The sequence below is a fragment of the Schistocerca cancellata genome, chromosome 1, assembly GCF_023864275.1.
Source record: "Schistocerca cancellata isolate TAMUIC-IGC-003103 chromosome 1, iqSchCanc2.1, whole genome shotgun sequence".
NCBI lineage: Eukaryota > Metazoa > Arthropoda > Insecta > Orthoptera > Acrididae > Schistocerca > Schistocerca cancellata.
In genome coordinates, this window is record NC_064626.1 from 365,556,840 (window position 1) to 365,701,018 (window position 144,179).

General features: G+C 43.0%; 1 protein-coding gene across 1 annotated transcript; it reads right to left on the minus strand.

Annotated features, from left to right (window-relative positions):
- Window positions 1–24,126: 24,126 nt before the first annotated feature.
- LOC126174747 (uncharacterized PE-PGRS family protein PE_PGRS54-like) lies at window positions 24,127–80,469 on the minus strand. The gene is made up of 6 exons (XM_049921070.1): window positions 80,350–80,469; window positions 50,026–50,076; window positions 41,048–43,879; window positions 32,645–32,674; window positions 30,310–30,357; window positions 24,127–24,384 (listed from the first exon to the last, which is right to left on the minus strand). Exons 1-6 carry the CDS (start codon window positions 80,420–80,422, stop codon window positions 24,332–24,334), a joined length of 3,087 nt encoding a protein of 1,028 aa, XP_049777027.1. The 5' UTR covers window positions 80,423–80,469; the 3' UTR covers window positions 24,127–24,331.
- Window positions 80,470–144,179: the final 63,710 nt, after the last annotated feature.

Below are 144,179 nucleotides of genomic sequence, written 5' to 3' on the forward strand. Positions count from 1 at the left end.
GCTCAAACGGTGTTGCACCTTTTATTTGTACCGTAGCAGAACTGTATCTGCAGCAAACCCATAACATTTACTCACTTCTGACAATACGCCACTAGGATCGGACGGAATCTGTAACTTATTTTTTGAAGTCGGTTTGTATAGCATCTGCAAACACGGGCTATGCCAGATACATTGCCCTAATGTACGAATGAAATCTCCGCAACTCTTCCGTCAGTTTCTGCGGAGCTCGTGACTGTGGTCAAAGATGGTCTCAGTGGAAATTTCCTGTATTGCTCCGAGACTTTATAGACGTCACAAATTCAGCACCCCTGCTTACAAATGGCAAAATGTGATCGAATATTTCATGTTGTATTTTTTTATATTTTCTTAATAGTAGTAATTCTCTCGTATGAATATAAATACAGAATAACATTTATCGCGCAGTGAGAAAACATGATTTTAAAAAAATAAAAAATAAAAACAGGACGCACCACGAAGGAATTGTCCGAATGCGACATAAATCGGTGTTCGTGATGTACATGTACAGCCGAACAAAATATTACAATTTCAGAAAAAATGGACTATTTATTCAACAGAAAGAGCTCTATAACCTGAGCAAGTCAACAACGCGATGATCCAAAATGGTTCAAATGGCTCTGAGCGCTATGGGACTTAACTTCTGAGGTCATCAGTCCCCTAGAACTTAAAACTACTTAACCCTAATACCGAGTATTTTTTGTTACGCTGAGTACCATTGGGGTCTTTAGTGACCCCAGCGGAATTTATTTCTTATTAAGGATAATTTTAATAATGGTAGAATAAAATCACATTTCTTATTTTTTCCACAATCTAAAACATGATGTCAGTGACATTACATTAAATTAAAATGCATATTTTTTTAATTATTTATTTCCGTAAAATTTACAAACGATTCCCATGAAACTACAAACATTTTTGATTAAATTCCAAATTGACATTTATGACGCATTACACGTACAGAAATAAATTGCAGAGTGGTTTTTACACACAGAACATCCACATTAGGTGAATTTTCTATCCTTAGACGTTTTTCAAAACCGACACCTTCTTCTTTTTTTTGTCTGTACTGTTGATGGAAGTACTGGGTTCAAATGGTTCAAATGGCTCTGAGCACTATGGGACTCAACTGCTGTGGTCATAAGTCCCCTAGAACTTAGAATTACTTAAACCTAACTAACCTAAGGACATCACACACATCCATGCCCGTGGCAGGATTCGAACCTGCGACTGTAGCGGTCGTGCGGTTCCAGACTGTAGCGCCTTTAACCGCTCAGCCACTCCGGCCGGCGAAGTACTGGGGAAATAATGTTGTCTGGCTTTCTTCCGACGAGCTGCTTTCCGACTTCTACGAGAAATGCCTGTCTCTTGTAGTTGATCTTTTCTCCCCAGTCTGGGGTAAGATGTAGCCATATGATAAATGCATTCAGTGCACTGATATCAATCATGTTGTAAAATCACATTGGCCACCTTCTGCTCATCCTCTTTGTAGTGTACGTTCTAACCAGCTTGTTCATGGTATCTACTCCTGATTTTGTTTCATTATAATCCATAATCATTACTGGCTTGCATTTTTCACGATCTTCCACTTCCTTCCTTGAATGCGTTGTACTGAGCGAAGTTACAACTTTTCCCTTTCTCGGACAACATCAAACAATTGAAGCATGCTCTTGGAATCCAAAAATAGATGATTATTTGGTCTGAGTGAAAGCTTGTGGTAGTTGTCCTTTATTTTTTCTATTTGTTCCTAAGAGTGTGAGCTTGATTTTCGGAAGTTCTCTCGCCAAACTAAGGCTAGTGAAAAAATTGTCAGTTGTTACATTTCTGCAACTGTTTTCTAAGCCTTTCATCCTATCTAAAGCAACTCTCTTGTCTTGACCAACTTCACGAGATTCATTTTCTTGTCGACCAGTGTAAATTTGGAGATTGAGAACGAAAGACGTGCACTATCACATACAGCCCATAATTTCAACCCATATTTTCCTGGTTTTGAAGGAATATATTGCCAAAATGGACATATACCACGGAATGCCACAAGTTGTTCATCAATTGTTACGCTGCTGTGAGGAACATATGCTTCTTGACATGTGTGTACCCACATTTCAAATATTTCTCTAATGGGAGCCAGCTTGTTAGGAGCACGGTTGTGACGTCTCGCATCTGCGTCATCAAATCGGATGCACCTTGAAATCTGTGTAAAGCGATTTCTAGCCATTGCTTCACTAAAAATGGGTTTACCGTCCTCTTTGTTCCACAGATGTGTAACTGCGTCATTGTGAGCCTTGTAAGCACCTGCTAGGATCAAGACACTGATAAAGCACTTCAGTTCAATGGCACCTACTGGTTTCCATTTACTACTGTAAACAAGACTACCCTCTTTGTTAGTTCACTTTAGAATTACATCAACAATGTTTCTCCTAAGAAACAACTGAAAAACTGATTCTATGGAGTCTACATTTTTCACTGCGAATTTTTTTGGACCTGGCTTTACTCGCATTATGTTCAATCTCTCTTCGCTTCCATGAGCTCCTCTCAACTCGTGTTTGTGCCACAATTCTTCTTTGTTGTTAGATCTACACAAAATAAAAAAAATTAAAAAACACAAAGAGTATACCTTGGCGCTAGACCCTAACGCACATTTACAAAAATACAATGTGTACTTACATATAACAGTCAGAAATATGTGTAACTTTCTGTTCAGGCTGGACATCTGCGCTGTCCAAATCTTCTTCTAAACTTCTGTCTGATCGAGGAATATTCTCTTCTAAGACGTCAATTTCTCCATTGCTGCATGAGGCTTCAGAAACTATATCGCTGATATCACTATTTGATTCTCCAGATAGAGGATTATCCTGCAGTAATATGTCAAGCACTTCGTCTTCGGAAAGGTGTCGAGACATTTTCCACTAGATGCAACACACACAATAGTAGTCTCCGCTTGTATGGAACAAATAACTGTCAGCTTATAAGTATTGGCAACAATCACACGTTACAACAATATTTACAAGAATAAAACAAAGGAAATACAGCAACAGTTACGGATTCAATGCAGCATTGGCTCAAATGGCTCAAATGGCTCTGAGCACTATGGGACTCAACATCTATGGTCATCAGTCCCCTAGAACTTAGAACTACTTAAACCTAACTAACCTAAGGACAGCACACAACACCCAGCCATCACGAGGCAGAAAAAATCCCTGACCCCGCCGGGAATCGAACCCGGAAGCAATGCAGCATTATTGGGTAATAATACCGCAAGAAAGAAATGGGGTCGCATTTAACCCCAATGGTATTCAGTGGTTCTCTCTTGATTTTATGCAAAACTAAATATTTTCAAAAAGTTATATTAATATATTACGAACCCATTACTTAATTCAGGAAAAGTCTGAATTTTTCATAATTTTAGGAATAGGAAATAAGGTATATTTTATATAAAATTACGGCCTGGGATCATTATAGACCCCACGGTATTAGGAGGGTTAAACCTAACTAACCTAAGGACATCACACACATCCATGCCCGATGCAGGATTCGAACCTGCGACCGTAGCAGTCGCGCGGTTCCAGACTGTAGCGCCTAGAACCGCTCGGCCACCCCTGCCGGCCTCGATGATCCACCTTTGGTTCTTATGCAAGTAGTCATTCTGCTTGGCATTACCCATAGAGCTCCTGATTTCCTCCTGAGGGATATTGTGCCAAACTCCGTGCAGTTGACGTGATAAATCGTCAAAATCCCGAGTTGGTGGACGACTCTGCCCATAATATTCCAAACATTCTCAACTGGGGAGAGGTCCGGCGTCGTTGCTGGCCAACGTAGGTTTGGCAGCACGAAGACAAACAGCAGAAACTCTTGCAGCGTCGGAGCGGGTATTATCTAGTTGAAATGCAAACCCAGGACGGATTGTCATGAAGGGCAACAAAATGGGGTGGAGGATACCGTCGAAGTAGCGCTGTGCTGTGAGAGTGCTGCGGATGACAACGAAATTGGTCCTGCCATGAGATAATATGACACCCCAGACCATCACTCCTGGTTGACGGGCCGTATGTCGGACGGCAGTTAGGCTGGTACCTCACCGCTGACGGGGACGTGTTTACACGCGTCTTCACTGCTCTTCGGGGCTCAGTTCGCAGCGGGACTCATCACTGAAGACAACTGCACTCCAGTCAGTGAGATTCCAGATTTGTTTGTCAGTAGATATTCATCACATATATCGAATTCCATCCCAGTCGGATAATTCCTTCGTGGTGCGTCGCAATTTTTTTTTTTGTCCTTCTGTGTGTTTTCATTTCAAAGACGTCGTGTTGTCGTGTTTGACTGCACTTTTTATTCGGGACTACAATTTTGGCATCAGGCCATTCTCAAGACTGCATCAGCGTGAGTAGAAAATAATCAGCCTCTGTGCGAATCTCAGCGTTCGACATCCGTTGAAATGGCAGGAATCGGAACTATGAATAAATAAAACGGTATAGTGAAAGGCGACAATATGTTGTTAATAAAAAACAGCATCGCTGTGTACCCAAAACAAGTTGTTTTGTTTTTGTGTACAGAAACTGAAACAAACCGATGGGACCTCTCCTCCAGTAATTAAGTCCGATAATACGTACAGCGCAGACTGGCACTTTCCAGACATACGATTGAGATTTTTTTCCAAAGAAGTGACGAATAAAATTAATCACATCTTGCTAAAAGATCGCCATATTGCTATTCGTAAATCGAGAGTCCGGCACCTGCAACGGAAATCGACCTTTGATAATGTCAGCCACTCGTACTGACGAAACGCCAGGAAAACGGTTGAACAAAAATCGGCCGAAGATGCCGAGAAAAAAACCCAGTAAGTAATGTTAGTGCACTAATGAGTAAACGAGATGGAACACTAAACTCCTATGTACACTTCCCGCCAAACCCTTCCATTATTTTTCATTAGCCTGCTTTCGCCTTAAACACTCCACAAGAAATAGAATATGAAGAGTTTAATCTTTTTTCAGGATATATCGCTCCAAGTTAGGAACTAACTAGCCATTTTACTGAAACATTAGAGTACAGATCGTGCACTTGAATGCAGCTCTAGACAATGGTGTCTACCGAAAGCGATTTATCATCCTTGACTTGTACAATTTACTCTCAAACGTATTCGATTTCCAATAACCAATCAGCGGACATATTTAACATTTCGCTTGTACCACATGAAGACGAAGGTGAAGAATTTCACTCTTCGTAAAATTTGTTTAGGTATGAAGAACATGACTAAAACAAAATACGTTGTAACTTATATTCAGAAAAGTAATAGTGATATTCAAATTGTAAACCATTGCTGCTCATAACTGTGAGAAGATGTTTTGATAGCTGAACAGTGTTTACAGCTGGTGATTCGTGTTCCTGATCCTTCTTATATTCTTATAGCAAGAGATTTGAAACCAGCAAAATTCTGTACATTAGCGGTTCCGTAATTCTGTTCTGTTGAGGTAGCTTTGGGAGACTGATTTGTCCACAAAACGTTCAAAACTAGAAGAAGAAACCTATGGCTGCGTTGAGCATGATTAGGTGCGAAGGAATACATTCGCTAAGGAAAATGATATTCAACTTCCTACTGACACTAGCGGCGAGACTGTTAAATTGTAATCATTGGCATGATATTCAATGAATTATTCCTAACAGCAATTGAAAAAAGCGACAAAAATTGGCTGCCGAAAGCGCATCCATTAGATTTGTTTCGACACGCACTGTATGCTACACAATTAAACATCAGTTTTGCAAAATCAGCTGTTAAACAGATTACAAGAATCATTAGGTCACTGAACAGCAGTAACGCTTTTAGTTCCTATACTAAATTTTGATAATTCAGAAAAAACTAATTATGAGGTAGTAACAACCATTTATAGAATCTGATGTAAACAAATGAAGTGTAATTATAGACCTCTCTCCTTCGCGTGTTCTCATACTTTTTGAGACGATAGCTTACAAAAGAATACAGCACCACCTTGCTGAGAGTAAGGTTTTAATAAAAACTCCTTTGGATTTCTATGGAGAAGGCTATATGGATTATCTTAAAACTGGGCTGGGCATCTCGGACATATTCTGAGTCGTGGTCACCTTTGTGCTCATACGGCAAAGACAACCAAATCCACCGGTTAGTCCCTCAGCCGTTATGGGTAAAACCCAATGGGACTCGGGGCAAGTAAGGCTAGCAACCTGCTTCCCTGGTACTTTAAATATGATGCTGGCAACAATCAGAGCAAAATGCCTCGGACCTTTGGAGGTGACGGAGTCCCACCTCTAACTGACAAACCAGGGACTCCTAAGATACGACTTGGCAAACAAATGGTAATGAGATGGGGAGCTATTAATATCAATGGGGGCTACTCTGGGAAGAAGGTAGAGCTGGCAGAGGCTGCAAGTAAGATGGGGCTGGACGTTTTAGCTGTTAGTGACATTCGGGTAAGGGGTGAGAAAGAAGAGGAAGTGGGAGAATACAAGGCCTACCTGTCAGGAGTCAAAGCAGGAATAGCACAATGGGGTGTAGGGCTTTACATCAGGAAAGAAATGGAACTCAGCGTAGTTGCAATAAGGTATGTAAACGAACGACTGATGTGGATAGATTTGACAGTGTCTAGCAAGAAAATTAGGATTGTGTGAGTATATTCGCATTGTGAAGGGACAGATCAAGATAAGATGGATAGTTTTTATGAGGCACTCAGTGATGTAGTTGTTAGAGTAAAGGACAAGGACAGTGTTCTGCTCATGGGTGATTTTAACGCCAGGATTGGAAATCGAACAGAAGGGTATGAAAAGGTTATGGGTAAATTTGGAGAGGATATGGAGGCCAACAGGAACGGGAAACAACTCTTGGATTTCTGTGCCAGTATGGGCTTAGTAATCACAAACTCCTTTTTTAAACATAAGAACATTCACCGGTATACTTGGGAAGGCAGGGGAACCAGATATGTCATTGACTATATAATAACAGATCAGGAATTCAGGAAGGCTGTGAGGGACACACGTGTATTCAGGGGATTCTTTGATGACACTGATCATTATTTAATCTGCAGTGAAATTGGGATTGTGAGGCCGAAAGTGCAGGAGGTCAGGTCCATATGTAGGAGGATAAGAGTGGAGAAACTTCAGGATAAGGAAATCAGGCACAAGTACATAACAGCGATCTCAGAAAGGTACCAGTTAGTTGAATGTAGTCAATTACAGTCATTAGAAAAGGAATGGACAAGGTACAGGGACACAGTACTAGAAGTGGCTAAAGAATGTCTTGGAACAGTAGTGTGTAAAAGTAGGATGAAGCAAACAGCTTGGTGGAATGATACAGTCAAGGCAGCCTGTAAAAGGAAAAAGAAGGCGTATCAAAAATGGCTACATACCAGAACCCAGGTAGATAGAGAAAGTTATGTTGAAGAAAGAAACAAAGCCAAACAGATAATTACAGCATCCAAGAAGAAATCGTGGGAAGACTTTGGAAACAGGTTGGAGACTATGGGTCAAGCTGCTGGAAAACCATTCTGGAGTGTAATTAGCAGTCTTCGAAAGGGAGGTAAGAAGGAAATGACAAGTATTATGGACAGGTCAGGAAAACTGCTGGTGAATCCTGTGGATGCCTTGGGCAGATGGAGGGAATATTTTGAAGAGATGCTCAATGTAGGTGAAAATGCGATCAGTAATGTTTCAGATTTCGAGGTAGAATGGGATAGGAATGATGAGGATCACATTTGAGGAAGTGGAAAAAATGGTCAATAGCTTGCAGTGCAATAAAGCGGCTGGGGTGGATGAAATTAAGTCGGAACTCATCAAATACAGTGGAATGTCAGGTCTTAAATGGCTACACAGGATAATTGAAATGGCCTGGGAGTCGGGACAGGTTCCATCAGACTGGACAAAAGCAGTAATCACACCAATCTTTAAACATGGAAACAGAAAAGATTGTAACAACTACAGAGGTATCTCTTTAATCAGCGTTGTGGGTAAAATCTTCTCAGGTATTGTTGAAAGGAAAGTGCGAGTATTAGTTGAGGACCAATTGGATGAGAATCAGTGTGGGTTTAGGCCTCTTAGAGGTTGCCAAGACCAGATCTTTAGCTTATGGCAAATAATGGAGAAGTGTTATGAGTGGAACAGGGAATTGTATCTATGCTTTATAGATCTAGAAAAGGCATATGACCGGCTTCCTAGGAGGAAGTTATTGTCTGTTCTACAAGATTATGGAATAGGAGGCAAACTTTTGCAAGCAATTAAAGGTCTTTACATGGATAGTCAGGCAGCAGTTAGAGTTGACGGTAAATTGAGTTCATGGTTCAGAGTAGTTTCAGGGGTAAGACAAGGCTGCAACCTGTCTCCACTGTTGTTCATACACTCCTGGAAATGGAAAAAAGAACACATTGACACCGGTGTGTCAGACCCACCATACTTGCTCCGGACACTGCGAGAGGGCTGTACAAGTAATGATCACACGCACGGCACAGCGGACACACCAGGAACCGCGGTGTTGGCCGTCGAATGGCGCTAGCTGCGCAGCATTTGTGCACCGCCGCCGTCAGTGTCAGCCAGTTTGCCGTGGCATACGGAGCTCCATCGCAGTCTTTAACACTGGTAGCATGCCGCGACAGCGTGGACGTGAACCGTATGTGCAGCTGACGGACTTTGAGTGAGGGCGTATAGTGGGCACGCGGGAGGCCGGGTGGACGTACCGCCGAATTGCTCAACACGTGGGGCGTGAGGTCTCCACAGTACATCGATGTTGTCGCCAGTGGTCGGCGGAAGGTGCACGTGCCCGTCGACCTGGGACCGGACCGCAGCGACGCACGGATGCACGCCAAGACCGTAGGATCCTACGCAGTGCCGTAGGGGACCGCACCGCCACTTCCCAGCAAATTAGGGACACTGTTGCTCCTGGGGTATCGGCGAGGACCATTCACAGCCGTCTCCATGAAGCTGGGCTATGGTCCCACACACCGTTAGGCCGTCTTCCGCTCACGCCCCAACATCGTGCAGCCCGCCTCCAGTGGTGTCGCGACAGGCGTGAATGGAGGGACGAATGGAGACGTGTCGTCTTCAGCGATGAGAGTCGCTTCTGCCTTGGTGCCAATGATGGTCGTATGCGTGTTTGGCGCCGTGCAGGTGAGCGCCACAACCAGGACTGCATACGACCGAGGCACACAGGGCCAACACCCGGCATCATGGTGTGGGGAGCTACACTGGCCGTACACCACTGGTGATCGTCGAGGGGACACTGAATAGTGCACGGTACATCCAAACCGTCATCTAACCCATCGTTCTACCATTCCTAGACCGGCAAGGGAACTTGCTGTTCCAACAGGACAATGCACGTCCGCATGTATCCCGTGCCACCCAACGTGCTCTAGAAGGTGTAAGTCAACTACCCTGGCCAGCAAGATCTCCGGATCTGTCCCCCATTGAGCATGTTTGGGACTGGATGAAGCGTCGTCTCACGCGGTCTGCACGTCCAGCACGAACGCTGGTCCAACTGAGGCGCCAGGTGGAAATGGCATGGCAAGCCGTTGCACAGGACTACATCCAGCATCTCTACGATCGTCTCCATGGGAGAATAGCAGCCTGAATTGCTGCGAAAGGTGGATATACACTGTACTAGTGCCGACATTGTGCATGCTCTCTTGCCTGTGTCTATGTGCCTGTGGTTCTGTCAGTGTGATCATGTGATGTATCTGACCCCAGGAATGTGTCAATAAAGTTTCCCCTTCCTGGGACAATGAATTCACGGTGTTCTTATTTCAATTTCCAGGAGTGTATTATTTATGGATCATATGTTGAAAACAACAGACTGGCTGGGTGAGATTAAAATATGTGAACACAAAATAAGCAGTCTTGCATATGCGGATGACTTAGTTGTGATGGCAGATTCGATTGAAAGTTTGCAAAGTAATATTTCAGAGCTAGATCAGAAATGTAAGGACTATGGTATGAAGATTAGCATCTCCAAAACGAAAGTAATGTCAGTGGGAAAGAAATATAAACGGATTGAGTGCCAAATAGGAGGAACAAAGTTAGAACAGGTGGACGGTTTCAAGTACTTAGGATGCATATTCTCACAGGATGGCAACATAGTGAAAGAACTGGAAGCGAGGTGTAGCAAAGCTAATGCAGTGAGCGCTCAGCTACAATCTACTCTCTTCTGCAAGAAGGAAGTCAGTACCAAGACTAAGTTATCTGTGCACCGTTCAATCTTTCGACCAACTTTGTTGTATGGGAGCGAAAGCTGGGTGGATTCAGGTTACCTTATTAACAAGGTTGAGGTTACGGATATGAAAGTAGCTAGGATGATTGCAGGTACTAGTAGATGGGAACAATGGCAGGAGGGTGTGCACAATGAGGAAATCAAAGAAAAACTGGGAATGAACTCTATAGATGTAGCAGTCAGGGCGAACAGGCTTAGATGGTGGGGTCATGTTACACGCATGGGAGAAGCAAGGTTACCCAAGAGACTCATGGATTCAGCAGTAGAGGGTAGGAGGAGTCGGGGCAGACCGAGGAGAAGGTACCTGGATTCGGCTAAGAATGATTTTGAAGTAATAGGTTTAACATCAGAAGAGGCACCAACGTTAGCACTGAATAGGGGATCATGGAGGAACTGTATAAGGGCGGCTATGCTCCAAACTGAATGCTGAAAGGCATAATTCAGTCTTAAATGATGATGATGATGAAACTAAACAAGAAAAATCACCTCGCAAGCAGCTTCTGCGATCTTGCAGAGGCCTTAGATTCTGGGGATCTTTGTATACTAAAATGGTTTGTGCTGAAAACATTCCTCTTGCATGGTTGGTATCCTGCAACGTTCAATGTTTGGTCCGTTCCTGTGCTTAGCACAGGTAAACGATTCATCAGGGGCACTGGAGGAATCTTCATAAACTGTATTGTTTGACGATAAAATATTCATGGTGCACCAAAACATACCCATAAAAGACATAGCCAGCACAATAAAGAAACGGGCTTATTACTGCTTCATCACAAACAATTTAATCCCTAGTATTACAAAGACTCAAATTTTGCAATACTAAAGGATTAAAAATGGCTTACAGATACAGGAAGTAGAGCTCAATGAACATATACCGGACGAGGTTCCATGTTTGAAGTTCCTAGGCATCTAAACGAATAGTAAACTCAGGTGGGAAAAGAACTTAGGGAAGTTAACCAAGAAGCTCATTTCCACATTCTTTTCGTTTAAAAATCTTCGACATTAAGTTGACCTGCTCAACGGATTACTAACATACATTTGTACTTCCACTCGGTGGCGTAATCCTCTACGAAAATGCAGCTACGGTCAAACATATTTATTCTACAGAAGCACGCAGTTGGAATCTTGTGAAAAAATTATAACTGAACAAACTGTAGAGGCCTCTTCAGGGACGTGAGTTCAAAATGGTTCAAATGGCTCTGAGCACTATGGGACTTAACATCTATGGTCATCAGTCCCTAGACTTAGAACTACTTAAACCTAACTAACCTAAGGACATCACACACATCCATGCCCGAGGCAGGATTCGAACCTGCGACCGTAGCAGCAGCGCGGTTCCGGACTAGAGCGCCTAGAACTGCTTGGCCACGGGACTTGAGTATTCCTACACTTACCTACCAGTCCATATACTCACCAGTGGTATTTGTTCTTAATACCAAGAATGAATTTAAGGTGTGCTAAGAAATCCACAAAAACAACCCTACACATTATTTCATTCAGTAGAGATAATGACTGTTGTAGAAGACACTGAAGTATTAGTTCAAGCTGCAAATATTCGCCCCCCCCCTACACCTCTCCTCTCAAAAAATCATAGAAATCTATTAGCGAAGCTTAGCAACGATGTCCCAAAGTTTTAAGTTCGTGAACAAAGTATTGTACCTCATATACACTAAACAGCCAAAGAAATTGGTACACCTGCCTAATATCTTGTAGGGCTCCCACGAGCGCGCTGAAGTGCCGAAACACGACGTGACATGGACTCGACTAATGTGTGAAGTAGTGCTGGAGGGAATTGACACCATGAATTCTAAAGGCTGTCCATACATCCGTAAGATTACGAGGGGGTGAAGATCTCTTCTGAACAGCACGTTGCAAGACATCCCATGTATGCTCAATAATGTTTATGTCTGGGAGTCTGGTGGCCAGCGGAAGTGATTAAACTCAGCAAAGTGTTCCTGGAACGCCTCTGCAGCAATTCTGGACGTGTGGGGTAACGCATTGTCCTGATGGAATTGCCCAAGTCCGAAATGCACAACAGACATGAATGGATGCAGGTGATCAGACAGGATGCTTACGTACGTGTCACCTGTCAGAGTCGTATCTAGACGTATCAGGGGTCCCATATCACGCCAGTTGCACATGCCCCACAGCATTACAGAGCCTCCACCAACCTGAACAGTGCCCTAGTGACATGCAGGGACCATGGATTCACGAGGTTGTCTCCATACACGTACACGTCCACCCACTAGATACAATTTTAAACGAGACTCGTCCGACCAAAGCCCATATTGATGATGTTTCGTTGAATGTTTCGCAAGCTGACACCTGTTGACGCCCTAGTATTGAAATTCTGCAACAATTTGAGGAAGGGTTGCACTTCTGTCACTATTCAGTCGTCGTTGGTCCCGTACTTGCAGGATCTTTTTCCGGCCGCAGCGATGTCGGAGATTTGACGTTTTACTGGATTCCTGATATTCTCGGTGCACTCGTGAAATGGTCGTACGAGAAAATCTCCACTTCATCGCTACCTCGGAGATGCTGTGTCCCATCGCTAGTGCGCGGACTATAACACCACTTTCAAACTCACTTAAATCTTGATATCCTACCATTGTAGCATCAGTAACCGATCTAACAACTGCGCCAGACACTTGTTGTCTTATATAGGCGTTGCCGAACCCAGCGACGTATTCTGCCTGTTTACATATCACTGTATTTGAATGTCCATGCCTATACTAGTTTCTTTGGTGATTCAGTGTATTACTTGGTACAGAAAGTTGGTTTAAGCTCGAAACTGACAACAGTAAGATTTTTGGAGTGAATCTGAAGGTACAGACTAATAAGAATTGGAGGTTGTATGTTTGTTGCAGTAGACAAGAAACGGATATCCACGGAGTTAAAAATTGAAACTGTATGCAAGAGTATTCGCGCAAAAATCAGTATCATTACTGAACATATACTTGCAACTCGGTCCTTCCATTGACCAGCAGGTTCACGCTCAAATGAACCCGAAACGTGAGAGAACACTTCAGCTCGTTACTCTATATTTTCCGTAATTATACTGTTATCTTTGGTGGAGACTTGAATTACCAAAGAATCGACTGGGACAACTACAGTTTTGTAACTGAAGAGCGTGACAAGACGCTCTGCACAATTATAATAAACGCTATGTGTGATAACTGCTTAGAAGAGATAATTGCATAGCCCACTCATGACGGAGGGGGACTAGATGTAATACGAATAAACGATGTCTACATTGAAATTGAACCTAGTTGTGCGTCCCTGAAGAAACCGCGACTACTCCATAACAGATGTAAAACAAAGCCGGCCGGAGTGGCCGTCCGGTTCTAGGCGCTACAGTCTGGTTCGAATCCTGCCTCGGGCATGGATGTGTGTGCTGTCCTTAGGTTAGTTAGGTTAATTAGTTCTAAGTTCTAGGCGACTGATGACCTCAGAAGTTAAGTAGCATAGTGCTCAGAGCCATTTGAGCCATTTTGTAAAACAAAACACAGGGCTATAGACAGCAAAATGGTGACTCTTAAAACGGTGAAACCTTCAACGATTATCATAACAGAATCTTACTGGAAGGCCTAAAAATACCAGAGAAATTCCGCTTACCAGTGAATACTATTAAGTGGCACCAAAGTTAGTGTCCAGACACTAGTGGGCGTCACAGGAGCTGAAACTGGGGCTAGCGCTGCAAAGACAGGAATTCTGAACATTATTTTCAATGTTTCTTCACATAGGAGGATTCAGGAATGTTGGCCAAGTTTAGTTCTCTGTCACTGTAATAACGACCGATATAGACAAGTGTGAGTTTCACTGAGAAACATTTGAAATCGCTAAAATTAAACAAAGGCCGCAGGACTCAATGAATTATTATCAGATTCTATACAGAAATTGTGGATTAATTATCTCAAAAAAATGGTTCAAATGGCTCTGAGCCTATGGGACTTGACTTCTAAGGTCATCAGTCCCCTTGAACTTAGAACTACTTAAACCTAACTAACCTAAGGACATCACACACATCCATGCCCGAGGCAGGATTCGAACCTGCGACCGTAGCGGTCGCGCGGTTCCAGACTGTAGCGCCTAGAACCGCTCGGCACCCCGTCCGGCAATTATCTCATATTTTAACCATATTAAGGCTAAATCCCTCTAAAAACACACTTTTCCCAGTAGTTTAAGAAATTTTAGGTCAGCCCGTAACTATAGGAAGCAGAGCAGAAGTGATCCTCAAAGTTACCGTCCATTGACATTCATCCGATGTAGATGTTTATGACGTGTTCTGACTCAAATCTATTGTAGGATTTCGAACAGAATGAGATTTTCTTTGACAACCACTATGGCTTGGAAAACTTTTGATTGTGTGACATCCATCTTGTACTTTTGTCACATGAAATCCTGAAAGCCAGGGATCAAGAGTATCAGGTAGGTGCAGTATTTGATGAATTCCAAAAAGCATTTGACTCAGCATCAAATCTACACTTAGTAACAAAATTACCATCATATGAGGTATCAAACGAAATTTGTGACTAGGCTGAAGATTTCTTGGTAGGGAGGGACAGCAAGTTATCTTGGCTGGAGAATCATCGACAGATGTTACAATAACTTTAGGCGTCCCTCAAGGAAGCATGTTGGGACCCTTGCTACTCATGCTGTATGTTCATGACCTTACAGATAATATTAACAGTAACTTTACACTTCTTGCAGATAATGCAGTCATATTTATAATGAAATAGTGCCTGAAAAAATTTCACAAGTATTCAGTCAGATCTTGATAATACCTCAATGTCCTGCAAACATTGGCAACTCGCTTTAAATGTTCAGAAACGTAGAACTGCGCACTTCACAAAAAGGAAAAAAATAGTAATTTCTTGTTATTAAAACAACAGTGACTTAAAAATGGAGCCAGCCAAATCACAAAAGTACCCGGGAATAATAATTTGCTGGGATGTACAATGGAATTGTGACATAGCAGGTGACATGTCCGACTCATCAAACTAGTCCTGAGAAAATGCAATCAGGCTACAAAAGAGGTTGCTTACAAAACACTCGTGCTGCCCATCCCGGAAATTGCTCAAGTATGTGGGAACTGTAACATACAGGACTAGCAGGAGACATTGAACATATATCAGGATTGGCAACTCGAATGGCCATAGGCTTGTTTTCCTCACGTGGGAACATCATGGAAATGGAGAAACACCTGAACTAGTAGATGGTGAACGACATATGGCAAGCACAGCACGAAAGTCTACGTGCAGACTTATGTTGTGAATAGAACTGCCTTTTCCTGCTGCTAGTTATTTTATTCATCCCACACGCCGGGGGGAACATGAGGTGGTTTCTTTGACATCCTGCCGGATGCGTATGTATCAGGGAGGATTTCGCGGTCGGCCAATGAAAGGCGATTGAAATTTTGCTGGGAGAGGTCGTGGAGGGTGTGGAGATGTAGTGTTGGAGGAAAGTGGTGGTAGAGACGTGGCAGAGTAGCAGAATCAAGGGGAAAAATGGCTCTGAGCACTATGGGACTTCACTTCTGAGGTCATTAGTCCCCTTGAACTTAGAACTACTTAAACCTAACTAACCTAAGGAGATCACACACATCCATGCCCGACGCAGGATTCGTACTGGCGACCGTAGCGGTCGCGCGGTTCCAGACTGTAGCGCCTAGAACCGCTCGGCCACTCCGGCCGGCGAATCAGGGAAGAGGGAGGCAACTAGGAGGTGGGTAGTGACGAGTTTACGGATAACATGGAATATTCGGAGGTGTTCAATATGGAAGAGAATTTCTCAATATGGAAGAGAATTTCTCAATATGAAAGAGAATTTTTTGAGTTCGTGTAGAATGCCGGTGGATCCGAAAGGCTAGGCGGAGTGCAAGGCGTTCAAGTATCTGTAGAACGTGATAAAAGGAGGGAGGAGTCGAAGTCCATACCATATTTCTGTAGCATGTAGGTACACATCACATAGGAAATGATAAATCCCGAGATACTCAAAAATTGAATAAGAGCATTTCTGATAATCTATTGTTACAATTTATCACAATATTGTCCGCCCCTGGTAGCTGGGTGGTCAGCGCCACGGAATGTCATACCTAATGGCCCGGGTTCTATTCCCGGCTGGGTCGGAGATTTTCTACGCTCAAGGACTGGGTGCTGTGTTGTACTTATCATCATCATTTGATCCCCTTCGACATGCAAGTCGCCGAAGTGGCGTCATCTCGAAAGATCGGCACCAGGCGAACGGTCTACCCGACGGGAGGTTCTAACCACACGGCATTTCCATTTCCATCACAATATTTTGACTCATGATTCTAAATTCCCATTAACTCTAATGTTCATATTAACACATATAAGGGGCTGTGAAATGAAAACGAGACAGACTTTATAACGAGCCTGGTGCAGATGTTGGTAATGCAGATAGGTGTGCGTGTAGAAGTTCCCTCTATCGGGAATTAGGAAGGAACAGCGCGAACGTTCACCGCTGTCGCGTTTGTCTCTTAGACGTGCTCGACATGAGGTCAACGAGTTGTGTATGCATCTGCGTCCGACTTCACTATGGAGGTCGCGAAAGACGAATAGCGAGATACTTCGAGGTTTTTGACTGTGGTAGGAGTGTCGAGTGTGAAACTCACGCCCGAATGTCTGCTGTGTATGGCAAACACAGTATGTCACGCGCGCTTGTGTTTGCATGGAGTAACGATTTCAAGACGGAAGGGTATCACTGAAAAACAGCAAACGGTTATGACAGTCTCATTGCGTCATTAAGCCTCCTGTCATTGCTCTCGTGTATGCTGCCGTCAGGAATGACCCATGGCGAACGGTGCAAGACATTCGGCTAATGCTGGGCAACGGTCACGCTACCTCTCACCCCATCACGACAGAGCTTCGGAGGTTCCGAAAAATGTGTGCGCAGTGGGTTCTCCGCTGCTAGACAGAGGAGCAGACTTTGAACAGCATGGCTACGTCAGTGCAGCATCTGATGTCTTATCACGATGAAGAATACGTCACGTATTGTCACGGTAGATATAACATGATGTCACCATTCTGAGCAGGAGAGCAAGCGTCAGAGCCAACAATGGAAACACATGGATTCACCCCCATCGCAAAAATACAAAGCCGTGCACATCAGCTTCGAGAAAATCATGAAGACCTTTCTCCTTGACTCCAAGGGACCGCGGCTCATTGACTTTCTAGAGCACGGCGGCCACAACTAACGCAAAGCGGTATGTAGACAGTTTCCAAAATTTGAAACGTGCTCTGGAGTCCAAACGCTCAGAAATGTTGATGGATGGCGTCATTCTGTTGCAGGATAAGGCCCTTCCACAAATTGTCAAGGTTGTTTCTACTACTCTGACCTGGACCGGCTATTACCATGGACCCTACTTTATGCTGACGACGTGATGCTGGCAGCAGAAAACAAGCTTGAACTGCAGAGCCAAACTCAAAAATGGAGTGACTGGTTGGCACAACACTGTTTGCGCCTTAATTTGAAGAAAACAGAGGGCATGACATCAGGCATACCTGAGATGGGAACCATCATGATTAATGGTGAAGATCTGACTCGGGTGAGTAAGTTTAAGTCCCTTCGTTCCACGATCACTGTGGACGGCCGACTCGCGAAAGAGGTCAACACCAAAACTCAGGCTGCCTGGATAAAGTGGCTATCGCAGGATGAAAGATAATTTAAAATCAAAAATCTATCGCTCTGTCATCCAATCAGTAGCCTTGTATGGTTGTGAGTGCTGGCCGACTACAGTTGAGACAGAACGCCACAAGTGTAAGGAAACGAAGATGCTAAGGTGGACAGCGGGGCTCGCCAAGTTAGATCACGTTTCCAAAGACAGCATTAGGGAACAGTTTGCTGTTGCACCGATCCAAGACAAGATGCGTGAGAGTCATCTTCGATGGTTTGGGTATGTTTTACGGGCCCTTGATGACTCTATTGCCAAGGCGGGTTGCACACTTGAAGTCGTCGGCAGAAAACCTAAAGGACGACCTAAGAAACGTTGTGCTGATACGACCTTAAATGCGTGAACATCCACCCAGACGCAGCTCGTGATAGGGCGAAATGGAGACAACGGATCCATGTAGCGAACCCCGCAGGCACTCGGGACAACCGCTGAAGGAAAAGAAGTTTCGACTGCGCTGCAGTAGTTTCTCTGGGAAGTCCTTACACATCCTCCTCACAGTCCCAATATCTCCCCATGCGATTTCCGTATTTCTGGAGCCGTGAAGAAAGGTACTCGTGGCCGTCGATGTGCTTCGGGTGAAGAGGTGCACAAATGGGTACAATCGTGGTTCTGTAGGCAACTGCAAACATTTTTTCATGTAGGCACTCACCGTCTTGTCTCACAATGGGATGAATTTATTAACAGTTATGGCAATTACCTTTGAAATAATAAACGATTTTCTTACTTTTCTGCCGTCTGTCTCGTTTTCATTTGACTTGCCCTTATGTTTGCTTTGCCAGTATATAGACAACTGATAGTGTTCTCTCTAAAGTTACGTAAATACTTAATATCAGCCATTAGATAAAAACTTCAGTTGAAAAGTGTAACAGAAAGGGCAGCGGCTTTTGCTCAAAGTAGCTGCTTTTTTCTGATATAAATATACTTTTATAAAGTAATGTAGAACTAATCAGCATAATTGTCAATGTGGCTAGATTAGTACTAGTCGTAGATTGTTGTTTGTCAATGCACTTTATAGAAGCAGCCTACGTTGCCTGTTTCCGCTTGATAAAATCTGACTCGAGTCATTCCACATCCCTGAAAGCTCTCCTCCCTGAAGGGATTCACTAAACATGATGAATGAATGAATAAGGCTATTCAACATTCTTCTTGTATCTATATTCTCAGTAGTAACTTCTTTAATGAGAATAATAAGGCTTCAAACCGCAGGCGCACTATGGGGTGTTCGTAGCTAATGCCTTATAGACCACACACAGATCGCTTTTCTACAGAAAGGAAAGTGACTAAAGCGGAAATTGCTTTTTTTATGTTCATACAGACTTCTTGATTTTGGACATTCACAAATGTTTTCTCCGAGCTTTTATGTTGGGAATAGCTCATTCGCAACGTTAAACCATAAGTCTGCTGCTTTATTTATTTGCACAATGACCTGAGTCGAAACAAGGCCCCGGCAGTAGACAACATTCCATTAGAACTACTGAAGTCATTGGGAGAGCCAGCCCTGACAAAACTCTACCATCTGGTGAGCAAGATGTATCAGACAGGCGAAATACCCTCAGACTTCAAGAAGAATATAATAATTCCAATCCCAAAGAAAGCAGGTGTTGACAGATGTGAAAATTACCGAACTATCAGTTTAATAAGTCACGACTGCAAAATACTAACGCGAATTCTTTACAGACGAATGGAAAAACTGGTAGAAGCCGACCTCGGTGAAGATCAGTTTGGATTCCGTAGAAATGTTGGAACACGTGAGGCAATACTGACCTTACGACTTATCTTAGAAGAAAGATTAAGGAAAGGCAAACCTACGTTTCTAGCATTTGTAGACTTAGAGAAAGCTTTTGATAATGTTGACTGGAATACTCTCTTTCAAATTCTGAAGGTGGCAGGGACAAAATACAGGGAGCGAAAGGACATTTACAATTTGTGCAGAAACCAGGTGGCAGTTATAAGAGTCGAGGGGCATGAAAGGGAAGCAGTGGTTGGGAAAGGAGTGAGACAGGGTTGTAGCCTGTCCCCAATGTTATTCAATCTGTATATTGAGCAAGCAGTAAAGGAAACAAAAGAAAAATTCGGAGTAGTTATTAAAATCCATGGAGAAGAAATAAAAGCTTTGAGGTTTACTGTATGGATAAATGATGATGGCGTCCTCTTGGGTAAAATATTCCGGAGGTAAATAGTCCCCCATTCGGATCTCCGGGCGGGGACTACTCAGGAGGACGTCGTTATCAGGAGAAAGAAAACTGGCGTTCTACGGATCGGAGCGTGGAATGTCAGATCCCTTAATCGGGCAGGTAGATTAGAAAATTTAAAAAGGGAAATGGATAGGTTTAAAGTTAGATATAGTGGGAATTAGCGAAGTTCGGTGGCAGGATGAACAAGACTTTTGGTCAGGTGAATACAGGGCTATAAATACAAATCAAATAGGTGTAATGCAGGAGTAGGTTTAATAATGAATAAAAAAATAGGAGTTCGGGTAAGCTACTACAAACAACATAGTGAACGCATTATTGTGGCCAAGATAGACACGAAGCCGACGCCTACAACAGTAGTACAATTTTATATGCCAACTAGCTCTGCAGATGACGAAGAAATTGATGAAATGTATCATCATCATCATCATCATTTAAGACTGATTATGCCTCTCAGCGTTCAGTCTGGAGCATAGCCCCCCATATACAGTTCCTCCATGATCCCCTATTCAGTGCTAACATTGGTGCCTCTTCTGATGTTAAACCTATTACTTCAAAATCATTCTTGACCGAATCCAGGTACCTTCTCCCCGGTCTGCCCCGACTCCTCCTACCCTCTACTGCTGAATCCATGAGTCTCTTGGGTAACCTTGCTTCTCTCATGCGTGTAACATGACCCCACCATCTAAGCCTGTTCGCCCTGACTGCTACATCTATAGAGTTCATTCCCAGTTTTTCTTTGATTTCCTCATTGTGGATACCCTCCTGCCATTGTTCCCATCTACTAGTACCTGCAATCATCCTAGCTACTTTCATATCCGTAACCTCAACCTTGTTGATAAGGTAACCTGAATCCACCCAGCTTTCGCTCGCATACAACAAAGTTGGTCGAAAGATTGAACGGTGCACAGATAACTTAGTCTTGGTACTGACTTCCTTCTTGCAGAAGAGAGTAGATCGTAGCTGAGCGCTCACTGCATTAGCTTTGCTACACCTCGCTTCCAGTTCTTTCACTATGTTGCCATCCTGTGAGAATATGCATCCTAAGTACTTGAAACCGTCCACCTGTTCTAACTTTGTTCCTCCTATTTGGCACTCAATCCGTTTATATTTCTTTCCCACTGACATTACTTTCGTTCTGGAGATGCTAATCTTCATACCATAGTCCTTACATTTCTGATGTAGCTCTGAAATATTACTTTGCAAACTTTCAATCGAATCTGCCATCACAACTAAGTCATCCGCATATGCAAGACTGCTTATTTTGTGTTCACATATCTTAATCTCACCCAGCCAGTCTATTGTTTTCAACATATGATCCATAAATAATATGAACAACAGTGGAGACAGGTTGCAGCCTTGTCTTACCCCTGAAACTACTCTGAACCATGAACTCAATTTACCGTCAACTCTAACTGCTGCCTGACTATCCGTGTAAAGACCTTTAATTGCTTGCAAAAGTTTGTCTCCTATTCCATAATCTTGTAGAACAGACAATAACTTCCTCCTAGGAACCAAATGTATGATGAGATAAAAGAAATTATTCAGGTAGTGAAGGGAGATGAAAATTTAATAGTCATGGGTGATTGGAATTCGAGAGTAGGAAAAGGGAGAGAAGGAAACATAGTAGGTGAATATGGATTGGGGCTAAGAAATGAAAGAGAAAGCCGCCTGGTAGAATTTTGCGCAGAGCATAACTTAATCATAGCTAACACTTGGTTCAAGAATCATGAAAGAAGGTTGTGTACATGGTCGAAGTAGAGAGGACATAAAATGTAGACAGGCAATGGCAAGGAAAGCGTTTCTGAAGAAGAGAAATTTAACATCGAGCATAGATTTAAGTGTCATGAAGTCGTTTCTGAAAGTATTTGTATGGAGTGTAGCCATGTATGGAAGTGAAACATGGACGATAAATAGTTTGGATAAGAAGAGAATAGAAGCTTACGAAATATGGTGCTACAGAAGAATGCTGAAGATTAGATGGGTAGATCACATAACTAATGAGGAGGTATTGAATAGAATTTGGGGAGAAGAGGAGTTTGTGGCACAACTTGACCAGAAGAAGGGATCGGTTGGCAGGACATGTTCTAAGGCATCAAGGGATCACCAATTTACTACTGGAGGGCAGCGTGGTGGGTAAAAATCGTAGAGGGAGACGAAGAGATGAATACACTATGCAGATTCAGAAGGATGTAGGCTGCAGTAGGTACTGGGAGATGAAGAAGCTTGCACAGGATAGAATAGAATGAAGAGCTGCATCAAACAAGTCTCAAGACTGAAGACCACAACAACAACAAGAACAATTAATAACGAAATGATTTTGTGACATTGTAATAATTACGTGACAGTTTAGCACTTATTTTCGCTGCAGGGATACCATAAGAAGAAATTAGATACTGGATCTATACTTCTCAAGAGTCTGTTCTCGTCTTCCTTGTTTCATAGATTATTTTGTTTATTCCTTCCTTACGCTCTGGAAGAATACCTGTTTTCTAAAATTTCTAAGTGATGGTAACTTGTATATTACTTCTGATGACGAAAGTGCCCAAAATTTTGAAACACATACACAGCAGACATTTTTGTTGAAAAATGGTAACTTCATGCTAGTTCTTTGCCCACATCCTAGGGTTTTAGAAAGTGGAAAAGAAGTGTTTCTACATTGGCTGTGTACTGCTATCAACTGTTGCGCTATTTATGCTAGAAGATGTCAAGGATTTTATTAAGTACTACTTATACAGGTAGTTGCACAAACGGTATTGCAATTAAAATATTTACATAGCAGCTAAGGACAACATATCGCTTGAATGAACAAATACGTAGGTTGGAACTTAAATAGTGGCAACACTGTGCAATGGAATCTACCATCGTCGCTGATTGCACATGTTGTTGACAGACCTAAATTACCTTCGAGCAAATGGATTCGCCCGTCCCACTTCACCAGCGTGCGCACAATCGAGGGAAACAGTCACTTGTGAGCTAGCGGTCTAACATAACGGTGTCACTATGCTTTCGAAAAAGGAACACCGGAGTGGGATCAAGATTGAATGTGCCAGAGGTCGTACAGCACGACAGTGTCATCAAGCTCTTCAAGAGGCGTACGGGGAATCGGCATTGTTGTACAGAACAGTGGAACGTTGAGTAAATGCCTTCAACGAATGTCGGCAAACTGTGGCAGACATACATAGGGCAGGTCGTCCTAGCGTCTCTGAAGTAGAAGTGCATGCTGTTGCCGCGTTAGTGGACAGTGATCGATGCCATACGATTCGTGACTCGCCCACGAAACCGGATCAGTGCATACGACTGTGCATCGCATCCTGAAGGAATGCTTGGGTCGCCGCGAAAGTCGAAAGTGCGTCAGCGCCCCAGTATGGAGAAAGTTATGGTGATTCTCGTGTACGAGTGTGATGGTGTTATCCTAACGCATTACGTTCCTCCACTGCAGATTGTCAATGCACAGTATTACTGTTCGTTTTTAGAGCATCACCTGCGACCAGCTTTGCGAAAGAAGCGGCGACACTTTCTGCGCAGCCCACCCATCATTTTGCACGACAATGTGCGGGCGCATACAGCGCAAGCTGGACTGCTCTGTTCAGTCGATGGGACTGAAATACTGTACCATCCACCATACTCCCCGGACCTAAGTCCTTGTGACTTTGATTTGATTCAGAAGATGAAGGATCCGCTTCGTAGCATTCGTTTCAGAACTTTTCCAGAGACTCGACAGGCAGTAGACCGCTCCATTCGCACCATCAACAGAACAGGCTCTGCTAGCAGTATACTACGCCTTCCACATCGCTGGTAACGGGTTCTACACAACGCTGGTGACTACTTTGAAGGACAGTAACAGTCGCAAACATGTAACTCTTTTGTATCGGTTGTGAATAAATAGTTGTCATTATGTAAGTTCCAACCCTCGTATATGAAATGTAAAATTTATGTTTTGGAAATATTTTAACCAGCATTAAATCGATATCATTTGTACCAAAAATCGAAAGAAGAAATGAAATACACTCAAATAGCATGAAAAATTTATTTCGCGTAATATGAAGAGATAATGACACATCAGTACTGTTGTCTTTAATATCACATGGTATCACATAAAGTCGATGAATATGTCTTCTTTGACACATGGACGGAAAACCACGATTCCTGGTGATGTGACTGATGAAACGGGTCGAAAACCCAGGCCCAGCTGAAAGGCAGGCCAGTTACGACGGTTGCTTAGCGGCCGTACGCCTTGGGTCCTTTGGAGTGACCGCCGCTGCCGCCGAAGCCTGCAACACGCAGAACATCCTTGTCAGGAAGAGAACTCCATACAGAAAAGACAGTGGATAATTTCACGAATGTTCTCAAGTGTACACAGGCTCGACAAAAAATGACTGCAGTTCACTCAACGTGGAATGGACCGAAATCGGCTATCTGTGTCGTAATATAGAAGTCAGAGTTAGAAATGGCAATCGTATATCGCTCAAAACTGTGAGCATGAACCGTATTTTTCAGACATTTCGTCTCACCTGAAATTTACGTGCTCACCGTATGAATTTTATTATATACCGTCCTAACCAATATACATAAAAATGTAAAATGTTCCTTTGCTTAAAATTTAAATCTGCAAAAGTTCTTCACCGATTACTTTCAAATTATGAGACAACATTAATTCAAATACGTAAGTGATTTATATACCTACTAGAGCGCCAGACATAATACACTATTGGCCATTAAAATTGCTACACCAAGAAGAAATGCAGATGATAAACGGGTATTCATTGGACAAATATATTACACTAGAAATAACATGTGATTACATTTTCACACAATTTGGGTGCATAGATCCTGAGAAATCAGTACCCAGAACAACCACCTCTGGCCGTAATGACGGCCTTGATACGCCTGGGCATTGAGTCAAACAGAGCTTGGATGGCATGTACAGGTACAACTGCCCATGCAGCTTCAACACGATACCACAGTTTATCAAGAGTAGTGACTGGCGTACTGTGACGAGCCAGTTGCTCGGCCACCATTGACCACATGTTTTCAGTTGGTGAGAGATCTGGAGAATGTGTTGGCCAGGGCAGCAGTCGAACATTTTCTGTATCCAGAAAGGCCCATACAAGACCTGCAACATGCAGTCGTGCATTATCCTGCTGAAATGTAGGGTTTCGCAGGGATCGAATGAAGGGGAGAGGCACGGGTAGTAGCACATCTGAAATGTAACGTCCACTGTTCAAAGTGCCGTCAATGTGAACAAGAGGTGACCGAGACGTGTAACCAATGGCACCCCATACCATCACGCCGGGCGATACCCCAGTACGGCGATGACAAAGACACGCTTCCAATGTGCGTTCACCGCGATGTCGCCAAACACGGATACAACTATCATGATCCTGTAAACAGAACCTGGATTCATCCGAAAAAATGGCGTTTTGCCATTCGTGCACCCAGACTCGTCGTTGAGTACACCATCGCAGCCGCTCCTGTCTGTGATGTAGCGTCAAGGGTAACCGTAGCCATGGTCTCCGAGCTGATAGTCCATGCTGCTGCAAACGTCGTCGAACTGTTCGTGCAGATCGTTGTTGTCTTGCTCAAGGATCGAGACGTGGCTGCACGATCCGTTACAGCCATGCGGAAAAGATGCCTGCCATCTCGACTGCTAGTGACACGAGGCCGTTGGGATCCAGGACGGCGTTCCGTATTACCCTCCTGAACCCACCGATTCCATATTCTGCTAACAGTTATTGGATCTCGACCGACGCGAGCAGAAATGTCACGATACGATAAACCGCAATCGCTACAGGCTGCAATCCGATCTTTATCAAAGTCGGAAACGTGATGGTACGCATTTATCCTCCTTACACGAGGCATCACAACAACGTTTCACCAGGCAACGCCGGTCAACTGCTGTTTGTGTATGAGAAATCGATCAGTAACTTTCCTTAAGTCAGCACGTTGTAGGTGTCGCCACCGGCGCCAAACTTGTGTGAATGCTCTGAAAAGCTAAACATTTGCGTATCAAAGCATCTTCTTTCTGTCGGTTAAATTTCGCGTCTGAAGCACGTCATCTTCGTGGTGTAGCAATTTTAATGGCCAGTAGTGTACATAAATATGTATGTAAATCTATATAAAATTGTAAATGTTCGTTTCTTCAATACTGGAAATCCCCGAACGTTCATCACCGATTGCTTTGAAATTTTGACAAGATGTTGCATTAAAGCAACGCAAGTTTTATATACCTATTTTTAATATATATAAATAAATATTTAATGTACACGTTATTACCAAAAATCTCGAAACGTTCTTGACCAATTTGCCTTAGATTTCACACAATACTCTAATGAACATTTGGACAGACAGAGGCTATATACTTTTAGTACTTATAATATATAAATACATACATAAAATATGCGATGCTGTAGCTTTCTTAGCAAAAAGGAAAGTGGTATACACGTCTTATTGGCTTATGATCAGAATACTACTACAGAATCTGAATTCTCCATAATAATGAACAAGGCCGAATGTCTTAAAGAGGGAGGGAGGAAGAGATGGACAGAGAGGTGGGAGGAACTGGACGTAGAAAGCTGGTGGGAGGAGATGGATAGAGGAAGGTGGTTGGTGATGGTGGAGAGAGAGAGGAAGGAAAAGATGAACATAGAAAGGTGGAGGAGGTGATGGACAGAGAGAGAGAGAGAGAGAGAGAGAAAGGGGGGGAGGAGGAAATGGAGAGAGAGCGGAAGGAGAAGATAGAATAGACAGAGAGTAGGGTGGGGGGGGGGGGGTGATTAGGACGTATACCCAATTCCCATACATATCAGAAACGTATGCTTTCTCTTTCCTTTTCCGTTTAACCAGACCGAGACACAGCAACTCTTGGACGGGTACAGCTAGTAAATGATAATTGTGTGGTGGATCAGAACTCATATTGGGGTCTTTCTCTTTAGACGGCAACGTTTTTCCAACAGAGGTATTTTCTGGTGGCTCAATTTGCAGAGCGATCACTGGGAAAGACTAACATTCGGCACACATTTAGCTTTCCAACCGTTTTCCTAAGGTAGTTTGAATGTACGAGGCATCGCAGTGATTATCACACTGGACTGGTATTCAAGAAGACGATGGTTCAAAACCATGCGTCCCCATGCAGAGCTATACGGTTTACTTGAATAGAATTTTTCACTGACGTTCCGCCGCCCCTTCCCCCTTTTCTTATAGCCATGAAGATACTTAAGCTGAACAACAATTAATTGTACTGATTAACTTCTAACCGTTGGGGATCACAGTCGTATAGAAGTTTTTAAAAGAAAAGAGACTCATATTAAACGATGATATGTGTACATATTGGATAGCGCAGGATTTTTGAAGTTTGACGTGTGCCGAAGCACAGTCTTCTGCTCTGTGCCATTTGATATGGCATTAAGGGTGAAATTACAGTAATAAAGAAAAATAATTTCTACAGTCAATGTCGATTACGATATCTCTTTAAAAAAATCTGCTATTCATTAAATACAGAGCGATTTTCTCCACCGTGAGCAAACTGCAGGGGTTGATCTGTGAGAGGATACGGAACAAAAAAGGTCTAATGAAACTATTTCCAGAAATGCATGTTGCTTAACAGAGACTGCGGTCTAATACGCGCTGTACTATGTAGCCACAGTTACAGTATGTGCTGAAAATGGTTTTCATGTGCCTCAATCCATGCGTGTAAGCGCAGTAGCACGTTCTGTGTCACACGTTTACATCGACCAGGCTGCATCCGAGCAGTGTCAAAGGCAACATGAATACGCTGATTCAGTGTCTCCCCATCTGGAACGTGCTCTCCATACACGATACTTCTGAGATGGCACCATGACCCATAACCATAAAGGGTTGAGATGCGGTGAATAAGCAGGCCGTGCAACTGGATCCCCTCGTCCGATTCATCGGCCATGCAAGACACGATTGAGATGTGTCCGGACGTTAATGGCGAAATGGGCTGGAGCAGCATCATGTAACAGCCACATAACACTTCGAAGCATCAATAGCAAGGAAGCGGGGTCACCTGCAAGAAACGCCTATAGTTCGGGCCTGTTATGCGATGTAGAAGGAAGACTGGTCCCAAAATACAGTCACCAATTATTCAGGTCCAACATTCCGGCTGCACCGATGCCGATAATTCGCTGGCACCATACTATGAGGTTTCTGCATACTATCCCACAAATGACCGTTATGAAAGTTGAAGATACCACTCCGCATAAAGGTGGCCTCATCTGTGGGTAGGATGGATGACACAAATCCCGGAATCGTTGTTGCCCGGTTAAGAAACCAATGACAAAACTGCTCCGGATGTGGGAAGTCTGTTGCTAGTAAGCCCTCCACACGCTGTAATTGATAAGGGTAGTAACAATTATCATGGAGAATGTTCCACACCCTGTACTCGAGGACCAACTGCCTGGTACTGACATAGCGATCGCCTTCCACAGTGTTAATCACATTTTCCTCCAAGTCTGGTGTGCGAACATTTCGGGTAAGTCCTTCATTATTTCCTACTTCCTGAAACGATCTTGTCTCACACAAACGGCGAAACACTGTTGCAGACATTGAATACTGTGGTGGTTGTCGGTGGGGATGAAACTCCTCATACAACCTTGCTGCACGCCACCCGTTGCCATTTGCCTTTCCGTAAGTAAACACCATGTCGGCAAGCTCTCAATTGGAATACGGAACGATTGTGTACAACGCTGTACCACATCCCCTACAAGGGGAGTCAGCAGTGAAGTGAATCGGACACAACAGGAGGACCATAGCAGGAGAGGCCGCTAGTGCATGACGTATGAGGAACAGCATAACCCTCTAGGAGGAAACCATGCGTACTGTAACTGTGGCTGCATGGTACAGCGCGTATTGGACCGCAATCTCTGTAATAAAGTATGATTGAATAAATGGTCTCTAATATGGAAACCATGCATTTCCGGACATAAGTTCATTAAACATTTCTTGTTCCGGATCCTCTCATCGATAAACCCATAGAGTTTGTACACAATGGAAAAACTGCTCGGTATACTTTGACTACAGCGGCATGTGAAAAGTTTACGAACTTAGCCATTTAGGAAATGCTTCCACCCTTGGTCCAAAAGCTAATGATCGTGCCTTTTTGGAAGTCAGATAAATCGCTCCATTCTCGCATTGCGACAACGATTGCACTGCGTTTCACGTCCCCTCCTGCTCGCCAAATACCCTTTACTGCTAGTGGATCCACTGGCGTCTGCGAGTAGTTATTGCATATTGGTTACATTAATGTGACCGTGCATTTGTCTTACTATATTAAGCCTTTAACATAAGAGTATACCTATTAAATGAGTAGATTGTGACAATTTTAAAATTCTGACAGTAATTATATGAAACATTGGAAATTAAATTTTAGTTGCCTTTGGAAGCGTTATATAGGCTACGTGCAACTGGGCACGCTGCCAACAACGTGGGCAAAATAATCAGGTACACCACCCACGATACAATCAGGAATTTATAAAATCAAATGTGGTAAATATGAAAGTTTATAAGAGTAGCAGACAGGTAAGTGTTTCTCCGAGAGATTCAGAGAGCTCACAAGCATAAATGGGATGTATGGATCATCATTTAGTGGATATCTGCGTAATTACAGTCATAATATTAGCTGAAATCAAAAATCTTTGATGGTACTGCATAGGAAGAAGAAAGGTAGATTAATGTAATCTCTGCGAGAAACAGAGATTTAAATGTCTTGAAAGGGCTACCAGAAAATACTCTCAATGAACAAACGGACATCAGAACTAAGAAAGTCTTAGATTGTTTCAGGCATGCACTCCAGTATACGGTACTAAAAGTACACACTTTTATCTACATAAATCCCTGCTGTGATGTGCGTGGTCCATTCAAGATATGCTGCATTTAAAATGAACACGATTTTATTTTAAAATTATAGAGGCTATGGACCCTTATTACAAGAAGTTAACAAAATGTCCTTTAAACATGAAATAGTGATATTAACAGATATTAAAAGCCATTCGTACGATATCAGGATTAAATGAGTCGTCGAATTTTTGTCTCGAGATGTATTGCATCTAATCGATTAAGACTGGAGAGACCATCTAAACACATTTCTACGGCGATTGCACTACACGAATCAGTTGTATCACTTATTACAACCGCGGGTGTATGAAAGCAGACAGCGTCGCCATCTGTGCGCCACTTACTGGAACTGCTGCTGCTAGAACTGGAGAAGCTGCCGCTGCCGCTGCCACCTGTTGACAGAAGTGGAGACGACGTTAGTTTCAGGGTCACAACAAAGCTGCAGGAAACTATTGACTATCACACTCGAACGGAGGCCGCAATTGTTAAGCTAGTTCTGATTCGGCGTGGAAGTCTTTGATTTTTTGTTGCGGATGGACAGTATCTATTCAAGGTTACCTTTTGGCTTCTTCTCTGACAGACCTGCTGCAGAGGTTAACAGTATAATATACGGCGACCCGCTAGTAAATAAGTATGCCGAAGCTTACACTTTCATTCATAGTTTCCGTTGTACATACCTGAACTTGCACTCACGTAAATGTTAATGAAACCTATAATTATTACGAAGCAATGAGATTCAAGAACAGTTGTATAGATTAATTAATTAACAAAGCAACCGTGAGTATACGAAAATAAGACACATGTAACGGATAATTTTGGAAGGATGACTGAAATGTGTCAATAGCGTCATGATTTTCGTATGTAGCTTTACTTGCAACGTATCCCTCTGTTGTTCCTGCATGTCAATCCCACCCCACTCAGTCTTCTAGTAGCCTCAACATCCTATTCTATTCTCGTGCATTTTGCTGCTAGTGATGGAATTGTGCTTTTGAAAGCTCGAAACTGTTTCTGCTTGTGTATATACGTCAGTGATAGATATGTCATTTCAGTAAGAGATACATTTCACTTCTTAGTATACGTATCTTGAAGTTTCGTATTTGACCAATGTTTCAAGATTTTCTGTTAACATGGTAAAGCGGGATCATAGTGTTTAGGAAGGAGAAGGACGCGTGAAATAACTAAGAGGCTAGAGATTAAGAGTGAAGCACGATCTACACGCTCTTTTAAAACATTCCGGAAAAAAGAAAATATGTATGTAGTGAACATTTATTTTTAAGGAAACAAGTAAATGCAGAACAGAATCGAAGAGTTTTTTTTGAGAATAGACGTTCTGCCAATTGGAAATATGTGAGCTTCATAAATGTTTGAATAATAATTGATTACGTCACGATCACTTAAAATATGTCATATTCGCATTGCTGGTTCGGCACCACGTTGCCATCTTCATTTGTGATTAATCCACTAAAAAGCGTTGTCAGGATATATACCAATTACAGTCAGGCACTTTGAACATCATGGAAGTCTGAATACGTCAATAAACGCACACCATATCGTCATGTGGTAAAAGAGGTTGTACTTTTTAGGTTTCATTTATAATGACACTGAACATAGTTTTATAAGTTAAAATGTTGGTCAGATGAAGGCAGTAGCCGAAAGAACGTCATACATAAAGAAGTATAATAAGCGATCTAGACGGTTTGATCCACAAGACTTTAGAGACTGATACACATTAACACAGCGCAGAAACAGTAACTCTATACATATGTTATAACCATAATTTTTCAAATCATCTATAGCTTAGTCAGAGGCCGATCTGGAGAGCTTGTATAGGACATGACATAAATTACTTTGTACTTTTACTTGATCCTGCCTTTCTTGGTTCATGAGTTCAAATATGTGGCTGTAGAATAGTTTTACGGTATGACCAAAACAGTAGTTGCTTAAGCTTTACCAGTAGCTGTGCTGATGTTCTGTGACAACTTGAATCTGACCAGTAGTCGAAACCTGCAGTCTGCGATTAGACAAAGAGCGCTTCCCTCGAACTCGGTTGGTGTGACGATAAAAAAAATTCTTAAGTAAATAAATGTGCAGTGAGGCAGTGGTTAATATTCGCATCTGCTTAAAGAGAAGCCTACATGATGTATGTTTGTCAACTCCATGTATAATTCTAATTACTTTCCTTTATGCAGTAAATACTTTTTGTCTATGTGAAGAATTATCCCAGAATATTTTCGCGTAAGACATCAGCGTATCAAAATATGTGAAGGAAAATGTGTTAGCTTACTGACTTCCTCATCCCTAGTTGACAGTAATTGTTCTGGCAACATTTGGCGAGCGTTAAAATTTTAGAGAAGGGCCACTACATGGTTTTTCCAGTTAAGTTTTCATCAACATGGACGCTTAAGAACTTAGTATCTTCATTCCTGTTTATTATTTCTTGTCTGTTCACTAGGTTAATAGGAGACGATAAATTTTTGACTGTACAAAACTGTAACATAAAATAAAAATTTAAAAGAAACGCAGTTCACTGCGACAAAATAGCATAAACTTCTCCGGGATTTTTGCTCAGTTATCTCGTATGTTGCATTTTTGTATGTCGAAAATCAGGTAATAGCTATTCTTTTAGTGTACATTACTTAAAATTTTTTCAAATAATAGTGATTGACTGTGAAAACTTACCGAATCCGGGAGTACCAAAGTTTCCTGAAACTGAAGAACAGAATACATTAGTGTTTTACTCATCTTTTATAAATACACATTACAGTTAGTACTTTAAATTTAATAATGAAGTGAACTATAAATTGCAGTGAAACATGAAACTGCAATTCAAAAATCATATCAAAACTACACATTACTCAAGAAGCAAAGGAGAGTTACTTTTTTGGATTGCTAGTAACAAAAGAAGAATTAGTAAATGGTTTAGGGAGCCAACGGCAAGACGAAATTACGACTTTTACGAAAAGTGAGTATGACATGTAGCTAGGCGAATGGATGCTAGATGGAGCAAGGAAGTTCTTTGCTAGATTCCAAGAGACGAAAACAGTGCAGAAGACGGTCCAATGCAAGGTGGATGGATGCCATCGTAAAACGTGAAAGATCAGAATAAATGCATATTTCTGAAGGCTGAGCTGACTGGAGACCTAGAGCAAATGCCTGGATGGTTCCTTTGAAAACCAAAGTGCTAAGGATAGAAATTAGGGACAGAAGTCTTATACCGTAGGGGTCGCTTAAAAAGGGTTAGTTCACATTCCACTCCTCAGGGGGTGAAATAGTGGATGAAAAGCTATTTGAAAATATGTCGCTGTTAAGGCAATTTTGCAGCTAGAACTACGAAAATTGGTGTTTGATTTCTCAGCCAGAAATAAAAGAAATACGTGTTTTAGCAACTTTGGAGATTTAACCACTAAGGAGGAAAAATAATGGGTGAAAGTTTATTTGGAAATAAATCATTATTGAAGAACTAATAAAGCATTTTGAAAGTTATATCAACGAAAAGGAGTGAAATAGGAGACAAATGTTTTATAAAATTATTTCGAAAACTGCTTTGGATACATGATAGCTGATTGTTTTTCTGGCTATCTATGTTTAAAAATATGAAAATACCTCTTGTCTTTCCATTATTGTCTTTCCATTATTAATATTATATTATAATAAAGTGTCGCTAAATTAAAAAGGTCGTGATGTTTCTACCGAGGTTTCTTAACACACAGCAATCATTACAGTCGTAATTGTCATTATTGTCATCATAATTATACATGCAGATCTTTATGCGCAATTTACTGGAGAACAGGAGACATTGTTCCCATCTTCAAGAAAGGCAATAAAAGACTTTGTAAAAACTACAGAGGAATAACCCTCATGAGTCATACAGCCAAGATTTTTGAAAGAATTTTACTAAATCGAATAAGTGAAAAGATAGAAAAGGAGCTGAGTGAAGAACAGCATTGGTTTAGGAAAGGAAGTAGCACGATCGACCTGATATTTTCTATCCGTCAGCTGATGGAAAAAAGTTGGGAGTATAACAAAAGGGTGATAATGGTTTTTATAGACATAGAAAAGGCATATGACTCAGTTGACAGGGAAAGACTCTGGGAAGAACTGAAGAAGATAGATATAGAAGATGGATACATTAATGTTATAAAGCCAATGTACAGAGGCCACAATTGTAGAATTAGAACACCACTGGGGAACTCTGAATACTTCGAAATAAGACAAGGACTTAAGTAAGGAAGTATTCTATCTGCTGCGCTTTTTAATGTTGTGATGGAGGGAATGAATAGGGCAGTTAAAGATATAGTAAAAGAAAAAGACAAAAAGATCATTTTTGCAGATGATATGGTAATATGGGGTGATAAAGAGGTAGATGTACAGTTACAGCTTGATGTGTGGAAGGAAAGAATGAAGAGGTATGGATTAAAAATAAATAAAGATAAGAGTGAAGTAATGGTACTTGGAAGAGAGAAAGGAATCAACGGAAATATTACCTTGAATGGAGAACCCCTCAAAGTGGTAGAAAGTTTCACTTATTTAGGGAGTGAAATATCTAGGGATGGAAGAATAACTAACGAAATTAATAGGAGGTTACAGAAGGGAGGCAATTTCTACCAAACAATAAACCATCTGATTTGGAATAATGAAGTTTCAGAAAGAGCAAAATTCCTTATGTATAAGAATTATTACATCCCTATTGTCACCTATGGTGGAGAAACATGGACAATGACAGAAAGCAGGGGAAATGAAATTTCTCAGAGCAGTTAAGGGAAAAACAAGAATGGACAGAGTAAGGAACGTAGAGATTAGAAAGGATCTCAAACAAGAAAGTATGAGAGAAGAAATTGAAAGAAAGAGATTAAGATGGCATGGGCATGTTAAGAGGATGCATGGGCAGAGACTCCCCAAAATTATGGAAAAACTAAAGATGGATGGGAAAAGACCTAGAGGGCGCCCAAGAACACGGTGGAAAATGGGAGTGAGAATATCTGTTGAAAGGAGAGGTGTGACCTGGCAGCAAGTGGAGGAAGAGAAGTGGTGGGAGGACCGAGCCAAATGGAGAGGACTCGTCAGCACCCAGACCCGGCAGTAGCTGGAGCGGGATTCGGATGTAGATAGATAGATTTACTGTGAATGACCCGGCATTCCGATGCAGCCAACTGAGTGTATGCCGTTGTTACTTGTGTATAGGTAATACGGCTAGTTTTCTGTATTTTTAGTTCGAAATGGTTCAAATGGCTCTGAGAACTATGGGACTTAACATCTAAGGTCATCAGTCCCTTAGAACTTGGAACTACTTAAACCTTACTAACATAAGGACATCACACAACACCCAGTCATCACGAGGCAGAGAAAATCCCTGACCCCGCCGGGAATCGAACCCGGGAACCCGGGTGCGGGAAGCGAGAACGCTACCGCACGACCACGAGCTGCGGACTGTATTTTTAGAAAACGCAAAGCATCATCTTTGAAAAAGACAGAATTAATGATAGTTATTTCAATAAGTTCTCGACTGATTAATCGGTAAGAGCTATAGCAACTACGAGGGGACTTCAAAATGTAAATCTCTCAGTATTTTGGCAGGTCAAATATCTTTTATTGAATACTGCACTATACTTCAAAGTGACAAAGGAGCATCACACTATTATTCAGCCGAGTCACCAAGTCCATGTAGCAACAATCGGAAGTTCTACCAATCGATGAGTGCCTCTGATACAGAAAGCTTCACCTTGGTCACGCAGTTATTGGAGAATCACTGTGTGAACTTCCTCATCAGGCAAAATGTATTTCTCCTCAGATTTTTTTCAGATGGAAATCGCATGGTGCAGTATCTGGACTGTGCGGCGGATCAGCATCATACACGCCTGTGCGACCTTGGTCTTCTACTCGTAATACTGCGTATGCCATACTTCGAACTGAGCTACAGAGTCCTTACAATTAGAACGATTATTGAAAATGTTACAGACCACAACGTATTAAGGAATATGACTTGGAAGTTAATCTAATTGATTTTTCCCAATATCATAATGCTCAAAATCATACGTGAGTACGGAATCAACAGCTTCGTTATGGAGAGTAAAAAGTATATATATCTTTAAGAGATTTGGTATCTGGGTAAGAGAGAAGTAATTCTGTTTTCCGATGGAAGCGGACGAAAAACAAATGATGGTGTTCTCAGTTTTCTAGCTGAACAGCTTCTTTCAAATATCACCACGGTTTGACAAGTGCCAGTAGCCTGTATTTCGTAGAAGATCGTGAATGTGATACTAGATGAACGCGAAAAATTGCCAAGACACTGAATGTATCCGTGTAACACCTAAGCATCGAGAATGGTGAACATAAATCTCATTCCTGCAGCTCATGAATGCCTGCCGTAACGTTTTCTATAAACAGGTAAAATAATTTGCCTTTACGCATATAACATTTTTAAAGTCCAAATGCAACTGATATAAATACCGAGAAACTATAGCTTATTCTGTAAATGCAGGAACTTATAAAAGCAAGACGAAGGTAACACCCTGAAGGAATTCGTGGATTAAAAAATACGACTTACTGTGACACTCCTATTATGGAATGTGACTTTTGAATGGTACATACATCAGCGAAGAGAGCTTTCATGAGGATGACATAATTAATGCAGAGTAACTATACCATCCTTTTTATCCAAGGAAAGAGGTATTCAATAAACAGCCTCATTGCTGTGACAAGTCCTTCACGGAAAAAGCCTCTGACCTTTATTACAGGTGGTGAAACTAATTGGTAACACTGAACTAGCTGTATGGACCGAGCTACTGAGCATTATGTCCAACGTGGAATCTCTCCCGTTACTACTGGTTCCCACTAGAAAAAGCATACAAATTTCAGCTTCGCTATGGGAAGATGAATAAAATTACGATTCTAGTGCAGTACAATGAAAATCATTATGTGCATCTGTTCACAAATTAGTATTTGTGATTGCTGTAAGAAGATGACATGACTGAGTCCTCTAGCGAAAATAATTTACAAGTCTGTTCTCTGTCTCAGGTGTCATTCATACAGCGGAACCATGATCGGAAATTAGCAGACACTGTGACGAGAAAAAGCGTCTATAGGTTTTCTGGAAGGAGAGCGTTTAGCATGACATTGAGGGCCCGTTGTGACTAGCATACATGTCTCCATACAGCGATTTTATTCAGGTTCATCTCTGAGAACAACATCTTAGCACATTTTTTCGCCACCAGCGTATTACATTTTTCCTGTTGTAAGGTAAAGTCTGTATACAGGGTGTCTCAGATGTGATGATCAGCCGGCCGCGGTGGTCTAGCGGTTCAGGCGCACAGTCCGGAACCGCGCGACTGCTACGGTCGCAGGTTCGAATCCTGCCTCGGGCATGGATGTGTGTGATGCCCTTAGGTTAGTTAGGTTTAAGTAGTTCTAAGTTCTAGGGGACTGATGACCACAGAAGTTAAGTCCCATAGTGTTCAGAGCCATTTGAACCATTTTTGTGATGATCAATATTCAGGGATATGATAGGAACGACCATTCGAAACAAGAAAGTCAAGCAAATATGGGCTCTAAAACGCATACCTTAAGAGCTAGGAGGAATTCTTGATCTTCGATACTATGAAACAAATCTCTTTCGCTGCAAGCTCTTTGCTTTCCATATTTTCGGAAGTGGTAGTATGGACCAAAACAATAAAAAGTCCTGTAAACATGTGCTCTAAAACGCGTACCTCAAGAGTAACGGGCACTTGTTCATCTTCGCTACTTCGAAACACAACTCTTCTAATGAACAAGCACTCATAACTTTTAAGTTATGCATTTTAAAGCACATGTTTACTGGACTGCCGGCCGAAGTGGCCGAGCGGTTATAGGTGCTACAGTCTGGAACCGCGCGACCGCTGCGGTCGCAGGTTCGAATCCTGCCTCGGGCATGGATGTGTGTGATGTCCTTAGGTTAGTTAGGTTTAAGTAGTTGTAAGTCCTAGGGGACTGATGACCAGAGAAGTAAAGTCCCATAGCGCTCAGAGCCATTTTTTTACTGGACTTTTTTCTTTTTTTGGTCCATACTACCGCTTCTCAAAATATGGAAAGGAAAGAACTTGCAGTAGAAGAGATTTGTTTCACAGTGTCGAAGATCAAGAATTCCTCACAGCTCATGCGTTTCAGAGCCCATATTCACTTTACTCTTTTGTTTCGAATGATCATTCCTGTCATATCCATGAATATTGACCACCCCTTCTGAAACACCCTGTAGTTGAAAAAAGAGCACCAACTGGAACAGATTAAACATTCACTTAAATGAGTAATTTGATTCTTGAACAGGTGAAGATGCGGATTTCCAGTTCAGGTAGAAACAAAGCGCAAGAACTGTTCTGAAGTTCATGCAAAAAAGAGTTACTCAATGTACTGTCACCTTTTAAACCAAAGTGAGCGTCCTGCTGAGCACCCTTTCACTAAATTCCAAAACTAGTCACAGTGTTTCGTATATATGCAGAACTATATGCCTTCTACTCATTTCGTATGCTTTTAAGCGATTTAGGATACAAAAATGCTTAAGAGTAAATCATTTTTTTCGAGCATGTTAATTTCAATAACATGTCTCATTATTAAAATTGTAGTTAGCATTCCTCATATTTCAAAATTAAGTTTGAATATATATATATATATATATATATATATATATATATATATATATATATATATATATAGCTGGGAAATTAACGTTGAGTGATGTGTGGAATTGGTGGCAGCAGAAATCCACACAGGCAACACCTGAATGAGTATAGATGGAAATGTAGATGAAGCAGATTAGTTGCGCTAAAAGAACAGCAGTTGTTTTCTTTCTGGGATGCATTTGACTGTAGAAAAGTAACCAAATAACTTGTTTCTTAAAGCTTTGAGGAGAATGATACATATACTCCAGTAATACTCTAAAAAGCCTTGATGAAGGATTCATTACTCCAGCGGAATCTTCAAAGGGGGACATTAATTACAACACCTTTGATAGCATGTTGTGAGAGAGACATAAGAGATGTTTGTTGATATTTTTAGATTCTGAGAGACACGAGAGAAATACAGTATACGATGATGATGAGGTACAAGATATACAGGGTGGTCCATTGATAGTGACAGGGCCAAATATCTCACGAAATAAGCATCGAATGAAACAACTACAAAGAACGAAATATGTTGAAGGGGGAAACCAGATGGCGCTATGGTTGGCCCGCTAGATGGAGCTGCCATAAGTCATACGGATATCAACTGCGTTTTTTAAAAATAGGAACCCCCATTTTTATTGCATATTCGTGTAGAACGTAAAGAAATATGAATGTCTTAGTTGGACCACTTTTTTCGCTTTGTGATAGATGGCGCTGTAATAGTCACAAACGTATAAGTACGTGGTATCACGTAACATTCCGTCAGTGCGGACGGTATTTGTTTCGTGAAAAGTTACCCATGTTAAAATGGACCGTTTACCAATTGCAGAAAAGGTTGATATCGTGTTGATGTATGGCTATTGTGATCAAAATGCCCAACGGGCATGTACTATGTATGCTGCTCGGTATCCTGGACGACATCATCCAAGTGTCCGGACCGTTCGCCGGATTGTTACGTTATTTAAGGAAGCAGGAAGTGTTCAGCCACATGTGAAACGTCAACCACGACCTGCAACAAATGATGATGCTCAAGTAGGTGTTTTAGCTGCTGTCGCGGTTAATCCGCACATCAGTAGCAGAAAATTTGCGCGAGAATCGGGAATCTCAAAAATGTCGGTGTTGAGAATGCTACGTCAACATCGATTGCACCCGTACCATATTCCTATGCACCAGAAATTGCATGGCGACGACTTTGAACGTCGTGTACAGTTCTGCCACTGGGCACAAGAGAAATTACGGGACGATGACAGATTTTTTGCACGCGTTCTATTTAGCGATGAAGCGTCATTCACCAACAGCGGTAACGTAAACCGGCATAATATGCATTATTGGGCAACGGAAAATCCACGATGGCTGCGACAAGTGGAACATCAGCGACCTTGGCGTGTTAATGTCTGGTGGGTCATTATGGGAGGAAAAATAATTGGCCCCCATTTTATCGATGGCAATCTAAATGATGCAATGTATGCTGATTTCCTACGTAATGTTCCATCCATGTAACTACAAGATGTTTCACTGCATGACAGAAGGGCGATGTTCTTCCAACATGATGGATGTCCGGCACATAGCTCGCATGCGGTTGAAGCGGTACTGAACAGCATATTTCATGACAGGTGGATTGGTCGTCGAAGCACCATACCATGGCCCGCGCGTTCATCGGATCTGATGTCCCCGGATTTCTTTCTGTGGGGAAAGTTGAAGGATATTTGAAATCGTGATCCACTGACAATGCCTGACAACATGCGTCAGCGCATTGTCAATGCATGTGCGAACATTACGGAAGGCGAACTACTCGCTGTTGAGAAGAATGTCGTTACACATATTGCCAAATGCATTGAAGTTGACGGACATCATTTTGAGCATTTATTGCTTTAATGTGGTATTTACAGGTAATCACGCTGTAACAGTACGCCTTCTCAAAAATGGTAAGTTCACAAAGGTACATGTATCACATTGGAACAACCGAAATAAAATGTTCAAACGTACCTACGTTTTGTATTTTAATTTACAAAACCTACCTCTTACCAACTGTTTGGCTAAAATTGTAAGCCATATGTTTGTGTCTATTACAGCGCCATCTATCACTTAGAGAAAAAAGTGGTCCAACTAAAACATTCATATATCTTTATGTACTACACGATATGTAATAAAAAATGGGGGTTCATATTAAAAAAAAAACGCAGTTGATTTCCGTTTGACCTATGGAAGCCCCATCTAGCGGGCCAACCATAGCGCCATATGGTTTCCCCCATCAAGCTAGACAAGTTTCGTTCTTTGTAGTTTTTTCGTTTGACACTTATTCTGTGAGATATTTGGCCCAGTCATGATCCACCCTGTATATATCCTTAAATAATTACATAAAGTGAATCGTATCTCTCATCTACTCTCATTACAGAATATAAATAATATGTGAAAAATTAATTACAGTGTAAGATAATACTTTAGTCCTTACTGGTGTTACTGGAAGAGTCAGAACCAGAGCCTCCAGTGCCGAAACTGCCACTGCTGCTGCTTGAGCTACTCTTGCTGCTGGAGCCTGAACCACCTCCAAAGAAACCTCCAAAGCCTCCAGGTGGTCCACCAAAGCCGCCAGGTCCGCCACCAGAAAGTTTGCCTCCAAATCCACCTCCACTGACTCCTTCACTACCGAATCCTCCAAAGCCTCCAGCTCCACCCGCACCTCCAGCACCACCTCCAAAACCTCCAGCACCACCTCCAAAACCTCCTGCTCCACCAGAACCTCCTCCTAAACCACCAGTACCTCCAAATCCTCCTGGTCCTTTGCTGCCGAATCCCCCAGGGCCTCCAATACCACCACCTCCAATGCCTCCAGTACCTGCAAGGCCTCCTGCTCCTCCACTAAAACCTGGGCCTCCAGGACCAAAGCCTCCAGCTCCAGCACCACCAAAACCTCCAGGACCTGCAGCTCCTCCAAGTCCACCAGCTCCACCACCTGCTCCACCTCCTATGCTGCCACTGCTGGCATCACTTTTGCTACTGGATCCACTACCAGCACCTCCTCCAAAACCTCCAATGGCAGGACCTCCAGTTCCTATACCTCCAAATCCACCAGCACCACCTTTTCCACCACCAAACCCTCCAGCTCCACCACCCAAACTTCCTGAACCTCCAAACCCTCCTACTCCTCCACCTACACCTCCTGCTCCACCTCCAGAACTTCCTGCTCCTCCAAACCCACCTGCACCCCCTTTTCCACCTCCAGCTCCACTTCCCAAACCCCCTGAGCCTCCAAACCCTCCAGCTCCACCACCCAAACCCCCTGAACCTCCAAATCCTCCTGCTCCTCCACCTACACCTCCTGCTCCACCTCCATAGCTTCCTGCTCCTCCAAATCCACCAGCACCCCCTTTTCCAGCTCCAAAGCCTCCAGAACTACCGCCCAAACCTCCGGCACCACCAAAAGAGCCTGCACCACCACTTGCACCACCTGACCCACCTCCAAAACCTCCTGCACCTCCAAATCCTCCACTGCCACCTTTACCACCTCCAAAACCTCCAGTTCCACTGCCAAGACCTCCAGCTCCTCCAAATCCTCCTGCACTACTGCCTGAGCTACTTGAACTTCCTCCAAATCCTCCTTTTCCACCAGAGCCAAATCCTCCAGCTCCACCTCCTATTCCCCCAACTCCTCCATGACCTCCCACACCGCTGCCTGCACCACCAAGCCCTCCTGCTCCTCCAAATCCACCAGCACCCCCTTTACCACCTCCAAAACCTCCAGTTCCTCCACTGAACCCTCCTGTACCTCCAGAGCCCCCAAAACCACCTGCTCCACTCCCTGAACCAACTCCCCCAAATCCACCAGCCCCTCCTTTACCACCTCCAAACCCTGTCCCTCCACCAAGCCCTCCTGCACCCCCAAATCCTCCTGACGCCCCACCAAGCCCTCCTGTACCTCCAAAGCCTCCTGATCCTCCACCAAGCCCTCCAGCACCCCCAAATCCGCCTGCTTCACTCCCTGCACTCGCTCCTGCCCCTCCAAAACCACCTGATCCTCCTTTTCCACCTCCAAAACCGCCAGACACTCCTCCAAGGCCTCCAGTCCCTCCAACACCACCAAAGCCACTGGATCCACCACCTCCATAGCTACCTGCACCTCCCTTACCACCCCCAAAGCCACCACTTCCACCACCAAGTCCTCCAGTGCCACCAGAACCTCCAAACCCACCTGCTCCAGATCCTGATCCAGCACTACCACCTCCAAATCCTCCAACACCTCCTTTACCACCACCAAAACCTCCTGCACCTCCACCACTTCCAAAACCTCCTGCTCCTCCACTGCCTCCAAAACCTCCAGATCCTGCACCCCCAAAACCACCAGCTCCACCAAAACCACCAGAACCACCTCCAAGTCCTCCTTTACCTCCTCCAAATCCTCCAGTTCCACCAAAACCACCAGATCCTCCTAGGCCCCCAACACCACCACCAATTCCTCCAGAACCTCCAAGACCTCCAGCTCCACCACCAATTCCTCCACTGGCAGCATCACTCTTACTGCTAGAGCTGCTACTACTTCCAGCTCCTCCTCCTATGCCACCTCCAATCCCTCCAGAACCACCTCCTAGTCCACCAGCTCCACCAAAACCGCCTGGTCCCTTACCACCAAAACCTCCTGCTCCTCCACCAATACCTCCACTACCTCCTCCAAACCCACCAGAACCGCCCCCTAATCCACCAGCTCCACCAAAGCCACCTGGTCCCTTACCACCAAAACCTCCTGCTCCTCCACCAATACCTCCACTACCTCCTCCAAACCCTCCAGAACCACCTCCTAATCCACCAGCTCCACCGAAGCCACCTGGTCCCTTACCACCAAAACCTCCTGCTCCTCCTCCTCCTCCTCCTCCTCCTCCTCCTAGGCCTGCTGAACCGCTACCAAAACCTCCTGATCCACCCAGACCACCTGTGCCTTTTCCACCAGCTCCAAATCCTCCAGAACCCCCCAGGCCACTTGCACCACCACCACCAAAGCCACCTGAACCTCCCAAACCTCCTCCAAATCCACCCAAGCCTCCTGCACCTCCATGTCCTCCAGAACCACCTCCAAATCCTCCCAAACCTCCAGAACCACCTCCAAAACCTCCAGCTCCTGCACCAGCCTGTGAGGAACTACTGCTTTGGGACCCTGTACCTCCGCCACTACCACCAAAGCCTCCAGGACCCTTGCCGTCAAAGATAAATCCTCCGTCAGGGCCGCCACCAAAGCCTCCTAGCCCTCCTGATATTGAACCACTACTTGAGGATGACTGTGCACTTGAGCTACCTGTAAAAGTCAAACAAAGCTCCATTATTCTTCAAATAAACTCCAGCAGGAAAAGTGTTGAGGCAATGGATAGTGCTGAAAAATATTGAGGTGTGTTTAACGATACTGGAACATTTTTTTATATGTTTGACTTCCTTTTTAACTTTTCTAGAGCTTTATGGGTTACTAAATGTGAATACTTTCTCTGTGAAAGGATACTGTGAACAAATGTTTAAGTTTTCTTTTGGAGCGCTGTATTACTTCGGAGTTATTACGATAAACAAGCTTTGAATATTTTTTTGTGTATTTTATTGTAGTACGCATCTTAAACATATTTCCTTGAATAGAAAAACTGTATGTATGCTCTTATTAAGCTTTTGACATAGGGACTATTGCGATAGAACGTTTGTTAAAATCTGAAGCAAAACTTATCACACACGTATTTGGGAAATGCATATACGACACAAGAGCTGAATCTGTTGGTACATATCAGATTCGTTTGCACTATTAGCATCAGTAACATACAAATGGGAAGAATGTACGCTGTGCTGGTAGTCTTGATTCTACAATTAGCATTTTATGCTGTTATTTTTTCGAATAGTTGTGCTTCATAGTATTGCAGTCCTCATTCGAAAAAAAATACAGGGTGTTAACAAAAAGTGTCATATTCCTACAAGAGATAATATTAGTTAAAACTAGACAAAAAGTTCCTATAATGTCAATCTATCCTCTCATTTCCATATGTCTAAGTAGACACTATGGGAAATGCTGCATGTGGTTATCACACATCCTGACACATCCTCCAGACCTCCTTCACAGTGAATTATGCGCTTTTTCAGATACGTCTTGTTCATTGGAAATCTTCACATGTACCGCACATTGTCGTTGGGTTGGGCACACCAATGCTGTTAAATGTCCCCATTGCGAGAAATTCACAGATTTAGGTCCAGTGAATGGGAATCTCATGCAGGTGGACCTCCTCAATCAACCCATAGCCCAAGAAACGTTGTAACGAAGTAGTGGCGCACGATCCATAGAAAAGAGTGCGCCATAGTACATGAACCAACGTCGTCGCCTTTCTGAAAGGGTGAAGTTCACCAACAGCGCTGGTAACTCTTCGCGCAAAAATCGGTGACACACAACACCTGTTACACTGAGGTGTCAGAAGTAATGGGATTGTGTCGGACGTCCTTTTGGCCAGCATAGTGCAGTAACTCCACGTGGTATGGACTCAAGAAGTTGTTGGAAGTCCTCTTCAGAAATACTGACCCATGCTGCCTCTATACCCGTCCATACCTGCGAAAGCGTTGCCAGTGCAGGATGTTGTGCACGAACTGACCTCTCGCTTATGTCTCCTAAATGTTAGATGGGATTCATGTTGGGCGATTTGGGTTGCCAAGTCATTCGCTCGAATTTTCCAGAATGTTCTTCAAACCAATCGTGAACAATTGTGGCCTTGTGACATGTCATTGTTGTTTGGTAACATGAAGTCCATGAATGGCTGCAAATGCTCTCCAAGTACTCAAACATAATCATTTCCAGTCAATTATTGGTTCAGTAGGACCAGAAGATCCACTTCATTTCACGTAAAGACAGCCCACACCATAATGATCCTACAACCAGCTGGCCCAGTGCCTTGTTGACAACTTGGGCCCATGACTCCATGGGATCTCCGCCTCACTCTACCAATATGGTCACGACCCCAGGAGGGCACTGCAGGCGATGTCGTGCTGTTAGCAAAGGCACTCGCGTGGGTCGTCTGCTGCGACAGCACATTAACACCAAACTTGGAAGCACTGTCCTAACGGATCGTTTCGTCGTACGTCTCACACTGATTGCTGATGTTACTTCACGCAGTTTTGCTTGTCTGTTACACTAACAACTCTACGCAAACACTGCTGCTGTCGGTCGTTAAGTGAAGGCTGCCGGTCACTGCGTTGTGCGTAGTGAGAGGTAGTGCCTGGAATTTCGTATTCTTGGCATAATGTTGACACTGTTTATCTAGGATTTCCATAACGTCTGTTTATTTCCATCGTGCGGTCATAACCACTTCAGAAACCTTTTCACATGAATCACCTGAGTACAAATGACAGCTACGACAATGCACTGCCCTTTTACACTGCCCTTTTATACCTCGTATATGCGATACAACCGCCACCTGTATGTGTGCATATCGCTATACGACGACTTTTTCAGTGTAATCTGTCTGGTAGAGCGTATAAAGCCATCAGTAGGTCACCGACAATTCATATGATGCATTGATACTGAAGCGATTCTGCTGTCTCGCCACCTTATATGTTTGAAGATTTGTGCCTGCCTAAACATGCGTATTTTGGTAATTTACTATGCCATCCCCTGCAAATAAAATGCAGGCTGTTAACAGCGGATCTTCAGCCCATATCTCAACAGGTATTGGTTTGCAGACATATCGTTATAGTAACTTTTCTTCTAGTTTTGACCAATACTACCTCCTGTAGTAACATGTGACACTTTTTTTTTCTAGCAGCTTGCATATTAAAAACGTTATGGGTAATAGGAATGCAGAAACATCATTAACCAATTGGGTGTCGACAATCTGATTGAATTCCAAGAAGAATTCATGAAATGTTAGAGCTGTCGACATTGTGGGTCATTCCCAGTACATTCCTTTTAGATGTTGACATATAAAACCATTTTTAAGTGTCTACACACAATAGTGGGAAATTTACCTCAGCCTTAGTATGGTCTTGTAACCTAAGTACCTAACAAGATGTTAGATGTTAGAGCTACAGTTAATTAAACGTATAAATCTCTATTTAAAAAGATTACCGAAACATAAGCATCCTTTAGTGTAATAAATACGAACCCAGATACTATATAATGTGCACAGGAGGAATGAGCAAAGTTGTAGTATATGATAATGCTACTTTTTCTGAATACGAATCCATTACTGAGACAAGGTCTGAGACGTAATGCTGGTACTCTTAACGACATTTCAATTGTGTTTAGTTTAGGTATCATATTAATGTTGTGTTCTTTACTAGGATTCGAATCCGTCCCTGTGGAATTTTTGAAGTGTGGAGTTCTCCTCCGTTAGCTCAAATGGTTCACAGAGAATCCCTTGGACACTCTGCTGGATTAACATTTCTGGAAGATATGATGCTGCGGGGAAAAGACTGGTTCAGAGACTAGGGCGTTGCTTCCAGAATGAATCTATCACTCTGCAACGAAGTGTGCTCTTCTTTGAAACTTCCTGGCAGATTAAAACTGTGTACTGGACTGGGACTCTCTGTGATTTTTGGCTGGTAAGAGAGAGGTATTGGCAAATACTGAGAGGCTGGGGTGGAATAGTGAGCGGATAGCTCAGTCGGTGAGAGCATTGTCCATGAAGGACAAAGTTCGTTGGTCGAGCCCCGGTTGGGCATATTATTTAGTCTGGCAAGAAATTTCAGAATAGCCTGCTGGTAACTCCTGTCAAAGTTTCACTGTGTGAAACTGAACATTAATTTCTAGTTTATGTTGAAGCAACAGACATTTTAAATTACGCATTACATTGCAACAACCTCTATTTCGGGCAGTAACACTGTTGTAGTGTTCACAACAGTGTGTTGCCATGGAAATGAGTTTACAGTGCACTCAGGATTTTTCAGCAGTCAGTACTTCATTTTCAGCCGTTAGGAGCCTAAGGACGTTAAGCTGTGAGGACTTTTTCTCGGTTGGTGCCAGCCCTTCCGATCTAACATTATCACATCATTGCAGTAGCAACTGCGGTCTGCGGAAGAAACGTGTGTTATTATTGCGTAAGTCTACATGTTTTAATTAAGCGAAACAATTATACCTTAGTTATCTGGGTGTTCCACGTCCGCTTTCATAGACTCTCAGTGTAAAGCACCGAGTACGAGCCTCGTGTACTCTGTTGTCTTCTCCTCAGCCTGCTTATCTTCCTTTAACGCTTTAGTCGTTAAGCTGGGAGGGGCTTCTTTCACTCTCTCAGCAACCACCACTACTCTCTACGCCTTCCACACCAAAAAATCGTACTACAAAGTCATAGGGAAAATGCACACAGCATTCACCGTGAATAAATACAAGAGGACTGTGTATTATAAAGAAAAAGCTACGGTATGTTGTAATACTAGTTGTGTTCAGTAGCAATGCTGGCAAGGCTCCATATGTATGAGCAAATGCAAAATGTAGCCATGCTAACAATTCCTTACAGATTCCGCGACTGCACTTTGACACCAGTCGTGGGAGAGTACCGCCTACGCTATCCTAAGCGCTGTATTCCAAGGCGAAGGAGCGTTTGTCAGATTTAGCGTGACGTATGTTGGAACTGATACACGCCCAAGTTCACGCACGTCATCTGACCGAGGACTACTACAAAACGTGCGTGAAGTTGTGAACACGATTGATGAATGTCGTCGCAGCCGTACTAATTACTCACGCCCTCTGTGTTGCACGGATACGTGTATGGGAAACACAGCATAATGAAAGACTATCATTTCATCTTCAGCGTGAGAAAAAGCTACGCAAATAAGACATTGGAATTGTATACTTTTTTTCTATTGGGCTTAACGAGCTTTTCGTTTGATGATACTAATATGTGTGAGTGATGAAACTCTGTTCATCCGCAACGTAATCCGCCTTACACGTGAGAGTCGTTCCTTGTCTCCAAGAAACCAAAACCCATGTGGAACTATCGATACGAAATCTCAGTTTAGTTTCTCTATGAGTAAGTGGTATGGTCTGAAAGATGACGGGCTGTTTGGCATGCAAACGAATGTTAGATATCGTTATCTCAGATGGCCGATTGAACTGACTCGCATACTTGCCACTGAACATAAAGTGGAAAAACTAAGATTAATAATTGCCACTTATATACTTGCTATTTTTGCATGGCAAGTTGCCAGGGTTAAGGCAACATATTGCTATGACTTCTCGGCTATCTACGTAGCTGCAGAACGCCGGAAGTATTCTTCATTACCGACGCAAGTGTACAACTTCTCAGCAAGTCTATTGGTGATGGAGTTCCTGTTCTGTGATCACTCATAGCTTCAGACATCGACCTATTACTTCTTGTTATCCATTTGGTAAAGCGTATGGCAAAATTTTTATGTGCGATGAAGTACGTGTTTTGGGTGCCTTTAGCACCACTCAGTAGATAATCCTCCTCTACGTCCAGTAGGTAATCCTCCTCAAACAGTCAATTAATACTTTAAGGCGAAACACTTGAATTTTTAGAAATCTTGCGGTAAAATATTTTTAGACTTCTTTCAACAAGAAATCTCTATTTATGTTTGACTCATGAATGACAAGAAGAAACGAATATTTGATCTGTAGCGTACGCTTACAAACAGCTAGAGCTGGACATCCGTTCGGGATAAATAATCAATTGATATTAAATTTGTTGTGCATTATGCCCAGCAATTCCGTTTCCCAGAGCATTGCATGTTACTCCTGAAAAATCCTGTACTTCCAAGTGAGTCAAGGGAGCATACACTTTGTGTGATGTTAGAAGAACCTACGTCACACACTCTCTATGCCGTAATTTAATTTACATTACTGCACTCTTACCTACAACGCCATAGTATTACACCTCTTGACTCTGTGCAGTTTGAGTATGGGTATCCTACGAAGGGTCGCTGAAATTTGAAATTATCATTGCGAGAAATGAATGTAGAATATTACTGGGTCATTTGCGTGTTATGCTCGTCAGACATGTTTGGCCTGACAAATTGTATCAAACCGATGTCAAAATTCAGACAGTCCATTCCACTGTTCCGTGAACTCATTGAACATAATGTTTACGATAATTCATTATAAGCATCGGAGTTATTAACATCGCTGTATGATCTGACGGGTCCTGAAGTACACAAAATAAATTACTGAACCTACAATAATTAGTTTTAAGCGATTGAAATACGTTTAAGAAGAATAATATTAAAATCTCTAATAAATTGTAACAAACGAAAAATTTATTTTTACAGGGGTGAAAGGTAGCGCAAACAAATTAGGAAAAAACAAAAATACTTGATTAAGATACATTAAAATTTTAGTTACGTGATTCATTGCAAGGTATGAAGGAATATTTCAATAGCAGACAGTGATAGTTCGAGAGAGAAGCATTGTGGAGTTTTTTTTTTGTTTTTTGTTTTTGTTATGTGAGGAATACAGATGAGGAATGTACTTACTCGAGCTGCCGGAGGAACTCTTCCCCTTCGGCCGTAGTCCATAGCCGATATCTGAAAAGAAAACGATACTACTGATTACGATGTCTTTTACACAAATTTTTTGTGAGTGTATCGCTGTATGTGTCCCTGTGAGTGTTTCGAAGTATAATTCACAGTGAAAGAACAGTATTTGTAATTCTGACGAGACATTTACGTTTTCAGTTTTGTTTGGATTTTCTTTTTCTTCCTTTTTTGGCTTCCATCATTTACTTTAATACAACTGACAGAATTCCATTTGTTATTTTAGTAATCATTTAAGTTGTTCTTTGAAGCGAAAAACTGTGTATCATTGTTTCAAATACTTTAGTACAGGTATATAACGAAAAAAAAGGAAACGCATATATTAAAAGGCCCCGGGAGTAGACAACATTCCATTAGAACTACTGATAGCCTTGGGAGAGCTAGCCCTGACAAAACTCTACCATCTGGCGAGCAAGATGTATGAGACAGGCGAAATTCCCTCAGACTTCAAGAAGAATATTTTAATTCCAATCCCAAATAAAGCAGGTGTTGACAGATGTGAAAATTACCGATCTGTCAGTTTAATAAGTCACGGCTGCAAAATACTAACACGAATTCTTTACAGACGAATGGAAAAACTGGTAGAAGCCGACCTCGGGGAAGATCAGTTTTGAATCCGTAGAAATGTTGGAACACGTGAGGCAATGCTGACTCTACGACTTATCTTAGAAGATAGATTAAGGAGAGGCAAATCTACGTTTCTAGCATTTGTAGACTTAGAGAAAGCTTTTGACAATGTTGACTGGAATATTCTCTTTCAAATTCTGAAGGTGGCAGGAGCGAAATACAGGGAGCGAAAGGATATTTACAATTTCTGCAGAAACCAGATGGCAATTATAAGAGTCGGGAGGCATGAAAGGGAAGCAGTGGTTGGAAAGGGAGTGAGGCAGCGTTGTAGCCTATCCCCGATGTTATTCAATCTGTATACTGAGCAAGCAGTAAAGGAAACAAAAGAAAAATTCGGAGTAGGAATTAAAGTCCATGGAGAAGAAATAAAAACATTGAGGTTCGCCGATGACGTTGTAATTCTGTCAGAAACAGCAAAGGATCTGGAAGAGCAGTTGAACGGAATTGTCAGTGTCTTGAAAGGATGATATAAGGTGAACATCAACAAAAGCAAAACGAGGATAATGGAATGTAGTCGAATTAAACCGGGTGATGCTGAGGGAATTAGATTAGGAAATGAAAAACTTAAAGTGTTACTATTTGGGTGGCAAAATAACTGATGATGGTCGAAGTAGAGAGGATATAAAATGTAGACTGGCAATGGCAAGAAAAGCGTTTCTAAAGAAGAGAAATTTGTTAACATCGAGTGTAGATTTGTCTCAGAAAATAGTTTCTGAAAGTATTTGTATGGAGTGTAGCCATTTATGGAAGTGAAACATGGACGATAAATAGTTTAGAGAAGAAGAGAAAACAAGAAGACTCTCGAAATGTGGTGCTACAGAAGAATGCTGAAGGTTAGATGGGTAGATCACATAACTAACGTGGAGGTATTGAATAGACTAGAGGAGAGGAGAAATTTATGGCACAACTTGACTAGAAGAAGGGATCGGTTGGTAGGACATGTTATGAGGTATCAAGGGATCACCAGTTTAGTATTGAAGGGCAGCGTGGAGGGTAAAAATCGTAGAGGGACGCCAAGGGATGGATGCACTAAGTAGATTCAGAAGGATGTAGGTTGCAGTAGGTATTGGGAGATGAAGAAGCTTGCACAGGATAAAGTAGCTTGGAGAGCTGCATCAAACCAGTGTCTGGACTGAAGACCACAACAACAACATTTCGTAGTTAGTTCTACGGTGTGCAATGCTGCTCATCGGTTTCATATCCATAAACGTCTGTGAAATGCCGAGAGTGTATTGTTTCAGTCAAAACAATTTTTCTCAAGGATAATGATCCAATTATAGGCCATCTTGCAGATGAAATGAGACGTAATAGCTATACGCTGAAATTATTTGGATAAATTATTGTATTGACTTTAAGAAAGAAACCTATAACTGCATGGAAGCTGTTGACATTAACTTTAAAAAAAAAAAAATCTGTTTCTGCGTTCTGTAAAATGGGTGGAAGATTAAAGCAGTTTTCGAATCTCCCAACCTTTTAGCATATTGATCAAATTGGTTATGATTTTAGCTGGTTTCATGACTACTTTTGCGAGTGATGGCGTAATTTCATGTTTCTGCTCTGTCACGGTACCCTGTAACACAGAACACGAAACCCACACTAATTGGCATGACAAGCTAGGTCAGATACAAGTAACTGCTACCCTGATTTATTACAACGAGAAAAGCGACACTGAGACAAAAGAGGGAACAACTGGAAAAAATAATTGATAGCCATTATTTTTCATCAAATAAGAATTCTGATTTACGCTAGTTCCAAGTGGAACGCTCGCATTCGGGAGGACGACGGTTCAATCCCGTCTCCGGCCATCCTGATTTAGGTTTTCCGTGATTTCCCTAAATCACTTGAGACAAATGCCGGGATGGTTCCTTTGAAAGGGCACGGCCGATTTCCTTCCCTATCCTTCCCTCACCCGAGCTTGCGCTCCGTCTCTAATGACCTCGTTGTCGACGGGACGTTAAACACTAATATCCTCCTCCTCCTCCTCCAAGTGGAACGGGCAAAATTGTACCTGATCTTAAGATTTTAATGTAACAGTTTTCGCCACTTCCCACTGTAGAATCTGAAGATGACCAATGTATGACCGAAATCGACTACCGTTGTTATTACGTTATGTTACTGAATTATTGTGTCTAAAATAAGAGTATAAAAAGTCAGACACAACTCTCCGCAGACAGAATGTTTGAGAGATGTACGGGGTGCGTCGATTACTTGAAATTATCCTGCGGAGATCATATGCGAGGGGTAGACTTAAAGTTTTAATTGCCACCTGGAAAACATCAAGTGGCTACCACAAAAGCTCGTGATGATATTAGTCCTCTACATATTCGTCCTTCATCGCAAAACATTTTGCCTAACGCTGGATGGAGTAGTCTGCATTTTGTATGTTCATCCTTGCAACATCAACCCGTTGTCATTCCGCAACACCTGCCACGCACTGGTTTCTTCATCCGAGGGAAGAGGAAGGAGTCACTGTATGCCATGTCAGGAGAATACTGAGATGAGGCACAATTTATTCGTTCAAAGGAGCAGCATGTTTGACTGCGTCCTGCAGAATAGGAATGTGTGAAATCTTATGGGACTGAAATGCTAAGGTCATCAGTCCCTAAGCTTACACACTACTTAACCTAAATTATCCTAAGGACAAACACACACACCCATGCCCGAGGGAGGACTCGAACGTCCGCCGGGACCAGCCGCACAGTCCATGACTGCAGCGCCCAAGACCGCTCTGCTAATCCCGCGCGGCTCCTGCAGAATAGTATGCGGTGTTGTAGCGGAGAAAAACCACGTCCTTGGGCAACTTTCCGCGACGCTACGTCTTGACAGCCTCCTGTAAACTCGTCAGGAGTTTACGGTAGTATGCTCCTGTGATGGTTTGCCTCACAACCTGTTAGCACGACACCACGGCAGTTCCAAAATATACCCAGTGTCACGTTGCCCTATGGTGGTTGGGTCTTGGCCTTTATCATTGGTGGGGAATCCCACTGCTTGGTTTGCTCCTTTGTCTCGGTACCTTGGCCCAGCACTCTTCCACTTTGATCAGACGGCTAAAATTGGCCTCACACAGCTGTAACAATTCATCTGCTGCCTCCGTCTCGCGGGTTTTTTGAATGTGCGTGAGCAGTCGCGGATCCCTGCGGGCAAGAGCTTTTGTAACGTGCAAAATGTTGAAACTGATTTGTGACCGAATTTCACTTTTTCTCAAGTTGAGGAGATCAGCGATTTGTTGTAAATTTCTTATGTATCTCACTATTGTACTGAAATGCAGGAGGATCTGCAGCGAATTGACGCATGGTGCAGGGAATGGCAATTGAATCTCAATGTAGACAAGTGTAATGTGCTGCGAATACACAGAAAGATAGATCCTTTATCATTTAGCTACAAAATAGCAGGTCAGCAACTGGAAGCAGTTAATACCATAAATTACCTCGGAGTGCGCATTAGGAGTGATTTAAAATGGAATGATCATATAATGTTGATCGTCGGTAAAGCAGATGCCAGACTGAGATTCATTGGAAGAATCCTAAGGAAATGCAATCCGAAAACAAAGGAAGTAGGTTACAGTATGCTTGTTCGCCCACTGCTTGAATACTGCTCAGCAGTGTGGGATCCGTACCAGATAGGGTTGATAGAAGATATAGAGAAGATCCAACGGAGAGCAGCGCGCTTCATTACAGGATCATTTAGTAATCGCGAAAGCGTTACGGAGATGATAGATAAACTCCAGTGGAAGACTCTGCAGGAGAGACGCTCAGTAGCTCGGTACGGGCTTTTGTCAAAGTTTCGAGAACATACCTTCACCGAAGAGTCAAGCAGTATATTGCTCCCTCCTACGTATATCTCGCGAAGAGACCACGAGGATAAAATCAGAGAGATTAGAGCCCACACAGAGGCATACCGACAATCCTTCTTTCCACGAACAATACGAGACTGGAATAGAAGGGAGAACCGATAGAGGTACTCAATGTACCCTCCGCCACACACCGTCAGGTGGCTTGCGGAGTATGGATGTAGATGTAGATGTAGATGGAAAACCTATGACGTGAAGGTCCATAAGGGTTCTTCTTTAGTTGCATAGTCTGTAATTCAGTGAACTGGTCGCAGGTGAAGGAACTGCAATGCAGAGAAAACGAGAATTTATCATTGCTTCAATTATTAATCAGTTTTTACGCTTTTCGGTATTAGCCATCATCAGCATCTGTGTGTAAAAAAATGGAATATACGTAACACAAATGTATGCAGACACTTTGGGATAGGATTTAGCAAACAGAAGGTACGTCAAACAGTTACAGATAAGACAATGTATCAAAATGGAACCATACTTTACATTAATACTAGAAACATCTATAATTTTACAAAAGAACACCTACCCTGGTTCGGATAAAAGCCATAGGATTACATAGTTACATGGCTGACTTCCAACGAACTTGAGCAAACACGGAATTCAGATTGTGAGTACAGAGGCGCACAATGGCGTGGTCAGTAAGTGGTGCCACACAACATTCAAGCTGACTACCGGTGCCCTCAAGAAGAAGAAGAGCAACACAATTAACTATTTATAACTATAAAATAAGTCGTACAGTACGGTTCCATTTTGCTCCATGTGTCTTTTCTGTAACTGTTTCCTATACCTGCTGTTTGCTATATGCTAGCCCTCAAGTGCCTCCATACGTTTGTGTTACATATGCTCTGATTACGGCTAACGCCGAAACGCGTAAAAATAGAGAAGTAAATGAAAGAATACTGGATTCTAGTTTTCTCTGCATCACAATTCCTTCGTCTACAACTAGTTCAACAAATCGCAGACTAAGCAAGTTACTCACCATGGTCACCTCTCTCCTGGTTTACGTTTATGGCACATCTTTGTTGCTTCTTTATTCAGGCTGATAACTAGTTTCGACTAACAAGACGGCTAGATTATTAACTGAAACTAGTAATCAATCCAAGTAAAGAAGATTTGTTTTTGCGATCTTGACTTCAAAGGTATTCAGTCCCTAATATAAATAAAAAAAACTCATTTTTCCGCTATTACGTCGGTTGTGACATACCGATAATAGAACACCAGAGTCTTCACTTCTTTTGCGATTCCTGGTTCTTCGCAGAAAAATATTCTGCTTCTTCGCTTATCGTCATTTAGTCTTCTTTGATCACACTAAAAGCATCTTTGTCATATCATAGTGCGTTATTGCTGCACGCTTCCACCAGTTCAACACGTATTGTTGCAGCGTAGTTCCCTTGCAAAAGCAGAAATCGAATAACGACACGATACCCCACTTTGTCTTCTCTAACTGCTACCGTTTCGTGCTGCGTGGATTTCAGCGAGTACCAGGACTGCAGACTCGTTTCAGCGAACAAAAATATAGTTACCGGATTTTATTTATTGGGGTGATAATTAAAAATTTATGACTACACCTCGTACGTGTGTGCCAGTCAGCGGGTGCTCCCACTCATTAAAACGGACAGAAGTGAGTGCAACAGCGTATCAGCGTATTTGTCAGGGGCGGAGCAATGCCGAGGCAGAGGCGATATAAGGCGGAGGCACAGAGGGGCTCAAAATCTGGCAGGAAACAGAGCCAAGGAAGGAAATCACTTTCAGAATTAATAGGAAGAGCTATGTGAGTTCTTCTGCACTTCGTCCTATTCTCTACCTGCGAAAGGAAGCTATTTCCTCGGCCCGCGACTGTAAACACACGCTGTTATGTGTCACTTCTAAGGCGTCACTTCGTTCAAGTAGCATGAAAAAGAAGCTACCGATCAGACACCTATCGCTAGCTTGGTTATATGGCAACAGTACGCTTGTTTCACACAGCTGCCGCCTACACAAGTCACTCATTTTCAACAATGGAGTTCGTGCTGCTACATCGCTTTTCCTGATCCCAAGTTCAGGCAGGTACAATCAGCTATGTAAATGAAAAGAATTCATTACGCGACAGATAGAAGAAAAGTAGGTAAACTGTTTATTATTTCAGAAGTAATCGGCATAACTGTTAATAAATTCATCCCGCTGTGAGACAAGGCGGTCAATGCCTTCATCAAAAGGTTTGCGGTTGCCTACGGAACTATAATTGTACCCAGGCATGCACGTTTTCGTCAGAAACAAATCGACAGCCACGAATGTCTTTCATCAGGGTTCCAAAAACACGGTAATCGCGTGGATAGAAATTGGAATTGTATGGAGGATGTATAAGGGCTTCCTAGCGAAACTGCTGCGTTGTCGAAACAATCTCGGCTACAGAATCATGCCACCCGCCATCACTCCTGGGCGTTTGGGCCTGATGGCGTGCTTCAATTTTTGCAAAGTTCCAGGTACCGACGATGTGCGTTAATTGCGGTTCCCTGTTCTAGAAAATCAACGAGCAACGGGCCCTTGCAGTGCATGGAGAAAAAAATGGTTCAAATGGCTCTGAGAACTATGGGACTTAACAGTCCCCTAGAACTTGGAACTATTGAAACCTAACTAATCTAAGGACATCACACACATCCATGCCAGAGGCAGGATTCGAACCTCTGACCATAGCGGTCGCGCGGTTCCAGACTGTAGCGCCTAGAACCGCTAGGCCACCTCGGCCGACGCAAATGACGTGACTCTAATATTGTTCGGTGCACCGTCCTCATTCACCAACAGATATATCTGCACTGATGCCCGTTACATCCTGTATAGCCTGTCTCGTTTTCATATCATAACCCTTATATTAAAGAAGCTATTAGTCGCTGTGCCTATAGACTGTCAAATTTACTTATTTTGGCGATAGAACGTAATACGGTAACTAAACATGATTTCAGTTGTATAATCAATCAGTTGCTTTGCTCAAAGCAAGAAAACGCAAATTAAATTCTGTCATGAAAGCATAATTCCTAGCCGGCCTGAGTAGCCGAGAGGTTCTAGGCGCTACAGTCTGGAACCGCGCTGCCACTACGGTCGCAGGTTCCAATCCCGCCTCGGGTATGGATGTGTGTGATGTCCTTAGGTTAGTTAGCTTTAAGCAGTTCTAAGTTCTAGGGGACTGATGACCTCAGCAGTTAAGTCCCGTAGTGCTCAGAGCCATTTGAACCATAATTCCTAGAAAGATCTAATATGAAATGTTGTTACTTGTTGAGGTAGTAATAAAACCAGTCATTTATTCATTATAGTGACACCAGCGAACAGTAACTGTAAAAAGAAATATATAAATTTTGTTTTCCTTTCGGTGTCTTTAGAAAGCTTAGACAATTTGTAAACTTAATTTGTTGTGCGCAATATCTTTCATCAATATGGTTCATTGTAGTAATACTTTTCAGTAATGTTTGATTTTCATTAAACACATTTAGAAAATTGTAAACTTTACGAAGTTTGTGTAGAAAAACGTGTCTGAAAATACTTACTAAGAGGGGAAGGGAGGAGGGAGAGGGTGGAAGCTTCGGCATCGCAGTTGTGCCAGGGCCGCAGGATCACTTCGGTACGGCCCTGCTCTCTGAAACTAAGGATAGGATTTGGTTGTACGTAACAAGTGATGTTTCCTTCAGCTAGACGTCACGCGACTGTGTAAAAGAAAAAAAAAACGAAAGAAACAAAACGGAAACTACATTTCGTTTTGCGCTCGCCAAGGTCACGTCGTACTGCCAATCTAGTCGGCGCATCTCTGACTTGCCTTTTCTTACGGCTGCCGCGAACACAACTCGGCGCGCCTTCGCGTCTGTTATTTCCGATTCGCTGCGGGCGAAAGCGAACGCCGTTGGCTGTCGAGATGACTTCCGCGCGATGACTTGTGCTAAGACCGCGCGTCGCGTCGCCCCGCCCCGCTGCACGTGCCAGTCGTGTTAAGCGACCCTGGGGGCTGTTTGGCCAATACGGCGACAGGATGCGGCGACTGTTGCCCTCATCGTCTGCTCCCAAGGCAATGACGATGGCGAGATGGCGCGAGCGGAAGAGGAAAAAAAGCACTGAAAAAGTCAGAGCAGCCAATTGTATTTGTTTTCATTACTACGCCGCTTACCACAACCGTCCATTCCGTAACAGCGTTTTCTGCGAAACCTTTGATGGGGATTTGTAAGGAATACCTCACGACTTCTTCGCGAAGTAAACAAAGCAATATAAATTAATAGGTCTGCAAATACATACTGCATGCCGTAGCCATCTCAGTGTGAGTTTTCAGTTGGGAATGGCGAGACCAGAGAAATGAGAGATACGTGGTGACATACAATTCCTGGGCACCGTACTGTGCATTACATTCTTGTGTACAAAAGCTAAACCGCCTTTGGAGTGCAAAAGAAAGTTTTGACACTGATACATCAACTGAAGGTAAGATGGTTATACAGAGGGGTCCAAAACAATGTATCCACTGTTTAAAAGTCCATAACTTGCAAACTAATTGTAGGAGTTGTCTCATTTTTGGTGAAAGTGTAGCTTTCACTGTAGCTGTAGCTGTTCGAAATGGTCACCATTAACATCCACACACAAACGATGCCGCCGAACTGCAGCACGAACTACTGACTGCAACGTGTTCATTTGGATATTTGCACATGAATGTACGATGGATTCTCGAAGTTCATCCAATTTGCGTGGCTTTTATCGATAAACGACGTCCTTTAGTGTTCCCCACAGGTAAAAGTCCAGAGGAGTTAGGTCTGGGGAACGTAGTGGATACTCCACAGCACCTCTACGGCCTATCCATCTTCCTGGTAGATTTTCGTCGAGATATGCCCTAACACGATTTTGGTAGTGGGCTGGGCACCATCTTGTTGAAAGTAAACTCTTCCGTCTCCATACAAGTCTCGGATAGCAGGTAAAATGGATGTCTGAAGCTTCTGAAGGTACACCTCACCGGTAGCTGTGCCGTCAAAGAAGAATACCCCAATCAAGCCCCGGTAAGACAACCCACACCACACATTTACTCCTGGCAAATTCACGGCTTTGTCTACATGCACCTTCGGATTATCGGCGGCCCAGTAGATGCACTTGTGGCGATTTACTGTACCACTGAGTTTGAACTGTGCCTCATCAGACCACACAATCATCTCTGCAAACTCTTCATCGTTGCGAACCATGTTGGTAAACCACTCGCAGTACTCCGTTCTACGATCTGGGTCGTCCTCGTTCATTGCGTGTAGCAATCGTGAGATGTAGCACTTCCATTTTGCTGTCTTCAAAATTCGCCGAACACTTGAGCGACTCACTCCAGTTTCACGGGCACTCTGTCTCACAGACTTCTGTGGTGAGCGAGTGAATTGTTGTAACACACGACGGGAGTTAGCTGGACTTGATACTGTTACAGGTCGTCCAGATCGTTGTTTGTGTACATCTTTAACACAGCCTTCGGCTTCAAATTTGTCTCGAATGCGACGAATCGTTAAAACGTGTCGGTGGCACTGTTTGATATTCATTTCGCCATTGCTATTGAACCTCATTAATGTTTTCGTGCTTAAAATACCACTTCAAAACTGACTTCCTTTCATGGAATGTAGGCCTAGCGCCAACCATGTTCACTCGAGTAACTAGGTGAAACTAAGAACAAAACACTGACTATCTGGCGACTGTCATCTGACAAAACAAAACAACGCAATACAACGCTTGTGTGGCGATTGACAGAACTACAAACTATTACACTACCAAAGATGAGACAACTCCGTCAATTAGTTTGCCAGTTATGGACTTTTAAACAGTGGATACAATTTTTTGGACCACTCTGTATGCTAAACTGGAGGCTTCAACCAGTCCTCACAAGTTCATTATCATATACTGCACTGCAAAATGTGTGTTATCATCACAATGCCGTGCTGGAGTAGCCGAGCGGTCTTAGGCGCTGCAGTCAGGGACTGTGCGGCTGGTCTCGGCGGAGGTTCGAGTCCTCCCCCGGGCATGGGTGTGTGTGTTTGTCCTTAGGATAATTTCGGTTAAGTAGTGTGTAAGCTTAGGGACTGATGACCTTAGCAGTTAAGTCCCATAAGATTTCACACACATTTGAGCGTTTTTTTATCGTCACAATAGTTCGCTCCTGAGAGATAGAGTGCGCAGAAAATTACTATGGCGCGCTAGGGGAGTGGTGGGGGTTCTGTTGCAAAAGTCCACTCCATAACAGGAGAGGTGCAATTCGACAGTTGAAGCCTATTCAAAAATGCATATCTTGAATAACGTAAATGAGTTATAAGCTACACTGGGTGAAGAGCGTCTCATCTAGAAAATAGAGGGAAGAAATTTCTTTGGGTTATCTTAAAAAAGTAACACGGAATGCGAATTACGATTGCAGTTTCGGAGCATTTCAAGCGTTTGAAATCAGCTTACTGGATAAGACCTGACTGAAGGGTGAGAGCAAGGTTTGACAAATAAAGTGGACCAAAGTCAATAGTTATTCACCACAAAACAAACAAACAAACAAACAATCGCACAAACAAAGGATCAAGGAAAGCAAAGCAAGATATATGAGTATATCGATCGTTGCATTTGCCAGAACTAGAGACGCACAGATGTTGTGATGCGATTATCTATGCATTTCTGGTGCGGGCATTTCGATGTGAAGTAATTTAAAAAAAGACAGCGTTCAGTTAGTTTAATGAAATAGAAATCCCTGAATGTGTATCCAATCCAGCTACCAGGATTAACAGATACGGACCTAGAGTCTTTTTTTCCCCTCTGTTTTCTTCAGAAATGAGATACTGGAATGTGTGAACACTTTCGTTCGGAGCTCAAGAGGATAATTTTTCAGAGATAATACAGTTCTTGGTCGGTTATAATAAGCCAGTCAGATGTGACACCTTAGACACGGGTCGTCTGATGAACGCATTAGGAAACGTCACTTATAAATTCACTGTAAATTTTCCAGGTGAGGGATATACAGTGCCGGCCGGTGTGGCCGAGCGGTTCTAGGCGCTTCAGTCTGGAACCGCGCGACCACTATGGTCGCAGGTGCGAATCCTGCCTCGGGCATGGATGTGTGTGGTGTCCTTAGGTTAGTTAGGTTTAAGTAGTTCTAAGTTCTAGGGGACTGATGAGCTCAGATGTCAAGTCCCATAGTGCTCAGAGCCAATGCGGCTGAAGGTTACCTGGAGTAGTAATACATGTTTCGAAAAAAGTCTTCGCGTTTTTCATTTCTTCGTCTTTACACACAGTGTAGCATATTTAATAACGAAAACTGACACGACATTTAGCCTGAAGATTAGATATTCCCTCGAAACGTATCGCTAAATAAATAAGTAATACAATAATCAACAAAGTTTGTGACTGGTAACGGCAATTTAAAAAAAAAGCCTTTACATACTGCGTTTTATTGGCAGAACATTTAGAAGATGTAACAGTTGTACTAAAGAAATTGCCTACACTATGCATGCCCGTTCCGTGCTAGAGTATTACTATACGGTGTGGGATCGTAACCAGATAAGATTGACGGAGGACATCGAAAAAGTTCAAAGAAGGGCAGCTCGTTTGGTTGTTGTTGTTGTTGTGGTCTTCAGTCCTGAGACTGGTTTGATGCAGCTCTCCATGCTACTCTATCCTGTGCAAGCTTCTTCATCTCCCAGTACCTACTGCAGCCTACATCCTTCTGAATCTGTTTAGTGTATTCATCTCTTGGTCTCCCTCTACGATTTTTACCCTCCACGCTGCCCTCCAATACTAAACTGGTGATCCCTCGATGTCTCAGAACATGTCCTACCAACCGATCCCCTCTTCTAGTCAAGTTGTGCCACACGCTCCTCTTCTCCCCAATTCTATTCAGTACCTCATTGGTTATGTGCTCTAACCATCTAATCTTCAGCATTCTTCTGTAGCACCACATTTCGAAAGCTTCTATTCTCTTCCTGTCTAAACTATTTATCGTCCACGTTTCACTTCCATACATGGCTACACCCCATACAAATAATTTCAGAAACGACTTTCTGACACTTAAATCTATACTCGATGTTAACAAATTTATCTTCTTCAGAAACGCTTTCCTTGCCATTGCCATTCTACATTTTATATTCTCTCTACTTCGACCATCATCAGTTATTTTGCTCCTCAAATAGCCAAACTCCTTTACGACTTTAAGTGTCTCATTTCCTAATCTAATTCCCTGAGCATCACCCGACTTAATTCGACTACATTCCATTATCCTCGTATTGCTTTTGTTGATGTTCATCTTATATCATCATTTCAAGACACTGTCCATTCCGTTCAGCTGCTCGGTTGGTATTGTTACGAAATACGGGAAAGACTGTCACGGATTGGATCGAATATAATGCGCGAGGTAGGGTGACAATTATTAATAAAAGCGTTCTTCGTTGCCGCATCAACTTCTGCCGAAATTTCAGTGTCCAACTTTCTCCTCCGAATGCGAAAATATTCTGTTCATACTCACTACATATCGAGAAACAATAATCGTAATGAGATACGAGAACTCAGAGTTCGCACGGACGAATATAAGTATTCGATTTTCCCGCACCCTGTTCGAGAGTTCAACGGTAGAGAAATAGGGTGAAAGTGATTCGATCAACCCTCTGTCAGGCCGTTATGTGTGATTTGCAGAGCAGTCATGTAGATGCAGATGTGTAGATTCAGCACTCCCCATGATGAAGCAATGGAACAGAGAATTGTACACACCTATCAAGATCTACGAGACGATACGGGGGTGTCTGAAAGAATTCGTAGCTCACTGCGAAGACAGGGGGTTAATCGAAAAATTGACATTTTATGTACAGGGAGAACATTAATAAACCGACAAGCTGCAGTGACGGATTGTTGACTGGAAATGGAAGAAAAGAAATCCTAAGAACATGTGTCCGGAAATGGACAGTGTGACTGCAACGACAACAGATTGTCCCGGAACACAGTACGGAGTTGTATCCCATCCACAACAGATGTTCAAAGAGGCCTCCATGGGATGCAGTGCAAGCGTTCACACTTCGCATCATGGACTGCCGCACTCTTTCGCACGTTCCGACCCCTCTGCGAATAACGTCACAGACGTTGTGAACACGCTGTTGAGGGGCCTACACATCGGGAACTAGTACAAAGCGTGCAAACCTTTTCAAATGCACCCAGAGCTAAAAATCCATGGGGCTTAAATCTGACGGTTTAATAGGCCATGCTACGTGGCCTTCGCTTCCTATCGAACGTCTGGGGAAGATGTTGTTGAGGTGTCGGCGAACTGTAATGCCGAAGTGTGGTGGTGCTCCGTCATGCGGAAACCACATAATCTGTCGTATTGCCAAAGGCACGTTCTCCAGCAGCCCACGCAGAATATTCCGCAGGAAGTTGTACGTTCCTCCGTCGAGGCGTTGTGGTGTAATAACCGGTCCAAGTGTGTGGTCGTCAAGAATCTCTGCCCATACATTGATGTTGAACCGTTGCTGATGAGCACGCATTTCCCGAGGATTGTTTGTAGCCCACAGGTGACGATTATCCAGACTCGTGATGCCAAATGGTTCAAATGGCTCTGAGCACTATGGGACTCAACTGCTGTGGTCATAAGTCCCCTAGAACTTAGAAGTACTTAAACCTAACTAACCTAAGGACAGCACACAATACCCAGCCATCACGAGGCAGAGAAAATCCCTGACCCCGCCGGGAATCGAACCCAGGAACCCGGGCGTGGGAAGCTAGAACGCTACCGCACGACCACGAGATGCGGACCCTCGTGATGCCAGTTTTGGTAAATATTGCTTCATCGGTAAAGAGGACTGATGACAGAAATCCCATAATTTTGATGGTCTGTTGCAAAAGCCATCGACAAAATTCTTCCCGTAGAGGGAAATCCGTTGCTGATAATCCTTGCATTCGTTGCAGGTGATAGGGATAGCAGAGGTTGTCACGCAGGGTACACATAATCATGTTTTGTCTTACGCCGTGTTGGTGGCTCACTTGCCTGGGTCTTGTACTAGGCTTCGTCTCATAACCCTGTAGAACCCGGACCTCCAAATCTGGTGTATGCACAGTCCGATTTCTCCCTGAACATTCATGTGTGTGAAAGGACGCACGATGGTACAAACGCCCAGAAAGGGCTTGAAGTGCTGTGTTACGTGGTTGGTGTCTGTGAGTGTAAATGTTTTGGTTTTCTTGTGCTCGACCGTTTCCGTCTGCTTGGCCGTTCACAAACACAATCTCGACTTGTCCCCGACATGAGTAGCAGGCCATTCTTCTGCTTACAGTACGCTGCGCCACACAGACTGCAACCAATGAGGAGCACACAGCACGTGGTCAGAGGATTTTTCAATCGTCAGCGCCATCTACCGTGGCAACGACGCATTTTAGAACACATGTTTATAGGGCCTGTTTCCTTCATTTCCATTCAGGTATCCATCCCTGCAGTTTGTCGGTTTTATTAATGTTCACCCTGCATTAGAGATGGGCAAAGTCTTTCATCCTTGGGAACTAGTTCACTGGTGATCGCTCTTTTTTGGGAACCGTCCATTTCTATTCGTTCACCGTCACTGTACTTGGTATACGGTTCTTACGAAAAATTGAAAATTAGTAGCGTAGGCGACTGAAGATGGAAGGTGCCAAGAGGGGGCACGTGTCTCCCCCCTGGAGTGCAGGGTTTTTATTCATAACAGAATTCTCACACACTTGCAATTTTCGTGGTTCTGCAAAACATCTCGTTTAGCCAACTGTAGCTTTATGTGGCTGATCGCAGTGAAATAATATAAGGTGCCGCACGAGTAACCGGCCCCGAGTGCAGACTGCTCGCTGATTAAGCACGATTTGTTGACCGCTACGCCGCGCGGGATTAGCCGAGCGGTCTTAGGCGCTGCAGTCATGGACTGTGCGGCTGGTCCCGGCAGAGGTTCGAGTCCTCCCTCTGGCATCGGTGTGCGTGTTTGTCCTTAGGATAATTTAGGTTAAGTAGTGTGTAGGCTTAGGGACTGATGACCTCAGCAGTTAAGTCCCATAAGGTTTCACACACATTTGAACATTTGTTGACCGCTACGAGCAGAATAGACAAACATGTAATAATTAGGCAGTGGATAAATAACAAATAAGCTAATGCTAACAACTTCAAAACAATAGATGACGATTGGTAAGCGACAATGAGCAGTCTAGTACTCGGGGCCGATTTTTCGTGCCCCACCCTGTACCACTGAAATAATATTATAGGAGTTATCATATTCTCTTTACAAAATGTGACACCATACACTCGATTACGATGCGTGAGCTTCATTCGGTTGTAAGTTGGTCTCCCCTCCATAACAATGAACATGCTCTTTTACCTTGTATCAAAAAAAGACGGAAAATGGCCACTAATGTGTGCTGTGCCGACGTCCTTTGCATGTGTAATAACAAAAAAATCTTGCCTGTTTACAAGTATTTCTTCTGCTGTTTATCGAAATAGTGAAGTAAGCTGGTACGCCGTTTTGTTACCTGAAAATATGTGTGTATTACATACCACGTAATTTTTATGTAATTTACGTAATTATAAAATACATTTTAATTACCGGTCGCGGACGCTGAGTAGAATACGAAATGAACCAGAAGTTCAGAGTTGAAAAAAAGGTTTGAAACAGATCTAGAATGGGCGTGCGAAGCGAACGAAACGAACAGCAACACCGAGCGAGGTGGCGCAGTGGTTAGCACACTGGACTCGCATTCGGGAGGACGACGGTTCAATCCCGTCTCCGGCCATCCTGATTTAGGTTTTCCGTGATTTCCCTAAATCGCTTCAGGCAAATGCCGGGATGGTTCCTTTGAAAGGGCACGGCCGATTTCCTTCCCCATCCTTCCCCCCCTGAGCTTGAGCTCCGTCTCTAATGACCCCGTTGTCGACGGGACGTTAAACACTAATATCCTCCTCCTCCGAACAGCAACAACTCGGTACTGAACTATGACCAGTCGTCAGTGGAACAGCGACGAGTGGCCACGCGAATAAGTTCCAGCGAGACCGAGACAGACGGGAACGGGAACGAGGCTGGAACAACACCGGCCCTTTGCCGTTCCCGGGAAATGTAAGTAGAAAGCCGCGACCGAAGTGAACTATGAAAGACTTCCTTAAAATTCGTTCCTCGTTCGTTCCGTTCATATTGGTGAACCGTTCCTTTGGACCTGTTAGTTCGTGAACGACCCATCTCTACCCTGCATCCCTGCATATTTGCACCAAGCAGGACATTTCCTGCTGAAGTCAGTGGTGGTTCGTGATAACCGCAATTATCTCGGAAACGGCTCGCTTGCGAAACGGTGATTACTGGAATGTTTTTGCTTCTGTTGACATATATTTTCATTTGTGACCTTTTTGCTGCTTTTTTGCATCTCATTTGTAATGCATGGGGAAATTTCTCGTTCCTATGGCGGAAACAACGTGCGTGCGAATCTGGCATTTATCAGAGCGAATCCGAGCAGCAAGAAATCCTGCCGTCAGTTGCGAAAGCAGCCATTTGTCACGGAAAGACGCTTTTGGTCGTGGCTGCATATTAAGACGAACCGATACACGGAAGACACACAGTAAGCAAATTAAAAGAACGAACAAGTTGAAAACCATACTCAGAATGAGCGAATGCGAAATGTTGCACTACGAACAGTAGAAGGAGACTGATTCCATGGTACTCAGTTAGCTTCTAGGGGCATTGATATGCCTTTGCTTCTAATAAATTGGCATGGCCGGTGAAACAATTTATTAGAGACCAAATATCTTCGACTTTATCTCATAACAGAACATATTACTTAACAAAATTCACGGTAGAGATTCAAGGACGTAGCGCTTCATTAGCTGAGACTGCGGCTGTTTAGTACCAACTTACGTCACCTGAGGCTGCGAAATGTCACGTGCAGCAGGTTGCCCAGCTGGCGGCTGTGTTTCTCCTGCTGAGTTGTTACCGAAAGCTTCTCTGGCACAGCAAAAAGTTGTAAATAAAAACGTAGGTACTTGGTCATGAATTTAAAGTTTAAAATGAAGTATAAAGAATTAAAAAATTGGAAGATTAAAAAAAACGAAAAATGTTTGCGCGCCGATGAAGCTCTACTCATACCGACCAAATAGAGTACAAATTGAATGTTGACGAACATCAAGTTACATAACACGTAGAGGCTGGTGTCAAGAACATTAATTTTTCAACCACACACTAATAGTGGCAGTTGGAAAATGACAGATCTACATATCTAGCAGACTGAGAAGTCCATATCACTTTCATCGTCTTAATAGTTCACAAAAGAAAGCCGTATCCTTGTACGTGCGCACACAGTTAGATAGCGTAGTTTGCGTGAATCAGGGGTCCGTGAAATTGGAAACGTAAATGAAGAGAAACTCTCCTCCATCCATTTCCGAAAGGGATATGAGTCTGGATCAGTATTAAATTATAAAAAGAAAGTAAGACCTTGTGGAATTTGATCACATATTGGTAATTAGTTCGAATAATTTCTAATGGGGTCCATCCAATATCTTATCTCAGAACAGCGACATTTCATAAGAAAATAATCTGTCATTTTGAGCGCCAAAGGGAAGCATGGTAGGGTCGCTCATTTTGTGGGTCTGTATAAATCATGTATCATACCCAGTAAGTAACTTAACCAGAATGTTCGTCAACGATGTGTAAAACACCTAAGCGGTTATTAAAAAAAGTATGTAGTTTTTCTGTGGATGTTCGAAATCACTGCAGACGAATGTGTTGTGACTGCTCCATCAGTTTGAATTTTTCTTCTGCCAATGTTTTTACAGATTCACCTGAACGAAATTAACTTATACACTGACGGTAAAAAATCACAATACCAAGAAGGAGTTGTGCGACGTGAACGAAAATTAGTTGGCGTGTTGCTACATCTAAAAGACCATGTCTTTTCAAATCTCACGTTAGTCGCACAAGACTGGTGGTAGTAGCTTCATTATGAGAAAGCAAATCAGGTTTGCTGTAAATACACACTGTAACAGTCGTGGACGTTAATTATCTTTGAGATTGGACGTGGTGAGTTGATGTTAGTCCTGAATGCTCTTAAAACGACAAAGAAGCCATTATCAGCGTCTCACTGAGTTCCAAAGATGTCGTGTACTAGCACTATGAGAAACTGAATGTTTCTTCTGCGAAAATGCAGAAAGACTTGGCAGGAATGTAGCCACTGTAAACGACTGATGGCAGTGATGGTAAAGGTAATGTACGGTAGCAAGAAGTCCGATCTCGGGACGGCCGAGTGGTACAACCGAGAGGGAAGATCTACGTGTTTGGCGTATGGCTCTGATGCATCGCACTGGATCTGAAGCAGCAATCTGAACAGCACTTGGCACCACAATGACCCAACGAACTGTTACAAATCGGTTACCTAAGGACATCTCCGAGCCAGATGCCCTTTAGAGTACATTCCACTGACTCCAGACCATCGCCTTTAGCGACTTCAGTGGTGTCAAGCGAGAGTTTATTGGAGGGCAAGTGGAGGTCGTGTGTTCTAATGAAAGCTGATTCTGCCTCGGTGCCAATGATGGACGTATATTGGTTAGAAGGAGGAAGCTGAGGGACTGCAACCAACCTACCTGGGTGCTAGACACGCTTCACATGCAGCTGGACTTATGGTCTAGAGCGCACTTTCGTATGACAGCAGGATCACTCTGGTGATTGTCCCACGCACCCTGACTGCAAATTTGTACCTCAGTCTGGTGATTCATCCTGTTGTGGTGCATTTCATGAACAGCATTCCCGCCGGCCGTTGCGGCCGAGAGGTTCTAGGCGCTTCAGTCCGGAACCGCGCTGCTGGTACGGTCGCAGGTTGCCTCGGGCATGGATGTGTGTGATGTCCTTAGGTTAGTTAGGTTTAAGTATTTCTAAGTTCTAGGGGACTGATGACCTCAGATGTAAAGGCCCATAGTGCTCAGAGCCATTTGATTTGAACAGCATTCCAACAGGATAAAGGTCGCCCACATTCCTGTGTTGTAACCCAACACGCTCTGCAACGTGTAGATATGTTGCCTTGGCCTGCTTGATCACCAGTTCTGTCTCCAGTCGAGCATATATGGGACATCATCGGATGTCAACCCCAGAGTCATCTACAATCAGCATTACCCGTCCGTGTATTGACTAGTCAAGTGCATCCCACAAACTGACATACTGACATCTGGCACCTGTACAACACAATGCATTCAACGTTTGCATGCTTGCATTCAACATTCTGGCGGCTACACCGGTTGTTACTGTGTCAGCATTTCACATTTTCAATGGGTTATTTCGTGGGTGCATTAACTTCTGATAGTGTGATATTAATCCCTTAAATTCGTTACCTAGACAAATGTATCCCGAAATTTCATTCTTCTGCATTAATTACTTTTTGGTGTTTCGTCACTGGAAAAAAAAATAAAATAAAAAAAGACGCCATAACATTTTGAAAGGTCATTTTCTGGTCAGATTTCCATCACTGTCACTCCAACACTATTCTTATTAAAGGGGAAGTTATTCATACACCCCGTATACTGTTTTACACCTACATCACTAATAAGATTGTAAAAAAATGTAAGAAACGTAAGTTTACGGGCTTTTGTCGCTGTTATGGCTAGTGAGCGGCGCACCAGGTCGCCGGTGCGGCCTGATGGTTAACTGGTAGAGAGAAAGTCCTGGTTTCGATGCATGATGACCTTGCCAGATCTTTGCGGCGTGGGAAGGTCTGGGACGGGTCTACTCAGGTGCGTGATGCCAAAAGAGGATCGTGACTGAATTAATAAGTTACGAGATGGCATGCAAGCCGCCGAAGTGCTCGCACCGGGATGAGGACCACGCAACATTGCTTATTTTAACTAAATAACAGCGCACCTGCAATATTCTTACAGATTACTGTGACCTTTTCGAGACTTTACGCAAAACTTCCGGATAGATACATTTCCCTATTGACCATCACTTCTCACATTGAAATGCCGTTTCATCTGGACATGCGTAAGATAGAGGAGTGACGCAATACAGGGCTTCTGATGCGTTCCGTTGTATGGAAATCGGCTAGGTTAATTTCGGATAATGTTGTACTCTTACTTTACAAGTTAACAGACAAGCAACTGATGGCTGTGTTGGAACTATAGATTCGTCGACTCTGACTGTGCGCTTAGTACAGTTTTAACCCATCTGCTTCTTCAATTGTCACTACGACATTCGTAAACGCTTGCTATATTTACCTTGCCACTTGTGTTAAGTGCTGCTCGAGCGTCTTACCGTTGTGGATATGTTACGTCAGTGGGACTGTGATTGCAGTTTTGCCTACTTCCAGGAGGCGTTAGCGACTATTTCCTGGATCTTTAGATCGAGAAGTAAACAAACGTTCCTACTAGCAGTTGAGATGTTTCGTGTACGTCTCAGAAATGTAATTTAGTTCGCTTCTTCCATCGCTTTGTTTATCTGGGTTCCCTAAAAGCTGTTCGAACGTCCTCCCATCCTTTTACGACATCGTTAGTAAGTTTCTTGCAATAAAATAATGAAGTCCACATTACTTGATCTCAAGTGTAAGTAATGGAGAAAAGTATGAACTGGTTCCTTTGTCTTTAAAAGTAATTTATTTGCGTCTTTGTTGTCTGTGCAAGAAACATTCGAGTCTTTGTCAAAGAAGATGGGGGCAGTGGGACATACGTCTATGAAACGTTGGTTACACTCGAGTTTAGGCAACAAGGTTTCTGGTAATGTAAACAGAGTTGTCCACACTTCTCCTCCGCTAACAATATCTAAATGTACAAGCATTGTATCTGATTATTGCAACCTGATCTATGCTACAAGCTTGTTTCCCTGAAAACCGATACAAGTACCGTCAAAACGTTGCTTTTGTTTTATATATGGTTTCAGTGTTAGAAAATAACGAGGTCTAATACACAAAAAGATTTGATTCGAGTTCGCTGCTACGTTAGTTCACTAATCAGACTCACCTGAAATCGACAGACGTCTTCAGCCAGTTTATTTTCTGCACAACAGTTTCGAGAGTTGCAGTTAACAAATCGTAATAAGAGGAACGTCAGTAGTGCATATACAATGCCTATCTTGTTAAAATATGTAGCTGCTTGATCATGGTTTGACTTTAGCTTATATACGTCAACGTATTAAGATACTGGGTTAGTACATAAGTTCGTAGCGTTTTTCCGTAAGTTTAATAAACACAACAGATACACATAACAGAGCCTTTAGTCGTCAATAACACTCCTTCACTATTTGCAACAATCTGCCAACAATGCAGTAATTTTTCGATTCCGTGACTGTAGAAATCACGTTGTTTTGAGGCGAACAACTCGTTGTGCCACGTTCGGAACGCATTTTCATCCGGAATCTGCAAGAAGTCTCAACTGTTAACAAAAATGTCAGCAGTGATGGTTACACCTCGTGGAAGCAATTCGCGGTACATGCGACCGCCGGTGTTCCACCAGACGCATAGCACGATCTTCTGTGGAAGTGCGCAGGTCTTTGTACAGGGAGTTGCTGCGTTGCTGGGCTCAAACATTCCTTTCTTTTCCTTACGTTTTCTCGTCACCACCAACGATACAGGGTAGGAACGGTCGGTGTTGCTCACGAGCCAATTGATGAGGAACAAGCAGAGATGCACACATGGCCACACATGTATACTGCATATATCGATTGAGGTTGCGCAGTAGTTAAACGACTGGCCTAGCATTTTGTAGGAGGATTTAAGTCCTTATCCGATCATCCTGACGTAGCTGCTCCTAAATCATTTCAGGAAAACGCTGGCATCATTATCTGAATGTCATCACGTAGTCGGTGCCCATTCAGTCAGCAACGACTAATATTGTATATTAGTAGAAAGAACGAAGTTTTCTTCTTTTTCAACGTTAATATGAAAGTGGTGGTCTACTGATAAATGACGAAAGAAATCATAAATGCGACATGGCTTTCGAATGCATATCCCTTGTCAACGCTTGAAACAGAAGCACTTTATAATCGCAATAATCCCTGCTGATTATGGTAACTGATACCTTACTTTATATCTTTTTGGAATTTGAAACATTAGTTGGGTGGAACAAAACTGTAGAAACTCCTGTTTCTTATAAAAATTCGATTCAATAAAGAACCGATGAAAATATTCCGTACTTCTCTACTAGCAGTGTTAGTATTCCGTTCAGAAGCAGAGCTAGATGACTATGCACTATGATATTTAACCCTAGCCGAACCAACTCATTTTCCATAACGCGTATTAGCATGGGAAAGAGGGGGTTCTTTATGCCAACATAAAATTTTGAAATATGCAGATTTCGTTAATTGTTGTAGACTTTTACTCACAATATACCTCTTAAATACTGATATATAAGTAAGGTCTTCAATCTGAAAATATTGAGTATGACAATGGGGAAAGTGACATCTACTACGAAGAATTGACCTGAAAAAATCAAGACATTCATGGCAACTGTTAGAAGAATTAATTATGAACAATAAACATTTTTTCAAAATTTTAAAATGTTAAGTAATTGACGAGATTGCAATATTTTCAAAAGGTAGGTATAAAGTACCTTCCCCCCCCCCCCTGCCCCTCTGGTAGTACGAAGGTAAACTTTGCTAACAGAGTCACGGCAGCTACTGTACTGGAAGGACAGCGGGTGCGCGACAGCGAAAAGTCAGCAAGAAACTGGAGCCCCGCTAAATCTGGTATATATTATGTATGGTGACTTATGTTTGAGACGGAAACACTGCTTTCCAGGAACTGATACAGATAACGCAGGTACCTACCGTATGAAACCGAATGTGAGTGAGCAGAGCGAGACACAAAATGTCAGTAGCAGAGCACATGTTGATGGCTTGTTTATTTATTCGTCGAAAACCTTCGATACAATTATCCAAGATCGCCTAGCAAATAAAATCGTAACTGGCATGAGATTTGATTAAAGATCTCCAAAAAAAGATAATTTAGTACACTATTCTTAATCAGGCTCACTCGCAGAAATGAAAATATGCAAAAAACCAAAAAAATCATTTTGTAGCCCTATGATGCTGTTCGCAGATTACGTAGTTGTGTTCGAGGAGGCGGTGCCGTTAGAACACTGACATGAATTCCAGAGGGAATCACTGCATTAGCACTTGGTGACTGGCAGCCATCCCGAACATAAATAAAATCAGTAAAAGTAAGTAGACGAAAATCCACGCCATCCCTTAAGCATATAACTGACGATCAGTCAGTGGAAAGAATCACATCTGCAAAAGATATCGATGAGCTAGAATGTTATGACCACCTACTTAATAACGTGTTGGCCCACCTTTGGGAACTCAGTACAGCAGCGACTCTCCGTGGTACAGAGTCAACATGTTTCCAAAGGTATGTGGAAACAGACGTCTGCGCACAGTCAAGCAATTCCCATAAATTACGGTCCCACGGTTTGTGAGTGTGAAGCTGGCTCCCGAAAGCGTCCGACATGTGTCCCATCGGGTTCAGATCAAGCTAATTTGGTGGGCAAGACATCAACATGAGTTCACTAGCATTCCCCTCAAACCACTGTAGCTCGATTCTGGTCTTGTGACACGGACAGTTATCCGGCTGGAAGATGCCGTTGCTAAAGACATCAAGGAGGAAAAGCAGGTGCTCCACAATAATGTTCACGTAGTCCACAGTTGTCATGGTGCTTTCGGTTACTACTACGGGTTCGATAGAAGTGCAGGTGAACGCTACCCACAGCCTAACACTGGTCCCATCGGCCTGCGTCATTGACACAGTGCTTGTTTCGAGCCGTGCATCCGCGTACGACCATCTACCTGGCGTAATACGAAACGTGATTCATCCGACCAGACCACACGTTCCCACTGATCCACATCCAACGTCGTTGATCCACTGCCAGTTGTAATCGTCACTGACAATGTCGTCGTGTTAACATGGGGACACGTTGGATTCGTCTGCTGTGGAGCCCTTAATTCGACAATGTGGACTGAGTGGTGTGCTCCGAAACACTTGCAGCTGCACTTGCATTATACTTTGTCGTCGGATCTGCCAGAGGCCCATCCTACATTACAGAGCGGGCTACCGCCGCGCGGGATTAGCCGTGCGGTCTTAGGCGCTGCAGTCGTGGACTGTGCGGCTGGTCCCGGCGGAGGTTCGAGTCCTCCCTCGGTCATGGGTGTGTGTGTTTGTCCTCAGGATAAGTTAGGTTAAGTAGTGTGTAAGCTTAGGGACTGATGACCTTAGCAGTTAAGTCCCATAAGATTTCACACACATTTGAACATTTTTCTGAAGAGCGGGCTACCCTCAAATTGGAAATTTGTGCTAAGTTCTGCGGGACCCAACTGCTGAGGTCATCTGTACCTGAACTTACACACTACTTAATCTAACTTACGCTAAGGACAACACTCACACACATGCCCGAGGGAGGACTTGAACCTTCGACGGGGAGAGTCGCGCGGACCGTGACAAAGCGTATCAGACCACGCGGCTGCCCCGCGCGGCGGCTAGCCTCCGAACTCCACGTTCTGCGATAAGGTGTGGACGTCGTCCATAGATGCTCTAGCGCGGGAAAAGTTGACCTGCTGTGCTGTTTCTGAGATTCTCGATCCCAGGCGCCAACCCATAAAAATCTGTCCTTTGTCAAAGCCGTTTATGTCAGCAGATTTCCCCATTTAAGCCCTTGTCGTGGCTAGAATGATGCACCACTCGTGGCTGGTCCCGTTATAAACTTTCATTACCGTGTCACGTGCTCGCAACGCCACCAGTCGCGATAGGCAGTGGTTATAATATATTGGCTCATCAGTGCATGTAGCAGTATCTGACATTGTTGATTTATTGTGTAAGAAGCAGAAAAATCTGTATTAGAGTGAAATGACCAGAAAAGTAGTAAGAAACCAATACTTATCAACAAAGTAGGTTTCTGCACACCACTCGTTCTACCATCGCATTCATCGGTGTTCAATCCTTACTGATGTTGATTAACGGAATTGGTGGATTCGAAGAATAGTTGCACATCTCTTCACGCTGCTCTTCAGTTGTCACGAGATAGTCGGAGGAATACGATATGAACTTTAGTTGGAGAAGCTACAAGCAAGATGTCGTTTGTCGCGTAAAATCTTACGGACAAATTTCCGAGCACCGAAGGTCCAATTCAAATAAAGAAACATCCCAATACCACCAGCATGTGTCTTGTGTAATGACCGCGATGGTAAAACTGTGAGTCTCGCTTGATGCAAAAATTTATTTGTTCTCCCCAAAATGTAGAACATATCAAATACAGATTGTTTGCTTGTGGAGCATGTTAATTTTTAAATACTATTTTGATCACTTTCTGATTATGTTAAGGGCAGTAACTCTTGCTTTTTCTGTTTCTCACACGTCGTTACTTCGATAAATTATTGTGCGTTTCTCGTACAGCATGTCATCTGCAACTTGAGAGCCTCATTTTAACGAAATTTATTTTTAGTCATTCATAACGTCTGCAGGGCAAACTTGCACTGCAGCGACCAAATATCGAATATTGTTCCTCGGTATTTTCTGACACTTTTAGTATAAGAGCCTCGTGGTCTTCAGTGGCTCGTTCCAGAGTAATTTCTTGTCGTTTGATTTCTTACCCCATTTATCTTGGTACCTGTATTGTACTGAGAATATCTGCAGAGCATTGCAAATGTCGACGACGTGCGCTGTGTGGATACCTGCTGTTGACAACGATTAGGTCTACTTTACGCTTCAAGCTTGCACCCAACACTGTTCGATTCTGTCAAGGTTTCGTTTTCCGGCACTGTTTGGTGTACGTTAACAGTGTTACACAGCAGTATGCATCAGAATGGACAAGTTTACTGATGTTAACCTATAGGCATCTCGTGAATGAGTTCACTGTGCACTGACGGAAGAGACTGAACAAACTGTGATAAAAAGTGTACGCAAATGTGAATGTATGCTTTCCCGGCGTTTTGAAGACACCGCCACCCGGCTGGAAGCCCGAGAACTCTTCGCCAAAAGTTTACGTGTTTTGCCTGAGGGTCATCGGATTACTCACTTCTGTGTGTTGTACGTTTTACTGATTGCATATTACAGGCTTTTTCGCTACTGTGAAGGTGTTTAAACTGGGGTAATTCGTGTAACAAACCGAGACAACTCTTCCCTTATATCAAAATGGTTCAAATGGCTCTGAGCACTATGGGACTTAACTTCTGAGGTCATCAGTCCCATATAACTTAGAACTAGTTAAACCTAACGAACCTAAGGACATCACACACATCCATGCCCGAGGCAGGATTCGAACCTGCGACCGTAGCGGTCGCGCGGTTCCAGACTGTAGCGTCGAGAACCGCTCGGCCACGCCGGCCGGCCCCTTATATCAAAATACTCAGAAAATCCCCCGAACATCCTCAGAAAATTGTCGCTAAAGTTCGAGTTCTCCATGGATATTCTGAAACCATAATCATGGCTGCAATGCGAAGAATCGTCCGGGATTTCGCAGTTTCAGAATACAGATATTATGGAAGGTCAAAAATAAAATCAGTAGTAATAGATGCCCTTGTTGCTGTGTGAGAAATGCACAATAAGCTATGAAAGTAGCGACATGTGAGGAAAAAAGGTAAAAGATACTGCAACGAACATACGCGAAAACTTAAATGAAAAATAATGGAAATTAACGTTTTTTAACTATGTAAAATTCCAACTTCCGACGAACTACAGTAAAAATACCTGTAGATGATGGGGAAGTACAGTGAATACAAGTTTATGGAGAATAACAGAAAGTTATTGCTTCAAGACGGACCCACAAACCCCATACTGTTTTTCTGCAGGTACATATCAATCAGGAGAAGAGATCAAGCGCATAAGGAAAATTAAAGGAACACAGGCGGTGTTTAGTGTTTCTTCCGTGTTTCGTCTGAAAATGTAATAGAAATGCGGCCACAGGGGCAGGACGGTTACAGTATACCATGTACCACACAGTACACGTTGTAGCACAGTTCATTGAAGAGTACAATTGCAAATACGAATGTGTGTCTCGAAACGTCCATGCACATCAGAACTAGTTTCTCAGATGTGTGAGTAGCAGATCTAGTACGTTTTAATCTCCACATTCCTAATTTAAGTTTTTGCACGACATTCCATATCATCGGGTAGATGACGATCTGTTGGACTTCGCGAAAGATGCACTTCTGATGCTGCGCTTGATGGACACAAGACATCAGAAAAATCAAGACACCTTTACGGGATCTCTCGAGCAATAAAAAGCGTCCAACAACGTTAAATGTAGCAAAATGTCTGAAATTCTTGTAAAAATATGTGTAATCTGCAGGGAAAGACGGTTAATATGCAGTGTATGAAAGAATCAATAGGGAACAATAAGATTGGAAAAGCAAATACTCTGATTACAAAGGAGTGAGGCGAGGGTGAGGTCTCTCTCTCCAATTGAACGTAGAAGAAGCAACGATGAAAATAAAGCAAGTTTGAAGAGCGGGATTAAAATCAATAGTGTACACATGTCACAGGTAACATTCGCTAAAGATATGGATATGAAGAGTGAAAGTGAGGAAGAATTACAGTGCCCGTTAAACGGAATGAACAGTCTAGAGGGCACACAATATGGACTGAGAGTAAAGCAACTTGTCTCCAAAACTGGTGACCACATAGTAGACGGAATTGTGCTATCCTTGAAGCAAAATGATGCATAATGGACGAAGGAGGGAGGATACGAGACACAGATTAGGACAAGTGAAGAGAGCTCTCCCTGCTAAAAGAAATCCACACCGGCCTTAATTTTAGGAAGAATTTTACGAGTATGAACGTCTGGAGCAGGATGTGAACCATGGACGGTAAGGAAAAACGGAAAAGAAGAGAGTAAAGCATTTGAGGTGTAGTGTTGTAGAGAAATGCTGAAAATTAAGTGGACTGATAAATCCAGAAATTAAGAGTTCCTACACAAAATCGGCGAGAAAAGGAATATGTGGAAAGCACTGATAAGGAGACGGGACAGAATGTCAGGATACAGGGTAAGACATCTGAGAATAACTTCCACGGTGCAAGATGGAGTTGTAGAGGGAACAAACCGTAGTGGAACACACACACACACACACACACACACACACACACGCACATAAACCCTCACACACAACCGAGAATGTTGCATGTACAGGGTGGCGCACGAAATGTGTTACCAATTGTTTCTTCCACAATGTACGACGCACATTAGATATCCTTCTGGGATCTCTACAGCAGTACCAGCAGAGCTTGGAAAAACAAATGAGTTACGAAATGACGTGTAATTCACGATACTGCCGCTAGGAGACTTGTAAGCAGCAATGGCTGACAATGGAAGACTGACGACACAGCAACGATCGGCAATTGTGTTACTTTTTCATGAAACGAAATGCCTTGTTGTGACTCAGAGGCGTTTTCGACAACAGTTTAATACACGATGGGTCCCTTGCAAGAAGATCATCCACAGGTTGTACGATAAATTTGTACAGGAAGGAACAGTATTCGAAGCGAAGCTACCTCAGCCTAAGCCTGTTTGTTCGCCGGAGAATACTGAAGCGGTACGAGTTGCTGTACAGAGAAGTCCCGGGAAATCGTGTAGAAAGGCAGCAGTGCAACTGGGAATATCCAGACGCTCCGTTCAAAGCATTCTTAAAAGTGACCTCCATATGTACCCATACAAGATGACCTGTGCACAGAAGCTCACTGAAGAACACAAGCAGCAGAGACTACTGTTTGCTCAGTGGGCGGAGGATAGGGAAGAAACTCTCAACAACGTTTGGTTATCAGACGAGGCGCACTTTCATTTAGACGGTATGGTTAACAAACAAAATGTACGCTTTTGGGCCACTGAAAACCCGCAAGTGCTTCCGAGGATTACAGCGTGGGCAGCAATTTCCAGTCACGGACTTATTGGACCCATTTTCTTTGAAGAAACTGTGAACAGCGAGCGTTATTTGAGGATGCTTCGCAACAGCTTCATTCCACAGCTCCTTGCGACTGTCTTGCCCTTCAACACGCAGTGGTTCATGCAAGATGGAGCAAGGCCACATACTGCAAACACTGTGTTGGAGTTTTTACACGAGCATTTCGACATGCGGATCATTTCACTCAGGTTTCCAGGTCGCTTGAATGACGGACGAAATTGGCCCCCCAATAGTCCAGACCTCAATCCATGTGACTTATCTCTTTGGGGGTACGTGAAGGAAAAAATTTTCCCGAAACGTCCACGTCATTTAATGGAGCTCAGAAGACTTATTCTTCAAGCTTGCAGTGAAATTACGGAAGACATGTGCCTTAGGGTAATCACTAACTTCAGTGTTCGTCTGAAGGAAGTTAGGAAGCGAAATGCTGGACATATTGAGAATGTGCTGAGTTAGAACAAATCTCCATGGACGGCTCTTCAATGTAGTATATGTTCCTTTCAGATTGTATTGACAATAAAGTTTATATTCAAAAACAAAATGGTAACACATTTAGTGCGCCACCCTGTATGTTCTATTCGGTAATAAAGAGGTTGACATAGGAGACGTAACCGTGACGGGCGCTATCAGACCACAAGAAAGCACTATCCACAAAAATCACAGTACATAGCCACTGCCCCAACAAGCTTTTCCTGACCCTGATGGAAAACAAAGGCTCAGAGTGTGATATCGCAAAAAATCGCCTTCATACAATCCTTCCAAAATAACATAAGACGCTGTGCATTTAAAAAAATTTCACTCCTAAAAACAGACAGTCTACAATGGTACAGACACATTGAAGTGATATGATGTACGACGTAGTAGGTACTATACAGAAAAAAAGACGTAATGCCGGAGACAAGGATGTTCTGTCGCAAGAAACGTGTAGTTGCGTCCAGCAGGGAGGTAAGGCAGTGCTGTACTGACCTGGTGTGGCGGTTGCCGTGGCAACCAACAGGTACGCTACAAGCAGATGAGCGGTGCGGCGGTGAGCGGCCATGGTGAGCTCGCTCGCATCCAGTGCGATGCGACGGGCCGGCTCGCGCTTTTATATCGGGGTCTGTGGCGGGGGCGGAGAAGAGGCACCGCGTTACCAGCTGTAGGGGACGGGTGGGAGAGGGGGGGGGGGGGAGGGAAGATCGGCGAGCGCGGAATTCCGGGACGCAGGCGCCGCGCTGCGCGAGCTGCGGCCAGAGGACACCCCGGCGCAGCTGCAGCTGGCCCGGGGTTTTACCGATGCGCTCTTTGTTCCCTGTGGATGTGATGTTCCAGGAATTAGATCACAATCTTATATCCGCATTTACGTTTAATAACAAGTACAGTACACGCAAGCTAGTGACATTTGTCTCATTGCGGCGTCAGGAATACCTTACGTCTATTAAACTTTAACATCGTGGAGATGGCTTGAAACAAACGTCAGACGGGCTCGGATGCTACTAAAAATCAGCATTTCAATGCCAGCGCTCGAAGTTGGTAGGATCCACACCGTTTATTAAGTTTGTAACAGGTCCATGATTAAGGAATTTGTTGCTAGCGCACTCGAGCAGATGTAATTCTAATGGATTGCTCACGCGCTGCCTACGATATGTAAGCTATAAGAGAATCTCAGACCAAAGAGCAGTGTTGACTGCAGTAGGAACTGTGTGGTAGTAGGAGTAAGTAGTAGTTAGCAGTCTGGTGTATCGTGTTGGCTGGGCCGGATGTATGGAGCGATGGCGGTGCCTGAGCGTTGTAGTATAAGGTAAAAGCAACCTCGCGCATATGTAGTACTGTTACATTAAGTCCCATGTAAATGCTTTTAAAAAGAAATCTCTTAATAATAATCTTTCTTATAAAAATTAACTTTTGACAATCATTCAAGTCAATTTAAAGATTTTACTAATTTCTCCAATCCATGGTCATTCTGATTATTGTAAAGAAAAATCAGTTGTTTCTTTTTATACATGACAAATCTATCGGCCAGCATTGCACTGAGCTGTGCCAGAAAAATTTCTTATAGGAGCAGATATATATACGCGGTATCCGGCGACATTATTGAGGTAAGAATTTTCAATTTATTCAGAATGATCTTTCAGGGCCATGACGCAGCGCTGCTGACGTCCAAAATTTACCAGTCTAAATTCACAGTCAATTATTGAAAGGTTATAAGTGAGTCGGAATTTTATTGAGAGGTTAGTCACATTTTTATTATTAGTAGGTTACACTAAATGTCAATTATTTACTTATATTTTTTTATTTATTGGGAGGTTACGCTGATGTGAATGAAATATAATTATATTCCTTCTGTTGGGAGGTTACAAGTTGGTAGCGTAACTTGGCAGTGTTTTTGTTTTGCATGTTGGTATTTCAGTTTCTATGGGTTTATCGACTGTCATTTTTTACCCGTAGTTCACTGTAGCCATTTGAGTTTTCATACTGCCGTTTGTCATTTGGAGACAGAGGGGCTGTGGACGCTACAAAATCGACCGCCACGTGCAGAAATCGGAACACTTTCACCATATTCGCCTGCTTGTGTTCAATATGGGGGTGATATCAGCGGAGGCACCCAGAAACATCTGCACCGTGTATGGGGATAACACCACTGGACAGAGCACGGCAAGATAATGTTTTTCTCGTTTTCAGGAGCGTAATTTTGATTTTAGTGACTCTCCACGTTCAGGAAGACCTTCGGGTTTTGATGAAGATCATTTAAACCCGTTAATGGACAACGATCCACGTCAGTGTACTCGAGAAATATCAAATGTGGCGAACTGTGATCTTTACACCATCGTGTGACATTTGCATGCAGTGGGAAAGGTTCAAAATCGGTGTGGTTCAAATGGCTCTGAGCACTATGCGACTTAACTTCTCAGGTCATCAGTCGCCTAGAACTTAGAACTAATTAAACCTAACTAACCGAAGGACATCACACACATCAATGCCCGAGGCAGGATACTAACCTGCGACCGTAGCGGTCGCTCGGTTCCAGACTGTAGCGCCTAGAACCACACGGCCACTCCGGCCGGCGTTCAAAATCGCTGTATGGGTACCGCATGCTCTGAGTCAAAATCACAAAAAATCAGCAGACTTCCATATTTGATGCTGGCTCGTGACCAACAGAGATCATTCCTATCTTGTATCGTGACTAGTAACGAGTAATGGTGTCTTTATCCTAACATAATGAAAAGAAACGGTTGAGCCCAAACGAAGCAGCAAGTTCCTGTACAAAGAAGTGCGCACATTCACAAAAGATAATGTTACGCATCTGGTGGAATAGCGACGTTGTGGTGTACTATGAATTGCTTCCCCGAGGTGTAACCATCACTGCTAGCATTTATTGTCGACAGCTGTAACATTTTGCAGATGCAATCCAAGAAGACGTCCAGGAAGGCTGCGTGAAGTGATGCTATTCCTCGATAATGTCCGCCCGCATTCTGCTAGACTGACAAAAAACACTATACACCCACCATATTCATCTGATCTAGTGCCTTCAGCTTTTCATTTTTCCGCTCTCTATCTAAAAAGCTTCAAGGAACTTCATTTCCGGATGAAAATGCGCACCGAAGATGGCTTCAAATGGTTCAAATGGCTCTGAGCAGTATGGGACTTAACATCTATGGTCATCAGTCCCCTAGAACTTAGAACTACTTAAACCTAACTAACGTAAGGACATCACACAACACCCAGTCATCACGAGGCAGAGAAAATCCCTGATCCCGCCGGGAATCGAACACGGGAACCCGGGCGCGGGAAGCGAGAACGCTACCGCACGACCACGAGCTACGGACACCGAAGATGTCTCGACGAGTTCTTCTCCTCGGAACCACGCGAATTCTAAAAGTCGCGGGATCGAAAAGTTACCCCAGCGTTAGCAGACAAGCTGTAAATAGTGATGAAGAACATATTACTGACGATAAAATTCTCTGTTATATCTATCTGTTGTGATTATTTAACTTATGGAAAAACTCTACCAATTTATCCACGAACCCAATACTTTTTACCACATCAGATTAGCAGTCCCTCCATACGTACGTGACGAACTACAGCACTGCATGGCTATACACTTGGCTTGGTCACTAATATAGTTCTTTGTTTATTATCTCACTTACTAAGTGTTTCGGGATTATCCCATCACCAAATCTGTCAAAATGAATATAAAATACCCTGCCACCTCTTATTCCATTGCATTGTTCACCGATCTCATGTTAAGTTTATTCCTAAACGCATAATGAGACGATGAATAAAAATATATACATTGATGGCGAAGACAAATGTTTTATCGTTAAGTGGGGTTTTCATTCTTCATTATAAAGTACAATTACGCAGCGGGTTTCTCGTTTATAAATCGCCTTTAAATGTTACTTGTTTGTAAGAAAAACAAGCAGAAACGTCTACCAGTAAGCGTCACAAGTCGACAACCTAAGCACCGCGACTCATCGATATTACAGTTTATCGTTGTTGCTCGCATGGTCGAGATCCCACTACTCTGATCCGAATATGGAATCGATATATTCAGGAATGCAACAGTCAACACTGCGCAGAACCAGCGGACTCAGCCTTATAGCGCTGGAGAGGAAAGATATATAGCGCGTTTCAAAGTCTTTGCATCAGACGTGTAGGGGAACAGATGTTCGCTGACTCTTCCCGTCGACGCTATGCGTCCTTTTGTGTTGGTTGCGGCCCTGAGAAGGAGCTTGGAGAAGGTACCCTGTGAAGTGCACATGCTTTGTGTGTTGCCTATAATCCATTCTTGTGCTCCGTATGAAAGGGGGTAAGGCCAGAAACATTAAAGTTCCTGATTCGCATCTAAAATATCTTCCGCTGCTTGGAGACACTAATTATCAAGATTTTCTCGTTGAAAATCACTCTGTCATTTCATTGAGGTACATTACAGGGGTTGGACAAAAATTTGGAAACATCGAGAAAAATGAATGCTTGAAGATAAATTCATATGCTAGCCAAGTCTGCAGGTTGTGCTGTCATATTTGATCACGCGTGGTAGCTGTGCAGGGTGTTCATTGCGTTTCAAGTGTCAGTCTTGGTCAGAACAGTGTTTCGTGTAGTTGTGAGTGCATCAGGTCGGAGATAAGTGAATTCGAACGTAGGCACGTTGTTGACGCTCGTACGGTGAGCGCTTCCGTAACAAAGGGAACAGAAGTGTTTGATGTTTCAAGGGGCACCGTATCGAAGATATGTATCGAATACAAGGAAAGCGGATAAGCATTAACGCGGACGAAAACGTGCCAAACGGTCATCGAAGAGGCTTGTGACAAAATATGAGAGGATGACAGCTGCATATTTCACTGCAGAACTGAATGCCACACTCAGCGATCTCAGGCCCTGTAGACCACGCGCTGCGTCAACGATCTGCTTCCACCGCCTTCTACCTCTCGCAGTCTCTCTCCACCCTGCGGAAATTCCTAATGCTGCGATGTCCTTCTCTATGTCATCTTTCCATCTTGTACGATGTCTGCCCAATGGTCTTGTTGCCTGGAGAGTTCCTTCAAATGCTTTCTTGGTGATTCTGTTGTTTCCATTCTAGCTACATGTCCAGCCCATTTTAGTCTTCTACTTTTTAATTTCTGGATGATAGTGGGTTGCTTCATTAACTGATAAATTTCAGTGTTCTTTCGAATTCTCCATACGCCATTCTCCAACACATGTTCCCGGATTTTTCTCATTACTTTTCCTTCGAAAACATTCAGTTTTTCTCTTTCGTTCTTTGTAAGCGTTCAGCTTTATGAACCATACAGTACTACGGAGCAGATGATAGTGCTGTATATCTTAATCTTTGTGGTGATTGACAAAGCTTTACTTTTGATTGGGTTGCTTAGTGAGTACAGATATCTTGACCCTGAAGCTATTCTTTTGTTTATATCAATTGTTACGATATTTTTACTGTTGAAACGTGATCCAAAGTAATTAAACTGAAGAACTTTTCGGAATTTAGAATGTTGGTCAATTTCAAAGCAAGGATTTGAGTTTATGACTCGACCTATTTCCATATATTCTGTTTTCTCTTGGTTAATCAAAAGTCCCATTTTGCTGGCACTGTGCTTGAGAGATCTGTACATGTCTTTCAGTTCTTCTTCAGTTTCACTTAGCAACACTATTTCATCTGCATAAGCCAGGAGTTTCACTTCACTGTGTTCGAATCGAAGACAATTGTATAATTGTAAATTCTCCTCCGAACCACTTTCTATTATGAAAGGTTGAAGAGGACACATGAAACAACGTCTCCTTCTCGTAAGTCTGTTTTAATTGGGAAGGAGGGGGATATGGATCTTCTGAACTTCACTGCTGCCTGGGAGCCATCCATTCACAGTTGTACCATCCTAATGATTTTACTGGGTATACTAAATTCTTGTAATGTGTTGTAGAGGCTACTTCTATGGATGCTGTCATAGGCTCGCTGGAAGTCAGTGAAGAGACAGTGGATGTTTTTGTTAAATTCCCAGGATTTATCAAACATAAGTAGTATAGTAAACAAATTATCAGTTGTGGAAAGGTTTGTTCGAAATCCAGCCTGGTAATCTTGAATAATGTTTTCTGCGTAAGGTTTAAGTTTTTCCAGAATGATCATTGACAGGATTTTGTATGTTATGTTCAAAAAACTGATTCCTCTGGAATTTCCACATTCCATTCTGTTTCCTTTCTTGTGTATAGGACAAATTATTGCAGTTTTCAAATCTTCAGGCAGTGCTTCAGTTTTACAGATCATTGTGATAAGGTTAGAAATTGTTTTGTGTAGTTTGCTTCCGCCCTCTTTTAACATCTCTGCTGATATCTGGTCCTCGCCTGCTGCCTTGTTGTTTTTCAGCTTTGAGTGGTATGGATCACTGCCTGTTCTGTGATTCTCAAAAAAAATGCTCAAAATGGCTCTGAGCACTATGGGACTCAACATCTAAGGTCATCAGTCCCCTAGAACTTAGAACTACTTAAACCTAACTAACCTAAGGACATCACACACATCCATGCCCGAGGCAGGATTCGAACCTGCGACCGTAGCAGTCACGCGGTTCCGGACTGAAGTGCCTAGAACCGCACGGCCACCGCGGCCGGCTCTGTGATTCTACATTCGTCATTATTAAGGCTATCACTCTCAGACATGCGTAATTGAAGGTTATGTTCGGATCAGTGCAATTTAAGATTTCTGAGAAATACTCTTTCCCTCATTCTAAGATATCTTCCAGCTGTGTTAGAATATTTTGATCTTTATCTTTTATCAATAGGTTTTCACTTTGATAACCTCTCTTACTTTTCTTTGTATACTGAAACAACTTCTTTGAGTTTACATTCCTGCTTTCCACTTCTATAGATTCTAGGACTCCAGTTAGATATTTCCTTTTCTCTGTTCGTAGAACTCTTTCTGTTTCTCTTCTAACCGCCTTGAAGGTCTCTCTCCTAACCTCACTCTCCTATATGTCGAGAAGGCTTGGGAAAGAATAAAGACATAGTAACAGATGCAGCAGAAAAAACACTGGGCAGGAAAAAGAAAATGAAGAAACAGAAATGGTTCAACGAATTCGAAAATCCTGTCTGCACCAAAACAACACGAAGAGAAATCCACTGCAAGGAGAGCTGGAATTCCAAAACCACTCATCAGTGATGCAAATGCTCATAACGGGAAAACGTGCTGCGAAAGATATAAGAACTTGGACTACGGAACAATGGAAGAAACTCATTTGGTCGGATGGGTCTTGTTGCAACTCCATGGGCCACACGTCTATTCTGCAAGGTGGCATTACAGCCCAGGATTCAGTGACCATTTTGGTCGATCAGGTGTAGCCCACGGTGGAATGTTTGTACCCCAAATGGTGATGCCGTGTTCTAAGACGACAGGGGTGCTATTCTCACAACTTGCATCGTCCAGTACTGAGTTTCTGAGCGTAAGGATGACTTGTCGCATCTCTCCTGACCGCTGCAGTCACCAGATCTCAATTTTACTGAGGATTTGCGGTCTGCTTTCGAGAAAAGAGCTCGTGATCGCTATCCACCTGGATCATCGTTACGTGAAATTCCCACTGTTCTGCAGGTTCAAATGGCTCTGAGCACTATGGGACTTAACTTCTGAGGTCATCAGTCCCCTAGAACTTAGAACTACTTAAATCTAACTAACCTAAGGACATCATACACATCCATGCCCGAGGCAGGATTCGAACCTGCGACCGTAGCGGTCTCGCGGTACCAGACTGTAGTGCCTAGAACCGCTAGGCCACCCCGGCCGGCTGGTGTTTCCATATTTTTCACCAATTACTGTACCAAGTAACGCATCTGGTTTGTAAACTTTGTTCGTTTGGTGAAATCTCGTCGCCCCAGGTCCGGCTATTACGAAACTACATCGTCGGGAAGCGTAAATAAACATTTAGTCTGTAATACGAGTTGTTCTCCATGACGCGATCTATCAGCTCTAGGTATTGGATGCAGTGACTTTGAAACACCCTGTATTGTTCACTCGGTCGTGCAGGATATTACATGCACGTCATGCTCTTTCGGACTTGTTTGCAGCAAAGCAAGTGTGACTACGTCTGCAGCATCGCTGGCTGCCAGCACGGCGATCACTACTGCAGCCACTTGTAACGGTCAGAAGAGACGCCCGCCGACAGTGGTGAACCAGACCTCAACAGGGGACACTTGGACTGGAAGCACGGCGTCGTATCAGTCGAGTATCGGCTTTGCGTACGGCATCACAATGGACGTTTCCGTGGGAGGAGGCTCCGAGCAAAACCGAGGTTACAAGATTCCACTCGCCACATCTTACGGGGCCAGCACCTGACTTGATGGTTTGGGATGACGTTGCGTACGGAACTCTGCCACCTCCGGTTCTCATAGCTAATAATTTGGACGGCAGTCGTTACATATATGACGTGATAAGGTGTGGGTTATTTTCGAGGTTTCTGTGCCAGCCTGACCTAGGTGTTCGTCTGTTCCTCTGAGCAACATGTTCTCCCGATCTCCCACCCACTGAAAACATTTGTTCGTACCGCTCACCAGCCACTACGGTTGACGACTTTTGAAATGTGTCGAAGCAGCATGGAATGAGGTACCCGCATCTGTCGTCCAAGTTCACTTCGACTCGAGGTTCGCCCCCCGGTAGCTGAATGGTCAGCGTGACGGATTGTCAATCCTCTGTGCCCGGGTTCGATTCCCGGCTGCGTCGGGGAATTTTCTCCGCCCAAGGACTGGGTGTTGTGCTGTCATCATCCTCCTATCATCCTCATCGACTGCAGGTCGCCGAAGTGGCGTAATTTGAAAGACCGGCACCTGGCGAACGGTCTGCCCGACGGGGGGCCCTGGCCATATTACACTCCTGGAAATGGAAAAAAGAACACATTGACACCGGTGTGTCAGACCCACCATACTTGCTCCGGACACTGCGAGAGGGCTGTACAAGCAATGATCACACGCAAGGCACAGCGACCACACCAGGATCCGCGGTGTTGGCCGTCGAATGGCGCTAGCTGCGCAGCATTTGTGCACCGCCGCCGTCAGTGTCAGCCAGTTTGCCGTGGCATACGGAGCTCCATCGCAGTCTTTAACACTGGTAGCATGCCGCGACAGCGTGGACGTGAACCGTATGTGCAGTTGACGGACTTTGAGCGAGGGCGTATAGTGGGCATGCGGGAGGCCGGGTGGACGTACCGCCGAATTGCTCAACACGTGGGGTGTGAGGTCACCACAGTACATCGATGTTGTCGCCAGTGGTCGGCGGAAGGTGCACGTGCCCGTCGACCTGGGACCGGACCGCAGCGACGCACGGATGCACGCCAAGACCGTAGGATCCTACGCAGTGCCGTAGGGGACCGCACCGCCACTTCCCAGCAAATCAGGGACACTGTTGCTCCTGGGGTATCGGCGAGGACCATTCGCAACCGTCTCCATGAAGCTGGGCTACGGTCCCGCATACTGTTAGGCCGTCTTCCGCTCACGCCCCAACATCGTGCAGCCCGCCTCCAGTGGTGTCGCGACAGGCGTGAATGGAGGGACGAATGGAGACGTGTCGTCTTCAGCGATGAGAGTCGCTACTGCCTTGGTGCCAGTGATGGTCGTATGCGTGTTTGGCGCCATGCAGGTGAGCGCCACAAGCAGGACTGCATACGACCGAGGCACACAGGGCCAACACCCGGCATCGTGGTGTGGGGAGCGATCTCCTACACTGGCCGTACACCACTGGTGATCGTCGAGGGGACACTGAATAGTGCACGGTACATCCAAACCGTCATCGAACCCATCGTTCTACCATTCCTAGACCGGCAAGGGAACTTGCTGTTCCAACAGGACAATGCACGTCCGCATGTATCCCGTGCCACCCAACGTGCTCTAGAAGGTGTAAGTCAACTACCCTGGCCAGCAAGATCTCCGGATCTGTCCCCCATTGAGCATGTTTGGGACTGGATGAAGCGTCGTCTCACGCGGTCTGCACGTCCAGCACGAACGCTGGTCCAACTGAGGCGCCAGGTGGAAATGGCATGGCAAGCCGTTCCACACGACTACATCCAGCATCTCTACGATCGTCTCCATGGGAGAATAGCAGCCTGCATTGCTGCGAAAGGTGGATATACACTGTACTAGTGCCGACATTGTGCATGCTCTGTTGCCTGTGTCTATGTGCCTGTGGTTCTGTCAGTGTGATCATGTGATGTATCTGACCCCAGGAATGTGTCAATAAAGTTTCCCCTTCCTGGGACAATGAATTCACGGTGTTCTTATTTCAATTTCCAGGAGTGTATTAAATAAATACTTCGACTCGGGGGCAAGCCGGAACTTTCTATTACAGTATACACTGTATATTATTGTTTGGTATCCTTTTTCGTGTTGCACTTTTTATGGCCAGCAGTTTATTTACATGCATGTCCTCGGTACAGTCTTAATGTGGTATGTCAAAATGTAGCTTTATTCTTTCAAATAAGCTTACCAGACGTCATGTACTCCCTTTTAGGTATCCATATATAATTTTGTTCGCACTGAGGGTGTAGATATAGCGTCAGCAGTATTTTTTAAAGTAGTACTTTTTTAGGTACCGTTTTCCATCTTTTCCTGTTTTGTGCTAATCTTCTTCTAAATAGCTACCGCACCCAAAATCCACTCATAAATTGTCATAGAAATTCTATTCCTTGACCGTATTGGCAGATTAAAACTTTGTGTCGGACCGAGCCTCGAAACCAGAACCTCTGCCTTTAAAAATGGTTCAAATGGCTCTGAGCACTATGGGACTTAACATCTATGGTCATCAGTCCCCTAGAACTACTTAAACCTAACTAACCTAAGGACAGCACACAACACCCAGTCATCATAAGGCAGAGAAAATCCCTGACCCCGCCGGGAATCGAACCCGGGAACCCGGGTGCGGGAAGCGAGAACGCTATCGCACGACCACGAGCTGCGGACACCCTCTGCCTTTAGAAGGCAAGTGCTTTATATACGAAAGGAGGATCCACCAGCATTGGAGGAGGTGGAAAGTTACGTGTTGTGAGTAGAGTAGCAATAACAGCAGTATGGGTCGATCAGGAGAGCTAAGCGGCTTGAAATGTGGACTAGTCATTCGGTGTCAAATAAGTAACAAATCAGTCAGAGACACTTCAACCCTTCTAAAGCTGCCAAAGTCGATTGCTGGTTATCGAATGTGAAGTAGAAACGCGAGGGAACAACCACAGGTAAACTAAGACCAGGCGGAGCTCTTTTAATGACAGACAGAGACCTTCGAGCATTGAGGACCGTGTTTGTATAACATGACACGAAATCAGCGGAAGATCACTCCTGAGTTCCAAAGTGCTACCGACAGTACAGGAATAGACGTTCAAGGAATAGACAGTACGTAGGGAGTTAAAAACAATGGGGTACGATGGTCGAGCAGCTCCTCATAGGACACACATTTCTGTAGTCATCGCTAAGCGACGATTGAGATGGCGTAAAGGACAACGCCATTGGGCAGATGATGACTGGGATCCAGTGGAAGAGTTTGGCTTTGGTGGAAGTTTGGAGGACGTTACCTTCCATAATCTGTAGTGTGTGTGCGTGAACTCCTAAGGGACCAAACTGCCAAGGTCATCGGTACCTAAACTTACACACTACTTAAACTACCTTATGCTAAGAACAACACACACACCGATGCCCGAGGGAGGACTCGAACCTCCGGCGGGAGGGACCGCGCAGCCCGGGACAAGGAGCGTCCGTCTGTAGTGCCAACAGTGAACTACGTAGGAGGTAGCATTACGGTACAGACATGTTTTCGTAATTAGGACGTGGTCCTCTTATTGCGCTTAAGTAATCGCTAAATGCAGAAGAATATGAACACATTTCACAGCTTGGTGCGCTGCGTACAGTGGAGGTGCAATTCGGAGTCATTGGTTGACTGATATCAAAATGACAACGCACCCCACCACAAAGTAACATCTGTGAGGCACCCTACTGACCTGCCAACAGTCTACCTGAACCCAGTAGGATACCTTCGGCATGAGTCAGAACGTCAACTCCGCTCCAAGCCCCAGCGTCCAACAGCACGACCTTCTCTGGTTTCAGCTCTTCACTAAGAGTGGGCTGCCATTCTTCTACAGACATTCAGACAGCTCATTGAAAGCGTCTCCAGCAGAGCTGAAGCCGTCATGGAGGTGAAGAGTGGATACACTCCGTTAGTCCAGTAATAAGTGTCCGGATACTTTTGATTAGATAGTGTATACTGACTATTCTTTACACCTGGCCTCAAAAGCATTCTTTAGATTCGGTTGGAAATATATCAGTTGGACTTATCACTTGCCTAATGTTATCAATATACCTGAGCTGTACTTCGTGTGTCACTGTCAGGACACTGTGCGGCTGGTCCCGGCGGAGGTTCGAGTCCTCCCTCGGGCATGGGTGTGTGTGTTTGCCCTTATGATATTTAGGTTAAGTAGTGTGTAAGCTTAGGACTAATGACCTTAGCAGTTAGGTCCCATAAGATTTCACACACATTTGAACATTTGAACTGTTAGGACATGCAGAGCGTTTCACGGATCAGCTTTAAACTCTGTCTACCAAAACATAGCATTCAATTACGGATGGATCGAGCGCCCGTATACTAGTATGCAGATGGAGGTATGTGTCTGGGTATAAGTCTAACGTAATGGTATGTTGCACCTGAAGATGGCTAATTTAATGAAGCAGTTTCCATCACTGTAAAGTTATTGGGGTAACGGTATGTTCCAAGTCATCCCAATATAGTTATGGCCCATTTGGATTTCTACGTGCAAGTCTTGAACGTCTTAGCTTTCAGAACGGGATTTATTAAGATGAGACATGTTTCGGTGCCCAAAAAGAAAACCATGTGATGTTTCTTCGATGGAAGATTCCCAAAAACCAAATTTACGTTTTTACTTATTTTTTATATATTGATGTACTTAACTTGGTACGACTGAGGCCATTAGTTATTCTATTACTTTAGGTTACAATCATTACGATAAACATGTTGTGAGACAGAACGCAACTATCAGAAGTTACTATACTGCAGACAAAATCTACAAGATTTTTTGCAGAGGTAGGAGGAAGAATTAGAGCTCCAAAAGTCATTAACGAACAAAGGAAAAAGCTGTTTCTCGACAAAACTGTAAGTAATGGTATAAATTTGAATGTGCTTTTTGCTGGCGATTGAAAGACCCTACTGTTTCTCGTACGACCAAGTTTGAGCAAATGACGAACATACCGCGGTAATTAGAAAAAACAGACTTAGTCATTCCGTAAGTAGTTATTTCTGTTTCTTTCTGCGTTGTAGGACTATAATTCACTGTCGGTTATGTGGGAATACACAGAAACAGATTGCAGAACCTTTTCAGACTGCAAATTTCTGAACACAGCCCACTGGAAAACAGGAACGGATACGAAATGTAACCCATCGTCGTCAAGGTATAAAAACGGCATCGTGTAACAGAATACGTTTTTTCTGATAGAAAGTGCCTACATCATATATTTCTCGGAGGAAACCCACATTGTTTCCACACTGAGTTGGGAGAATCTGCCACAGAACTACGTAAACACCTAAGCGCATCGTTAAAAATGGTTCAAATGTCTCTGAGCACTATGGGACTTAACATCTGAGGTCATCAGTCCCCTAGAACTTAGAACTACTTAAACCTAACTAACCTAAGGACAGCACACACATCCATGACTGAGGCAGGATTCGAACCTGCGACCGGAGCGGTCGCGCGGTTCCCGACTGAAGCGCCTAGAACCGCTCGGCCGCACCGGCCGGCGCGCATCATTATTTGTAATGCTGGTGTTGACATAGGTATGTAACACAAAAATGATAAGCTGGGATACTTCGCTTACTTCCATTCCATAATGTCTAATGGATCATGTTTTGGGGTAGCTCAGCAAATCAGGCTAAAGTTTTCTGAATCCAAGAGCGTGCAGCACGAATTGTACATGGCGTCAATGCAAAAACGTTCTGCAGCGCCGTCTTCAAGGAACGCGAGGAACGCTTTTCTACTTACCAGTATCTTTATTCTTTAATAAAATACGTAATAATTAATATATATCCTTTTCAAACCAACAGGTTACTTCATGGAATTAAGACTAGAAATAAGAATAATCTGTATAACGCTTTAAAGTCACCTCAGGCGAGAAATAAACATTTTCAGTAATATGAAAGCTGCCACAAAAAGATAAGCTATCCAAAAAGTACAGTTTAAGGGGAGCCTAAAGGATTTGTTTGGAGGCTTAGCTGCTACTCCACTGAAGAATTTGTAAGTAAAATTAGTTCACTCATCTTTTAAGAATGATGTAAACAAGGAGAACGTTATGCAAAACGTGTCTTCTTCAATGAATTAATGAGATCTGCGTAAAAAACAACACTGGAGCAAAAAATTACTCGTCCCCCAGTAGATATGACGTTGATACCGAGTAACACTCTGGTCTTGATAATGGGCTCAGTTCCACGAGTAAGGGAGTCCACGAGTTTCTTCACATATGTCACACTCAGCTGAAGCCACTAATTGATGATCACGTCCAACAGATTGTAACCTCCCCACTATAAAAATATACAATTATCTTTCACATTTAGTGTAATCTTCCAAAAAATAAATTGCGTAACCTATCAATAATAAAATGTGACTAATCTCTCAATAAAAAAATTGTGGCTCACTCAGGCTCACTTATAACCTTTCAATAATGACTGTGAATTTAAACTGGTAAATTTAGGACGTCAGCAGCGCTGCGTCATGGCCCTGAAAATTCATTCTGAATAAACTGAAAAATCTTACCTCAATTAGGTCGCCGGATAACGCGTATATATCTGCTCCTATAAGAAATATTTCTGGCACAGCCCAGTGCAATGCTGGCCGATAGATTTCTCATGTATAAAAAGAACAACTGAATTTTTCTTTACTATAATCGGGATGACCATGGACTGGAGAAATTAGTAAATTCTTTAAATTGAAATGAATGATTGTCAAAAGTTACTTTTTATGAGAAAGATTATTATTAAGAAATTTTTTTAAAACATTTACATGGGACTTGGTATAACAATACTACATATGCGCGAGGCTGCTTTTACCTGATACTACAACGCTCAGGCTCCGCCATCGCTCCACCACGACCGGCCCAGCCAACTCGATACACCAGACTGCTCGCTAGCAACTACTTACTCCTACTGCTACACAGTTGCTACTGCAGTCAACACTGCTCTTTGGTCTCAGATTCTCTTATAGCTTACATGTCGCAGGTAGTGCGTGAGCAATCCATCGAAATTACATCTGCTCGAGTGCGCTAGCAACAAATTCCTTAATCATGGACTTCTTACAAGATCTGTAAAACTGCAGGAATGTTGAATGATAAATTTCACCCACTACTCGAAATGATGTCAGACTCTTCTTGTGGCATTCATATAAGGTGTGGTAGCGGCCCAGTCGAGGCGCTATACATTGCCTTTTCGTTCGTCAAACCATGAATACATGCGTGCAGCCCTGTGAACGTGGTTGCTGTCACTTTCGAAGAAGGGAGCTCCACGGCATACTCATGATGAAGAAGTAGACGAAAGGGCAACTCTTGGTCACAGACAGTGCTGAAATAAAGATCTCGTTTCGCATCAACGGTAACCTGAACGATTGAACAAAAATAATGGTATGAAAAACACTCCCAAATATCACAGAACAACCTCCGGCCTGAACTACATCCTCCACGCTCTGTGAGTTAAACGCCTCATTGGCACTCGACGCCTTGGGTCATTAGAGTAGAAGTTAAGTCGCCCTGACGTGGGATCATACTACACGTCTGTACTGAGCTGTTGTCCAGTTTCTGTGTTGATTGGCTCACTGCAGATATCCAGCATTAAGTGCCACTGTCAGCAATTGCCTTTTGCGGGGTATGCGACTTCAGATGTCTACTGCATACTGTTCTCATCACATTGCTTGTTCGGAAACTGGCTGAGATGGACCAGCATTCACTGGCAACAGTAATTCCTGTACAATCAGAAACCGACAGTCAATGACGAGGCGTGACACCTCTCTCTGGTCGCTGTGGGTTAGGCATTTTATACGGCCAGTTTTTACGCCGTATTAGTCGTGTTACATGGTTATGAGTAGTACACCATACCTTGTAAACAAATTGGACAGTCCTCATTAATACTCCAACAAATCAGGCAATTTCATTTACAGTGTTCTCATGTGTAGTACGTCCAAAAACGAAAGCTACTTTCTGACATTCGGTCACTACTCCAGGTCGACCCATCTTACAGTGCTGATCCTATACAACCATGTGATACACAAAGGCCCCCCCCCCCCACACACACCCACACAACTTCAGTACCGTGACTTAAGTCGGCGGTAGAGGGTCTTATGACCGCTTGCTACCAGTTCTGAATCAACTGCAGCGCTCCTAACCGCCCACTATGCTTTTTAAAAGGTGTGAATAATATTATGTCTATTGAGGTTGTACTTTGTAAACAACTTTCTGTTTGATGAGGCGTGGCTACAATAGTCTAAGAACTACCTTATATTGTTCTCTGTATCTAAATTGTCATGCTTGTTACAAGTTTGTATTAGCTTATAAATGGAAATATGTTTCAAATTTGGCACCTCACATCAATAAGGACCATATCATTTCGGGTCTGTGCAAGCAACGTTAGCGTATCTCGTCTTTTTTGAATATCTATTATATATTTTTGTTTGTAACACATGTTCTACGTATTTGAGGATCTCGTCATACCATGGATCAAACTATTAACAAAGAGGGAAAACTATTTTGCCTCATTCTCTACCTCATTCGGCATATTTTCTTTCTCGGTTTCCTTTACCTGTTCGCAAAGAGAGATCTCACCACGCGAAAAATGGAGAACAACGCTGTCCAATTTGGACGTGATCACTCTGATTGCAGTTGATGACCGACACGGCTGTCGTAGTAACCACCAGCGAATTCGTTTGGCTACTCACGAAACGTAAGAAAGCACTACATTCATGGGCTTACCCACATCTCGCGGACGGCCGTCCACACGCGGGACGACGTGGATGCAGACGGGAAATCCGACCTCTCGATACACAGCTCCATCATCACATGGCACGTGCTAGTTAACGTGATTTGCGACTGCATTGATCTCCGGCAGCGGTTGTCAGCTGCATGTGCCTTCCACACACACAATTTGTTTATAAAAATGGACACGCTTAAAATCCCTGCATTGGCTCTATTAAAACGCAAATTTCTTCCCTTGTCCATGTCCTAATCATGTTGTTCTATCTGTAACTTAGTCTACATACACTGAAACGCCAAATAAACTGGTACAGACTTGCGTATTCAAATACAGGGATACGTAAAGAGGCAGAATATGGCGCTGGGGTCAGCAACGTCTGTATAACACAACAGGTGTCTGGCGCTGTTGTTAGATCGGTTACTGCTGCTACAATGTCAGATTATCAAGATTTAAGTGAGTTTCAACGTGGCGTTATAGTCGGTGCGTGAACGATAGGACACAGTATCTCGGAGGTAGCAATGAAGTGGGGATTTTCCCGTACGACCACTTCATGAGTGTACCGTGAATATCTTGAATGTGGTAAAAAAACATCAAATCTCCGACATCGCTGAGGCCGAAAAAGGTCAAGCAACACCAACATTGGACTGTTGATGACTGGAAACATGTTGCCTGGTCGGCCGAGTCTCATTTCAAATTGTATCGAGCGGATGGAAGTGTACCTGTATGGAGACAACCTCATGAATCCATGGTCCCTGCATGTCAGCAGGGGACTGTTCAAGCTGGTGGAGGGTCTGTAATGGTGTTGGGCGTGTGCAGTTGCAGTGATATGGGATCCCTGGTACGTCTAGATACGTCTAGCCACACCTACGGAAGCATCCTGTCTGATCACATGCATCCGTTCATGTTCATTGTGCATTCCGTCGGACTTGGGCAATTCCAGCAGGACAATACGGCACCCCACACGACCAGAATTGGTACAGAGTGGCTCCAGGAACACTCTTCTGAGTTTACCACACTTCGGCTGGCAACCAAACTCCTCAGACATGAACATTATTGAGCATACCTGGGATGTCTTGCAACGCGCTGTTCAGAAGAGATCTTCACCTCCTAGTAATCTTACGGATTTATGGACAGACCTGCAGGATTCACGGTGTCAGTTCCCTCCAAATCTACTCCAGATAGTAGTCGAGATCATGCCATGTCGTGTTGCGGCACTTCTGCATGCTCAGGGGGGGGGGGGGGGGGGAGGGGAGCGAGGGTTACAGGATATTGGTTCTTCAGTGCAATTGCAAACCAGTATCAATGAACATCTTAAAAGGCAAAAATGAAAGTTTCATAGTCACTCAGTAAGTGCATTAGTTTGTAAAACTACACAGAATCAGCCAAACTCGCTCCTGAGACACGGAACACTTATATTCACATAACATCGAATTATACAGAAAATACCTCTTTTACAAAACACGAAGGTGAAAAACGAAAATTAGATCAGAGTAATATGCGAAACCGATTGGTGCTGTGTCGTAACTAGCCTCCTCTACAAACTATGCCCCGCTTAAACAACAAATGACTTTGTATTTTTTCTTACGATGTTTTGAAGGCCTTACTCGCCCATATATGAGTATTAACTGCCATTTAATTGTAACAAGTCCTACCAAGAAAGACTTGTTTTTGATGAATCTTCAGTGTGTCATTTCCTTGAAACGATGTACTTTCATTACCCGCAAATTATAACACGAAAATAACTAAATACGGAAATTCTTTAACCACCAACATGACATTTCCTGTCATTTTATTACAACAAGTCGTACATACAACGACACGTTTTCAAGGGACCTTCAGTGTGCTGGTAGTTAGAAACAGCATACATAGGGTATAAGCTATAATATAAAACCCAACAATTATGGGCTCCACTTGAAAACGAGAAATTCAATATGGCGTCTCGGAAGTTCTGCATATGAAGAAGAGAGCGTTCTTGCTTCTTATTTGTTCTATTTTCCGGGGTACTTTGTCGAAATATCGCGTAAACTATTTTGTGTTACGCGTGACGAAATGTCTCCTCAGCCTGAAAGAGAAAGTGACGTCACAAAACTCGCACAACTCCACATGAACTCGACCGGTGTGAGGCCAGCTTAAAGCGCGTTGGTACGGTATGCCGCCGGGAACCTGCCTTGCAAGCCAGCGGAGCCACTAACTTCGCGCATTCCTTCGAGTCGACTGGCACAGTGTGTAGGCGCAGATCATCATTCGCCAGAAGCCACACTAAAGCAGTGCGAAAGGGCTCGACACCTATCGAACGCGACCGTCAGCAATCTTCCAAGACAGTCTGCCGCCAATACGTGTCCACTATCATGACTGCAGCCTCACGTACGAGATGGTAGCCAGAAGTTTACGAAATATGTTAACTGACATTGTTACGTCATGTATAGATCCTATTCTGAACGATCAGCTTCAAATTAGTCGGCTTTGGGAGTGAATACAAGAATCACAAAGTGTCTGTTTCTTTAGAATTGTACCCAAGAAACCTTTCTTTGCTGGGGTGTTCAGCACCCTAAGTGATTTCGTTTGAGTCTCCTCCACTGAATCAATTCTTTGCCCTTTCAACTTCGTCACACGAAACTGTCTAGTAAGTACATTTGATGGGAGACAACTATCTTGTTTTTAGTCAAAAATTCCTGAACAATGAAGGCTTAATGCGGCTGTGCATTGTCGACGTGGAATACCCAGTAGTTCATACGCCAACTCTGTGGGCTTTTCCCTTCATACCCTTCTTTAAACGTCCAGGAAAATTGCTCAACAACTGTTTATTGACCGTCTGGCTAGTAGGGACGAACTCTTTATAAACAATGCTGTTAGGTTCAACAAGGAATTACTGTTGCTCTTGACTTGTCAAACTTTTTTTGGTAAAAGTGAAGAACTCTTTCACTTCGATGATTGTGCCTGGTTTCAGAGTCATAGGCGTAAACCCAACTTGCATAAACAGTGAGAACCTTCGAAAGAAGAACTAGATTGCCTTGAAGCAGCTGAATAAAATCCTTGCAAACTTACACACAATGTTGTACCCGCCAGAGGGTTAGCACACACAGCATAATCACGTTTAATAGTACTAGAGATGGACTACAAGATCACCGTATATTAAAAACATGTTAATTTCATACCCTATGTGGCCGTCGATTTCTCCTAACTTACAAATGAACTGTAGCTGGTGATCCCACTATTCCCATTTTGTTCCTAGATTTTTTTTTTTTTTGGTTTTCAAATTCTGCATCTACAACCACATCTATGCGATGCGGATCACTGTAGTGCATGTTAAAGGGTGCTTTGTGTTGTTCTATTATGTTTACGTTCTTCCCGTGCAATTGAGGAAATTGCTAAAAATGACTGCTTATAGGTCTTTCTAGTAGCCGTTGTCTACCTGATTTTACGAGGAGAGTCACAAAGATTTAATTATCATCTCGAAAAAATAAAGTAATAAATTTGTTGTTGGTTTGCAGGTACACTGTACAGCCCTGGTGCACATTGAAATTCTCGCTCTAGAGTATCGTACGAGCGCACGACACTAGAGGAGCCAAAACAATATGGCGCAGATGACTGATGAAAACTGAAGTACTCGAACAATCCACGGGTGTACTGCCGGTCCATAGTGTCCAACGCACCTGACGATGGCGACATGTCTGATCGCCGAAATATTGTGCCCGTTGGACACTACGGACCGGAGTACACCCGTGGACAGTTCGAGCAAAAAATACGCCTGGATAAACTGAAGAATCACAAAACTGAAGTAGTTTGCGGTGATTAGTTTTGTGCATTTGGAAGGGAACAACACTGCGACAGTCCACGCTGACTTGGTGAAAGTGTGCGGTAACGACGCACCAGTATCACACATCGGTTAGATGGCGCAGATGTTTGCAGTGTGGTCATCAACTCTGTATGACGGAGGAAACGAAGTCGCAAGAGAGTTGGAGGTTCTGGTGCTCGGAGACCGGCGTATCACTATCGACGCCATAGCGGAAAATGTGAAATTCAGTTATGGATCAATTTTCAACTTCCTGCACGACATTTTGAAAATGACAAGCGTTGCTGCCCATTGGAATCCGGGACCGCTCACAGTCATTAAAAAACGAATCACACTGAGGCAGCAGCAGAAATGTGTGAGGCCAATCCATTTGTCTTTTTAATCATCATGGACGAATGTTGGCTGTATCACTGAGATCCACAGACTAAGGAGAAAATCAGGCAGTGGAAACTTGTGGATTCACCACCACCGAAAGAGTACAAATATAAACCATCATTGGGCATGCTGATGCGTCATTTTTGTCACTGTCATCGTGTGGTGCTGATAGATAATGCTCGATTATGCTGTGAAGCAGCATATTACTGAAATCTCCTGACAAAATACGGGAGGCATTTCCTGAATGAGGAGGTGTTTAGAAGTGGAAAATTTCCGGAATAGCTGAAAACACAGAAAAATGTGTATCATTGAAGGGTGAATATATAGAAGAAAACTAACACCAAGTTTCACTGTCACAGGTTGGTTTATTTCGAGTTATTGAACCATATGAAACAAAAGTCATAGTTTCTGAACGGCTTGCGTTAGGACGTTCAAACTTCACGGTTGACCGCGGGGAATGATGGGAATTTTGATATGAATATGATTTGGTTTAGCGACGAAGCCCGCTTTCAATTGCATGTATTCGTCAATAAGCACAATTGGCGCATTTGGTCGCTGAGAATCCGCATTTCACGATCGAGGAGTCTTTTTATGTGTGTGAAATCTTATGGGACTCAACTGCTAAGGTCATCAGTCCCTAAGCTTACACACTACTTAACCTAAATTATCCTAAGGACAAACACACACACCCATGCCCTAGGGAGGACTCGAACCTCCGCCGGGATCAGCGGCACAGTCCATGACTGCAGCATCACAGACCGCTCGGCTAATCCCGCGCGGCGATCGAGCAGTCTCTTCACCCTCAACGGGTGACTGTGTGGTGTGCAGCGTCGAGTCACGGAATAATCGGTGCGATATTCCTTGACGGCACAGTGACCACCGAACGGTAGGTGAAGCTTTTGGAAGACGATTTCATCCCCATTATCCAAAGGGAACCCGATTTCGACAAGACGTGGTTCATGCAAGAAGTAGCTCGTCCCCATCGAAGCAGGAGAGTGTCTGATGTCCTGGAGGAGCACTTTGAGGACCGCATTCTGACTCTGGGGATGGACCTCGACTGGCCGCCATATTCTTTGGATCTGAACACACGCAACTCCTTTTTGTGGGGCTATAAAGACGAGGTGTATAGGAATAGCCCAAAAACCATTGCTGAGCTGAAAACAGTCATTCAGGAGGCATCGACAGCATCAGTGTTCCGACACATGAGTGGGTCATGCAGAATTTCGCTGTTCGTCTGTGCTACATCATCGCTAATGATGGAGGGCATATTGAACATGTCATAGCCTAAATCCGAAAATCTGTAGTGACGTTTACATGTTGAGTAATGTGTGTGCACGCCGTAGTTTGTAACTCACTCACGTTTTTTTTCATATAGTTTAATAATTCTCACCCTGTAAATAAGCTTCATGACTAATTCTCGTATCTGCATATTTCGATACACCGTTTGTGGTGGGCTACACGCTGAAGACGTGTCTGAGGGAAGAAAGCGAGTACCACACCTTGCCCACACTCGAAATTTCAGCAAGCGTAACCTCATGGCCCTAGCTGATACACTAGATTCAATACTGCCCGCAAATTGTCCCGCGGTAGCCGTACAGCCAGCATGATGCGGCACTTCGGTTGTGAACCTGTATGGTCACTGCTGGCCGGCACCAGGACGCTGTACATAACTACCTCTATGTGGCGTTCATTACACAATGTTACGTTCCACGGAGCAGGTTTACCTTGCGCAAGTTCTCTCTCGAACTTTTTACGTTGTAAACATTTCTGTGTTATAATGGTTGAGTACTTTAGTCTCCATACTTACATTCAACGGAATCGCATGCCTGATGGAAAAAAGAAAAACTCCGCTCACGCCTCTGATCAAACTTTTGCATGGATTTCGTAAGGAATACAATAAAACGGGGCATAGTTTGCAACATTTTCGCTTTCCATGTTTTTCCAAATGAACTGCTGCCCTGCCACTAATGGTGTCACCGTTTCGAGTTTCCGAAGACTACCCACGCTTAGGCTACAAGTACATATACCTAATAAAATACTCGCTTCAGATGAATGATAATCTAAGTCAAGTCAAAGATGTGATCATAAATATATCATTCCCACATTGTCATATCAAATACCGGATAATTAACGAAACTGTCCAGTCAGTCTACATTTAATGATAGCTAAAATCTAAAAGAGTGCACTTATTACTAAATTTAGAGAGTAAGAAGGAAGAGTAGCAAAATGGTTCTAATGGCTCTGAGCAGTATGGCACTTAACATCTGAGGTCATCAGTCCCCTAGACTTAGAACTACGTAAACCTAACTAACCTAAGGACATCACACACATTCATGCCCGAGCCAGGATTCGAACCCGCGACCATAGCAGCAGCGCGGTTCCGGACTGAAGCGCCTACAACCGCTCGGCCACACCGGCCGGCGAAGACTAGCATTCAACATCTTATATACGATGTTGGGAGGTGAAACATTAACGACATAATGCAGGAGAATGGAAAAATGACCTATTTGAGAAATATATTCGGCATGTGTCTGTGTCAAGTTGGGGAAACCACGAAAAATGTGAACCACGGCGGTTAGAAGATAATTCGAACGCCGCTGCTCCCTAGTACTCCGCTACTCTCGGGGGAGAGTGAGAGACTCAGATACTGTTGTAGCTAGTTTCCTCAAGAATTGCTCACGGAAACAGCGAATGAAATATAGATAGCTCCAAAGAATAGGCTACATTTACACTAGCGTGATCTCTGGATATTTGCGACAGCTGCATTTCAGTGTAACGACCAAGCGATGCACGTTTCGCGGACAAAAGAGCGTTCGCTCCGCAGTTTATGTTGGATAACTATCGCACCCGTCAATTTATCATCAAAGGCCCAAGTATTGGTACAGTATCTTTAATATAATTACTCATATACTGCAGTCAGGTTTCATTTGCCACATATTTATGATACCTGTTGCCTTGACTGTCGAGTTATATAATTAGGGTTTCACCGCCTTTCCCGGAACTTTCTCATCTCCGTTTATAAAAGAACCTTCTTATCTGACCTATGGCAACACGATGTCAATATACAGTCGCGTCACTCATTGATGGCAAAACAATTCCTACGAGAGGTAACTTCTATGTCGTGCGACTGATATATCTGAAATACTTTGTTTTTAAACCATAGTATTTTATGTTTGTCTCGTTCAACACTTCCGTCTCTCCAGGACATCTCTCGGGGTAAATATGGATGGTGGTTTCTAACTTTGTAGCAGTTTAAAAATCTGTGCCGGACCAGCACTCGAACCTTCTTTTTCGCGGCCAGTGTTCTTACCTACTGAGCTATCCAGGGACGACTCACACGCGCCCTCACAGCCTTACTTCTTCCTGTATCTCTTCTTCGTTCTGGATTAATTCTATTTCTTCTACACATTATTTTGAAATTCATTGTTTTATTACGCGTACTTCACTATATTGGACAGATATCTCAAGTATGTTCTGACCTGTTCGACCTTATTGATATCAAGTTGTGTGGCGAACCAACTAAACGGCTTTCCTCTACGTTAATGAAGGAAATACGGAACAAAAAATTCGCGGTTGTGACTGATGACGACGTAGCCGAATGCGTCATCAGACCACAGACATTTATTTTTCCACTTTACGTTTGGCCGCAGGCCGTTGTGAAAATTTTAAACAGCTCGGAACTTGGTGCATCCTGCCAGTATTTCCTTGTTTTTCCAACTCCTACATACCATCCTGAGCTAGCGTTCATTGCAAAAAAGGGTATAGTGGAGAACGCACCTCAAAAGGCAAAGGTTTGGGTTTCAGTCCTAGTCCGATAGACAATTTGAATTTGTCAAGAGATTTCGTGACAGTGTAGTCTCCACTGTTGTGTGAAACAATCATTCTGGAGACAACATTAGAGCATTGGCGTTGTCGTTCTCTCCTTATTGTTTCTCTGGTACTGGTAACCCAATAAGGTACGCAAAAGAGCTTCTATGATGCTTGGAAAATAGCAGAGGAGTGGAGATACATCACGTTCATGGACTATTCAGTCAGTAAAAGCATTTCTCTCGCCGCTGTCTGAGGCCTAGTCTGGTGTATAGTTTCATTTTGTCCGAAGAGATCACTCCCTGCGGGAATTGAACGATGAAATTGTCCGAAAAATTCTGTAGTCTTATATTTTGTGGATGAGTTAACCACTACGTTACAATGCTATTAGACACTGCTGTCTGTGAAAATCTTGTCGTAAAGCGTACTGTTTATTTTTGGCTCTTTACGAGTTGATGTTACCATTCACGCCTTTACCAGTTTTCGCATTAAATCACGATTTGTTGAATGTGTGCAGCTGGTTGGGACAGTAAAAACCACAGTTTAAAGACCAACTTCATTATGTTTCATTTCTTACTGCACTCCAGCGCTGCTCCAACGGAAAAGAAACCAAGCAACACCCATCTGGTCCCCTTACCACCTGTCCTTCTTACGCCACAATCTCAACACACAACAGACAAAATAGTTCCTTTCAGAAGTACAATTAATATACCAACATCGCACGTTTTGCCATTCTACGATATTCTTAAATGCTATATTTGGTTCTTATCAACGATGTACAATTATTATCTTCTGCTTATAAGAAAAATTCTGCATGATATGTGATGCATGGATACAACCACACTCACATTTGCCCGTGGTGCATGGGATTCCCAAGAGCTCAGGTTCACAACGACGCATGGTGCATAAATATAATGTCCAACAGCACAGATTTTCGTTGGGGACAACTTGAATGTGCAAGTAGTACGTTTGAGTCATCTTTATAGTTTGTAGGATGCTGTCTGCTACTAGTTACCTATGTTATTGCAACGTTGTACTATGGACATAACAATACCAGTGTAACCGGTAATCTAATATAAAATTCAAAAATCGCGTCTACGATTTTATAGTTTAAAATTTGAGCTGACTTACAAGCAGATATCTTAATTTGGGTTGTAAACAGGAGAATAGTTGATTTTCTTGCTAATTATTTCTAATCGACAGAAACAACTGGTCGTTTCCGTGTTTGCGATGGCTGTTGAGAGTTTGGTATCTTCTTTATGCTTAAAGGTATTTTACGTGCACATATATATCATCGGAATTTCGGAGTAAATTATTATCAGGTGAAATATTACTATGCAGGTCGTCTTGAAACATATTTGAAGCGTCGTGCAGATTCCCGCACACTGCCTCTGCCAGAATCCATGCATCCTTAGCGACGTGCGGCGTGCGAGAGACATTCGCGACGTACTGCTCGGCAAAATTACTTGGAAGTCCTTAGTGGCGGACTCTTTGCACAACTGCACTATTAAACCGGTATAAATAAAAGTGACAATCCTCGTAACCACGAGACATATTTAAGATTGTCAGTAGTTCAAAATCAATAATTAGTGCCCTGTATCCATCTAACTACCTAGAGAAATATTTCGTGACGTCTCTTTCTCCATCAGCTCTACAGCCTCTTTACAGACAACATCTATCTCAAGTTTAATCCGTGCTAAGAATGTGCTGCAACTGATATTCGATTTCAAAAATTGTAGATAACACTGTTGGCTCGAATTGGCAGAGTGCACATTCAGTTTCTTTACTTTAACAAAAAAAATTCGCACATGAATTAGAGACACTACTAACCGTACTACTCTGCTTTCATAAGAATATTTTGGGCTTCCATTTGCGTAACGTATAATTAAACTTACCTGTGTTATGGTGAAGCCGCAGATCCTGCATCAAATGAAAATATTCCTCACTACAAAAAACTGGCTGTGAAGCCAACGCACGCTGATAGGGAATAATGTAACATTGGGCAATGAACAATACTGTGTAGAACCAACTACATTATTAACATATTTTTTGAAAGACTGAGTTATTTATAGTGAACGATCATCCATAGCTACGTAAATCAGTAACTTCTTAATGAGCATAAAAAAATGTTGAACTCTCCCGCATGTAATGGGAAAGTTTAAAATGAGCCACACAGGTTGTTCAAAATGGTTCAAATGGCTCTGACCACTATGGGACTTAACATCTGAGATCATCAGTCCCCTGGAAGTTAGAACTACTTAAACCTAACTAACCTAAGGACATCACACACATCCATGCCCGAGGCAGGATTCGAACCTGCGACCGTAGCGGTCGCGCGGTTCCAGAATGAAGCGCCTAGAACCTTTCGGGCACAGCGGCCGGTCACACAGATTGTAGAAAATGTCATGTTCAAAATTTGATATTGTTTAGAGGAGGTAAAAAGAAAACTCTTTTATGTGACAAAATAGGCACCCGTGCAGCATTTCCCCGCTGGGGATCTCTGGAGATTTAGACACTAGTGATATTCAGAGACGGTGCTCAAATTGCCGTGTATGAGAACTATTTTACAGATGTTCCTGAAAATGTCGTCCGTTAACATTATCGCATAGCTGGCATCTGCGTACTGATGACTGCCTAACGCTCTCAAAGCTACCCTGTGTTTGACGAGTAATTACTGCAGCTTCAGCCAAACGGGCAATCAATTCTGAAGTGTCTGTCGGTGTCTCGTACACCAAACGCAGATGCCAGCTGTGTATTGGTGTAAACGGATGACATTTTCAGCAACATCTCTAAAATAAGATTCATCACACGGTAGTTTGAACACCGTCTCACTAGTTTCAATCCCTAGTGGAGAAATAGTGACTGGTGACATTTTTGTCACATAAAAATGTGTTCTTTTATCACTGATAAACACTTTAAAATGTTGTGTGTGCACCTTTTTACCACCCTGTAGACGTAAATGTACATAACAGACAAAGGCCAGCACGTTTCTGGCGGGCACGAAACACATTAGGTCTCAAAATGGTTCAAATGGCTCTGAGCACTATGGGACTCAACTTCTGAGGTCATCAGTCCCCTAGAACTTAGAACTACTTAAACCTAACTAACCTAAGGACATCACACACATCCATGCCCGAGGCAGGATTCGAACCTGCGACCGTAGCGGTCTCGCGGTTCCAGACTGAAGCGCCTAGAACCGCTCGGCCACTCGGGCCGGCATTAGGTCTCATTCAAAATTCAGTATCACACTAAAAACAAAAATAAAGTATTAAATAATTCCTTAGGAAAGTTTAGATTGAGGTGCAGGCATAAGTAAACATAATACATTACGAGCCACTGGACTCTGCAAGATCATTAGAAGAAAGAGAAAAGTAATCATAATGCTATGCACGAGGGAATTTCAAAAAGTAAGTTACACACTATTACGGCGGGCCAAATATTGAATGCTGCACTGCACTTCAAAGTGACACAGATACGTGACACTATTTTTCAACATAGCCACTAATTCTCTGTAAAAAAAATAGTCGGAACGTTCTACTAATATTTCTATTTCTCTCCGATAGAAATCTGCTCCTTGGTCAAGATGCCATTCGGGAACGCTGTGTGTACGTCCTTACCGCTGGAAAATCATTCTCCCTCGAGATGTTCTTTCGGCTAGCCGGAAAGAGTCCTGTACATTGTAGTCAGTGGTCGATGCCGACGGCTGTCATTCCTGATCAGCATCATCCACGTCTGTGAGGCCTTATTCAAGCCGTTGGTATCATTTCACTTAGTCTGGACGCGAGTCCAGTCTGTGTGCAGATTCGGAGATTTCCCCACAAGAACCATACTTTGTTTCTAGTTGTCACGCCATTTCACTCCCGCATTGTGATCCGTATGGCAGCATAATTGGTCTGCAGGGTGGACCAACGCATCATTAACTTGCTCAATTTGTGAAAATTTTTCTCTTGAATAGATCATCCAATTTTTCTGAAATTGTGATCATTTGTTTGTCTGTGCATGTACATCTCATCTATCGATTTCCGTCCTATTCGGGTAATTTCTTTGTGGTGTGTCCTTTTTTTGTCTTAGAGTGTAATAATAATAATAATAAAGATAATATAAATAATTCATCTGTAAATTCTGTGCTTTTATCTCCCTCCTTCCGACGACGTAGACAATGAGCAGAGATAGTTAATTATAGTATACCTTTGAAATTTATAAGATAAATTCACCTTCCAATACACTATTAAGAATAGTGTAATAAGTGGAAACCATAATCTACCATTAAATACAAGCTTATGAGATAGGCCGGCATGTGTAAATATTAATATTTAGAAGAAATTGTTATTAATCTACATTCGCATACATGTCAGGAAGGGTAAATAATAATTGAAACGTAATGATTAAAATCTACTCACCGTCTTCTGTATGTTATTAAACTATACTGAGATTTTTGTTGTCAGTCTTGTATTCTAGACGATGTAAATTTGTTAATAATACTTTTGGTCCCAAGTCAGAGAAAGAAAGGCCATGTGATCATAAATACTGAGACAGAATGAACCATATGGTACACACATCAGAAAAATTTTGTATCGTCCCGGTTCACACAACCCCCCAAGATAGACGTTGACTGTGGATATTGTATCACAGACACAGTCCCTTTGACTGCTCACAGATATCGCTACACCCGCCCAAAGATGTAAACAACCATGCATGAGCAGCGCCTATTAGACGGAGGGGGTCCGACGGCCGGTCAGTTCCACTCATTCAACCAGAAAGGAGGTACACGGCTCGTGTTGTCTGTAATTCAACCATGCCTAGACGCTCAGTCCCGCTGTACGATCGCGTCCGCGTTGTTACTTTGTGCCAGGAAGGGCTCTCAACAAGAGAAATGTCCAGGCGTCTCGGAGTGAACCAAAGCGATGTCGTTCCGACATGGAGGAGATACAAAGAGACAGGAACTGTCGATGACATGCCTCGCTCAGGCCGCCCAAGGGCTATTACTGCAATGGATGACCGCTACCTACGGATTATGGTTCGGAGAACGCCACCTTGTTCAATAATGCTTTTCGTGCAACCACAGGACGTCGCGTTACGACTCAAACTATGCGCAATAGGCTGCATGATACGCAACTTCACTCCCGATGTCCATGGCGAGGTCCATGGTTGCAACTGCGACACCATGCAACGCGATACAGATGGGCCCAACAACATGCCGAATGCACCGCTCAGGATTGGCATCATGTTCTCTTCACCGATCAGTGTCGCATATGCCTTCAACCAGACAATCGTTGGAGACATGTTTGGAGGCAACCCGGTCAGGCTGAACGCCTTAGACACACTGTCCAGCGAGTGCAATCAACAAGGTGAGGTTTACTACTATTTTGGGTGGCATTATGTGGGGTCGACGTACGCCTCTGGTGGTCATGGAAGGCGCCGTAACGGCTGTGCGATACGTGACTGCCATCCTCCGACCCATAGTGCAATCACATTGGCAGCATATTTAGCATATTGACGAGGCATTCGTCCTCACGCACGACAATTCCTACCCCCATCGTGGACATCTTGTGAACGAATTCCTTCAGGATAACAACATCGCTCGACTAGAGTGGCCAGCGTGTTCTCCAGACATGAACCCTAACGGACATGCCTGGGATAAATTGAAAAGGGCTGTTTATGGACGACATGACTCACCAACCACTGTGATGAGGGATCTACGCCAAATAGCCGTTGAGGAGTGGAACAATCTGGACCAACAGTGCCTTGATGAACTTGTGGACAGTATGCCACGACGAATAGAGGCATGCATCAATGCAAGAGGACGTGCTACTGGGGATCAGAGGTACCGGTGTGCACATCAATCTGGACCACCACCTATGAAGTTCTCGCTGTATGGTGGTAGAACATGCAATGTGTGGTTTTCATGAGCAATAAAAAGGGTGGAAATAATGTTTATGTTGATCTATATTCCAATTTTCTGTAGAGGTTCCGGAACTCTCGGATCCGAGGTGATGCAAAACTTTTTTGATGTGTGTAGAATGCAATCCAAGGAAACGGGGAAGAAATGTTATAACCCATAGCGTGCAGGAGTTACGTAACAACCACCAGCCATAGTCGACTGGGTAGCGATACACTGAATTTAATGAACTGGAGTCAAACATAGAAACTTAGGTGTTGTCTTGTTATGCTACTACGGAAACTGCAAAAATTATTTGGGCGCTTCCGATATGCTTGTTGTGAACAAGTGGTATCACTTGCATCTCCATTGGTATCATAGTCCGCGTTCAGTACCGTCGGCAACATCTAGTCTTGCCCGGTGGCCCTTCTTCCACCGACATTTCTTATTAGTACGGAGTCTCAGGGAATTCACCTTACTTCAACACTGTTACTACTTCCGCTGGCTGAGGAAGAATTCTCAGGCGGTGTAACTAGACGGAAATACCACGTCCGCACTCCACGTGTGCCGGAAGTGAACTGCTTTCCATCACACTAAGGAATCTTGCAAGTCCACAATTTAAACGTTCGGGGTTTAGAATTCCGCGGGTCTCACGGGAAAACAAAACTATGCGGCGTTTAACCTGAAGATCTGCTGCTACCCATCACAGCCTGCACTATCGAGATTACACTAACTATTATTGGGACGAAACAGTGTAATCAGTTTAACATATCGAACAGGACTAAATGATGCATGGTTTCTCTTGCTTTCACTAAGATTTCCCGAAGTATTCGTTTCATTAGAACGTCTGAATATTGAAAGTCTTTTGTTTTTGCACATAACAAACTTTTATGTTGTGTTTATTTATTGACACCTTTTCTTTTGTTTGTTTTATTTGATGTTTTCGTTTTCTTCCATATATACATTATAGTTTAACGATGTCAAACTAAGGCTTACAGTAATCGATTATGTAGTCGTTTTGTTGTGCGTATTTACACGGAATAGTGATAGATTTGTTGGGTTGCCTAACGGGAATCCAACGCTTTACAATAAACTCTCTAATTTCGTAAATATGAAGGTAGCGGAAAGGTTGCATGAATTTTTGCACTGACGGGGGAAACGAGAAACAGCTTCAGTAAGCTAATAACAACTTCCAGGTATCTTGAAGTATGTGTGGATGGAAATTATTATTCTATATGGCAAAGGGTTCTTGTACGAAGATGCAAGGAGATGAAAATGTTACGCAAACGGTGCTACGAGCGACTGATTATCTTCGCTGGTCGGTTTATGTTAGGGTGTCAAAAAATTCATTTTGTTTTGAAATGATTGAGAAGTTTTAGTATTTCTCAGCTGTCTTGCAGTCACTACTGTGGCAAAATTCCCCCAAACGGTAGCATTTTCCTTCGACATTGTACTACATCAAAAACGAGGCAATAGTAATGAGACTGAAATTTGGCTCGGAAGTATAGCGTGCCATAGTGTTTGGAGCCGTACGTTCTTGTAGAGCTGAGGGGCGTTAGATCATGCGTTATTTTTAACTAATGACTTTGATGTATTAGGGTCAAAGTAGTAGATGAATCTACGTAACTGTGTGAGCGCTTTTTTTCTTCGATTGTTGCATGCAATGGAGTGAGAGAATGGAAAGCCAGCCTTGTAATTCCTATGTAAAGGTGTGATTATCGCCTGTCGCGGAAAGCCTACCATGCAAAAATCAGCTCATAGAAGGAAATGCCGGACTTGTCTGTGTCGCTGATATTTGTTTATAGTAAATTTTCAAATAAAAAAATAAATGTGTGATTCTAACTGAATCAAATGTTGTGTGACTATAAATCAGTTACTCTATAGCCATCTGAAGAACTGTGAAGTCTGTCCACCAAACTACGCTGAAGAGCCAAAGAAACTGGTACACCTGCCTAACATCGTGTAAGGCCCACGCGAGCACGCAGAAGTGCCTCAGCACGACGTAGCACGGACGCGACTAATGTCTGAAGTAGCGCTACAGCGAATTGACACCATGAATTCTGCAGGGCTGTCCATAAATCCGTAAGAGTACGAGGGTTGGAGATCTCTTCTCAACAACACGTCGCAAGGCAGCCCAGATATGCTCAATAATGTACTTGTCTGCGGAGTTTGGTGGCCAGCTGAAGTGTTTAAATTCATGAGTGCTCCTGGAGTCACTCTGTAGCAATTCTGGCCTTGTGGGGTGTCCCATTGTCCTGCTGGAATTGCCCAAGTCCGTGAGAATACACAATGGACGTGAACGGACGTAGATGACCAGACAGAATGCTTACGTACGTGTCAGCTGTCAGAGTCCTATCTAGACGTATCAGAGGTTACATTTCACTCCAACTGCACACGCCCCACACCACTACAGAGCCTCCACAAGCTTGAACCGTCCACAGTTGACATGCAAGGTGCATGGATTAATGAGGTTGTCTCCATACCCGTACACGTCCATCCGCTCGATACAATTTGAAACGAGATTCGTCCGACCAGGCAACATGTTTCCAGTCATCAACAGTCCAATATCGGCCCAGGCGAGGCGTCAAGCTTTGTATCGTGCAGTCATCAAGGGTACACGGCTCCGAAAGCGCATTCGATGGTGTTTCGTTAAATGATTCGCACGATGTCATTTGTTGATGGCGCAGTATTGAAATCTACAGCAATTTGCAGAAGTTTTGCACTTTTGCCACTTGAACGATTCTCTTCAGTCGTCGCTGGTCCCGTTCTTGCAGAATCTTTTTTCGGTCGCAGCGATGTCGGATATTTGATGTTTTACCGGATTCCTAATATTCATGGTACACTCATGAAATGGTCGTATGGAAAAATCCTCACTTCATCACTATCTCGGAGATGCTATGTCCCATCAGTCGTCTGCCGACTATAGCACCACGTTCAAACCCACTTAAAACCAGATAACATGCCATTGTAGCAACAGTAACCGATCTAACAACTGCGCCAGACGCGTGTTGTTTTATACAGGCGTTGCCGACCGCAGCGCCGTATTCTGCCACTTAACATGTCTCTGTATTTGAATAGCATGCCTATGCCAATTTCTTTGGCGCTTCAGTGTATTAGCGCCATTGAAAGTGTTAAATTTGAGTGGGGTTTAAAGTATTCTTAAAATTGTGTGTGATTGCTTGCGAAGTATATAATAGTGCTAATGCACAATATTTCAACTGTATACGAGTGAAATAAGTGTTTGAAGTTATTTAAAAATCTACTAAAGAAAATGTCGGAAGACTGTTAATGAACATCTTCGGAGACCTGACTTTACATAAACTGACATGACATGTGAAATAATTTTCTGCAATTACAGCTATTCTTACGAAACACAGGAAGTGAATAGTCCAAGTTATACGTTCTTATTTACCCATTTTTACGTAGTTACAGGCAAACTCTATAATCAGTAATAAAATTTATATCAGCTCAGATGATCTATGGAATATCTTTGGGGCAACAACGTCAGAGACCTCAGCGCGTTTCCGTAGTTACAAGAAACTCAATACAAGTTCTAAAAAGAAGAAATATTCTCCTCCAATTAGCTTGATTTTTCCAGTGAGCACTCGACGAGAGTTTGCATCCACTTAAATTAATGTTGCTGATGACGACTAGAATGTACCACTACAGGAGCAGGAGAGTTTCCACGTTTCAAGGTAAACACCTGTGCGTACTATTATATTCCACTCTTGCATGTAGTCAGTGACTGATAGCTTCAAGTATCCAGTGACAGGCGAGAAAGAAGTAACGTTTTCTACGAGCAGCAATGAAATTTATTATCTTTGTTACTACAAATATTTGGTTATTTCTTCAGTATATGTCGCGGTTTCCGAGGGTGTGCTTATGTTCACTCGCAGTAAAGAAATTTATAGTCGTCGTTGTCAGAAATGTTTGGCTGTTTCTTCCGAATATATCACAACTTCCGAAGAGGTGGTTAAGGGGGAACTAAAAGGACATTTTTTTTAGTATAAATAGATGATTTTACATTTATATCGTCTCTTGTTTCTAACCACGTAGTCTGCCAGTTGCTCTCACGGTGGCTCCGTACTACCAGCAGCTGACACTCCACTTTCGTTTTCATGATGCTTCGCGGCGAGCATTGACAACATACTTGCACGCAACACGTTAATACTCACTAGCCTCAATGCAGTCTTTAACCCCTTTTACACTGTGAAAACTAAAACGCATACGTAAATTCAGAATATTTATATTACGTAGTGTAAGAGTTGCTCCGTGATAGTATTTGCAGCAGCGCACTAGTCCCGTAACCCTAACATATTGAAAATTAAAACTGAAACATAGATGTAGATATTTTGTATTACATAATGGAAGGGTTATCACATTGGTAGTAAAGGTAGCAGCGTGTTAGACCCTGTCCCTGATAGCACTAGTTCCGTAACCCTAACACATTGAAAATTAAAACTGAAACATAGATGTAGATATTTTGTATTACATAATGGAAGGGTTGTCACCGTGGTAGTAATGGTAGCAGCGTAGTAGACCCTGTCCCTGATAGTACTATGTTAATCTTGGGCAATTAGACAGATACAAGCAATACTTTTTTTTAAAACGTTGCTTATGTTGAAAATCGACTGCAAGAAAAAATGCTGTGCTGTTCTGCGGAAGGTGTCGCAGTCAGGTTTAACTACGATAGCAGGGAATTTAAATCATTAGACAAACTGTTTCTCCTATTTTTTCTCCTTGCGTATAATTTTAAAGGGGAATTGTATACACAACAACGTGCTGTTTCAAGTTCTTCCGGCTTTGAAAGAAAAGTGGAATGTTATATTAATGGTTTATCGACTTACAATTAGAATACTACTATGGAATGTGAATCGTCCGAAACTTTCTAATCCGATCCATTCGTATATTATAATTATGTGGAGTAGTGTCACTGGAGCTAATATCGTCACGGATCCAGCAGCTGGTGTGCTCTCTCTCATACTCCTTGTACCAATGATACCAACCGATCTACCCATTCATTTTAAGAGACATCAATTCCCAATCAAGATTTTGTTACCAATAGTAGTAATCAAGGCTCAAGGTTAAAGGGCGGGGAGGAAGCGGAGACAGAGCGGGGGGAGGGTGAGGAATAAATGAACATGCAGAGGGGAACGAGGAACTGAACAGATAGAGGGTGGAGTGTGTGTGTGTGTGTGTGTGTGTGTGTGTGTGAGAGAGAGAGAGAGAGAGAGAGAGAGAGAGAGAGGAGGAGATAGACAGAGACAGGAGGGAGGAGAACGAGGTGGACAGGTATAGGGAGGAGAAGGAAATTAGTACATATATCCAGTTATAATACATATTTGGTAATTGCGAAGCATTGCCGGGTTCGCTAGTGTATATACAGCATGTGATCGAAAGTATCCGGAGACCTGGCTGAAAATGACTTGCAAGTTCGTGACGCGCCATCGGTAATGCTGGAATTCACTATGGTGTTGGCCCACCCTTAGCCTTGATGACAGCTTCCACACTCGCAGGCGTACGTTCAATCAGGTACTGGAAGGTTTCTTGGGGAATGGCAGCCCATTCTTCACTGAGTGCTGCACTGAGGATAGATATCGATGTCGGTCGGTGAGGCCTGGCACCAAGTTGGCGTTCCAAAATATCCCAAAGGTGTTGTATAGGATTCAGGTTAGAACTATGTGCGGGCCATTCCATTACAGGGATGTTATTGTCGTGTAACCACTCCGCCACTGGCCGTGCATTATGAACAGGTGAACGATCTTGTTGAAAGATGCAATCGCCATCCCCGAATTGCTCTTCAACAGTGGGAAGCAAGAAGGTGTTTAAAACATCAATGTAGGCCTGTGTTGTGATAGTGCCACGCAAAACAACGTGTGCATGCACACACTGGCAGGTGACGTTCACCGGGCATTCGCCATACTAACGCCCTGCCATCTGATCGCCATATTGTGTACCGGGATTCGTCACTTCATACATTGTTTCCCAGTGTTCAATCGTCCAATGTTTACGCTTCTACACCAAGCGAGGCGCCGTTTGGCATTTACCTTCATGAAGTGTGGCTAATGAGCAGCCGCTCGACCATGAAATCCAAGTTTTCTCACCTCACGCCTAATTGTCATAGTACATGCAGTGGACCCAGATGCAGTCTGGAATTCCTATGTGATGGTCTGGATAGATGTCTGCCTATTACACATTACGACCCTCTTCAACTGTCGGGGGTCTCTGTCAATCAACAGATGAGGTCGGCCTGTACGCCTTTGTGCTGTACGTGTCCCTTCACGTTTCCACTTCACTATCACATCGGAGGCAGACCTAGGGATGTCTAGGAGTGTGGAAATCTCGCGTGCAGACGTATGACACAAGTGATACCCAATCACGTGACCACGTTCGAAGTCCGCGGGTTTCGCTGGGCGCCCCGTTGTGCTCTCTCACAATGTCTAATGGCTACTGAGGTGGGTGATACGGAGTACCTGGCAGTAGGTGGCAGCACAATGCACCTAATATGAAAAACGTATGTTTTTGGGGGCGTCAGGATACTTTTGATGACATATTGTGCATAAATACGATAAATGCAAGGGCAGTCCACTACGTTTTGTTATCTCAGATAGTTGGCCTGTAAAGTTATTTTCTATTTGCCGAAAAAAGAAACATGTAGGGAAACAGTCGCATCGGCTATTGGCCCCCGTGCCCAAACCAGCTTCGCTTGCTTCTCCTGCTACGCTACATTCTTTACAGGTCTTCTACACTATGTCACGTTCAGCACCTCGGCTCTTTTCTCAGTTCTGCCATTAAAATTTCAATAACCAACATCTCTATCATTTCTCGCGTCTTAAGCACCTTAAAATAGGGCTGTAGTACCATACAGGAGCTGTCACTAAATCAGTGTCCAGTCGACAGTGTTCTGAGCCGAAAAAAGATGTGTCGATCGTTATATAGGAAACAGAAAGAGGAATGAGGAAAATCAAATGAAAAATTATTCTAATTCATGCAAGTCGCATCGTCACTGCACATGCCGTAGGTGTTGTATCGCAGGAATTCGTGACCACGACAATTCTACACACGGCTCTTGGGGCTTTCCTGTGTCGAAGGTGAGGCTGTAGCATTTGATGCAGCTGCGGACACCTTGACCTCCTGTTCTGGGAGATACCATGTGGACTGTACCCGGATCGTTCTTCTTCAGTATAATCTCTGGCCTATTGTGTGTGCTTCCAACAAAGAATTGTCGTGACTAGCAGGTGGCGAATATGCGTTCAATGTCAGCAGACGGGAGGTCGTGAATCTAGTGGTCGGTAGCATTTAAAAATTTTAATTTATGTTGCATTGCAACCAGGCGCATTATAATTATTTTATGTTTTAATTCACTTCCTGGCATGTTTCGTTTCTCTTAATGAGTTGTTTGCAAACTGATTGGAAGTCAAACGAAAGTACCAGCTCTTTAAATAATAAACATATTGTTGATCATAAATTATGCCAAATACTCTGTCGGTGGGTTGGGATGTGAAGGGAGGGGACAGCAGCGGGAGAATTACTCTCGTACTGATCACGACTATCATTTTCATTAACATCTCATTAGGCGTTTCGGGATACCCCCAGTATCAAAAGAGTGCTCCAAATACCGAACGTAAGACGAAAAATGATATTTAGAAATACAGATTTCAACAACGCAACCTGTACAAACCATATTCAATGTTATGTCACCTCTTACTACATTCTGGTAGGCCATCAGTGCCCAAACTGACAGAAGCAGTACAACATAGCACAAAGTAAAGAATTTTGCCAGACAGTGTCGGTCAGAGGGGATGTGTACGTAATCCTAATTCAGGAAGTGTGAATTCGAATGGAGGTTTCAGTTGGTGGGGAGGAAGTTCGCATCGAAATCAGCGACGGTATCACACAGAAATTTCCTACATTTGATCTATTTTTTGTGAGCATTTCAAGGTACGTTACCCACTTAATGGGCTTGAGCAAAGAAAAATAAGATAAATAATTAGCTATTTAGAAGGTAGTGCGTTGCAGTGGGTATAATTAACTGTGAGGAGATTGCAGTCGTATGAATAGTTTGAGATGGAGTCCCAAGCAAATTTTTGGTCATCAGGAAGCCAGAACCGTTTACGGCTACAGCTGTTAAGACCTGGAGTTTATAACGAATCATGCGGTGGACATAGGAATTTCGCAGAGTGGCATAAATCAAGGCAAATATCTAGATGAAAGAGCCGATAAATCACATTTGATAATTAGCTAGCTGCCAAGGGCAGCTAAAATGTGTACAAGAGACGATAGAGTCATTTCTCTACCTGATTTCCATTATTGTCAATAACACATAATCCAGCTCTAAATTTTAAGAAGAAATTTAGAGTTGATAGGTATGAAAAACCAGAGGATCAAAATAGAAAAATCGGGAGAGGAGATGGCTATGACGGACGTAGATATTCTTGGCAAAATCCAAGAGCTGTGTGGAAATGTGAAGGGAAACGGAAGTGGTAGGCGCAGTAACTCAGGATCAAATTATTGTATCTTAATCAAGCAAATCGCGCGGAATCCAGTGAGAGGAGAGAAACAGTGTAGCAATCGGCATTTATACATCATAAAGGCGATTTTTTTAGGGAGACTTTGTTAAAAGAGGAAGAGAGTATGAAGGTTTAGTTTCGGCCTTTGGTGAAGATCAGGTGGGTGTGAGAACAGTAAATTTGTTAACTGATTTAGGTCTAAGTAGGAGTAGAGGAAAGTTAAAACAGAAAGATGGAGAAAGTGGCGTGAGTGAGATTTTCCATAGGTGGTATGGAATTCCTACATCCTAAATACGTGATAACAGACCTAAGTCTACAAACTTTTGTTGGGAGTAGACCGGTTGAAAAGACACCAAATTAACACATTATTTAGGATTCAGGATATAAGTCTAACGTGTGAGGGAAGATGTAGAAGATTAAATATCAAAGTTGGATGCTATGGGCGTTCAACATTGAAGTCACCAGCGAAATTTAAAGGTGAACCAGCACTGGGACAAACCACGGGCTTATATAGTATCCATGGTGTGAGAAAGTGGTTAATCACTGCAGTGCAAGGAGTAGAAATACTAGACAAGGGAGAACATATTAATGAATTGAATGTGGCTGAAATGAGGACACAAAGGAAGGTGGTAGAGTTAGCTGAACCAAAGTTGATTGGCAAAAGGTGTAAACGCGCAAGTGATGAAATCTTAGACCAGATATAGACAAACAGCTCTTCGCGAGCGTGAACTCTACGGCTGCGTCCCTGAAAGTTGCAATCGGACGCAGCTAGAGCAAAGCTGTCGGCATGTCACAGTTTGCTAAAAACACTAGTTATGCTATATTTCATTTACGTCCTGCATTAGAAATACCATGGCATCAATGCAATAGTACACTAAAAGAGTAAGTGCAGAAGCCACACCATTCAGTGCTGAATAGAAATGGCTTTACTTTTGGTACAGTTGAAGGCCATGTGCATACTACACCACAAAAACGATATGATGTAATTGTCTTCTGAGGAACGAGAGTGAATGCTGGCTGAACTTGAGGTGACCATTACGAAAAAAAAACTGAGTTGTTGGTAAATAGAGCACTGACAAAATCTTTTACAATGGACGTCACTAATTATTTGAATTCATTAAGTCTTTTAATGCAATGGGACAATCAATTGGAAGCAGATATGCTGGAAAAAATTCATGCTATTGAAGAAAATGTAATCATGTGGAAAAATCAGCTTCTCTTTCATAACATGGTATATTTCTCGGAACTCAGGGCAGTCATTTGTGGACAACAAATAACTACGTTTCAATAAATTAAACATTTAATCGGGAGTTCTCAAAGAGATTCCAAGATTTTGCGTTTTGAATACTGATTTCGATATATTTGTGGCACCATTTTCGGTTTTGACTGCTGATGTAACTTGTCATTAGTTCCAACATGAGCTGACAGACGTACAATGTAGTACTTGGCTCAACGACCTCCTTGTCCAATCCAAAAATTTTCAAGACCCTTACAAAATTTTACACCAAGAACAATATCCTCGAATGCACAGATAAGCCGCTAAAGTTAATTCAGTGTTTGCTTCAACGTATAACGGACAGTCAAATGAAAACGAGACAGGTGGAAAAAAGTAGATAATCGGTTTATTATTTCAAAAGTAATCGACGTAACTGTTTATACATTCATCCCACTGCGAGACAAGGCTGTCAGGGCCTTCATGCAAAAATATTTCAGGTTGCTTAAGAAACCATGACTGAACCCCGGCGCACACCTCTTCATCCGAAGCAATTCGACAGCCAAGAACGTCTTCAAGAGACTCACCCAAAAATGTTGACGGGCGGCATCGGTCTGTTCCAGGATATTGACGCCCCACGTGTCACTAAGATTATTTCGAGTACGCTGCAGAAGTTTCACTGGTAAGCCCTTACACATCTTCCATACAGTCTCGATCATTTACATATTTTTAGAGCCCAAAGAAAGAGGTTCTTGGATGTCGATTTGTCTCGGGCCAAGAGATGCGCACCTGGACACAATCATGGTTCTGAAGGCAACTGAAAATATTTTTCCATGAGGGCATTGACAGTCATGTCTCACAGTAGGACAAATTAATTGACAATTATGGCGATTACATTTGAAATAATATTCAGTTTACTTACTTTTTTTCGTATATCTCATTCTCATTTGACTGCCCCTTAGACGTATGCGAAAAGTTTATTTCTGTTATGAGACTGAGAAAGTCCCGCCAACATTTGGGTTGAACAGATGTTAATCTGCTTAATTCCACGTGTTTGACTGAATCGCTGCAGATATATTACCAATCCTAAAATCTAAGCATTTATAAATTTATAAACATCACAACTTAATGTTAAGTGCCTGCCTGTAAAGCTTCTTGTAGTTCTGCTCACTGTATTAGTACTATCTAATGTACTAATTGAATTAAGTAGTTGAATTACTGGTTTTATAGAAAAATAAAAAAAGTTGAAAATAAATCATAGTGCTAACATTCTGATTATGCTGCAAATATTAGCCTCATGGAAGCAGTCACACTTTGTTGCAAACATGTCTTCCTGAGTTTCTCGCACGTGCAGTCTTCAGCGTATGGCTGTCTCACTTAGACGTCTGCTCGGAATAGCCCAGTGGTGGGGGACGCCGGAGTGTTGACCAGACCCGGCTGCCCTCCACTTGGCCAGGCCTGTCTTAGACAAACGAAGGGAACACAGGCAGAAGAATGACATATTATTTTAAACGAGATCCCAGCATGATCAAACACCTGGTGTATTGACTGAAGATGTTATAGAAAAGGGGATAAAACTTACGACCTTTACTCAAAGGAAGGGCGAATAATAGGGCAATTAATGTAATATTTGACTTACATAGTACTTTGGCCTAGTTCAGGAAGAAATTTGGAATACCACTGGTCTGTGTCATCAAGTAAATGAGTTACATGATAACAAGTGTGAATGAATGAAATAGTAGTAATGTTACCAAAAGAGGTATTCACTATTTTTAGCATTAATGACATGTTTTGACAAAAAACTGTCCAAGTTGCAATATAATTTTTTTAAAAATTTAAACAATTAAAAACTAAAACAAAAATAAATAATTTATTACGATCATGACTGCTTTTTATTAAAGTAGTAAGTATGATTGCTCTGGGTCCACAATGATGTCAAATATTATTAATGATTTGCATTGTAGTCAATCGATCACGGTGTTAGCAAACAAGGGTGAAGATTTTATTAGCTTCAGAAAGGCCATTTAAGCGAGAAGCTGAGTTATATGTTGCTCGACAGAAACTGAAGATCAGTACAAAAGAACAGAGCAAGAGGTGTTCCTCTGTTATACATCAAACGGCAGGATTAAAAGTGCAAAAAGAGAAGAAATGGAGTCACAGCGCCAGAGATTGCGCCAAAGATTATTATTCCTCCGCCTCCACTGGGGCAGTAGTAATTCAGAGGATGTCGAGGGCAGTAGCAGTTCAGAGGATGTCGAGTGCAGTTGTTGTTCTGTTGGGCGAGAGAGTAGATGCTGTTCGGTTGGTGTAATGTATTAATGGAAGATGTTGCAATGATCACAGTGTATTTTTCGTCAATATATATTGAGGTAAAAAAAAGTATTACAGATTTCTTTAATGACAGTGCCTCTTGGTCACAGGTTCAGTCAACAAAGCATCTGGCTCGTGTTCATGTATTAGACTTGTAATTCTGGTTTCTATGTGCAATTATAGTATTTCTGGTTTTTCAATTAGTTCATTGTAAATGGTGTTTAAAATCTCTTGTCTTATTGAGGAAGAACCGAGCCAGATACATGTACGTTGAGTCACACTACCACACACAGAACAGTTACACTTGTGCTTTGTTGTTTCGTAGCTTTTATAGTTGCAGGGGACTTAATTAATCAATTGGATTGCTAATGGAAATTTCTTGTCATTCTTTATTTTTATTTTATGCAGCTGGATTGCGTGCTACTACTACTCAGGGCCAACCGGTTACGAGACTTCGTAACCGGACATACAGCTACTAAAATTATTGCATTTATCCTTTCTTTTTAATTAAGCCCCCATGCAAAGTAAGTGGGAGAGAATTTTAGAAGAGAGTTGCTATAAGGGGAAATATAAGGTTGATATTGTTGCTTATTAGGTATGCGTAAGGATAAGATTTACTCATCATCAACAGTGTTCTGCCCAGAGGCAGCTTTTCACATGGCAACTCTTCATGCTTTCCTGCACTCTGCCATCCTCTTCAAGTCAACGTAATATCGCTTTCTTTTATGTCGTCTATTATTTTGTGTCTCGTTATTCCTCTCAGTCTCTTTTCACAAACTGGTCCTTGCAAAGCATCTGTTAGTGAACATCCGGTCTCAACGAATGTCCTATCGAGTTCTTCTTCTTTTGTCTTATAACCTGCAGCAGGCAGTGTGTTGATTCCACTAATGTGCCGCCTTTTTTTTCCACGATAGTCTTCCTTCTTTTACTTTCAAAAATTGTCTTATTAGCCAATCTGTACATCATTCCACACTTTCCCTCTCTCCACACATTTCTCTTTCATCTATCTTTCCAATCCTCCTTCAGTTTGTCTTCTTAATTCATTATTCAGTTTCCTGTACCTTTTTTGCCTTCTTTATTTTCCAAATTTTCCCACTTTCTCCATTATTCCATCTTTTTCAACATGTTTTTCGTTATTCATTCTTTCCGGATGCTTCTGGACACTCTAAATCCAAATACATTTTTGGCGGAGTCCATGAGTTCTTCTATCATTTTTATCCATTTATCATTTCCACGTTCTTCAACTCTACGGATTTCCCATTTTTCCACAAGCCTGTCTTCCACCTCTGATGCCGTACCTTCCTCCTTGGATGTCTTCAAGTTTAATCTTTCTTTTCTTGTACCTCTCCACACTTTCTTCGACTTCACTTATATTTCTCCCATTATGAGGTTGTGGTCTGAATTTGTGTCTGCTCCTGGGTAATTTTTGAAATTCTAAACCTTTTCTGTATAGGGATGTAGTCCAACTGATACCTTTCTCTATTCAAATCTGAGATCAATGCATTGGTTTTCCAATGATATATTACCGACCGATAGTGAATTTTCTTTGCAAAACCTAATTAGTCGGTCATTTCTCTCATTTCATATCCCTAGCTCAAATTTTCCTACTGTATCTTCGTCTCTTCCTTCACTCACCACTGAATTCCAGTCACTTGTAATGACAACCATGGTTTTTTTTTTATCTTTTGCTTGATAAGTTCTTGAATCTTCTCATAATATTCGTCCACCACCTCATGTCTATGATGGATGGTTGGCACGTATACCTGTATTAATATCACTTCTTTCGAACTACCCTACAGTTATATCATCATCTATCTTCCATCAATATATTGCACCTTCACTACTTTATTTTTCATTTACTGTCCTGTCCGATTTCCTACTCCGTTTTCACAATTATTGGTTTTCGTTGAGTAGAAAAGCTTATAATCTCCATTTTGCGAATCTAATCTGTTCCTTTTCATCTCCTTTTTCGCATTTTCTACAGCAGTGGGCGGACATTCAATGTTAAAATCCTTATTTCTCTTTGCATTACTCTGCCGTTCTTCCTTTCACGTATGTTCCATTCAACGTGTTCTCCTCCCGGCAATCTGAGCGAGAGGATGCATTTGCTCCGGATTCTTTCATATGGAGAGACATGCCATTTACTGCTTGCAAAACTAATGTAGCCGTATCCCGTTATTATCAGCACAAGCAGTAGGTTGCCCAACCTAGAATCAGCCTGTCGTTATGGGTCAGATGCTGTCAATAGACGATCCTCCGGAGTACAGGTACAGGCTCTACTTCTATGTGTACTCTTCATGCACCTAAAGAGAAGAAAGGTGCTTCTTTCGCCTGCTTCACAGTTCCCAAGGGCTGTTTCTCTGCTGTCACTGCCGTTGACGTCTTCACCGTTACCCTGGAAAAAGGCTCATACATGGTGCTATCAACCGGATCTGTTGCGTCAAGGTTTTTTAACGAGGTGCTACCCCTCCGACCCCTGCTTCCCCATTACTTGCGAGAAGGGCTCCTGGGCTTGTCACCGGCTTAGCAGTGTTTATTTAGTAGGGAAAAATAAATGAGACCTTTGCAATTGTATCTGGTGGAAGAAAGAATTACGAGAAAATTAAACAATTAATTATAGATGACTGATAACTTCTTAACTGAGGAAACGGAATATAAAATGAGGTAACGAAAGAAAGGGGTAATAATTTAATTTGTAGGCAACACAGCTCACTGTAACGAGAGGAGAGACCATGAAAGCAATTAAGGAAACAGATAAAGTAATTTTAAAATTATTTAAAGGTGAGTATGTGGGTCATGAGGGAAGATCAGTGGCAAAAAAGGACATCGTTGATATTTAAGAAAGGTAATGTATAAGGTACAATGAGAAAAAATGGTCAATTAATCACGAGATTGGATGAAGTATGTATAAATATTACAGTTTTATAAGAAGTGGATATGGGCGACAAAAGTCTTTATCCTCTCGGGAGCCATGTTTTGACTACATCAGGCAGAAAGTGTGTGTGTGTGTGTGTGTGTGTGTGTGTGTGTGTGTGTGTGTGTGTGTGTGTGTGTGTATAAGGACGAGCGAAAGTGATACAGAGTGTATTTCTTGAGGTAATACTCACCTCTGTGCCTCTATGGCACAGTATATTTTGCGAGCATTGAAATTGAGGACTCTTGTTGCCTTTGATACAGTGACTTGAGACACGTCATTAGACAGCACAAGTGCGGATTTATTAAGTGAGAGAATGTACAGAGAATTAAATTTCAGTGCTTTGTTTAGCGGATAATTTTGAAGAATTTAAATGAAAAAACGTTGATTCACCAAAAAGTACTTTACATCGACATATCAATGTTCAAATAGAAAGTAATGGTATTAATTAAACCAGTAATTAACACAAAAGCAAATTCCAGACAGTTAAAATGTACTTAAACGAAATAAATCTAATTTCACATCTATTGAGTGATGAAGAGGGACACGTTTGGTAACTTGTTTCCGGGGGAAGGGAATGTCAGCTCATACTTTGATCTGAAATCTGTAGTGGCTCCATTTCTTTTTCACTTTTCTGGTAATTTATTCTTGACCATCTTATTAGTAAAAGAAGGGGAACGAGTACAAGTGTATGATCGGACGCAAAATAAGATTCTAAAGTATTTTTTGCGTTTTTAATACGTAACAAGCCCGGGTTGTGAGATCTTTGTACAAGACGAAATATTCGAGGTCTGTGAACGTTGAGACTAAACAGAATGCAGAAAAGGGTTACAATATTTGTCGACAGAGCGCACTTACCAACGCATGGGCAATAAACGCCACACGTGGACTCTTTGAAAGAACTGCACGGAGTAATGAAATACTGTAAGAACGTAGTGTGATTGTGTTTTAGACCGGCGTACAATTAACTTTAAAAACAGAATTTTCAGAAAAATAAAACAATGGTCTATGGTGGGCTGCTTATGAATATTATTGTTTTAAAACAGGAATCAACGATGCAGCTTATATAATTTTGAAAGACAATTTTTCTTTGATTTCTTCAGCATTTTTGACTAATTGTTGATCCGCATCTTATTAGATACTGGAAGCAATTGAAATCGAGTGTGATACAGTTTCCAAGTGAAAATTCCGTGGAGTTGGTCTTCTGCCTTTAACAAATATTTTCCTACTGGGTTTGAATATACAAGAAAATTCTCTTATGACATTATATCCACGGTTGGAAGTAGTTATTTTCAATACTGAAGGCAAATAAGACTCCATTTGGGTGCAGAATTTCTTGTTTCCGAATTTCTTGTTTCAGTTTTGAAAATAATCGCTGAAATAAAATTTCTCCCAGAATGAAAAAGATCGCGCCAGAGAAGAGATGTCAACTATCAATTTAATAGTTCCCATTTATCTTACGGTAAATTGACAATAAATCTACATTTCTATGAAAATACCGAGCGAGGTGGCGCAGTGGCTAGCACACTGGACTCGCATTCGGGAGGACGACGGTTCAATCCCGCGTTCGGCCATCCTGATTTCCCTAAATCGCTCCAGGCAAATACCGGGATGGTTCCTTTGAAAGGGCACGGCCGACTTTCTTCTCCGTCCTTCCCTAATCCGATGAGACAGATGACCTCGCTGTCCGGTCTCCTCACCCCAAACAACCCAACCCAAACCTGTATGAAAATGTAGGGGATTTGTAACGGATTTAAAATTTACTTATGACAGGAAGAGGACAACGGTCTTGCGCAGTGGTAACACCGGTTCCCGTCAGATCCGGGCGGGGCTAGCGGATGGGTGACCATCTGGTCTGCCGAGCTCTGTTGGGAAGCGGGGTGCACTCAGTCGTTGTGAGGCTAACTGAGGAGCTACCTGATTGAGAAGTAGTGGCTCCGGTCTCGGAGAGCGGTGTTCTGACGACAAGCCCCTCCATATCCGCATCCGGTGGCGCCTGTGGACTGAGGATGACACGCCGGACGGTCGGTATCGTTGGGACCTCATGGCCTGTTCGGGAGGCGTTTAGTTTAGTTAAAAAAAAAAGCGTTCAAACGTGTGTGAAATCTTATGGGACTTAACTGCTAAGGTCATCAGTCTCTAAGCTTACACACTACTTAACCTAAATTATCCTAATGACAAACACACGCACCCATGCCCGAGGGAGAACTCGAATCTCTGCCGGATCAGCCGCACAGTCCATGACTGCATTAGTTTAGTTCCATGACAGGAAGATAACATAAATTTTATGACTGACTTGTCCCTTACATGCATTGTACTTTCAAAATAAATCTGAATTCTATAAAGATTCACATTTTTTACAGCCTACACGACCTAACGCCGGATTAGCTTCCTAAAATTTGATGTGTTTGTTTGACATAGTTGGTGGTGTGCTGTTTTTAGTTTCTACTTGGTCAATGAGTAGAAGTATGGAGTGGGATTCATTTGAAAACGCCTATTATGTAGACCCAAATTTCGTGTGGTTACCGATTTCGAGGCTGTGGAAATTACATCCTCAGAATATGAGCAAGACGCCCATCTTGCAGGTAGTCCACGGTCACGAGAAGCAGATGCGTTACCTGGAATCCAGTGGGCGGTCAGGTGAAAGGGAGGACGCCGCACCGGACGTCACAGTATTTCGCCGAATAATGCACGTCTTCCCGGTGCAATTGGCCACTGCGGGCGACGTTCCCGCCCACGGTCGGCTTTACCACGCATGGAGCAGTGCGCTCATTCACTGCTGTGAATGTTGTTCCGATAATACAGGTGGAGTGACAATAGTACTTCAAGTATTGAGAAAACAGGTCACTGATGAGCCAAAGCGTCATGACCATCTGCTTAAGAACGTGTTGGTCCACATTTCGAACGCAGTAAAGCAGCAGTTCTGCGTAGCATGGATTCGACAAGGCTTTGGGTAGATCTCCCGAGGTATGGGACACCGCATATCTACGCAAAAGTCGCCCAGTTTCCGTAAATTACGACCTTGTGATTTGTGCGCGGAGGTGGCGTCCGATAGCCTCCAATTAGTGATCCATCGGGTTCAGATCAGGCGAACTTGGTGGCCAAGGCGTGGACGTGAGTTCACTGTCAAGCTCTTCAAACGCTGTAGCACGATTCTGTCCTTACGACTTGTGGAAGGTGACAGCGCCCTCGGGGAAGATATGAAGCACGAAGGGATGCAGGTGGTCCTAAATAATATTCATATAGTCCACATCTGTCACGGTCTCATCGATTACTGCTACAGATCCCACTGAAGTCCAAGTGACTGTCCATCATAGCAAAATATTGCCGCTATCGGCCTGCGTCTATGGCGCTTGGTGCTTGTTTCACGCAGCCAGTTTCCTGGACCACGGTGTATCCGGACACGACGATCGAACTATAGCAACAAGAAACGAGAAATGTAATTTCTGTGACCGGCCGATATGTTTCCATTGACCCACGTTCAATCTCGATGATCCCACGCCCCCACTGCAATCATAATTGACGATGCCGTTCCGCGGTGGTCTAACGGTTCTGGCGCTGCTGTCCGGAACCGCGGGACTGCTACGGTCGCAGGTTCGAATCCTGTCTCGGGCATGGGTGTGTGTGATGTCCTTAGGTTAGTTAGGTTTAAGTAGTTCTAAGTTCTAGGGGACTTATGACCTGAGATGTTGAGTCCCATAGTGCTCAGAGCCATTTGCACCATTTTGATTTGACGATGCCGTTGGATCAACATGGGAATACGTAGGTCTCGTCTGATGAGGAACCTCATGTTTAACAACGTGTTCTGAACCATATGCTCCAGAACATTTTTGCCTACACCAATATTGTATCTGTTTCTAGATTGGCCATACATCGGCGCCTGTCCTGTTTTAAAGAGCAGACGATCCTCCAACCTACACGCTGAGGCGTGGACGTCCGACGCCTTGAGTCTACTCGTGATTTTACTGTCCTTCAACCATTTTCCATAGCTGCTCAAAACAATAGCACGTGAAAGTCCGGCCAGCTACGCCGTTTCCGAGATACTCGCTGTCGAGCACCAGACCACAAAAATCTGCTCTTTTTGAAAGCCACTTACGTCAGTGAATTTCCTCATTTGCGTCCCGGATTGTCGCTAGAATAAATCTCCTTTCCTTCCTGCTCCACTTATTTATTTACTTTTACGCGTCAAGTGCCCATCACGTCACCAAACACCACTGAATCTTTCGGTGGCTCATCACTGATGGCGTGAGGATAGTATTTGTTTCTTATGTTACGCGTGCATAATTTATTAGATTTGCGGCTGTGAAATGTTATACTACTAAGTACAAGGGACAAAGTATTACTCACCTGTAGGTGAATTCTTGCTAACACTATGTGGCACCTTGATAAGAAGTTCAGTTTGGCGCGGATCTTCACGTATACCATATTCAGTTGAAGCCCAAACTAGGAGGATGTCTATGGTTATGTTTCAACCGCTGTTAAAAATAGTCCCAGATTTTCAATAGCATTAAGATCAGATTATATAGCGGACCAGTCGAGTGTTAGTGAAACCAGAACTGTATCTGTACACCCCTGCTGTCGTCATATTGGCCGGCCGGAGTAGCCGAGCGGTTCTAGGCGCTAAAGTCTGGAACCGCGCGACCGCTACGGTTGCAGGTTCGAATCCAGCCTCGGGCATGGATGTGTGTGATGTCCTTAGGTTAGTTAGGTTTAAGTAGTTCTAAGTTCTAGGGTGCTGACGACCTCAGACGTTAAGTCCCATTGTGCTCAGAGCCATTTGAACCATTTTTTTGTCGTCATATTGGAAAACGGGAATACCCACGACCTACTCATCATGTAATGTAGAAGACATGGTAACATTTGATTATCGAGAATGTTGTAATAAACATCCTGGTCTAGCTGAATGAGTGGGGTCAAGTCACAGAACCACTTCTGGTTAGAAGTGTAGCCTTCACGCCGACGCCTTATACGCCTCTCTGAACTCGACGCCTTGCATCGTTTGTAAAGATGAAAAGTAGCGTCCAGTCGACTACTGTCTAATTAATTTGTTGTTTTGGCCAACTGAAGATCTTCAGGTTTGTGTGCCGCCTAGAGCAATGGCCGTTTTCGAGGCAACTGACTCCATACGTCGACTGCACGCAGTCCCCTTCGCATGGAGTCGCATTCACTGACAGTACAAGCAGCTGTCGCTTCTGAAACAAGTTGTCATTGATAAGACATAACACCAGCCCTGGTCAATGCACTGTCCTTACACCGTCTTGCATGTCTGTGAGAGGTACACCGTTCTTTGTAGACAAAGTGGGAAGGCGGCGTTCTCACACTAACGAAATCGGACGACTTCATTCACAGCAATGTAATCAGAATGTCCAAACACGACAGATCCTTTCAGAATCTTTCTGCCATTGTGTTACACCTCCTCATCGCACAGTATTACTGCGCTGTTTCTAAACAACTGACAGACGCATGCACACCACTTCAGTGCCATCCTTACTAGTAGAGTCACACGACTGCCTGATATCAGTTCTACACCATGTACAGATTTCTAAGGCGACCTTTGTTTTCTTCTACGGCAGCGACTAATATTACATACAGTGAGCTTATTAACAGACGTGAATGTTCATAAAAATAATCGCTAACTCAGCTAAACTCATGAAACAAAGTACATAAGCCACAACGCGTTCTTGAAGAAATACTTGCGACACTGAATTCAACTACAGCTCCTTCAGTGTAACTAAGAAAATACAGACTGACTGTATCACGTCTGAGACACAAGAAGATGTACTTACAAGTGAAAAAAGGATCGACGCATTCTTGTCGTTAGACTGTAGTATTACTCATGGCTGTGTAACAGGACCCAGACTCTTTAACGGCATACTACTTTCCCCACAAGGCAAAAACGGCTGTACGCGCTGAATCCGTGGAAATGGTAGTTAGCTGTGACTGCGGACTTTACAGTCGGTGTGAAGAATTCCCATCTTTCTCAACTCTTTATAATCCATGGCACCGTTTACGTCTTTGAGAGAAGTGCTGATGCGTTTTGAAAGAGCAGAACTTGCTACCAAGCTTTTCTGCCCACGTGGGAATTAAGTACGTAATTATTATCGCCACATTTCAACCGTTATGTAAGAATGTCAGTCAAAGTTCATGATTTCTGGGTACTGAATACACGTTCGTTGTCCCTTTAATATTCTCCCTCTCTGGGTAGAATTACGTAAAATTCATTTTGTTTGTCGACCTAAGTTGCTGTTGCGTAGTTGTGTTGTAATATTCAGCCCGGTGGCTGATTTGATGCCGTTACCCGCGCTAGTCTGTCCTCTGCAAGACTCTTCATACCTGCATAGCTTTTGCAGCTAAGATCCATTTGAACCTGCTTACTGTACTATTGTCGACAATATCCTTGTTTTCAGTATCAGACGTGTAGTGACGTGAAGACGTGCGAGCATGAAAAAGTGTGTACCAACTGCTGGAATAAGCACGCTAAAACTAATTATCAGAAGGAATGATGAAGAAAATTCTTTAATACTGGCCGAGATCTTAAATGCACTTAATCGAATAGCCGACCCCGGAATTTCTGTTGGTGTTGTGATTTAACAAAGGTTTGCCCATTTTCCATTCAGTCTCCATACTGCAGATATCTACTTTGCACTGAACTGTTTCCATGTTCTTGCTGGTCTGCCTATTTTTCTTCCTCCGGGGGTATCAACTGTTATACTCGTTTCGGTCATCTTGCACCATTAACCGTTTCAAAATTCCCTACCAAAGTAGTTTTTTTTCAATTGTATCTATAATAGTATTTAAAAATTCAATTTTGCTCTCTTTTCCCTCATATCTTATGTGATCCAGTCCTGATATTCTTTTATTCATTTCGCAGGTTTCCGGCTTTGAGTTGAAATACTTTCCAACCTTGTATGATATTTTACTTTTTTGGTTTCTATTCTTACTTTTATATTCCACGAGGCTTAATTCAACTGTCGGAAAGCGTTTTTGCCTTGCCCAACTTTATTTCTGTGCTCTTTCCACTGACAGATAATATTACCCAAAGATATGTAGAAACTTTACTTTCTCTTATCTTACCAACATCAATTTCCCATATTATTATCTTACTTTCTGTCACTGCAAGATAATCAGTTTTGGTAAGATTTATTGAAGGACATCGTTGCTCAACAGTTATCTGAATTTCCGGAACATATACTCCGCGTCTTCAAAACGTGTTGCAATGATCACTTGGTTGTCCGCAAAAAGTAATGTATACAGCGTTCCTGTTCCATAAGCCTTATAGATACCGTTCTTCAACATGCACTCCCACAACTTTCGTAACGGGAGCATGTCGTAAGCTTTGTGTAGATCCCCGAGGATTGAAAGGATATTCCGATTTCTAGCCATTCTCTTCTCCATTAAATTTCGTAAAGTAAATATTCCTTAAATACAGGAGTGTCAACTTCAAAACCCATGTGATTTTCTGTTCTCTGTCCGCTGTCGTAGAACTCTACCATATACTCCGGCTAATGAAGGCGTCACACAGGCCCCTCTGTCTCCGGTCACCCTTTTCATTTATGGGAATAATACGTGCTTTTTTCCATTCACATTTTGAGAATATGCGTATTAATAAAGAACTGGTTCGTTTATGGCTTCGTAGCCAAGTGTTTAAATGTAAACGTACAAAATTAAAAGTTTGAGTTTCAATCATTAAAGTGTTGGGATGTTTTTCAGTAACTTATAGCTTCTGTCACCTCTGACAATGATTTTTACACAAGGTGTGCAGTAAAACATAATGACAACGTACAGTACGTTTGCCGTGTGGCAATATTGCGAAATTTCAAGAGGGAAATATTACTGGAAACTTATAATTCGGCGCCTGAGGGCTATCGAAGTTTGCATGTGGTGACCTTAAAGTTCCTTGAAATTATGGCTAGTACTCTAACTGGTTATGCACTTGCTATGCATGCACTGAATATTTTCGCAGTTCTTCGTTATCGTAATAACTGAGTAGTTGTGTTTTGGTATCGGTGCAATAACGTTGTTGACAGCATTATAACGTATACTAGTATCCAAACGCCTGATATGTTACTTGTACATTGCAAATTCCATAATGTCAGAGCTGGTGCATGACTTTATGGGGAATGGTTTCCCAACAGAAATACAACTTTTCATTCGACGTGCGAAGCAATTGACAGAAGTCAAAGTAAGAAAAATCAGTTGCAGCTAGATACTGTACTTTCCGCCAGAGTATATCCGAAACAATAACATGCCAATCACAGCAAATCATACGCTGTCTGACAAAAAAAGAAAGCACTCAGAAGAAATGGTCAGATGTCAACGTAGCCTCGAACATGTACACACCGTCGACGAGTACTGATTAGAGTTCCAATTCTATGTGACATACAAACAGGCCTCAAAGAGTGCCTTAGTACTGTTCGTGTTTAGTGTTGTTACTAGGACTGGTTGGGAACATAAGGGGCGTGAACAGCGTCATATGTTGAGTCATCACTGTGAAGGACACGTGGGTATCGTGTATTCGTGCGAGACAGCGTCGTCAGCAGGTGACAGAGTTTGAAAACGGGTCCATTTGTCCGACTGGTTGAATCTCTGGTATTCTACCAATGAACCTAACTATGCTATCAGCTTTATCGAACTATACCTCCAGCTTTATCTACAACTGTTACTATGTAATTGTCCCATTTCGTATCCTTGCAAATTTTTACCCACAGGAGTATTTGTCTGAGTTGGCCAGTTCCCGTTATGACTCGTTGATATTGTAGTTATAAGAGGTTATGTTTTTTGGTTTGGGAAGTGCAGAATTTTACACTTCTGAATATTTTTAAGCAAGTCTTTTTGAAATCTTATCGAGTTCCAATTGAATATTCGTGCAGTTTTTTTTCAGTGGGTACTTCCATATAAATTACTACATCATCTGCGAAAAGTCTGGAATTACTATTAATATTGTCTGCAAGGTCATTAATATACTATATGAACAGCAAAGATTCCAGCACACTTACCTGAGGGACATCTGAAGTTACTTCTACGAGAGCATTCAATTAGTAATGTAACGTGTTCTTTTCCTGAAAGAAGGTTGCTTTTATTCAGGATTCCAGTACACCATATTATTCCCAACTCATCTGACTACAAAATCCTATTTTTCAACATGATCTCCGTTCAATTACTATTGCCTTACGCCACCTTTCTGGGAGGCCTCTATGACTGCATTGTACACTCAACTGGTCAACGTCGGAGATAACGTCTTGCTGCATCAATAAACTTCTCCTTATCCACCTACTGCTTTCCGCGAACTGCATCCGTTATTGGGCAGAATAGATGGAAGTTGGAAGCTGAGAAGGTGGATGAGGAAGAACAGCACAATGAAGTTTTGTGAGCTCTGCTCGGGTATGCAGACTTGGGTGAGGCCTTGCGTTATCATGGAGAAGGAAAAATTTTTTTGCATTATTGTGGCATCAAATATGCTGAAGTTATTTCTTTAGTTTCCTGAGTGTAGTGCTGTAAGGTGGCACAATAAATGAAGGTCAGATTCACACCTTACATGAGAGCTTCATACATCGCAGTGGGAAGGTGTATATGACACCTAACTTAATTTGGCGGTAATGAGCAAATTTGCCTAGCAGTATGTAATGCAAAAAGGGATGACATTCAACCAACAGTAATTAACACACCTTTCCTATAATGCATGTTTGAGCGGAATGTGAAACAAGCAGCGAGAGGCGTTTTAGTTTGGAACTCTGAGGGACAACTCGGAGGCAAGCCCAAGCTACAGGGGGTACCACGGAAACCACTTAAAGGCGTGCCCCAGGCGGAAAGTCAACAACTGACCAGGTGACTCAGACAGGAAGAGTGAGTATAATGGCTCATCTGAGGGAGGACAGGAAAGAAAGCTTCTAGAAAACTGCGTTTCGGAATTCCAAATGGATACGAAACAAGACCAGTGACGCATCTTCAATCACATGTCTAGCGAGTGGTACACACATGAGAGAGTCAATGTACACATTTGGGCATCTGGAACAGGCACAAAACATATGATTGGCGGAAACGCTCTAGGAAGGAGAAAGGAGCCAAAGTATCGACGCAACTTAATGGTAGGGACCTTGTGATTGGTAGAGAGAGTTTCCACAACATAAGAGGAACGCTCCTATTTGTCGCAAAAACCAGTGACGTGAAGAACGAAAGAACCCAGATGGGGAGACAGTTCGCTGGCCGGACTGGTCGTGTGGTTCTAGGCGCCGCAGTCTGGAGCCGAGAGACCGCTACGGTCGCAGATTCAAATCCTGCCTCGGGCATGGATGTGTGTGATGTCCTTAGGTTAGTTAGGTTTAATTAGTTCTAAGCTCTAGGCGACTGATGACCTCAGAAGTTAAGTCGCATAGTGCTCAGAGCCATTTGGGGAGACAGTTCGGCTATGAGTAAGACAAGACGGAAATTTTTGTGGACACTTATCCGAACTGGTGTCAGGAGCAGAACGGAGTGCATAACGCTCTGTATGATTCAGAGGAGTAATTTGTGTGAACACTGCGTTCACGGCGGCTGATATGCAGCTAGAAATTAGCTGTAGCATCGTTTAGCTCCAACGAACTAGGCAATTAGTTAATTGTTCCTGTCAGAACTGAGAGGGCATTATAATATACACGCTGCTCCAACCATGCACATGTATATCGCTACACTCTAAGACTAGGGATGAGTATATGTTCTCTCACATAACGAGAAACATAGGGAAAGTTTCTGCTGGAAAATTCAGCAAAGGTGGAATTAGTTTTACAGGAATTTCAGCGGAAGAGAGCGGCCTAGCAGACGACAGCTCATTATAGCTTAATGTAAATACCACATGCAGAGGCATAAACTAGTTGGTTCACCAGCTTGCATCCACTGTAACTCGAGTGACCTTGGGTAAACTTTTGCTCAATTTGTCACATAACTAACCATCCACCATAGACTTGATTGTCGTCCTGAAAATAGTACCGAACTTTGAACCGGAACCGGACGATTTTCGTAGTACTGACCAACACCATAACGTAAGTGTAGGAACAATTTTGTAAATAAACTTCTAGTTAAACTTGAATATTGTCATGTTTAGGGTAATTTAACCTTCTGAGAGTTCATATTTAATATTGTTGTGTTTAGGATTAGTTCACTTTTTGATGTTGACGAGATGCTTTATCCAGACAACTGTGTTTTTGTCACATTGAAAACTGTGTAAAAGCGTGTATTTTTGTGCTAATATTGCAACATTCAACGTGTCACTTCAACTTACAAATTGTCTTCAATCCTAGAATAAGTAAACCAAAAATATTGCACCTTACAGTACAATGCACTTCAGAATTGATCATTGCACCATGATGGAGGCCATCAAACACAATAACCCCTTCAGAGTTCCAGAAGACCGTCGCCATGACTTAACCGCCTAAGGTTGCGGTTTTGGACTTTTTCTTCGGAGGAGATGTGGTGTGGCTTATTCCATGGATTGTTTCCGGTGCGAAGTGATGAACCTATGTTTCATCGTCTGTGACGACGTCCAGCAAGAAACTATCGCGATCAGCCTTGTCACGGGCAAGAAAATCCGCAGATATGGTCCTTCGTTGCTCTTTATGATCTTGTGGTAGGCGGCGAGGGACCCAGCGGGCACACGCCTTGGAGAGCCCCAACTCATGGAAGAGTATGATTCTTCAGTTTCTCCCGGCGTATTTCTTGCTCGAACAGTCCACAGATGTACTGCCGGTCCATAGTGTCCAACGGGCACAATATTTCGGCAATCAGACATGTCGCCATCGTCAGGTGCGCTGACGAACTGACGCTCAGCAAAGGAAGCGAACGGGCGATTAGGGCGGACGAGGCAATTACACCGACGCCACCACAGACGCCGACACCAACGTCTAACCGACCGCTGACGCGCGGGCGCGGACCGCGGAGAGAACGCCTCGCGAGGGGAGGGGATTAAAAAAATTAAAAAAAAAGAGAATGAATGTGTGTGAGAATGTGTTAACTGTAATATGTATGAGAGTGTAGAATGTATATATCGTGTGAATGTGTGAACGAATGAAAAAAAATAAAGAAAAAATACAAAAATAAAAAAAATTAAAAAAATAAAAATTATTATATTAAAAAAACACATCCCACCATGTCTTTTAAATCTTTTAAAAGCAGAAAAAAACAAGACAACCAAAAAGCTATTGTTTTAATGTCAATTTTTATTATTGAAGGCGTAGCCGCATGGCTTGAACTTCTATTTTCAGACTGGGCAATCCTAGATGCCCCAATATATTCTGCAGCGGCTCAGGAGCTCAGTTTGTCAGCGCACCTGACGATGGCGACATGTCTGATCCCGAAACATTGTGCCCGTTGGACACTATGGACTGGCAGTACACCTGTGGACTGTTCGAGATGGAAGAGTGTGTCAGCACTACCAACAGTGAAGTCTAGCTGAGCAGGGAGGTGTTTAATTGTGATCCGTCGATCACCTCGGTGTGCGACCGGCCAGCATGTGGGAGATGCGAAAGATTCGCGCGACATTGTTCGACGATGACAGGCGTTTCGCCCAACGGCTCATCGTGCTGTCGTTCACTGCCAGGTCTCCGTAGACGTTCCTCAAGCGCCTGTGAATATGTACGGTGCCTTGGTTTTTCACCAAAACAAAACCTCAATGATAGGTTTCTGTTTGGAACAAACTTCCATTCCATACTCCATTCTGAGGGTTAAGTATAGAGCTGCCACCGATTAGAACTTCTGAAATTAGAGGGGCTGAAGCGGGAGTATTGTACGGTGTCCCACAGGAAGTTCTGTATTTCTTCAGACGAAATTTCCCGAGAAATATATACTACCGGCCATTAAAATTGCTACACCAAGAAGAAATGCAGATGATAAACGGGTATTCATTGGACAAATATATTATACTAGAACTGACATATGATTACATTTTCACGCAGTTTGGGTGCATAGATCCTGAGAAATCAGTACCCAGAACAACCACCTCTGGCCGTAATAACGACCTTGATACGCCTGGGCACTGAGTCAAACAGAGCTTGGATGGCGTGTACAGGTACAGCTGCCCATGCAATTTCAACACGATACCACAGTTCATCAAGAGTAGTGACTGGCGTATTGCGACAAGCCTGTTGCTCGGCCACCATTGACCAGACGTTTTCAGTTGGTGAGAGATCTGGTGAATGTGCTGGCCAGGACAGCATTCGAACATTTTCTGCGTCCAGAAAGGCCCGTACAGGGCCTGCAGCATGCGGTCGTGCATTATGCTGCTGAAATGTAGGGTTTCGCAGGGATCGAATGAAGGGTAGAGCCACGGTTCGTAACACATCTGAAATGTAACGTCCACTGTTCAAAGTGCCGTCAATGCGAACAAGAGGTGATCGAGACGTGTAACCAATGTCACACCATACCATCACGCTGGGTGATACGCCAGTATGGCGATGACGAATACACGCTTCCAACGTGCGTTCACCGCGATGTGGATGATGCTGTAAACAGAACCTGGATTCATCCGAAAAATTGAAGTTTTGCCATTCGTGCACCCAGGTTCGTCGTTGAGTACACCATCGCAGGCGCTCCTGTCTGTGATTCAGTGTCAAGGGTAACCGCAGCTACGGTCTCCGAGCTGATATAGTCCATGCTGCTGCAAACGTCGTCGAACTGTTCGTGCAGATGGTTGTTGTCTTGCAAACGTCCCCATCTGTTGACTCAGTGATCGAGACATGGCTGCACCATCCGTTACAGCCATGCGGATAAGATGCCTGTCATCTCGACTGCTAGTGATGCGAGGCCGTTTGGATCCAGCACGATGTTCCGTATTAACCTCTTGAACCCACCGATTCCATATTCTACTAACAGTCATTGGATCTCGACCAACGCGAGCAGCAATGTCGCGATAAGATAAACCGCAATCGCGATAGGCTACAATCCGACCTTTATCAAAGTCGGAAACATGATGGTACGCATTTCTCCTCCTTACACGAGGCATCACAACAACGTTTCACCAGGCAACGCCGGTCAACTGCTGTTTGTGTATGAGAAATCGGTTGGAAACTTTCCTCATGTCAGCACGTAGTAGGTGTCGCCACCGGCGGCAACCTTGTGTGAATGCTCTGAAAAGCTAATCATTTGCATATTACAGCATCTTCTTCCTGTTGGTTAAATTTCCCGTCTGTAGCACGTCATCTTCGTGGTGTAGCAATTTTAATGGCCAGTGGTGTATGTTGCATTACTTATTGAACGATCCTCGTACGTCTGTCGCTTACTTTCCGTCAAGGGTCACAAGCTGCGTCCTCCCTACATCTACATCGTCTTCGTGAATACTCTGCTATTCACAATAAGGTGTCTAGCTGAGGGTTCAACAAACCACCTTCATGCTGTCTCTCTACCGTTCCACGCTCGAACGGCACGCCGGAAAAACGAGCACTTAAATTTTTCTGTGTGAGACCTGATTTCTCTTATTTTATCGTGATGATCATTTCTCCATATGTAGGTGGGTGCCAACAGAATATTTTCGCAAACAGAGAAGAAAACTGGTGATAGAAATTTCATGTGAAGATCCAGTCGCAACGAAAATCGCTTTTGTTTTATTGATTGCCACTGCAGTTCACGTATTATGTCTGTGACACTATCTCCCTACTTCGCGATGATACAAAACGAGTTGCCCTTCGTTTTATTTTTTCGATGTCATCCGTCAGTCCCAGCTGATGCGGATCCCAGAATAGGGCGAACAACCGTAGTGTAAGCAGTCTCTTTGGTAGACCTGTTGCACCTTCTAAGTGTTCTACCAATGAATCGTAGTCTTTGGTTTGCTCTACCCACAGTATTATCTATGTGGTCGTTCCAATTTAAGTTATTTGTAATTGTAATCCTTAAGTATTTAGTTGAATTTACAGCCCTCAGATTTGTGTGGCTTATCGCGTAATCAAAATTTAGCTGCTTTCTTTTAGTACTCATGTGAATAACTTGACACTTTTCTTTATTCAGGGTCAATTGCCACTTTTCGCACCACACAGATATCTTATCTAAATCACTTTGCAAGTCGTTTTGGTCATCTGATGACTTTACAAGACGGTAAATGACAGCATCATCTACGAACAATCTAAGACGGCTACTCAGATTGTCTCCTATGTCGTTAATATAGATCGGGAGCAATAGAGGGTCTGTAACACTTCCTTGGGGAACGCCGGATATTACTTCTGTTTTACTCGGTGTCTTTCCGTCTATTACTTCGAACTGTGACCTTCCTGAGAGGAAATCACGAATCCAGTCGCACAACTGAGGCGATACTTCGTAGCAGGCAGTTTGGTTAGAAGAAATCCTCAGTCCAATCACAAATTTCACTTGATACGCTACACTGTCAAGTCATAACCACAATCAACACCAAATCTGAAATGAGGGTCGTCACTGAAGTGCAACACATAGCACTTAAAACATGTTTATTAGAAACACCAACCTACAGATAGAAAAGAACTGAACTCCTGGGCAGAGAGTCCTGCTACTTACAGAAACATTGAATATTTCAGAATATGGAAAGATTGTTGGTGGGCGAGTTTGAATTAGTGACCCGCAGTATCACAGTCAGCGATAATAACGACTACGATACATTGCGTGCAGCACATCTCGCGGCTGTACGTTCGTACTGTCGGCAAAAAACGTGTGTGTGATACGGAATCAAATGCTACTGGGAAATCAAGAAATATTGCATCTACTGATCGCCTAGGATGTAGTGTGAGAAAAGCGCGAGTTGTCATGGATACGTCATTCTGTTCAAGATACCTCATTACTTCCATATTCATAATATGTTCTAAGATTCTGGAACAAATGGATATCAAGGATATTAGGCACTACTTTTCTGGATCAAATCTGCTTCCCTTCTTGTAGACGAGTGTGAACTGTGTTTTTTCCCAACTACGGGGCGCTGTTTGTAGGAATCTTCGGTGGATTGTGGTTAAAGGAGAGACTAACTCAGTCGCAAATTCGGATAGAATCTGTTGTGTTGGCAGAAGAGCCAACACCGTGTTACTAGAGGAGGCCGAAATGCATGCGTTTTAGCTCACGCAGGCTGGCGTGAGGAGGGAAGAACTATACTGACGTGAGGTCTGAAACATGACAAGGAATTAGAATTCAGAAAGTGGACGTAATTAGTTTGATACTTAACTTTAATCCATTAATGATGAACGTCGCTCTTGAAGGTACATGATTCACAATATCAGTATCAATAGTAACTGAATAGGGCGCCTTGCTAGGTCGTAGGAATTGACGTAGCTGAAGGCTATGCTAAACTGTCGTCTCGGCAAATGAGAGCGTATGTAGATAGTGAACCATCGCTAGCAAAGTCGGCTATACAACTGGGGCGAGTGCTAGAGAGTCTAGACTAGACCTGCCGTGTGGCGGCGCTCGGTCTGCAATCACTGATAGTGGCGACACGCGGGTTAGACGTATACTAACGGACCGCGGCCGATTTAAAGGCTACCACCTAGCAAGTGTGGTGTCTGGCGGTGACACCACAGAATCTATCTGGAATTTCATCGTATCTCGGAGCTTAATTTCAAATGGTTCAAATGGCTCTGAGCGCTATGGGACTTAACATCTAAGGTCATCAGTCCCCTAGAACTTGGAGCTCCTTAAACCTAACTAACCTAAAGACATCACACTCATCCATGTCCGAGGCAGGATTCGAACCTGCGACCGTAGCGGTCGCGCGGCTCCAGACTGAAGCGCCTAGCACCGCTCGGCCACACCGCCCGGCGGAGCTTAATTTGATTTTAGCGATTTCAGTTGTTTCTCAATACCGCTGATACTAATATCTATATCATTTATCTTTGCTGTGGTACAATAGTTACTCTTGAGCAATACTCCTGGATTTGTCTTCGTAACGGAACATTCGAAAACGGAGTTCAGAGTTTCTGCTTTGGCTGTGCTACCAGCAGTTTCAGTTTCTGTCTTGTTCGTGAGTGTCTGGACATTAACTTTGGTGTCACTAACAACCTTTATGAAGAACCAGAATTTCTTTGGGTTTTGTAAGAAATTGTTTGATAAAATTTTGTTGCAGTAGTCGTTGAAGGCTACACGCATTGCCTTTTTGACATCCAAACGCGATTTATTCAGCATCTCTTATGTATAGCCCTATTCTTAGTTTTTCGCCTATTATCCAGCAGTGTCTGTCTACTTTGTAAGTTTCTTTACATGAGTATATACAATGGGTGGTCCCTCCCTTGATGAACTGTTCTAGTAGGAACATATCCATCAATTGCACGGTCAATAATTCTTTCAAACCTGGGCCACAACTTTCTACAGCTTTCCGTCCAGAGATAAAAGCTTAGAGTTCCTTATCAAGATGAAGTACTATTTCCACTTTATCTAGTTTGCTGTAAATATAAATCCTTTTAGTTTTTTCATAGTTTTAGTAATTATTTAATGTTACCGTACTATTTTGTTCGTGTTTACTGAATACCATGTATAAAGATTCTAGTATCTAACAAGATTACGTGCAGCTGCTACTATATGTTAATACACTGGCCATCGATGACACCGATTACTTGTTCTCCACCGACCGACCACAATATGGCAGCCCATATGATTTCACGGTTAAGTCGACACTTTCAGCTGAAGCTGCAGCGTTTCACATTTTGTCACCTACCGTGAGAAGTCTGTAGTTACACGAAATTGACTTCATTACATCACCAACATAACATAAGATATTTTTTGTCCCACTATACTTGCACATGTATTACAGATCTAAACGTCTTAAGTTGAAGAAACGTGTTAACGCTTTCAATAACCGTGGATTCGTCAACTAGACTTCAGTGGTTACTACTTCTGATACCTACTACTGCTCCACTGACTCTAAAATTGATGTCATCGTAATTTTAACTGAACGTTGCACCTCTTCGTAAACTTTCATAAGTAATCTGTTTTACAATACAATTCCCCACTTTTTAGTACTAAATTGTATTTATTATCAAGTTCTATACCACTGTGACTTGTTTTTAATAGCGGAATTTTCCCTCAATGTTTGGGTCCTTAATTGTGAATGTTTCTTAATATGGTTATTTCTTGTCAAGAGCTGTTCTGAGACTGACGCTGCTGCGTATGTTACTATTAGCACTTGCGTCTCGTAACTTACTGTCATGCTTAAAAGCATCCTAACCACCTGGATTGCGTTCCATCCGAATTATTTGCAATCCATATTACGTAACTTTCTTGTAGGTATTCTGATCTCTTTTCGGTCCAATCGTTTCACTATACAAAATGGTTAGTGTTAGAAACCCCTAGAGATAACTGCTCTCAATGGCTATAAGTCCAGATGAAAATTACGGGGAGTATTCAATAAGTAACGCTACACATGTTTTTCTTAAAAAAGTCTGGTTTTATTCAGGATTCCAATACACCATATTAATCCTCAATCTTTTTACTATAAAACTGCTGCGCGGAGTGGCCGCGCGGTTAGAGGCGCCATGTCACGGATTGCGCGGCCCCTCCCGCCGGAGGTTCGAGTGCTCCCTCGGGCATGAGTGTGTGTGTTGTTCTTAGCATAAGTTAGTTTAAGTAGTGTGCACGTCTA

What these genes read in the sequence shown, in the direction of transcription:
- LOC126174747 (XM_049921070.1), bottom strand. Translation starts at nt 80,422, where the DNA reads ATGGCCGCTCACCGCCGCACCGCTCATCTGCTTGTAGCGTACCTGTTG. An exon ending in CACGGCAACCGCCACACCAG is followed by an intron (nt 50,077 to 80,349) that starts GTCAGTACAGCA and finishes TTTTCTTTTCAG; the next exon opens with ATATCGGCTATGGACTACGG. An exon ending in GAGTTCCTCCGGCAGCTCGA is followed by an intron (nt 43,880 to 50,025) that starts GTAAGTACATTC and finishes TGACTTTTACAG; the next exon opens with GTAGCTCAAGTGCACAGTCA.